Source organism: Crassostrea angulata, unplaced genomic scaffold (assembly GCF_025612915.1).
Source record: "Crassostrea angulata isolate pt1a10 unplaced genomic scaffold, ASM2561291v2 HiC_scaffold_164, whole genome shotgun sequence".
Classification (NCBI taxonomy): Eukaryota; Metazoa; Mollusca; class Bivalvia; order Ostreida; family Ostreidae; genus Magallana; species Magallana angulata.
The window spans coordinates 2173-146351 of NW_026441717.1; the positions used below are offsets into that span (position 1 = coordinate 2173).

At 33.9% G+C, this 144179-nt stretch overlaps 1 protein-coding gene across 1 annotated transcript; it reads right to left on the reverse strand.

Annotated features, from left to right (window-relative positions):
- Positions 1–17929: 17929 nt before the first annotated feature.
- Positions 17930–102139, reverse strand: LOC128169638 (uncharacterized). The gene is made up of 4 exons (XM_052835750.1): positions 102060–102139; positions 74587–74892; positions 59284–59402; positions 17930–18356 (listed from the first exon to the last, which is right to left on the reverse strand). Exons 1-4 carry the CDS (start codon positions 102115–102117, stop codon positions 17955–17957), a joined length of 885 nt encoding a protein of 294 aa, XP_052691710.1. The 5' UTR covers positions 102118–102139; the 3' UTR covers positions 17930–17954.
- Between the last annotated feature and the right edge of the window lie 42040 nt (positions 102140–144179).

A 144179-nucleotide genomic window follows, 5' to 3' on the forward strand; every position in this document is an offset into this window, starting at 1 on the left:
TAAACTTTTTGTAAGGATACACTGTTAACTTCCAATTCCCTGTATTTTCATTCTGCCCCCTCTTTCCCCCCACTCTATAAAGCGATCAACATTTTTAAGAGCATATAGGTACATTTTCTTCCTCAACCACTTACTAGTTATTGTATTTAAAAAAAACCCATTAAAGTAGTTATTATATTTTATTTAAAAAATTCCTATTGATGTGAAGAATAAAATTGTGCCTAAATGAGCTCAATTCCTCAATTTAAAAACATTCAAAAATTCAATTGGTCTTCCCTATTATAAATGACTGTTGTTTACCTGCAGGCGTAAACTCGTGCGACTTTTTAAACTTACTCACTTGATTATTGAATGAAACTTGAATGAAACATGTTGTCATGTAAAATGTCAAAGAGCTTATTATAACTAGAAAACTGACCAGTCAGGAAGGGCCCCGCTATGACAATTAATATAGAGAAGTGAAAAGAACTTTGAATTCCATCCTCTTTATATTAAATATGATGAAAAATAAATGCCCGGCAAAAGATGTAAGGAGCTGGAATATATAGGATCTCGTGATTTGTAGTTGGATGTGATTTTCATCCAACAATTAAAATTGTTTTTTTCTTGAGCCTTAGTGAGGGTATAAAACACACAAGTTGGATAAAAATCATATTATACTACAAATCATATGAGATTCTATTTATCTCATGTTTTATACACCACAATCAATGTTTACACTGTTTATAAAACTCCACATTATTTTACTTCATTATGCCTACACAAATCCCATTGTAAAGTCACAACTGTGGGATATCAAAAAAATATCCAATGAGTCATATCCACGAGATAAAATGGGTTAACATGGGATGAAATAAAATTTGTTAAAAAAACAAAGAATTGATACCAATGCAATGATACCTAGGCTTTGCCTCAACATCAAACAAACATCACTTGCAGACACATGTGTACGGTAATACATATAACAGATAAAGACAGACCTTAGATTTTCTGAAACAGGCAAGATAATTAATCTCAGGGGATTAATTATCCTGCTCTCATCCATTTACTGATTTTAATCAGGGCTTAGAGAAGGAACATTTTCAGGTACTATTCTTAAGTTTCTTTTAATATAAACATAGCAACCAAAAACAACAACAACATCAAAACATCCATTAAAAAAGAAAAAAAAAAAAAGAATAAAAAAACTAATATCTAATAATTTTTTTTTTTTTTAATTTATTGTAATTCATATATTTTTTTTATTTTACACAATATAAGTATTTGGACTAGAATGAAATATATTCTTTTCAAATACCATCCTTCAAACTGAGGGGTAAACATATTAGGGTGCAGCTCATGGAATGAGAGTTTAATTTGCTTCAAAACAAACATCAGTGTAGACAAAGGTGTTCATTAATCTCGATATGAAAGACAGAGATAAGCCTCTAAATTTTCTGCAGCAGGCAAGATAATTAATCCCAGGGGTGTTAAAATTAACAGCATTAAGGCAGAAAAAAATAAAATAAATAATTCAAAAATAAAATAGTGAAAAAGGATATCTTAATATAAATCTTGATTTTAGAATTCAATAAAATTATTATAAATCATTGTGTACGGTATTTTAACCAAAATAAAATATGAATATTATATTTTAAATCCATATTTCAAAGAATGTACACAATACTAAACATCACTGAAAATTGACCTTAACTTCAAAACAAAGTTCATTTGCAGACACAGGCAGTGCAGTAATTAATCTCAATGTGACAGATAAAGATAAAGCTTAGGATTTTCTTCCTGTGGAAGGTTAATTAATCCCAAAGGACAAATATTGCACAGCCTTCCATGTATACAATGGTAACATTCTCAGCAGTTATCTCCCTTTGTCCATTCATTCTCAGCAGTTATCTCTCTTTGCCAATTCATTCTTATGCATAGTTAGGAATCTACCCCACCACCCCAGCTCCAAACCAGAAGACATAGAGAACCAAACTTAGCATAAAAATATGTATTTCTGCCTACTGAACTACCATACCAAATTTGAACTTGATTGGGCAACCATAAAAAAAGTTATTAGAAAAAAACCCAGGAAATTTGTGGACGGAAGAGTGACAGACGGACAGACAGAAGGACGGACGGACAGAGTGATTACTATATGGCACCCGCAAATCCTTGCAGGGCCCTAATAATTAATGTTTTGACAGGCATATCCAGTGGAGTAGCCATCATGTATGCTAATATGCATCATTTTGGGAAAACAAGAGGCCCAGGGGCCACATCGCTCACCTGAGCAACAATTGCCTTAATTCTGATCAAATTAGCATTACAGTATCAAAATATCTTGACAACTGAGTACAGTAGATCTTGCTAAAAAAAATTGAAAATCTGCCAATTTTCATCCACCTCTTATTTTTAGTAAATACCAAGCCCCTTTTGTTGTTGTACCTGTAAGAAGATTTTTCTCTATTCCTATAACCCCCCCCCTCCCCATTTCGTGGCCCCACTATTCTCTAGGGAATCATGGTTTCATCAAACTTAAATCTACCTAATCTCATAACCTGTGCTTTCACACTAAGTACTGAGTTTTGGACCAAAAACTTTCCCAGAATATTTTTAAAGATTGTAAAACTTGATCCCCCAATTGTGGCCTCACCTTACCCCCGGGGACCATGATTTGAACAAACTTGAATCAACACTTCCTGAGGATGCTTCCATTTTAATTTGAGTTTTTCTGGCCTAATAGTTTTTTAGAAGAAAATTTTTAAAGATTTTCTCTATAAATTACTATGTTAAAATTGATCCCCCAATTGTGGCCCCACCCTACCCCCGGGGTCCATGATTTGAACAAACTTGAATCTACACTTCCTGAGGATGCTTCCATTTTAATTTGAGCTTTTCTGGCCTAATAGTATTTAAAAGAAATTTTTAAAAAGATTTTCTCTATATATTCCTATGTAAAACTTGATCCCCCAATTGTGGCCCCACCCTACCCCCGGGGACCATGATTTGAACAAACTTGAATCTACACTTCCTGAGGATGCTTCCATTTTAATTTGAGCTTTTCTGGCCAAATAGTTTTTGAGAAGAAGATTTTTTTAAAGATTTTCTCTATATATTCCTACATGTATGTAAAACTTGATCCCCCAATTGTGGCCCCACCCTACCCCCGGGGACCATGATTTGAACAAACTTGAATCTACACTACATGAGGATGCTCCCATTCTAATTTGAGCTTTTCTGGCCTAATAGTTTTTAAAAAGAAATTTTTTAAAAGATTTTCTCTATATATTCCTATGTAAAACTTGATCCCCCAATTGTGGCCCCACCCTACCCCCGGGCACCATGATTTGAACAAACTTGTATCTACACTACATGAGGATGCTTCCACTCAAATTTGAGCTTTTCTGGCCAAATAGTTTTTGAGAAGAAGATAATTTTAAAGATTTTCTCTATATATTCCTATGCAAAACTTGATCCCCCAATTGTGGCCTCACCCTTCCCCCGGGGACCATGATTTGAACAAACTTGAATCTTCACTACATGAGGATGCTTCCACTGAAATTTGAGCTTTTCTGGCCTAATAGTTTTTGAGAAGAAATTTTAAAAGATTTTCTCTATATATTCCTATGTAAAACTTGATCCCCAATTGTGGCCCCACCCTACCCCTGGGGACCATGATTTGAACAAACTTGAATCTACACTTCCTGAGGATGCTTCCATCTTAATTTGAGCTTTTCTGGCCTGATAGTTTTTGAGAAGAAGATTTTTAAAGATTTTCTCTATATATTCCTATGTAAAACTTGATCCCCCAATTGTGGCCCCACCCTTCCCCCGGGGACCATGATTTGAACAAACTTGAATCAACACTTCCTGAGGATGCTTCCATCTCAATTTGAGCTTTTCTGGCCTGATAGTTTTTGAGAAGAAGATTTTTAAAGATTTTCTCTATATATTCCTATGTAAAACTTGATCCCCCAATTGTGGCCCCACCCTACCCCCGGGGACCAGGATTTGAACAAACTTGAATCTACACTACATGAGGATGCTCCCATTTTAATTTGAATCTTTCTGGCCTGATAGTTTTTGAGAAGAAGATTTTAAAAGATTTTCTCTATATATTCCTATGTAAAACTTGATCCCCCAATTGTGGCCCCACCCTACCCCCGGGGACCATGATTTGAACAAACTTGAATCTACACTACCTGATGATGCCTCCACACAAGTTTAAGCTTTTCAGGCCTAATAGTTTTTGAGTAGAAGATTTTTGAAAAATACCAACAAATTTTCAATAATTCTCAATTATCTCCCTTTTAAAAAGGGCGTGGCCCTTCATTTGAACAAACTTGAATCCCCTTCACCTAGTGGTGCTTTGTGCCAAATTTGGTTGAAATCTGCCCAGTGGTTCTTGAGAAAAAGATGAAAATGTGAAAAGTTTACAACGACGACGACGACAACAGACAACGGACAAATTGTGATCAGAAAAGCTCACTTGAGCCTTTGTAAAACAATAGAATGAATTGTTTTTTAGTACTTTGTTAATACATCAGATTTTGCTTAATTTGTGCAGGTAAACAGTCAACTGTCTGATTTACCGAAGTCTCTGTTATGATTTGATATGTAAAAATGACAAAATACAGGCGATAGTTCCCAGGTTACAAAGCATAAATAATATGAAAATGAAATGAAAATAAAAACAAGCTAACATAACACCACCGTCAAATGAGAAAACTGTGCAATGCATTGAAATATTTAACCTCAATTTACAAAATCGGCACCAATGTTATTTGCATGTTTCAAAGATTCCCTTTGCATGCGAACTGTTGCACAACATTTGTCAGATGGAACTGTTTATCATACGTTCAAAATGGCTGCTTTAAACAACCTACTTTTACACCGTCCCATTTTAGGAGTATTGAATACCGAACCCAAAGTTATAATCTGATTGAAACATGCATTTCCTTTATTATAATTTTTTGTAATAACTCAGATTTGAAACAGAATGAGCCCATTATTTTTGCAGGTTATATTTTTCTTTCCATAAGGATATTTTATGCTTAATTACATTGAATTTGACTCAGTAGTTCTTAAAAGATTCTTAAAAGATTTCGCCGCTTTGAATAAAGATCGGTTTTTCATTTCTGCAATTTATATTCGCCATCCCATAAGAATACTTTGTGCCAAATTTGGTTGAAATTGGCGAAGCGGTTTTCGAGAAGTTCAAAATGTAAAAAGTTTACAGAAGGACAGACAGTAGGATGACGGACAAAATGTGATCAGAATAGCTCACTTGAACTTTCAGCTCAGGTGAGCTAAAAAGGTCAAAGAGTAAAGTTCCATTTCCCCTTAAACATCCATTGCCTCACCACCATGCACTGCATCAATCTACAATTTTTACTTCCCTGGACTTAGCGAATCTTACACCAGTTGGGGACCTTTGCAAAGAACCTTCACCTTTGAACTCACTGAAGAGGAAGCTTTAAAGTTCCAGTACAGCCAATACAGGTCCTGTATTTAACCATGCTTCATTGCAATTAGTTAATCCTTTTTGATTACTTATTTGCTGATAATTAAATGTATTCCTCATAGCAACCATATTTAAACCACAGTGGTGTGTTCTACTTAACAATGTGATCAGAGATTTTTACCTGCATGCTATTGGACAATAAAACAGCCTCCAGACATTGATGCTTACTGACCGATGTCAGCAGGAATAATTCAGAGATTATGATTATATATGCACACTTACATACTTTGTTCTCATTAATTTCATACCATTTTTTTCATATTTGGATCAGTGACTCAGATTTATCCCTTTTAAACAATTTTTTTTTACATAATACTCTGAATTAAGCATTAGAGGTGATGGAAGGGGAGGATATGGAAAAATAAATTGAATCTATACTCTATTTAGTATATCAGGATGATTTAAGTCATGATTTAAGTTATATAAAAGATACTTCCTACATATTCCTATGCTTATTTTAGGACCCCTAATCCTTGCCCCATTATTGGTTCAGAAAAGTTTTTTAAAATAGAATAAATATAAATCAATGTCAGGAAATTTGTATAATTTAAATACTGTTGTTTGTTAATTTTTCCCCATACATGTTTCTATTTTAACCCTGATGCTAAGTTTGATTGGCCAAGTGGTTCTAGAGAAGAAGTCAAAAATGAGAAAAGTTCATATACATGCAGACAAAAAGTATTCAGAAAAGCTCACTTGAACCTTTACAATAAATCAATTATATGCTTTTTTCTTATATAAAACAAATATCAAAATATAATCCATGTTTTAATACATATTAAAGCAAGTGAAGCAGAGTCCAGATAATAATCTAGGACTGTGAATAAAACAAAAAGTATGTCTTATGTGTATTACCAAGATCACATGGACATTTTTTGCCAAATCCAAATCAAAATATTGCTGTATTAATGCTTTTGTGTTACACAATCCTGTAAGAAATTTACAAAAACAACCAACCAAAACTTAAGGTAAAGAAAAAACCAGCATACTATACATGTACATGTATCAATGATATTTTCTCTTTCTGTGACAAAGATAACTCTAAATTATATACACACGTGTGCTTAATTTGAGGCTAATTCATTGTTTTGGAAGAACACAGTTTAGAGATTGTTTATTTTCTTGCCATTATTTTTTTGCCATTCAATTATTAACAAATTTATCTTTTTATATATATATATATATAATTGAAATTATGCTGAATACGTATGCACCTTAAAAGAAATACTTAATAGGCTTCATTTTACAAAAGAACAGCTATAAGCTTACTAACAAATAAATTTTTCATTGCCGTTAAAGCTTTTATATTAAAAGATCAACCATTCTAAAAAAGTTACAAACCTAGTTTATTAACATTACATTTATAATGACAAACATGTATAAAAAATCATTGATTATAATTATTTTTGAGAAACAGTGCAACTAAATTGTTCTTGCTGATGTTTGAAAACTTGATGTGTAAGAATAACAACCCTATGGATTTAAAACATGCAGTCGCAGTTCTCACCTAAATGTAAGTTTACATTTATCTAATACAGTGTAATGATAAAATAACTAGATTTATCTCATTTATACAAAATAGGAAATACTGTATAACAGATGAGTGGCTAAAATATTAAAACAACCATTCTGTACTTAAGATACAAAGAGACCCATTAACTCATGAAATACCTAACTCTGATTTCAAAACATTTGATAAAAAATAACTACAGCACACCGTGGGTTTCAAATGAATCACTTCATTGGTTTGTAATCTAATTGAAACAATTCCATTGTTTTGTTAATCATACATATACTGCACACAGTATTACTGGGTAGTTAAAAAATATTCAAACCACTGCAGGGCTAAAAAACTTTAACTACTAATCTATGATGCAGTTTACATGGCATCACACCTTTGAAGCTAATATCTTATTTGTACAATATAACAGACATCCAAAGTTTTACGAGTCTTTGATTTGTATAATCATTAATGCGTCCAACAGTAATTATTACATACCTTAGATACATGTTATACCTTTGAGTATTGGATTCTAATATAAATGGAATCTTGAACAACATTAAATAGCAGAATACATAAAATAAATATATATTGCAGCGAATTATTCAAGAGATTATAAGTATCAATATATCAAATCAAATTCTACTGGTATATATACTTTCATCATATTTGTATAGATTGTAATTGTGCTCAATGTTACAACTACTTTCAATGTTGCCTTTAAAAGCATGCAATTTTTATCATGTCTATTTATTAATATAGTCTATTTACAAACTGCAAACATTATTTTTCAAAGTTTCTTCTTTGCCTCATTACCCAATTTCTAATTTTAAAGGCACCAGAACCCTATGGTGGAATATATACATGTACCATAAATTTCACGTTTAAATTTTCTGTTTATTTATTACTGGTTACCATGCCATTTTGCTTGTGGCAATATTTTCATTAGGCTTAAAACTAACTTATAAGACGCAAGGTTGTTTAAACACATTGATGAAATATTTCATTGTTCATTTCAATAACTTTTCCTTTTAATTGAAACTAGTCTAGGGGAAGCATGAAATTGACATGAATAAAAATTTAAAAGGATGGTAAATACCAAATTTTTGTCTCAATGACACCAATATTATTTAAATCATTATTATGATATCATATCTCATTTTTGGCACTTCGATTTATGGAACCCCCCACCCCCCTTACAAAAAAAGAAGAAGAAAAGAATTCTCCACATAGTCCTTTTTCTTATTTCTCAGTACAGCAAATCCCAATTTTTCTCGTATGCTCTTCCTAAATAGAGCTTCTATTATCATCTTGTTTATCCTTTTTTCTTATTTCTCAGTACAGCAAATCCCAATTTTTCTCATATGCTCTTCCTTTAGAGCTTCCATTATCATCTTGTTTATCGTCAATAATATGTGAATCACACAATGCAACATATGGCCTTTGGTACATTTGTTGCCCTCTGTATGAATTATCTGCTGTGTAATATTGAAACATTCCCTCATCGTGCCCTGGATATGGTGGATATTGAGATTGATACAGCATCTTACTATTTGGTCTTGAGTGTGGTCGGAGGTAATTGTCATGCCTATTTCCATAGAACATCATGTTTCCCTCATTGTGTGAATTGTTGAAGACATGCTGATTTCCATAGTTATTCCAATAGTCAGTAGTCTGGGAGTAGTGTTGATATATTCTGTCCTTTGGAGCAAATTTTTTAAACTGTTCATTTTTTTTTTGATCTAGTGAAGCACTCCCTTGTTTTGTATTTCTCTTCTCTGAAAACTTATATTTCCTTGGTATGTAAGACTTCAAATCATCTTTCTTAGTCAAGCTGTTTTGCTTGTTTGCAAAATGGTTTTTCTTGTTTTTTGCAGGAGTTCCTTTAGTTTTTTGCATACACTGTCTCATTACTAGTACAATCGGTAAGATTAGCAGCCCAGCAGCTAATACACTGCTAATAACAATTGCTATAAGTATTTCCTGTGGTAATCCTCTTGATGAAGTAGTAATAGGGGGCAAAGGTGCTTCTGAAACTGTTGTTGGCATGTCTGAACTAAAGGTTGATAAAGGTTCTGAAACTGTTGTTGACATGTCTGAACTAAAGGTTGACAAAGGTTCTGAAACTGTTGTTGACATGTCTGAACTGAAAGTTGATGAAGGCTCTGAAACATTTGTTGACATGTCTGAACTGATGGCTGTTGTAGGAGTAGTTAAACCTATAATGTAGATAGTGATGCATGCATGTGCATGGTTTTGAAATAACTTCAAAGCTTTATTTATAGAAACACCTTACATCAAAATAATTCATGTTTATATTTTGGGGCTTCTCAATGATAATGATTCATCAAAGCTGAAGAGATTTTAAGTAATAAAGTAATTAGTTGCCTTAGCCATTGGTTTTTCTGATATAGGTAGTATAATTTACCTGAATTGGTTCTATAATCTATCTGAAATGAGGAACATTCCTCTGATGAAAAGCAAAGATTTTTGTGATTTGAGGAATCTCCTCAGATAAACTGTAGAGATTTTAGTTAAAGTAAAAAGAGCCGGAATAAGTTCTTTTTATGTACGCAGCGTGCAAAATTCACAACAAGAGGCCCATGGGCCACATCGCTCAGCTTTTCTGGCCAATTGTATTTGAGAAGAAGATTTTTAAAGATATCAACAATTGGCCCACAGGTTCTAGAGAAGAAGTAAAATATGTAAAAAGTATACAGATGGACGGACAGACAGATAAATGCCAGACAAAAAGTGATTAGAAAGCTTTGAAACTATGATTAACAACTCTTAACTTAATTGTTAACAAAAATAAATTATAGTTTACAGATTTGAATCAATATTTCTTGGCAAAATCTATTGTTAACGCTATTTGCAAATGATAAACTTAGATTAGCATTTGCAAACTACTGTAAACCAACTTTTATTCCAGTGAAATTTTTGCAAGGTTTGGGAGAGCCGCTTCATCATGAATATTTCTTATCGCAAACCAAACCTTGTCAATGTTTTAATAGCAACACTTGTGTTGATAAGACCCTGTTGCCGCGAATCAGTTAATCTCAGATACGTAATTTGCAAAATAATTTAAAAAATGATCAGTGCTTGTTTTTAATCTGTGCATAGAGCAAAAAATAATATCAGAAACCCTTGAGCACTGATGCAGTTTTCCATTTAAATTATCTGTTGATGCATCAGTACATTTTATAGAACAAGAGGCCAGTAGGCCTTAACGGTCACCTGAGTACCATAGCCCATACACAAACTTGTCGAGGGGTCTCATATATGCATTTAATTAAGTTTCATTCTGGAGTAAACAAATTATAATATTGTAATGATGACCACCTTGAACTGCTGAAATCTTTCAAAAAGGACTATGAAACCTATTATATTAGTAAAACTTATAAAGATCATTATGGAATGCATGACCTAATATTGAAAAGGTACGAGAAAATAGTTGAAAATAATTTTTTCCATATTTATTAACTTTCAAGATAGGTCTAATGTGTATATATTTTCATAGATAAACTAAAACAAGGTGGCTTTACTGTCCCACGATATCCTCAATTCACAGTTTGCTTAATTGCCCGATATTTATAAATACCACAGGGTTCAAACGATGTTCATTCAAAAGTATGAAAAATTTCCAAGATTTCTCAGTCGAAATGCCTGTATTTCTTAGGATTTTATTTTAATGCAAAAACCTGCTAGTATGATAAGACTGCGTATACCTTAAACTTTTATGATAAATAAGAATTGAAAAAATCATTAATTTTCGTCAAAGGAAATTCTCTTCTAATGAATATATAACTAATCAATTTTTGTACAGGACGACAGTAATTCAGTTCTGCTCCAAAAAAGGCTTCTTAACAGCCTTTTCCACGAAAATATGGCTAACAGAAACTTAAAAACCATGATATTTTTGTCATTTTAGTACAAAGGAACATTTTAGTAAAAAAAAAAATTCAACATGAAAAATGCAGCTCATATTGCTTTAATTAGGTTTTGATACAAAGCTAAAAAATGTGATGTCTACGGGGATTTTGTATTGCAGCTAGCCCGGATAATAACGTTGAAAAAATGTGCGATGTATTCCAAAAGTATTCTAAATGGAGAAAAGATGTATCCATTCCCCATTACAGTACCCGCAATGTTATTTTTTACAAGATAAACGATAGGAAAGGATTCATGCCAGATAGGATAGAATTAACGCGCGATAGAACAGTATACACGTACGAAAGGATAGGATTAACGCACGATAGAACAGTATACACGCACGATATGATAGGATTGATACACGATAGGAAAGGATAAACAATGTTCATGATAAACATATGATCGCTTTAAACGATATTTACGAACAAACTGATAATGGCAGAATTTGAGAGAGAACACGTACAAATAAAGATTTATGTGGAATTTCTTTTTAGTAACAATTGCTGAGTTGTTAATCATCGCTGCATCATTTATAGAATGTATAAAAATGACCAGTTAATTTTTTTTCAACTAAAATTATGAGCTTTAATGATCAATAAATTTTCTGTATTGTTAAAATTATTTTCATTACCGAACACCCTCGCCGATCGCCGCAAATATTTCAGCCCGAGATTAAATCACTCGGAAAATAGCGGGTTTAATTATATAAATCCAACTCTTGTATAAAGTAAATATAAAATCTATCATAAGTACATTTCTTTCTGTATAAGAAAATGATGCATTAAAAACGAATTATTACTGACAAGTAAAATAAATATTTATGCAGATACACATTCTGCGTACAATTTGTTAACATTATTTCATTATCACACACCCTAGCTGATTGTCGAGAACATTTCAGCCTGAAATCAAATATCACACGGAAAATAACGGGTTCAAAATACAACTCGGGTTTTAATTAAATATAAATTATATCATAAATAATTTTGTTTCTGTAAAATATTATGCAACAAAATTATATTGAATAAAAGTTAATGATTATGCAGGTATACACTCTGCGTACGATTTAATATATTCGATACACAGGTAAATATGTTAGCTTGTTCCTAAGAACTTCGTTTTTTATTTTCAATGTTAACAGATATGATTTACATATAATATTGGTTAATTATGATCTAAAAAATATAAAAATTAGTATCCTGACGGAATGTTGGATAGGATTTTACAATTCTTGTTCAATAAATATTCGTATACGGCGCACCGAACGAGTTGCAACTTAGTAATAAATTTACTTGCTTATGAAAAGGTACGAAATGATTAACACGATAGGATAAACGGGACAATTGTTGAAATTAAAGGATAAACCTGATAGGATTAACGCACGATAGGATAGGATTAACGCACGATAGAACAGTATACATGCGCGATAGGATAGAATTAATGCACGATAGAACAGTATACACGCACGATATGATAGGATTGATACACGATACGATAGGATAGGATTGTAAAAAATAACGTTGCGGGTACTGTATAAATCTCGATCCGTAAGGAATCTGTTTTCGTTCCTGTTAATTTTTCCGAGTGAAATATGATAATGTGTCAATGAAATTACTCCTTTAAACTATTTCAATTGCACGTCTTCTTTCACAGGTGTGTGTATTTTTATTAAAAATCGTCAAAATGTGCAGCATGAATATCTTTGGACAGAGTAGACTTGTTGCATAAGTCCCCTACTGGTTTTCATCGAAGAGGACTATAGCTTAATTTCCTCTGCATCTGTCAGTCTGTCTGTCTATCCATCCATCCATCTATCTGTCTGTCCATCCATCTGTCTGTCCCACTTCAGTTTTCCACACTTTTTTTCTTTATGTGTTTTGAGGAATAATATGAAAATTGCTGAACAGCTTCAAAATGTCAAACTACATTATCGGATTCGGTGTGTATTGAATAAACGTGGAAAGTATGTAGTCAGAAATAATATTATCGTGCATTACTTGGACCATTCCTTTAATTGTTTCTAACAAACAAATAAGTTCTGTAAAATAGTGTCAAGCTTTATGTTGTAAATTTAATCGACAGGGTTTTTTGTATTTTTACAATCGGGTTTGTTATCGGGTTGGTCTGCTGATTCAGGGTACAGAAGAAAGAAACGATATTCTGCATAACAGTGCATTGTTTTCACAATTTCTACAAACCGGTAGGGGACACGTATTGCTTATGCAAGACTCTCAGAATGCTTGTTAAAACAACCTCCCATTCCCCATCCCCAGGTAGACAGAAACTCTCCCTGTGGGCATTTAAACAAAAACATAAAAAGAGACCAGCTATATAACATTAAAGCTTGACAAGAGGCTCATGGGGCCACATCGCTCACCTGAGAAACAATGGGCGTTCAAAAGATATTGTGCCTTATGGCCCCTCGGTGGAATAACAAAAAAAAAAATATTGTAAAGTATTCAAATTTTACACTTATTTTTGCATTCACGTAATCTTTGACATTGTAACTTTATGGAATACTATTGTTACCCAGAATAAGAAAATCCTACGCAAGATATAAAACTAAACATTTGGTAGGGGTACACTGTTAACTTCCAATTCCCCATATTTTTGTTCTCTTTCTCTATTTTACAAAGGCACACCCATTATTTTCATCTTTATTAAAAAATGACAAATGGCTACAAACCAGGATAATTTCCTGCTGTAATATTTTATAAGGAATAGCGATAATTTCTTTATCCCCGCAACAGAATTGTGTCAGAACTATGGAAACTGTTTTAACGGTGTCATTTTTATTTACTCGTGTCTGAAAAACTATCAAAATTGATGTAGATTTCACATTATTCATTGTATAAAGAGGGAGCCCCAGAGAGTAGTTATATATACAGCATTTCATCCTTTAATTTTTTTTGTACAAGTATTCAACGTTTAGTGAGACATTTCTAATGATCAACCAAAATTTCAGTGTCAATCGTAGAATTATAAGCAAGATACAGAGCTCACAATTCTGCTAGGTTTGAGTCATATTTTGTTCACATGAGTTTACCGTATAACGGGTATTTTTTACGTGATGCCAAGTTTTATTTATTTTTACGAGTTTTATAAATCCGCAGAAGTAAAATAAAACACCGCAAGTAAATTTTCTACATCGTACGTATGAGAGAAATGTTCATGACCTTCAGCTTAGTCCCTGACGGCTGTACATGTAGGTATATTTGAGCGTTTTTTGGTCACATGGTGATAACGGTTCAGACCTTTCAATTGAGTCTTAAGTATTTTTTAAAACTACGTATAATGCCACGTTAGTAGCTAGATGTCTCTATTGGTTGAGGGAGAGTCTTTCTTTATTTCCCGGTAAATCTAACTGAGACGAGCACATGATGTACATCAATGATGATACCCAGATTAATAGGAATAAGTGTACTGTATATCACATATGAAATAAAGGTAAATGAATAAACACAATCATAATAATTAAGGGCTCGTTAACAGAAAAACGATTTTCTGATTTGTAATATGTGTGTTTACTTTAACAAATTCACAATGAAATTTTTACCCTTTTACCACAGATGATTTTAATTTTTACGGTCATGTCCACTTCGTAAAAAAATAAAGCGTAAAAATTCAAATCGCCCTATTTTAAGGCAAATTCGTAAAAATTCACAGCAGTAAAAATTACCCATTATACGGTAATACATTCAGCTTAAGATTTTTAAATTGGTATTTCCTATTCAGCATTTAAAATGAAATCAAAGGCCTGAAGGGCCACAATGGCGTCGAGTTAAAGTTAATTTGAAGAATAAAAATCTAAATAATTTTTTTTAAAAGTCAAAATAATCTCCACTATTACAAAAATGCATATATTTTTTATTTTCGTTATTTATGGCTCTCCTTCATTGATCAAATTTTATGCACACTTAGTTACTGTAGATTAAAAAAAATCCTGAAAACAAAGTATGATCATGATTTTGTAACTCTTTAATAGTAATGTGTGTACTTAACATGAGACCAACTTTTCTTGTTTGCTGGAGATTAATTTTATAAAAATTGAGTTGGGCGGTCAATTTAACAAAAATGAAATTTAATATAAATTTTACGCAGTCAACTAAAATAATAGAAATATTAAAATTAAGTGTGATTTTTTTTTATATTTTCAAAAATCAATCTGATTTGGTTATTGGCCATTCATTTAGAAATTGGTATCAATTATACTTACTTTTTAAAAACAAATATAAAGACAAATACATTAGTCAACTTTCAAAAATAAAAAAAAATTATGTTTTTATCCCATAACTAATTAAATTACAATTCATTACAAATTGACTCACCTAATTCTTAAAAAATTTTGAATGTTAATTAAAAATCTAAGTTTAGAAATATCTTAGGATTTAAATTGTTGTTAGATTTTTTTCTCTCTATTCATATAGAATTGAATATTTAAATTATGATTGTGTTTAATTCTATATATTGTAATTTGTATACTGCTGATAAACACACTGTCTCTTATTATCAATTTGATTTAAAATTCACATGGGTCCAAATGACACGGGCCGAAAACATCAGGGGTAGATAAAAGAAAGCACCCATTCACGTTGTTTACAAAGTGAAAGTAGTTCACTAGTTGGTTTAAAATAACTTTTGGTTGTAGATATACTTATCGCTCAATGTAGGAAGTTTTGTTTCTAAAAGATCAAACTTTTGTGCATTGTCAATATTCGATATGGATACAAAATAATCTGATTTGCAGGCTGGTATATTTCATAACCAAATTGAGTATGTAGGCCTAACTATCGCATGTGTCTCCGTGCAAGTGTATTCGTCCGCTGAACTGCTGAAACCCCAGACATGTTGTTTACAATAAAATATGAACATTTTCAAAGACATCAACCATTTCGTATCTGCCGACTCGTTTTGTTGACGTACAGTTTTGCTCGAAGTTGAAGTATGTCATCTGTTTTTCTTCAAACACGTAAGAAAACTTTGCACTCATTTGAGTTGTTTGGCTCCTTAAAAATTTGCAAACTTCCGGACGTACGATCCCTAGATGGCTTTCGAGCTTCGCTCGACGCCATAAAAAAAAGAATGTCCTCAGATCTGCGTACAAACATAGAATTGTGGGCAATTCTCTGTATCTAGCTTATAATTTGAAGTTTAACACACAAATATGGTTAGCAAATAGAAATTGTAAACAATTAAACATAAGAAACATGCATACATTGATTTTTTTCTCGTTTGAAGTGCATTTTAGCAACTTGGTTATACAACACAACTCCCCCTTGAGCCACAATAGCTCAAGAGCCTTAGGTGTCATAAAAATTAATCTAGGCAGACAGCTTTATAATAAATATGCAGTCAGTTTCTATTTTGTGTCAGTATACCTTAAGATTATTAAAAATCATATTCATTAACACTGCATGACCAATTTTGGCCATATCCTGCAGTAAGAACCCCTACTCTAAACACTATATGACTGTTTTAATCCCACCCTAAATGGTCATGCAATTAACAATTTTGATAAAGGGTTTCATTAAGTCTTTCTTAATATGCAGTCAGTTTTAGTAGAGGTAAAAGAAGATTTTTTAAACATCATATTATATCAATATGTATATGAAATTTACAATCTTGGGTGAGGGTTTAAAAATCTTTCTAAATATGCAGTCAATTTCAATTCGGTGCCAGTAAAATTGAGGGAAAAGATTTTTTAAACATTGTATATACAGGTAACTCTCGATGGCTCGAACTTTGATCGCTCCAAGTTCTTGATCGTTCGAAGTGAGTCACTGTGTATCTCCAAGCGCTATACCTAATTAACACCTACTTGGTCATTTAACTAGCTCCCGACATTAGACACGGGACCCGTGTCACAGGTTGTTTATTCAGGCAACACTTGTCCTGCAAGGTGATAACTGTTTGATGACTGACTATACCGATTCCTAATCTATAATAATCACAACCGTTTTACGATAATTTGGAGACGCAATGAAAATGAGATTTTATCTGAGATGAAACGATAATATTGAGCCATGGTCAAATTTTAGAATTATAAAACTGTTAAAAGTATGCTTATCAGCATCATTGTCATTGTATTATGATTATTGCTGAACAAGTTCTTACAGCTGGTGAAGGACCCGTACAGTGGGAACAATGGGTGATACTCAGTTATCACATTTACGACATGTCGATCGTCTCGCAGTCCAGTAATACAGAGCAATCTGGTCTTAATATAATGCATAAAATAAATAATTAATATGAATTTATTCAGTAGTTGTTTGTATTTAGTTTTAAAAACATCCAGTGCAGTATATTTTACTGGAAAGAAAACGTTGTTTAAGCACGTGCGTAAGGTTAGCACTAAATAAATGGCTTAATCATAACATCCGGTAAGACTAATTTTAAACCCGTCGGTCAACCCGGAAAATTCCGCACTCTTGAAAACTCGAACTCTTGAAACTTTGAAGGTTTTCCTCAGTCCAATGGACTTCGAGCTATCGAGAGTTACCTGTACATTTACACTATTATGACTGTTTTGGCCCCACATAATTTCTTAACACACAATATGACGGACAGACACCAATTGCAATAGGTCATCTGAGTGACTCAGGTGGCCTAATAAAGCTATAAATTTTACATTACAACATTTTAAAAAAAAATTGTGTATTGTAATTTTATAGTTCTCCTTATTAAGAAAATTAACAATCTTGATAACTAATATTTACATTTCCAAGTATGTTTCCTTATATGAACCTATAGAATAGCGAAAATGATAAATTCTGTATGAACTTTTTCATGACGTCATGATGATCTTAAGCTAGCTTATCGCTTGAATTATTGTAAACTTAAAAAATCTCAGTAATTTAACAGTTCTGGACAATTTCTCTTTTTCAAACGTAAATATAGTAATAAACAGCATATCCCAGTCAACTTTTTAAATTGCTGTTTATTTCTTAAATAGTTGAGGAATTATGACTTTCTAATTGATCCATGCATAAAAAAAAATTTCTTGACTAGTTTTGATCAACAGTTTCTTTTAAATTGAGTTAAAAGGAAAGAGTTATAGATAAACAAATTGATGGTATGACATATGACAAACATGTACCTAATATATACATATATATAACTGGTTTCATCCATAGGGGTGGGGTGAGATTGAAATAATAAATTTTTAAAAATCAAAGCAACAAGCATACCCTTTTCTGAATTAATTGTGAAGTTAGAGGGTTCTGTATCGCCTAGTTTAGTTCCATTCAATAGCACTGTAACTGCAATAAGTGCGTCTTCTTTCAGTTTATCAGTTGACACTTTAAATGTTCCATTCATGGATATTGCTCTGGCATCTGGATGTTCACAGTTTATTGATGATCCATTGTCAAATATGACATCATTCCTAGATTTCATAACAAAATCTGGAGAAGATTTCTGAAAGAAAGAAAAAACAGAAATGGGAATGAGATGTGATTTAATTGGAACTTTAAAAGTGGTAAGAGCTTAATGCTGAGTCAACCTGAAACACCTTTTAATAAGATTCCTAACCTAAAAGAGAAGCCAATGTTGCTCACTTTTCATGAAGCTTGATGGTTATCAAAGGAGTGTAGCGCACTTATAATGGAATATCGCATACAATATAGCGCATTTTAAAAAATGAATTTTTATTGAATTTTTTCAAATGTTTCCATTATTTTACAGTTCGCGCATACAAATCACAAAGAAACTTGGTAAAAAATGTTATAGTATAGTGTCAATAAAAATCTGATAAAATAATCAGTTTTTGTATTGACCATATGGGAATATTTGAAGTGGGCATTGGCAAATAACAAAAACAAACATTAAACCACCATAAACCAGAAAAAATAAATTTAATTTAATTTCAGCTGACATCAAACAATACTATAATGCAAAGATATGTTTGGTTTAAGATGGTCTTCATTTTAAAATTTAAGAATGAAATCAACAACCCTATTTTCGTGATTACTCTTTCATTGTATTACATGCAGAATTATAAATTAATATCTATTTTATCAGTGATTTCGTGGCGTAGTGGTTATAGGCATCAGTTTTTGGCCTTTTGCTTTTGTGGTCATGGGTTCGATTCCCGATGACTGCATAAATATTTTTGTCTTAATTATGATGGTTTTGTTGAAATGTTTTTTTATTTAAAAAAGAAACTGTATATCGCTTTAGTATCACAGATGTGATATTGTGTATAGAAAAATAAACAAAGACTTGTACAAACAATAGTACCGCACTCGATTCACTTTTGCATGGGTATTTAAAGAAAAAGGAAAGAAGACACCGAGAAAGAGTAAACAAGAAGCGTTTTTCCTACCCCAAGGCTTGAAATGAGACTAAAATGCACTGTATGCGGTAAGGGTGTTAAACTAGGCCATGGCAGAAAAATATCTGTGAAACAGTTGGAATTCTATCGTAACCATAACAAGAGGCCCATGGGCCACATCGCTAACCTGAGGAACAATAGGTATGATAAAATCAGCTTACCGTATATACTCGCTTATAAGTCGGTATTTTGGGAGTAGAAATTTGAATAAAAAGTAGGGGTCCGACTTATAGGCATGACATACAATCAGATAATTTTTCCACTGAGTAAAACTTCGTTTTTGGGTGCCATTTGGCTTCCAACTTTTGACTTGCGATCCCTTATACTTGACATGTTTATTTTTTAATTACTAAAAAGATAAACACTTTTAAATAAATACACTGAAAGTTTCAACTGTATTTCTTAAAATATGAACAAGGTTTATTTGATAGTATTTTTTATTTAAACAGGCAATTATTTACGCATGCGGTGATAATAGCTGTAGGTATAACTGTACTTAAAACAACACAAGCCAACACTGAGTTTAGGGGCTAATTACCAACCCTAATCAGTCAGTAGGGGATAAAATCACTGTCATTTTATTTCCAGTAGCATTTAAAATAGTTTTTGAGCTATAATCAAGTTGTAATGAGTGTTTATAAAATATAATGGCGTCCAAAATCGTAAGTTACAAACTTCAAGAAAGATAACTCTGTTTACAGAAAACTATTAAAAAAAACATGGCATCTAAAAGCGATCTAGTTGGATTACAGAACAGCAATTTCTGTTTAATACTTAAAAATTAAACAAAAGAATAATTGCTGGTCTGTTTAAATAAAAAAAATAAAGATGGTTTTATAATTATTCATAATTAATTACACCTGAGGTGATAATAGCTACATGTATATTGGTGGCTGTAGGTGGCATGTCACCTAAAACAACACATTAAGCTAACACACCACTTTTAAAAGGGGCTTTACCATCTTTATCAGTCAAAAGGGGATTAAATCACTATCATTTAATTTTCAATAGTATTTAAAATATTTTTAAAACTTTCACCAAGTTTTCATCAGTGAATCTGTAAAAAAAAATGGCATCCAAAATCGAAAGTTATTCATCCAGGATAGATGTCTTAACTGAACACAATACTTTTAAAATGCATTGCATCTAGAAATGATAAGGTCAAACACCAATATTTTTTTATCTAGAATATAGTCATGCTTGATAAAATGTGCTTATTTGATTGGCAATCTGTAGACTGATTATCCAGAATAAATTTAACCCGACTTATAAGAGGGTCAATGGCAAAATCTTGAAAATAAACTTGAAAAATGGCAACCGACTTATAGGCGAACAATACTTATAGGCGAGTATATACGGTAATGGAGTCATAATACAAACAATCTGGACAATGTACAATAGTACATGTAGATCCTGTATAAATAAAATCCACTTTTCCCCCTGGATATTCTTATGTTTATAATCATTAGTCCCTTTTCTAACAGGATGATTTTATAGTCATATCACATGTTGAGTATTGCAGTTCTCAAAAAGATCCTTAACAATTGTTTATATATGGGATATAAAGCTACATCAAACTCTGAACCTTCTTGTGAGGCCGAAGAATTGTCCTGGAGCCAAAGTCTTAACAATTATAAAGAATCATCTGGCTGATTAGTTTCAGAGAAGAAGATTTTTAAATATTTACTCTATATATTCATGTGTTTAACTTCGACCCCCCATTGTAGCCCCACCCTACCCCCCCCCCCCCCCCGGGGTCATGATTTTCACAACTTTGTATCTACACTACCTGAGGATGCTTCCACACAAGTTTCAGCTTTCCTGGCTGATTAGTTTCTGAGAAGAAGATTTTTAAAGATTTACTCTATATATTCCTATGTAAAACTTTGACCCCCCATTGTGGCCCCACCCTATCACCGGGGGTCATGAATTTCACAACTTTGAATCTACACTACCTGAGGAGGCTTCCACACAAGTTTCAGCTTTGCTGGCTGATTAGTTTCTAAGAGGAAGATTTTAAAAGATTTACTCTATATATTCCTATGTAAAACTTCGACCCGCTATTGTGGCCCCACCCTATCACCGGGGGTCATGAATTTCACAACTTTAAATCTACACTACCTGAGCATGCTACCACACAAGTTTCAGCTTTGCTGGCTGATTAGTTTCTGAGAAGAAGATTTTTAAAGATTTACTCTATATATTCCTATGTAAAACTTCGACCCCCCATTGTGGCCCCACCCTACCCCCGGGGGTCATGAATTTCACAACTTTGAATCTACACTACCTGAGGATGCTTCCACACAAGTTTCAGCTTTCCTGGCTGATTAGTTTCTTAGAAGAAGATTTTTAAAGATATACTCTATATATTCCTATGTAAAACTTAGACCCCCTATTGTGGCCCCACCCTTCCCTCAGGGGTCATGATTTTCACGACTTTGAATCTACACTACCTGAGGATTCTTCCACATAAGTTTCAGCTTTCCTGGCTGATTAGTTTCAGAGAAGAAGATTTTTAAATATTTACTCTATATATTCATGTGTTTAACTTCGACCCCCCATTGTGGCCCCACCCTACCCCCCCCCCCCCACCGGGGTCATGATTTTCACAAATTTGAATCTACACTACCTGAGGATGCTTCCACACAAGTGTTAGCTTTCCTGGCTGATTAGTTTCAGAGAAAAAGATTTTTAAATATTTACTATATATATTCATGTGTTTAACTTCGACCCCTCATTCTGGCCCCACCCTACCCCCCCCCCCCCCCCCCGGGGTCATGATTTTCACAACTTTGTATCTACACTACCTGAGGATGCTTCCACACAAGTTTCAGCTTTCCTGGCTGATTAGTTTCTGAGAAGAAGATTTTTAAAGATTTACTCTATATATTCCTATGTAAAACTTTGACCCCCCATTGCCAAAGTCTTAACAATTATAAAGAATCATCTGGCTGATTAGTTTCAGAGAAGAAGATTTTTAAATATTTACTCTATATATTCATGTGTTTAACTTCGACCCCTCATTCTGGCCCCATCCTATCCCGGGGGGGTCATGATTTTCACATCTTTTAATCTACACTACCAGAGGATGCTTTCACACAAGTGTCAGCTTTCCTGGCTGATTAGTTTCTGAGAAGAAGATTTTTAAAGATTAACTCTATATATTCCTATGTTAAACTTCAACCCCCCATTGTGGCCCCAACCTACCCCCGGGGGTCATGATTTTCACAACTTTGAATCTACACTACCTGAGAATGCTTCCACATAAGTTTCAGCTTTGCTGTCTGATTAGTTTCTGAGAAGAAGATTTTTAAAGATTTACTCTATATATTCCTATGTTAAACTTCAACCCCCATTGTGGTCCCACCCTACCCACTGGGTCATGATTTTCACAACTTTGAATCTACACTACCTGAGGATGCTTCCACACAAGTGTTAGCTTTCCTGGCTGATTAGTTTCAGAGAAGAAGATTTTTAAATATTTACTCTATATATTCATGTGTTTAACTTCGACCCCCCATTGTGGCCCCCCCACCACCCCCCCCCCCCCCCCCCCCCGGGTCATGATTTTCACAACTTTGAATCTACACTACCTGAGAATGCTTTCACACAAGTGTAAGCTTTCCTGGCTGATTAGTTTCTGAGAAGAAGATTTTAAAAGATTTACTCTATATATTCCTATGTTAAACTTCGACCCCCCATTGTGGCCCCAACCTACCCCCGGGGGTCATGATTTTCACAAATTTGAATCTACACTACCTGAGGATGCTTTCACATTAGCTTCAGCTTTCCTGGTCTTATGGTTCATGAGAAGAAGATTTTTGAAAATTTCTCGAAAATTTTCATAAATTCCTAATTATCTCCCTTTGCAAAAGGGCATGGTCCTTAATTTTCACAACTTTGAATCCCCTTAGGCTAAAGATGCTTTGTGCCAAGTTTGGTTAAAATGGCCCAGTGGTTCCTGAGAAGATGTTGAAAATGTGAAAAGTTTACAGACAGACAGACAGACAGACAGACGGACGGACAGACAGATGGACGACAGACAAAATGTGATCAGAATACCTCACTTGAGCTTTCAGCTCGGTGAGCTAAAAACATTTAAAAGGGAAACATCTTAAGCGAGATGCCATTATAGACAAATCTAAGCTTCGTAAAAACATGCTTCTATACAGACTAAACTACTCGAAAACCTTCGCAAGTCAGCCTCTATATCCACAGCCACGCGTCTCAGCTTTGACGACCTAGAGGACTACACAGACACTGACCTTCTTAACCTGACAGGACTGAAAAAGCACCAGTTTGAGGAGCTAGTTGAAATGGTTACAATCCTAAAGAAGTCAAAGTTAAGGTCGCCGAGACTTGCTACTGGAGTGCTGCTGGTGAAACTCAGAACAGGGCTCTCTCAGGGGTATACAATTATTATACAAGTATATACAAACAGAAGTGTTCTACATGCAAATAAACCAACTTTTTAGTGTAACACAGCTTTACTCCCACCCCCACTCAATACCTCATACACACAAACATACCCATCATTATTACATATCTACTTTAAAAATTACTGAAATGTAAATATATAATCATAATGTTTTCAACCAGTTCTCTGAGCATAAACCAAATATAAAACAAAATGGGTACCTTTGTCATTCAAATTGTAATAGCGACAAAAATAAAAAGTTGGTTTACATCGTCATTTTAATCTATTGTTCTATCATAAAACAAATTATGGTTATTTGTGCATTAGTAAAAATTAATGTAAATATTTGTGCATGAGAAGGTAAATAAATGTATTCTGTATGCATTGAATTTCTAATTTTTTTTATTAATAAGCATTTATAAATAAAAGTTTTGAAATGTTTAGGACAAACATTGATATCTTTTTTCCATTTTAGATTTATTAAGGTCTTCCGTTTCCAATGGAAGACCTTTCTATTATTGTGCGGGTTAAGATTATTTAGGGTCTTCGGTTTGCGTCGGAAGACCCTCTTGTTAGGGTCTTCCGTTTCCGACGGAAGACCCTCTTGTTATTCTATTGTTTCTTTTCCTTATTATTATTTTATTTTTTATTTTTTTTCTGGCTTTTTTCGAACGCTATTTCTCGTGAACTACATGACCGATTTGCATGAAATTTACAGGACACATTGAACATCAAATATACTTGATATTATAAAATTTATGGCTTATGACGTCACTTCCGGTTCGAGATTTTGAGGATTTAGTGAATTTTTAAGGACCATTTTGTCCACGTAACTTCTCAAAAACTACTTGCGATAGAAACGTGAAACTTTCAGGGATAGTAGATGAATGTCTGTAGATGATCCTATTTATTTGATATTTTGAAAAATGCGCAAGGTGGCGAAGCTCGCCCGAGCTTAAAAATAGGAACCAATTTTTTTCACTAAATTTTCGCACATTTTCGGCCCTAGCTTCTAATGTGTAAATATTTTGTTAAGACATGTAATGCAAAGGTTGTTCAGATTAACTAGGACTTGCGTTTGATTTCAAGAAAAAGGGGCTGGCCCCTCAAATAAGGGGCCAAAATGGCTCTTAAGTCTTTTTGCAATAACTCTTTACTGAAAAATAATTTGTTATCAATTATAGAACCAAAATTGTTCATTGTATATCTGTTTATTTATACAGTACCATGCCTAAGTCATATGTTACGTAATTAGGGGTTTCAAGGGGCCAGAAGTTCAAAACTTTGATCTTTATTATCTAGAAAAGGAGAAATATTTTGATAAGCATTATAGAACAAAAAATGCTTAGAATAATGTTCTTAACAATATGCTATCTTAATAGTTTTTGTTGGTGGCCCCAGTAAGGATTTTAAGGGTTGGCCCCTAAAACACAATTGTTCAGATATCTTTAGAACGGTCAACAATTTCTGAACACTTGTTTAGCAAAATGTGTTTATATTTACAAGACCTTTTATTTGATATCCATGAATAAGGGTTGGCCCCTCAAATAAGGGGCCAAGAGGGCTCTAAAGTCTTTTTATAATAGCTCTTTACTGAAAAATAATTTGTTATTAATTATAGAACCAAACATGTTCATTGTACATCTGTTTATCTATACGGTACCATACCTAAGACATATGATACGTTATTAGGGGTTTCAAGGGGCCAGATGTCTAAAAATTTGGTCATTAATATCTAGAAAAGGAGAAATATTTTGAAAAGCCTTGTAGAAGTAAAGTTGCTCAAAATAATGTTCTTAACGATATGGGATCTAAAAATATTTTTTGGTGGCCCTGGTAAGGAGTTTAAGGGTCGGCCCCTAAAACACAGTTGTTCGGATATCTCTAGAACAGTTAACAATTCGTTAGTACTCGTGTTACAAAATATGTTTATATTTACAAGATCTTACATTTGATATCAAGAAAAAGGGGCTAGCCCCTCAAATAAGGGGCCAAAAGGGCTACAAATTCTTTTCATAATAACTTATTTTTAAGCGATAATTAGTAATTCATCACAAGGCAGAAAATAAGAGCTTATTATTCATAATTCAAAACTGAAATCCGTTTTAAAATCGGACGATGCAATACAGAGATAAAAAGTTTTAAAAATTGATTTTTCCGAAAATTTTAATTCCACATTCTTGGTTAAGAAAATAGTTTTATGTTCAGAGTTAAATTAACTCGTACCTAAAATTAATCGATAATTGTTAAATCGTACTTTTACAGATTCGGATTTGTATTTGCTATGTCGTTCTTGAAATCGATAAGGTTTGTTAATTCGTACTTGGTATCATTCGGATTTTGTTAACTCGAGACAAGAATAATTCGATTTTTTTGGTCTTAGTTTCTTATGTTTGTTAGTTTAAGAACCCTGCTTCTTACAGGAACTTCTAGCTTTACTTCCGACATTACCGGAAGACCCACTCGTTGCTTTGCAACGAGCTTTGCTCTAGTTTTTCTGCTGTTTCTTTCTATTATTATTATTCTTAACATTCTTTTTCTGCCTTCTTTAAAGCTTTATTTCTCGAAAACAATTAGCATAATTTGCACCAAATTTTCAGGACTTATAGGACATCAAAGGGGATAAATGTTTTTAGTTACATTTTTTGTTGACGTCACTTCCGGTTTCAGATATTTACGATTTTGTAAATTTGTAGGGGTCATTTTGTCCACGCATCTCCTCCGAAACTAATCAAGATAGAAGCTTGAAATTTTCAGGGATTGTAGATGAATGTCTGTAGATGTACCCCCATGCTTCCAATTATGAAAATTGCTCAAGGCCTCAAAGCTTGCCTGAATCTGAAAATTAGCACCAAATTTTTCCACTAAATTTTTGCATGTTTTTTTGTAATACCTTTCGATGTGTACATATTTTGTTAAAACATGAAATGCAAAAGTTGTTTCTATTTGCACGGGCTTTCATTTGATATCAAGAAACATAGGTAATCACAGATTACAAAGCTCACCGAGACGAGACATCACCCTTATGAGACTTCACCTTTATGAGACCACCTTTATCATATTAAATGAAAATCATACTTTATGATCTTGGATATTCATGGATTCTGTTTTGACACAATATCGATTATCATCTGTTAAAATATTGTATGATAATCATATGTTCATATGTTAATCAATACAATAATATAAAATTAAATATTGCATACTATCATATTTACAACATATATCATATAATACAAAAAAATATCATAATAAACAATGATGAGATATGATATTGTAACGTATGATATGACATTGTATTGTGTTAATATACGTTATTGTATTTGATCACATAATACAATATCATAATATATAAAAAAATATAGTATTATATTACAATATCATATTACATAATACATCATGACATTGTAAAATAGATATTATATTGTATAATATAGTATGATATTGTATGATACTGTAACATTTTTGAAACATAATATGATATTGTATCATATGATACAATATAATTTGATACAAAATTGTATCATATCAAATGATACAATATTATGTGATAAAGTAAAATATATAATACAACATTATATAATACATATTGTATCATACGATACAATAATATATTTTACAATATCATATTGTATACAATACAATTTCATGAGATGTGATAATATATCATATTATAAACCAATGTCATATTATACAATATCGTATAATACAATATTAAATAATATTACAGTATCATATTATCAAATTTCATGTGATATAATTCTATATTAAAGAAACTAATATCATATAATACAATATAGTATGATACAATATTATAGAATATACAATATTGTATCATAGGATACAATATTATATTTTGCAATATCTTATGTGATAGTATCATGTGATAAAATAATAAAATTAATAATACAATATAATATTATACAATATTGTATCATAATATACAATACTATACATAACGATATCATGTTACAATATCATGACATAAAATGTAAAAAAAAATGATACAATATTATATCGTATCATATAACTTTTTATAATATTACATATGATGTTGTATTGTATCATATTAAACAATATTGTTTAATACCATACAATACTATATCATAGGAATCATGTTATATCATTTATTAACAAACACATCTATCTATCGAGCAGGTTTGAGCAAGGTAGGAGATTTCCTAGCATCCTTGATAATGGAGATCAGGCTCTGCATCTGAAGCAACCTCTGCGTTTCATTTATAATATAGTTAAATCAATTATGCAAGCTATCATCTATAAAACATGTGACCTGTTCCAAACAAGATATATGTGAGCCAATGCTCACTAGTGATACCCCCGCTCTGATGTGAATATGCAAAATAAGCAAAGTCGACATTTAACAGAAAGCTGGCATCCGATTGGTACAGATATATATCCCACAATATGGGATGCCTAAACAAATAGTGTGTTAGAATTTCAAGCATCTGCGATAAATAGCTGCTGAGAAATCTTTGAGGAAAATTTGTTTGAAAATTTTTGCCAAAAAAAAACAAAGTACTCATTTAACAGGAAGATGACGTCCGATTAGTACAAAAATATATCCCACGATATGGCATGCCTTAACAAACACTGTGTAAAAATTTCAAGCATCTCCGATAATTAGCTGCTGAGAAATCTTTGACGAAAATTTGTTTGAAAATTTTGGCAAAAAATAAACAAAGACATTATTTAACAGGAAGTTGACGTCCGATTGATACAAAAATATATCCCACACTATGGCATGCCAAAACAAATATTGTGTTAAAATTTCAAGCATCTGCGATAAATAGCTGCTGGGAAATCTTTGACGAAAATTTGTTTGAAAATTTTGGCTAAAAATAAACAAAGTCGTCATTTAACAGGAAGTTGACGTCCGATTGGTACAGAAATATATCCCACCATATGGCATGCCTATACAATTGAAAATTTTGGTTAAAAAATAAGCAAAGTCATCATTTAACAGGAAGTTGACGTCCGATTGATACAAAAATATATCCCACACTATTGCATGCCTATACAAATACTGTGTAAAAATTTCAAGCATCTGCGATAAAGAGTTGCTGAGAAATCTTTGACGGAAATTTGTTTGAAAATTTTTGCTAAAAATAAACAAAGTCGTCATTTAACAGGAAGTTGACGTCTGATTGGTACAGAAATATATCCCACCATATGGCATGCCTATACAAATACTGTGTAAAAATTTCAAGCATCTGCGATAAACAGTTGCTGAGAAATCTTTGACGAAAATTTGTTTGAAAATTTTGGTTAAAAAATAAGCAAAGTCGTCATTTAACAGGAAGTTGACGTACGATTGGTACAAAAATATATCCCACGATATGGCATGCCTTAACAAACACTGTGTTAAAATTTCAAGCATCTGCGATAAATAGTTGCTGAGATAAATGCGACAGAAATGTTTGTTACGGACGGACAGACAGACGGACAGACAGACAGACAGACGAACAGACGGACGGACAGACAGACAGACACACAAGGGTAAAACAGTATACCCCCTCTCCTTCGGAGCGGGGGTATAAAAAACTAAACCTCATCCAGCATCTGAAACCTATGGCTCAGATTCAGCATTCAAGCCTGTCAGGTGCATCAGTATACATAAGACGCATCTCCATGCAAGTTTGGTGAAGTTCAGACCAGTAAAAACTAAGATATCATCATCAGAGGGCACTAACAATTAAAACCTTAACCTGCTCCAGCATCCGCAACCTATGGCTCAGATTCAACATCCATGCCTGTCAGGTGCATCTGTATCATAAGACACACCATCCATGGAAGTCTGGTGTAGTTAGGATAAGTAATAACTAAGATATATTTTTTAGCATCCTTGATAATGGAGATCAAGCTTTGCATCTGAAGCTTCCTCTGTGATTCATTCATATTACAGTTTAATCAACTATGCAAGTTTGAAATAGTACTTTTAAACATGTGACCTGTTCCAAAAAACTTAACCATATCCAGCATCTGAAACCTATGGCTCAGACTCAGCATTCAAGCCCGTCAGGTGCATCAGTATCATAAGACGCACCATCCATGGAAGTCTGGTGTAGTTAGGACAAGTAATAACTAAGATATAATCATCAGAGGGCACCTGTTTCAAAAACTTTAACCAGCTCTAAAAACCTTAACCTCCTCCAGCATCCGAAACCTATGGCTCAAATTCAGCATTCAAGCCTGTATAGTGCATCAGTATCATAAGACACACCATCCATGGAAGTCTGGTGAAGTTAGGACAAGTAGTTACTAAGATATAATCATCAGAGGGCACCTGCAACAAAAACTTTAACCAGCTCTAAAAACCTTAACCTCCTTCAGCATCTGTAACCTATAGCTCAGATTCAGCATCCAAGCCTGCCTGGTGCATCAGTATCATAAGACACACCATCAATGCAAGTTTGGTGAAGTACGGACCAGCAGTAACTTAGATATTGCTATCAAAGGGCACCTGCAACAAAAACTTTAACCTGCTCCAAAAACCTTAATCTCCTCCAGCATCCGAAACCTATAGCTCAGATTCAGCACTCAAGCCTGTCTGGTGCATTAGTATCATAAGACACACCATCCATGCAAGTTTGGTGAAGTACGGACCAGCAGTAACTTAGATATTGCTATCAAAGGGCACCTGCAACAAAAACTTTAACCTGCTCCAAAAACCTTAATCTCCTCCAGCATCCGAAACCTATAGCTCAGATTCAGCACTCAAGCCTGTCTGGTGCATTAGTATCATAAGACACACCATCCATGCAAGTTTGGTGAAGTATGGACCTGCAGAAACTTAGATATTGCTATCAAAGGGCACCTGCAACAAAAACTTTAACCTGGTCCAACAACCTTAACCTCCTCCAGCATCTGAAATTTAGGACTCAGATTCAGCATCCAAGTCTTTCAAGTCCATAAGTAGGTCCAGATGCATCATCCATGCAAGTTTGGTGAAGATAGGACAAGTAATAGCTTAGATACAGGACCTGCAACAAAAACTTTAACCAGGTCCGGAAGCCGACGCCGACGCCGAGGGTATAGCATAAGCTCCCCCTGACTTCGTCTCGGTGAGCTTAAAAGGGACTGGCCCCTCAAATTAGGGACCAAAAGGGCTGTAATGTCTTATTACAATAATTCTTTACTGGATAATAATTTGTCATTAATTATAGAAGCAAAAATGTTCATTGTACAACTGTTTATCTATACAGTATCATACGTAAGTCATTTATTACGTAATTAGGGGTTTCAAGAGGCCATAATTCAAACCTTTGATCATTAATATCTGAAAAAGGAGAAATATTTTGAAAAGCAATGTAGAACAAAAGTTGATCAAAATAATATGATACCAAATATGTTGTTGTTAGTAGCCCCGGTAAGGGGTAAACAGGTCGGACCTTAAAAAACAGTTGTTTAGATAACTCGATAACGGTTTACAATTCGTGAACACTTGTAGAACAAAAAATGTTTATATTAGCGAAACCTTTTATTTGATATGAAAAAGAGGGGCTGACCCCTCAAATAAGGGGCCAGAAAGGCTATTAAGTCTTTTTATAATAACCCTATTTTGACCAATAATTTGATATTATTCATAAAACAGCAAAGAAGCTTTTATTAAGCTTAATATAAAACTGAAATCTGTTTTAAAATCGGACGATGCAATACAAAAATATTGGGATTTCTTTTTAGTTTTCCGGAAATTTTGATTCCACGTTCTTGGTTAAGAATATAGTGTTATATTCAAAGTTAAATTAACTCGTACCTAAAATAATTCGGAAATTGTTAATTCGTTCTTGAACACATTCGGGACTTTCATTATTAAGTTGTTCTAGAAATTGTAAAGGTTTTGTTAATTCGTGCTTGAAATCATTTAGATATAGTTAAGTCGTACTAATAATCATTCGATATTTTAAAAATATTTTTTAAATTTTCCCTTTTCATTGGTTTTAGAACTCTCCTTCTTACAGGAACTTCTAGCTTTACTCTCGACACTAACGGAAGACCAACTCGTTGCTTTGCAACGAGCTTTGCTCTAGTTATTTTATATTTTTCCTCTGACATTTTTCGAGAGCTATAACTCAAAAACTATTTAGTCGATTTTCACAAAATTTACAGGACTGATAGAAAATAAAACGTGCTTGCGAATATAAAATTTTGAGATGATGACGTCACTTCCGGTTTGAGATTTTGAAGATTTTGTGAATTTTTAAGGACCATTTTGTCCACGTAACTCCTCCGAAACTAAAGGGTATAGAAATGTAAAACTTTCAGGAATATGTAGATAGATGTCTGTAGATGATCCTCTGTATTTGATATTGTGGAAAATGCGCACGGCGCCGAAGCTCGCCTGAGGTCAAAAATTGGCACCAGAATTTTTGGCAAAATTTTAACACGTTTTGCAAAATATCTTTTAACCCGTAGATAATTTGTTAAAACATGTAATGCAAAAGTTGTTAAGATTTACACGAGCTTTTGTTTTGTTTTAATAAAAAAGGGCTGGTCCCTTTAATTAGGGGCCAGGAGGGCTTTAAAGTCTTTTAATTTTAACTCTTTACTGAGCAATAATTTGTCATCAATTATAGAATTAAAAATGTTCATTGTACAGCTGTTTATCTACACAGTACCTTATTTTAAACATTTGTTACGTAATTAGGGGTTTCAAGGGGCCAGAAGACCAAAATTTTGATCATTAATATCTTGAAAAGGAGAAATATTTTGAAAGGCAATGTTGAACAAAAGTTGCTTAAAATAATGTTCTTTAGAACATGGTACCTTAAAATTTATGTTTTGTGGCCCCAGTAAGGAGTTTAAGGGTCGGCCCCTAAAACACTGTTGTTCAGATATCTCCAAATCGGTCAACAATTTCTGAACATTTATTAAACAAAATATGTTTATATTTATAAGATCTTTTATTTAATATTAAGAAAAAGGGACTGGCCCCTCAAATTAGGGGCCAAGAGCGCTCTAAATTCTTTATATATTAACTCTTTACTGAAAAATAATTTGATATTAATTATAGAGGCAAAAGTGTTCATTGTACAGCTGTTCATCTATACTGGACCATACTAAAGTCATATGTTAAACAATTAGGGGTTTCCAGGGGCCAGAAGTCCAAAACTTTGATCAATATTATCTTGAAAAGGAGAAATATTTTGAAAAACATTGTATAACAAAAGTTGCTGAAAATAATGTTGTTAACAATGTGATACCTAAAATTTTTCGTTGGTGGCCCCAGTGAGGAGTTGAAGGGTCGGCCCCTAAAACACAGTTGTTCCGATATCTCTATAACGGTTAACAATTCGTGAACACTTGTTAAACAAAAAATGTTTATATTTGCGAGACCTTTAATTTGATATCAAGAAAAAGTGGCTGACCCCTCAAATTAGGGGCCAGGAGGGCTACAAAATCTTTTAATAGTTACCTTTTTTAGAGCGATAATTTGTTATTAATCATAAAAGCAAAAATAAAAGCTTATTAAGTTTAATGTAAAACTGAAATCCGTTTTAAAATCGGCGGATGCATTACAGAGATATAGGTGTTTAAAAATTGACTTTTCTAGAAATTTTGATTCCACATTCTTGGTAAAGAAAATAGTGTTATGTTCATAGTTTAATTAACTCGTACCTAAGATAATTCGATAATTGTTAGATCGTACTTAAACACATTCGGATTTGTATTTGCTAAGTCGTTCTTGAAATTGATAATGTTATTGCTAATTCGTTTCTAGAATCATTTTGATTTTGTGAACTCGTACCAAAAATAATTCGATTTTTTTTCTTTTTGTTTTATTTACTTATGTTTATTGGTTTAAGAACTCTGCTTCTTAGAGAAAGTTTTAGCTTTACTTTCGACATTATCGGAAGACCCACTCGTTACTTTGCAACGAGCTTTGCTCTAGTCTTATTTTTCTTTTCTTTTTTTTTTGTTTCCTAGACGCAAACTTTGAGGCTTCATATCTTGCTCATTTCTGAACGGTTTTTGCTCAAATTTTCAGGGCTAATGGACTTTACAAAATACTATCTTCATCAATTCATAAAAGTTAGAATTTCCTTTCCGTTAACGAGTTATTCCCCTTTTAAAAATTTTTAGGGCCTTTGGTTTCCAGACAAAGGCTCCGAGACTATGATAGCAGGGAATGGGAATCCAACGAATTTGGATAGCGGAGACATTGTAGTGGTGCACATCGGTTTTTGTTTTTAGATTACGTTTTTTATTTAGGAAAAGGTAGGGGGTCAAAAAACAGGATTCAAAAAAGTGCAAAAATTTAGACATATTTTCCTTTATATCTTTTTAACGAAAAATATTTTGTTAAGACATGTAAAAGTTGTGCAGAATATCAAGGGCTTTTATTTGACACCAATAAAAAAGGGCTGACCCCTTAAATTAAGGGCCAATAGCCCCTAAAAGTTTTTGCTTAATAACTCAAAAACGGTTAGGATTTTGATATGGCTGTCGCTGCAAAAGTTGTTTGTTGGAATCTCATAAAGGTCGTAACAATATTATTTTGTAAGCGATTTGTGTAGTATGAGTGTAAAAAGCCTTACATGTTGACATGTACCTGTTTTCATTTGACAAGTTAACGAAAGTCTTTGTGCGTACAACTGGCATAAAGTTGCCGCAGAGATATGCTGGTTTATGCAGGAGGCATTAATTTAAAGAATTTTTGTTGTTGTTGGAGTACATGCTTTTTTTAAGGAGTTTAAGTCATTGCTGTTAAGTTCTTATAGCGCACAATCATTAAAATCGGCAATTGGAAAACAAAACATTCTTTTTCTTTTCTATTTAACAACAAAATATGGAATTAAAAAACTCAATGCATTACATTTTATTTATTAACTCCATGCATTTAAAATCTACCTTGAATCAGAGCTGTGTGTGTGTGTACCATTACGTAAGCTCTCCCTCGCCCGCGGCCGAGAAAATCGGTCACAATTTGCTCGCGGCTGGACTACCTAGCGGTCAGCGGTCAGCGGTTATCTAATACACGAGAGCTGTGTCTTTCATATACATGTAAGAGTTTATTTAGCCGCAAACTCAAGAATTGGTTTCGTTTTGATTACACATATTTTTTATGGATTAAACGATTGGGTGTCAATTAAGAAATCGTTCAGTTAATTAATAAAAGCAATGTCATTCTCAATCTAAAACAATAATAGACATAGATCAATTGTGGGTTTTAAGCTTAAAATAAATAACTTCTATTTGATAGAGTAAGGTCATTATACTGCAATCTTTTCAAAGCTTCCTGCGGGTCTGTGTGTTGTACCTTTACGTAATCTATCGTTTGCCCACGGCCGAGGATCTCAGCCACGGCTGCACTACATAGCGGTTTTTTAATACACAAGATTCGCACACCGAGACGCACACTTTCATGCATATGAACGTGTTTAAGTTAATATAGCCGTAATATATACAAGAATTGTTTTAATTTTATGTTATAAAAGTTTGTCTATTTTGTATTTATTTAATTAAATTTGAGTGTAAATGAATATTAATGAACGATATTACTCCAAATCGGAAACATCGTCAGACATAAATTAATGGTTGGTTTGTTTATGTAAAATATTTTATAATCTGTGCTAATAATGTTTTAAATCAACAACACCCCCCCCCCCCCCCTAAATATTAAACATTTAAATGATGATCATCCATCGCACATGGCTGAGGAGATCCGGCGCGAGCGGACTAGTGATCTGCGGTCGGTTCGTGATCTTCTACATGTACCTTATCACGCGTTCATTTTTCATATTTTGCACGGACACAACTATATTTTATTATGTTTTCAACTATTATATTGGTTTAAGATGAAAAGATAAATTTATTTTACTTGTACAGTTGATTAAGCATTGATGTATACGATAGCGTACAAGGTAGTTTAAAAATCAAATCAAATTATAATCAAAGTTTCATGTTACATGTTTGCGGTAGGTGCTAGCACGATAAAAGAATGTCCTGAGTTGAGGCATTCAATGATTATTTAAAAGAATATTCACATGAGTTTTAAACAACTTTAGATTAAATTCTATCTATTAATCACTTCTGTAGTTTTTCTACATGTTCGTTTCATTGTGGAAGCGAACTCATTGCTGCCCCCCCCCCCTCCCCCTCCTGCCCCGCTGACAGGAGCTTGCGCTGAATTTTTTTTTTTGATTGGCGAAACGATATCAAGATCTGACGAAAATCATTTTTGGTGGATTCTTCTTATGTGTAACATTTTGTTTCACTTTCCCACCTGTTTGTTTATTCGGTCAGTCAGTGTTAATTCAATCGCCACGTGCGACCGAGAATCTTGTGTCGCTTCAGCGCACACAGCTAAGAACATATATAGCCCCGGGTCATCAATTGTTATGTAATTGAGTAACAGTTGGAATGGTGCTTTTACTACATAAAATAATAAATAAAAAAAATCATCCAGAAAAAATGTTACCGTATCTCAATAGTCAATACCAAAAAATAAAATCCGCATGATTACAAACTGAAATCGTTTTTTTCAGTATTCGGCGGGATTTGATTTTTCTACTAACATTAGTATTTTTATTGGTTTCAGAGAATACGATGTAAAAATACAAACAGTAAACAAATCTGATATTATTTACATTGATAATGTTGAAAAATATTTAAAATTTAAATAGTCACATTCGTTAGAAAACAATGTTATACAAACATCCGATAATTTTTTTTTCCTATGTTGTATCATTCGCGTAGATAAATATGTTCTGTACATATTCATGTACCTCAGAACAAATTCAAATGATTAAACAAAAAAGAAAGTTGTAATTACTATTTCGGATTTTTTTTCCAAAGTAATTTAACATTGTATTGAAAAGAACAAGATATAAAAATGATTTAAAATTTTGACTCAATCTTCGTATATATATTACCGGCGCTCCCTATATGTATAACGGCGTACAGTGTATAGATTATCATGATCAATTTGAATTCAGTACCATACGTAAAGATTCCCATAATAATTAATTGCATGACTGAACATTGTAGGCAAATCCCTGTGCGTTAATTACTTCTAAGACCTCTTGTTTTCCGTTAACAGTGGTTTAAATAATTAAAATAATTACTTGTAAAAATATCTATAATCGGGATTCCAAAGAACTTACTTCCCGCAATTCATACAAATGATCAGTATGTTTTCTTTCTATGTTAACATTTAATTTTGTTCAAATAATTAATAAATTTTCTATCATTTAAATTGTGTGCTTCAAATACTGATTCCGATTACCTTGAAGTCATTAATTTTTCCATTGGCTATTGACAAAAAAAAGAGACGCTTGACCATCCAATGAAAACAAATACACAGAGTTTGATTGACAGGTTCAGGTCTCACCCGATGTCCGAGGTTATGTGTGCCGCTTGTACAAAGCCGAATGGTCTCAGTAAGAGTTATCGATGTAAATAATTTAAAAAAAATACATGCTTATCAAAACATGCTCGTGTAAGTTAAAGTTGATTAAGGCTTGTTCCAACAGAAATCATGTTTTGCTAACTGTATTTAATATTTTTTATGTATAGTGAATTTTAACATTGTACCAGTACTGAAACATCGTATAAAAACGTTATATACATGTACTATGTAACTAGTCGTCTTTTAATACATACACCTTTCTTTTGTTTGTTAAAAATAAATTCAATTTTGTAAAAAGATAAGTATATCATTTCTTCTAGATTTTTTTTCAAGAAAATACCAACAAAAGAGTTTTGCCAATCACTAACAGTTTAAAGTACATGTACACGGGCGCCATTTTGAAACAAATTGTCAGAGAGTTCCGAATGAAATCTGATGAACGTTTCACATGGTTCTCGCACGCTTTGCTCGAAACGATTTACACGCTTTGTCCGAAACGCTAAACGGTTTACACAAAACGTTTCTCGCACGTATGTCGCACGCTTTTTTGGTGTAGTAGTACGTTTCAGGATCTGTAAATTTTTTCAGCACGCAACAATTCTAAATTGCACATTGTCTTAAAAAATTAAGAAATATTTAAATAAAGAAGTCATCTTAGAGAAAAGGTTACGTGTTTTGTAAACGGGTTCGGTTTAAAAAAAAAAACCCCACAATTCCTGACATGACACATGAGTACATACTGTTTATAACAATGCTTGCTACCCTCTGAAAATTTAACTCGCCATTAATTATCTCATTTTTTAAATATTGTTTGTTACGATTACATAAACTGTGTGTGACAAATAGTTTTCCTAAAAAATTTTCTTTTTCAAAACACGTTTTATTTGCAGACTTTCAATCACAACACGTTTTTATAACAAAAGCAGACCTGAAAGTTTAGTCATTATAATCGTTTGACACCATATCACATATATTTTCAACCCGCAGAAACAACGGAAGACCTACTCGTGGCTTTGCCACGAGCTCTGCTCTAGTTGGAACACTCTTTGGTAAGAAGCAAAGACAGATTTCCAGATATATCAAACAAGCTAGAGAGGCCCTTTGTTCGGATTTTGTCCCCGCGTATCAGGGCTTCCATCACATTTCTAGAAATACCATCATTGAAGAACATACAACATACTATGCAACTCAAATATTTAGCCACTTTTTGTCAGACTCTGTAATATCCATCATGGATGGAACGTACATATACATTAAAAAAAGTCACAATTACGCATTTCAACGTCAATGTTTCAGTATGTAGTTACAGCAACTGACGGTTACATCATTAGTATTGCAGGGCCCATTTTTTGCCAATGGTCGAAACAACGACGCCTCAATTCTGAAATATATGGTCAAATCAAATGAAGAGAACTTATTACAGTGGTTTAAAAAAGATGATATTCTTATTCTCGACAGAGATTTTTGTGACTCCATAGAGTTTTTAAACGATATCGGGTTTTGTACAAAATTCCCTGCATTTCTTGGCCCTAAAGAAAAACAATTCAGTGCAAAGGAGGGGAATGAATCAAGACTCGTAACAAAGATTAGATGGGCTGTTGAGTCGGTCAACGCTAGGTTGAAGACATGGAAGTTTTTGGACAAAGTTGTATGTAACAAAGATATTCCCAATCTTAAAAAATACATTAATATAGTGGCAGCAATCTGCAATTGTTTTCGTGCCTCATCCCAGCAATCCCGTGAAAACGATTGCGACATAGCCCGTAAGATGGTCGAACGCTCTAAAATGGGAAACCTAATTGTCCAACAGGAGGTCGAATCTCAGGGACATTTAAAGAAACATTTAAGTCATTGGCAGAGCATCGAATCCATTGAGTTCACATTCCCAAGGTTAGGTGACGACTACCATAGATCCATAACATTTGGGGTGTACCAACTGTCACAGGCACCGCATTATGCCGACCAACATTTAAGTGATGGTGATTTAGACATCAGAGTAAATAAAGCATCGGACGAATACATAAGGGGAAAAATTCAGTCTCAGCATACGTCTTCAAAGAAATATTTTCTGTGGATAAAGATAAACCATGATGACCCACACGACCCAATTGTTGGTTGGTATTGCGAGTGCAAAGCAGGTGCCCGCACAGTTGGGTGTTGCGCACATATAGCAACAATATTTGGTATTTGGGAAATGGAAAACACTCGCAATACCAACCAAAATTGGATATATTGACACCATCTGTTCAAGACGCAGCGGCAATTCCTGAAGTAGAGATTGATATCAAACTTCTCGACTAATTTAACTTACGTCTGTGATAGTAAATGAATAATTACCACTTTAAAATTGTTTGCATGTGTTGTTATTGCATTTATTAAAATGATTTGTATCAGATTATTATTTAAGAGTGGAAAATGCAGATTCATATGACCACACTTTGAATTTAATCGCAATATGTTAAATACCACTGTTTAACTAAGTATTACAAAAGCTTGACCTTAAAATTTCAACGCGTCAGATAAATTTATTTATAGAAGCAGGTACTTTCCATTTAAAATTAAGAAAGGGCGAAAAAATGGGAAAGTACGCTATACCTATTTCCTTAAGATTAGATCTACAGTACCAGCAACGTTAATTTTTACAATCCTATCTTATCGTTTTGTGTATCAATCCTATCGTCTCGTGCGTGTTTACTGTTCTATCGTGCGTTAATCCTTTCCCTTCGTGCATTAATCCTATCTTGTTAATCGTTTCGTGCCTTTTCATAAGCAAGTAAATTTATTTCAAAGTTGCAAGTCGTTCGGTGTGCCGTAAACGAAAATTTAACGATAAAAAATGGTAAAATCCTATCCAGCATTCTATCAAGACACTAATTTCTTAATTTTTTAGATCAAAATTAACCAATATTACATGTGAATCATACCTGTAGGCATTGAAAATGAAAGATTATTGCAAACTATCAAAGTTCTTATTAGGAACAAGGTAACATATTTACCTGTATATCAAATATATGAAATCGTACGCGGAGTGTATACCTGCGTAAACATTAACTTTTATGCAATTTAATTTGTTTTTTATTCATCATATTTTACAGAAACAAAAGTATTTATGATATAAATTATATTTAATGAAAACTAGAGTTGTATTTTAATTGAACCCGTTATTTACCGTGTGATATTTGATTTTGGGCTGAAATGTTCTTGGCAAATGGCTAGGGTGTGTGGTAATTAAAACAATGTCAACAAATCGTACGCGGAATGTGTATCTGCATAAATATTTATTTAACTTGTATGTAATATAATTCCTTTTTAATGCATCATTTTCTTATACCGAGAGAAATGTATTTATGATAGATTTTATATTTACTTTACACAAGCGTTAAATTCTTATAATTAAACCCACTTTTTTCCATGTGATTTAATCTCGAGCTTAAATATTCACGATGATCGGCTTGGGTGTTTGGTAATGAAAACAATGTTAGCAATACAGAAAATTTATTGATCATTTAAGGTCATAATTTTAGTTAAAAATATCAACTGGTCATTTTCATACATTCTATTAATGATCAGCGATGATTAACAACTCCGCAATTACATGTATTACTAAAAAGAAACTCAACGTAAATCTTTATTCGTATGTGTTCTTTCTCAAATTCTGTCATTATCAGTTTATTTGTGAAGATCGTTGAAAGCAATTATACATTTATCATGAACATCGTTTATCCTTTTCTATTGTGTATTAATCCTATCCTATCGTATCGTGCGTGTATACTGTTCTATTGTGCCTTAATCCTATTCTATCGTGCATGAATCCTATTCTATTGTTTATCTTGTAAAAAACAATGTTGTGGGTACTGTACCAGTCCTTAGAAGTTTTATTAGGATATATCTGACTACTACTATTTCAGACTAAACTAGAGCCAAGCTCGTTGCAAGCAACGAGGAGGTTTTCTGTTACTGTGAGCTTCAAGTCAAGAAAGGACTGCCAATCAGTCTTAATAAAACCACCCTCCTTCTCTTTATGTGGCAGTGTCTGACAGGTATTGATGGGAGGTAATCTTTACACGATCTTAATTTCTGACCAATCAGGGCTTTGGAAAATCAATTTTAACTTTTCAAAAGAGACAGAAAAATTAATTCATGCCTATCATTCATGTATCAATGTATCCTCCAAATTGCTGTGCATTGAAAAATTACACTTCTCATAAAACAGATAAAGGCATGTCTTAGATTATAGTTTGGGGTATATTTAGATTGTATGCAAATGTAGAGGTCATGAGAAAATGACCCATTTCAATACCTTTAACTCTTTACCCCTTAATGCCACCTTTTGACGCATAGGCCATATCCTTAACACTCTACCCTGGGCTACCCTTAGACTGTTTTCAGATGAACTGAAAACAGCTGGTGTGTGTTTTTGAATAGACTTATTACAGGTCTTAGCAAATCAAACACATAGAAAATTATATATCAATGGATTTGTAATAAATTAAAATTTTAATATTCATTGAAAAAAAAAAATTCAGTAACTAATAAAGCAATACAGGTGCTAACAGGTATATGAAAATAAAACTGAGTGTTCTACATTAAAGTTTTATTAAGAATAATTTCACAACAGATACTTGATAAACATATTTAAACATAGGTAATCACAGATTACAAAGCTCACCGAGACGAGACATCACCCTTATGAGACTTCACCTTTATGAGACCACCTTTATCATATTAAATGAAAATCATACTTTATGATCTTGGATATTCATGGATTCTGTTTTGACACAATATCGTATATCATCTGTTAAAAAATTGTATGCTAATCATATGTTCATATGTTAATCAATACAATAATATAAATTTAAATATTGCATCCTATCATATTTACAACATATATCATATAGTATGATATTGTATGATACTGTATCATTTTTGATACATAATATGATATCGTATCATATGATACACTGTACAATATTATTTGATACAACATTGTATCATATCAAATGATACAATATTATGGAATAAAGTAAAATATTATATAATACAATTTTATATTATACATATTGTATCATATGATACAATAATATATTTTACAATATCATACAATACAATTTCATGTGATGTGATAATATATCATATTGTAAACCAATATCGTATTAAACAATATCGTATGATACGATATTATATAATATAACAGTATCATATTATACAATTTCATGTGATATAATTCTATATTACAGAAATTAATATCATATTATACGAAATCGTATGATACAATAATATAGAATATACAATATAGTATCATAGGATTCAATATTATATTTTGCAATATCTGATGTCACAGTAATAGTATCATGTGATTAAATAATAAATTAATAATACAATATAATATTATACAATATTGTATCATAATATACAATACTATACATAACGATATCATGATACAATATCATAACATAAAATATCAAAAAAAATTATACAATATCATATCGTATCATATAACTTTTTATAATATTACATATGATATTATATTGTATCATATTAAACAATATTGTTTCATACCATACAATACTATATCATAGGAATCATGTTATATCATTTATCAACAAATACATCTATCTATCGAGCAGGTTTGAGTGAGGTAGGAGATTTCTTTAGCATCCTTGATAATGGAGATCAGGCTCTGCATCTGAAGCAACCTCTGCGTTTCATTTATAATATAGTTAAATCAACTATGCAAGCTATCATCTATAAAACATGTGACCTGTTCCAAAAAAACTAAACCTCATCCAGCATCCGAAACCTATGGCTCAGATTCAGCATTCAAGCCTGTCAGGTGCATCAGTATACATAAGACGCATCTCCATGCAAGTTTGGTGAAGTTCAGACCAGTAATAACTAAGATATCATCATAGAGGGCACTAGCAATTAAAACCTTAACCTGCTCCAGCATCCGCAACCTATGGCTCAGATTCAACATACATGCCTGTCAGGTGCATCTGTATCATAAGACACATCATCCATTCAAGTTTGGTGAAGTTAGGACCTGTAATAACTAAGATATATTTTTTAGCATCCTTGATAATGGAGATCAAGCTCTGCATCAGAAGCTTCCTCTGTGATTCATTCATACTACAGTTTAATCAACTATGCAAGTTTGAAAAAGTACTATCATCTATTAAACATGTGACCTGTTCCAAAAAACTTAACCATATCCAGCATCTGAAACCTATGGCTCAGACTCACCATTCAAACCTGTCAGGTGCATCAGTATCATAAGACGCACCATCCATGGAAGTCTGGTGAAGTTAGGACAAGTAATAACTAAGATATAATCATCAGAGGGCACCTGTTTCAAAAACTTTAACCAGCTCTAAAAACCTTAACCTCCTTCAGCATCCGAAACGTATGGCTCAGACTCAGCATTCAAGCCTGTCAGGTGCATCAGTATCATAAGACACACCATCCATTGAAGTCTGGTGAAGTACGGACCAGCAGTAACTAAGATATAATCATCAGAGGGCACCTGCAACAAAAACTTTAACCAGCTCTAAAAACCTTTACCTCCTCCAGCATCCGAAACCTACAGCTCAGATTCAGCACTCAAGCCTGTCTGGTGCATCAGTATCATAAGACACACCATCCATGCAAGTTTGGTGAAGTACGAACCTGCAGTAACTTAGTTATTGCTATCAAAGGGCACCTGCAACAAAAACTTTAACCAGCTCCAAAAACCTTAACCTCCTCCAGCATCCAAAACCTATAGCTCAGATTCAGCACTCAAGCTTGTCTGTTGCATCAGTATCATAAGACACACCATCCATGCAAGTTTGGTGAAGTACGGACCTGCAGTAACTTAGATATTGCTATCAAAGGGCACCTGCAACAAAAACTTTAACCTGGTCCAACAACCTTAACCTCCTCCAGCATCTGAAATTTAGGACTCAGATTCAGCATCCAAGTCTTCAAGTCCATAAGTAGGTCCAGATGCATCATCCATGCAAGTTTGGTGAAGATAGGACAAGTAATAGCTTAGATACAGGACCTGCAACAAAAACTTTAACCAGATCCGGACGCCGACGCCGAGGGTATAGCATAAGCTCCCCCTGACTTCGTCTCGGTGAGCTAAAAATGTATGTATTACAAATAATTATTTAATAAATTTTATAGAAAGATTCCATTATCATCATGAAATTCATTTTTTGATCGTAAATAATTAAATGTACCTGTGGCTGATTATTCAATTCATGTCTATCGTTTTCAGACTTATATTTTACGGTTTTTTTTTTCAATAAACATGATAAATGGTGTAAGAGGATTTGATAAATCTCGCATGTTAACAAAATAAGTGTGTCGACTTTTTGAAAAAATACAAATTTACCGGTATATTCGTGTATTTAGAGGTTGCAGGTAATGCACACCTTGTGTTCCGTTTTCTGTAACTACACAGATTTTTCCACAAAATTTTGCATGAATTTGACATCTGGCTTTCATCTTTCAATCTCGCTATTAATAAATCTAGAAAATTCTGCCTCTAAACTTGATTATAAACAAAAAGTATAAACATGTGCGATGTCCGCATCGTAGTCCGCCATCTTTGTTTATTGTAGTAATGCATCACGCCACCATACACAGGTAAATAACGTGATATCTTTATTTAGAATGAGTGAACAACCATCCGTATACATGGCCAGGTGTATACCAGTCAATGTTTATAATAAACAACAGGTGTTGAGGGGTCTAATTAAGAGCTGTATATAGGGTGCGTCAAAAGTCGTCATTAAGGATATGGCCAGGGTCGTCAAAACGCGTCATTAAGGGTTAAAGGATAGAAACCTCTAAGGGGAAAAGAGTTAAGACCCTGGTGAGTTTAAGGAGAGGGAGAAGGGTGGTTTTCATTAGACTGGATTGTCAATATGATAATGGTCAAAAAATTCGAAAACGAGGCTCACTTTCATTTTATTATTTTCACACCAGACAAATTCTCCGTTTAACTTACTTCGTGGTTATATAAATTTTTGATAACTAAAAAACACACATCTCATATGTATATGTATTCAATCATTCCATCAAGAAAGTCAAAACTAGAGGTACTGTGAGCAAGCTCACAATTGATACCCCCCGCTAAGAAAAAATTCATAACGCATGTATTTTTGCTATTATAGAAAATATTGGATGAATTTATTTCACTGCCCATTTTCTATAAATAAAAAATGCTCTATTTTTTTAAAACTGTTAATGCTAATTGGAGTAAACAAACCAATTTCTATCCTTTAATTCCATTTTATTAAAAGTTAACTGCAGTAAATGCATGAGGACATTTGCATCCTTCCGTTAACAACCATGACTCGAATCAAACGAAATCCACATGTCAAGCAGCCATTTAATATTTAAACATTTTGAATTATTGGTATACTGAGCCCGATTTTTTCCGAAATTTTTTTCCACACATTTTTTCCCCCCCAAAAATATTTCATCAGGGCAGGCCATTTTAAGAGAGACGGGGATGAGAATCTTAAAATAATTTTATGTGGCCCGAGACAAGCAAGCTTTGTGTCAAATTGTAGCTTCTAATATTTCCATTAATACATGACATGACACAGACAGAATTTAGCATTTTTAAAATATAGACCTTGAACTTCCTCAATTGACTTTTGGTCAAGGTCATGACACACCCTTTTGTCATAAGCAATCTTTGTGTGAAGTTAGAACATTCAATGACATTCAAAGACACACCATCCATGCAAGTTTGGTGAAGTTAGGACCAGAAGTAACTAAGATATTATCATCAGATGGCACTTGCTTCTAAAACTTGAACCAGCTCCAAAAACCTTAACCTTTTCCAGCATCCAAAACATATGGTTCATTTTCTGCATTCAATCCTGTCTGGTGCATCAGTATCAGTATGCAGCGACCATCCATGCAAGTTTGGTTAAGTTAGGACCAGTAATAACTAAGGTATATTCATCAGAGGGCACCCGCTCCAAAAACTTTAACCAGCTCTAAAAAACCTTAACCTCCTCCCGTATCCGAAACCTATGGCTCAGATTCAGGTTAAGTTAGGACCAGTAATAACTAAGATATATTTCATCAGAGGGCACCCGCTCCAAAAACTTTAACCAGCTCTAAAAAACCTTAACCTCCTCCAGTATCCGAAACCTATGGCTCAGATTCAGATTCAGCCTGTTTTGAGCATCAGTATCATAAGACACACCATTCATGCAAGTTTGGTGAAGTTAAGACCAGTAGTAACTTAGATATTGCTATCAAAGGGCACCTGCACAAAAAACTTTAACCTGCTCCAAAAACCTTAACCTCCTCCAGCATAGATACAGGACCTGCAACAAAAACTTTAACCAGGTCCGCACGCCGACACAATGCTGGGGGTATAAAAATGTTGTTCAATTAATCAATCAATTATCATCTACTATTATTGCAAATCAAATATATTTTCGTTACAAGAGGCCAATAGGCCTTTACGGTCACCTGAGTACAATAGCCCATACAAAAACTTGTTAAGGAGTCTCATATATGCATTTATCTAGAGTAGAATCAAAGTACTGAAAGTACTCAAGGGAGTTGAACTTGCATACATTTTATGGTGGCATATCTCTGCCCCTTGTGTGCAAGTTATTTTTCTATCAAATGTGTCGACATGCAAATAAATATGTTGACATGTAAGATAATTATGTCAACATGCAACAAAATTATGTTAACATGCAAGAAAATTGCAATCAGATAAGAATCATATAAAATCTCAAAAAATCTCGAATATCGCCCACCTGTGACATCCAAGATGCTACCTTTTTATGTCGACATGCAACTTATTTATGTTAACATGCAACTTATTTATGTTGACATGCAACTTATTTATGTCAACATGCAACTTAGTTATGTTTACATGCGAGATGAATTTGTTGACATGCAACTTAGTTATGTTTACATGCGAGATAAATATGTTAGTTATGTTTACATGCAAGATAAATATGTTGACATGCAACTTATAAGTTGTTGTCAACATAACTAAGTTGCATGTCGATGTAAATATGTTGCATGTCAACATATTTATCTTGCATGTTAATATAACTAAGTTGCATGTTGACATAAATAAGTTGCAAAAATAATTTGACAGATCATATGGATTTAAATAAACATGTGTAGCAAACTGACAAACGTGCTGGTACAACTCATCTCCAATTTTCAAAATGAAATCTATATCTCCTGTGAAGTCCAATCCAGAACTTCCTTTAAATTGAGATACTTATACAAAATACTGATGAGTGCATTTGAAACACACTGCCTTCCTGGCGACTCCATTCTGGAAATATATTAGAACCTTGGTGAAAATTACCAACCACACTTTTTTCAACATCACTGCTTTCACAAGCACCTTTTTGTTGTTTCTTCTCTTCATTAGAACAAGAAGGTGATATATATCTCTTTGGCATATTGGTTTCAATTTTAAAAACAAAATTACCTCATAATAAGTTGATACACTGAACATACACATATCAAAACGCCCTTCCCTTTTATTGATGTATGTCAGAAATATAACTGTTCTAGTCCCATGTCCTTGATTTGCATTAAATTCCTCTCTTTTGAAAGTTCATCTCCAGAATGTTCATCTCTTTGTTTGTTCCATTTACCATTGGATGGTCAACTCTACGATTTAATCTCAATAATCAATGTTAATTTTTTCATCTCCATGTTTTTCAACTCTTGATAAGTTCTTTATTTATTAAAATCAACATCACATTTTTTAGTTTAACCATGCACACATGCATTTGTTGTAAAGAGCAAAACTGAATAAGATTTCTAGTTTATAAGGGGCTTCAAATCAACTCTTTATTGATTTAAGGGAATAAAAACCTGCCAACTAAAAAAACTTTGCCTCTTACACCCTGCAGCACAATGATTTCACAGATCACTACCATGAATAGTCATAGCAAATGCTATTGCACAAATTAATAAATCCCACTAAAACATCAACATCATATCATTTACACACACCCTCAATCACTGTAAAAAGATATTTAATTACTTTTGAGATTCAGTGCACTAAAGACTTCAATTATTATAACTTTCAGATTCACAGACTAACAATTAAAACACACTAAATATGAAACACACAAATCACGACAAAAGTCTTTTTAGGTTCATTCTAAAATATTCAAATAATATATTCTTATATCATAGATATAAACATAATCAGAAGATTTTACATTGGCCTAACTTATTCTACCCAAACCACAAAACAAAAACCCATGAACAATAGCTATGAATATCGACTTGCACATATACAACTCTAATCTAACTGAATTGCTGACTTTCTGGCGAAAATACGAATTCCTGCAGTAAAATGTTATTTCAGCATTTACATTGACTTTGATATGATTTGACAAAAACCTGGGGTTTTTTTTTGTTTCTCCTATAAGTAGTTTTCTTCGATCTTCTTCAAATGTAAACAAAACTTGATGACGCTTAGCCTATCAGAGGTATGAATATTTCAGTGTACGAAAATTAAAACTATTGAATTTTTTACCACGAAAACTTGTGAGGTATTCATATACAAATTGTTCTAATATACTCAAGGTTACTATTAATTAAAGGTATAAAACAAACAATGAACTATTTTTCATTACACTCTGTACATTGCAAAGCTGTTTCGCACCACCGTGTCCGTCTCGTTGTTTACAAAGTGAAAGTAGTTCACTAGTTGGTTTAAAATAACTTTTAGTTGTAGATATACTTATCGCTCAATGTAGGAAGTTTTGTTTCTAAAAGATCAAACTTCAGTGCATTGTCAATATTCAATATGGATACAAAACTAGTGGGTATTGTTTTTTTAACAAAAAAACACATGTCTCCCCTTCTCCCCAAGGATTGTAATATGGGGCAAATTAAACAATTGAAAAAGAATGATGTCAGCTATATGTTACCCAGATCAAGACAAAATGTTATTATCTTTTTCTTAATTTGACCTTGAGTAAAACATGGTCAAGGTCATATATAAATCAATAGTACACCTAAGTGTATTATTATTGTTCTTTGTTTAAAGTTTGAAGTCCTTCTGTCAAAGTATATTCAGGAGTTGAACAATGAAGTTTTTTCTAATTTGACCTTGAAATAAAAATTTTAGTTCAAGGTCAAAAATTGTGGTAAGGTTAAACTAGGTTATATACCATCTATCCATGATACAAGTTAAAAGTCTGTATGTTAAAGGAGTCTTGTGTTATGGTCCGGACAAAATTTTATAAGAAAAGCTTGACCTTGAAGAACAAAATAGGTCAAGGTCAAAACATTTGGTAGCGTGCACTCCTTCTTAATACTATCTACCTATGTTCCAAGTTTGAAGTCTTAATGTCAAAGGGTATTAAAGTTATGATCCAGATAAAATTTTATTATTTTTTTCTATTAATTTGATCTGGAGTAAAACAAGGTCAAGGTCAAATATTATTCAATAGTTCACCTAAGTGTATTATTATTGTTCTTTGTTTAAAGTTTGAAGTCCTTCTTTCAAAGTATATTCAGAAGTTGAACAATGAAGTTTTTTCTAATATGACCTGGAAATAAAAATTCTAGGTCAATGTCAAAAATATTGGTAAGGTTAAACTAGGTTATATACCATCTATCTATGATACAAGTTAAAAGTCTGTATGTTAAAGGAGTCTTCTGTTATGGTCCAGACAATATTTTTATGAAAAGCTTGACCTTGAAAAAACAAAATAGGTCAAGGTCAAAACATTTGGTAGCGTGCACTCCTTCTTAATATTATCTATCTATGTTCCAAGTTTGAAGTCTTAATGTCAAAGGGTATTAAAGTTATGATCCAGATAAAATTTTATTATTTTTTCTATTAATTTAATCTGGAGTAAAACAAGGTCAAGGTCAAATATTATTCAATAGTTCACCTAAGTGTATTATTATTGTTCTTTGTTTAAAGTTTGAAGTCCTTCTTTCAAAGTATATTCAGAAGTTGAACAATGAAGTTATTTCTAATATGACCTGGAAATAAAAATTCTAGGTCAATGTCAAAAATATTGGTAAGGTTAAACTAGGTTATATACCATCTATCTATGATACAAGTTAAAAGTCTGTATGTTAAAGGAGTCTTGTGTTATGGTCCAGACAATATTTTTATGAAAAGCTTGACCTTGAAAAAAACAAAATAGGTCAAGGTCAAAACATTTGGTAGCGTGCACTCCTTCTTAATACTATCTACCTATGTTCCAAGTTTGAAGTCTTAATGTCAAAGGGTATTAAAGTTATAATCCAGATAAAATTTTATTATTTTTTTCTATTAATTTGATCTGGAGTAAAACAAGGTCAAGGTCAAATATTATTCAATAGTTCACCTAAGTGTATTATTATTGTTCTTTGTTTAAAGTTTGAAGTCCTTCTTTCAAAGTATATTCAGAAGTTGAACAATGAAGTTTTTTCTAATATGACCTGGAAATAAAAATTCTAGGTCAATGTCAAAAATATTGGTAAGGTTAAACTAGGTTATATACCATCTATCTATGATACAAGTTAAAAGTCTGTATGTTAAAGGAGTCTTGTGTTATGGTCCAGACAATATTTTTATGAAAAGCTTGACCTTGAAAAAACAAAATAGGTCAAGGTCAAAACTTTTGGTAGCGTGCACTCCTTCTTAATACTATCTACATATGTTCCAAGTTTGAAGTCTTAATGTCAAAGGGTATTAAAGTTATGACCCAGATAAAATTTTATTATTTTTTCTATTAATTTAATCTGGAGTAAAATAAGGTCAAGGTCAAATATTATTCAATAGTACACCTAAGTGTATTATTATTGTTCTTTGTTTAAAGTTTGAACTCCTTCTTTCAAAGTATATTCAGAAGTTGAACAATGAAGATTTTTCTAATTTGACCTCGAAATAAAATTTTTAGGTCAAGGTCAAAAATTTTGGTAAGGTTAAACTAGGTTATATACCATCTATCTATGATACAAGTTAAAAGTCTGTATGTTAAAGGAGTCTTCTGTTATGGTCCAGACAATATTTTTTATGAAAAGCTTGACCTCGAAAAACAAATAGAGTCAAGGTCAAACCTTTGGTGACGTGCACTCCTTCTCAATACAAACTACATATGTTCCAAGTTTAAAGTCTTAATGTGAAAGGGTATTAAAGTTATGACCCAGACAAAATTTTATTATTTTTTTCTTAATTTGACCTTGAGTAAAACAAGGTCAAGGTCATATATTATTCAATAGTACACCTAAGTGTATTATTATTGTTCTTTGTTAAAAGTTTGAACTCCTTCTTTCAAAGTATATTCAGAAGTTGAACAATGAAGTTTTTTCTAATATGACCTTAAAATAAAAATTTTAGGTCAAGGTCAAAAATTTTGGTAAGGTTAGATACCATCTATCCATGATACAAGTCTGTATGTTAAAGGAGTCTTGTGTTATGGTCCGGACAATATTTTATAAGAAAAGCTTGACCTTGAACAAAATAGGTCAAGGTCAAAACATTTGGTAGCGTGCACTCCTTCTCAATACCATCTACCTATGTTCCAAGTTTGAAGTCTTAATGTCAAAGGGTATTTAAGTTACGGCCTGGACAAATTTGGATGAAGAAGAATAAGAATAAGAAGAAAAAGAAAGTCGACAAAAACAATATGTCTCCCCTTTGAAAGGAGGCCTAAAGAAAATTCCAAAATACAGGCGATATTTCCCCTCAAGTTAAAAAGCATAAACAAAATTCAAAACAACGTAAAACCACGGTCATGAGTCAAAAATGTCAACGCATTGAAAGATTTAACCTCAATTCACTTCACGAAATCGGCACGATTTCGTCGGGTCACACCCGATTTTTCAACCCTTCACCCGATTATTTTTTATGACCCGGCGGGTCATGCTTTTCACCCGATTTTTGTCGAACAACCCGAAAATCTCCCGATTTCCGGATTTGGTTCGTAAATTACGTTGCGCGTTAGACTTCCAGTTATGAACCCACGCTGAGCTTGGATTTACGTAACGCGTAAACAATGCCGATGGCTATAACAGACACATTAAGTGTAATTATTATCGTGAGTTGTTTTGACTAAGCGAAGGTTTAAATCATTAAATGTGATGGCTTCCAATAAGAAAAGGTCTTCATCGGGGCCAGCGGAATCAAAACCAACAAAAAGAAAACGATATTTTTGTACCTATCAACATATCTGGGAAAATGAATTCCCATAGGTAAAACAAAGTAATCGAGTACAAAACGAAGCTTTTGCGTTCTATGTAACGCACATTTGAATATTGGATTTTGTGCCCAAAATGATCTGACTAAACATGCAAAAACGCTAAGTCGTCAGTCATATATAGAATGCTTTTAAATACACAAAAGTCTTCCAAGTCACTTACAACTTTCATGCCATCATTTACAGAGTTCAAAAGCAAGGTTAATGTAGCAGAAACTCTTTATGCATTTTTTTTTTAGCTGAACACAACCTACCATTTTCTGTGTCAGATCACTTTACAAAATTCAAAATCAGCAACTGTTACATGTAGTTAAAATGCTTCTTTGCACTAAAGTATTACACATAAGTTTTAACACATATTTCTATTGTATATACCTATGAAATGCATGATAAATAAGTCGTGAATGTCGTTACGCGCTATGACCAGATTTTTTACTTTCCAAATCTGGTCATGACCAGATTTTCACATGTTGGAGGTTGGCAAGTATGCAAATATGTTTATATCTTTGTCAGTTAGACCCGTTTGTCATGCATCAACATTCAAACATGGCTGTCTTACATAATGAACTTTCGTTTTCGATATGGAATACCGAACCCGAAGTTATAAACTGATTGACAGCGATTATCTCTTTATTTCTATTTCAGTAAATCACTCAAATTTGAAACAGAATTCGCCGATAACTTTTGCAATTTATATTTTCCTTCCCGTAAGGATTATTTTTGCAAAATTACGTTGAATTTGACTCAGTAGTTCTAGAGAAAAAGATTTTTTTAAATGCACCCCCCCCCCTTTTTTCTACAGTTTCGAGGTTTTGTACGCTTTAATAAAAAAAGATCGGTCTTTCATTTCTGCAATTTATGTTTAAAATGCCTTCCCATAAGGTTGCTTTGTTCCAAATTTGGTTTAAATTGACCAAGCGGTTTTAGAGAAGAAGTTAAAAATGTAAAAAAAAAAGTTTACAGACGGACGGACAGACGGACGACGGACAAAATATGATCAGAATAGCTCACTTGAGCTTTCAGCTCAGGTGAGCTATAAACTAAACCTCATCAAGCATCCAAAACCTTATGGCTCAGATTCAGCATTCAAGCCTGTCTGGTACATCAGTATCATAAGACGCGCCTTCCATGCAAGATTGGTGAAGTTAGGACCAACAGTAACTTCAAAATGGCTATAAAAGGGCACCTGCAACAAAAACCTTCACCTACTCCAAAAAACTTGACCTCCTCCAGCATCTGAATTTCTTGGCCCAGATTCAGCATCCAAGTCTTAAAAGTCCATAAGTAGGTCTAGATGCATCATCCATGCAAGTTTGAAGATACAGTAAAGGTCACAAGTATCCCGACACCCACCGTGTAAAAAACACGGTAGAAAACGGTGTACACGGTGTGACACCGTGTATGTGTTTTGGAAAACTGGCCCCTTTAATTAGGGACCAAGAGACTCGTAAAGTCTATAACGAATAACTTCAAAACGATAAATATTTTGTTATGCATTATAGAATCAAAGTTGTTGATCGCTACAATATATATTTTAAAAAGTCATCGTCAGACCCATTTTTGACATAATTAGGGATTTTTATTCATTATCTTAAAATTTGGGGGGGGGGGGGTCAATTTTGAAATTGTATCAATATTTCATGGTAACATTTAAAAAAAAATCGGACGGAAGACCTACTCGTTACTCGAAACGAGGTCATATCTAGTTAAGGTCTTCCGTTTCCAACGGAAGACCTTATTGTTTTCGTACTGTTTCTTATTATTATTTTTTTCCACCAATTTTGTGCACGCGATTTCTCAAAAACTATTCAGCCGATTTTGACCATTTTTTCACAGATGATTGCCAGAGGTCATAATTCTAGACGTTTTTTGAAATTTTGAAATCGTCACTTCCGGTACGGAGTTACGGCGGGTTTTCTATCTTTTTACGACCTATTTTGTGCAGAGCTGATCTCAGAAACTATTAAAGATATGAATACCAAATTTTCAGGATAGGTAGTCTATAGTTTGAAGTTGTGCACTATTATATTGTTTTACGCCAGTGACGCCATTTCATTGAGCTCGCCTATGCACAAAAATTGGGTACAAATTTTCATTCAAAATTGTCATACGTTTTGATCGGTATCTTTTTATCAGTTGACATTTTGTTAAATAATATATAACAAAAGTGGTAGATAATCAAAAGTTCTTTCCAATAAAATCAAGAAAAAGGGGCTGGCCCCTTTAATTAGGGACCAAGAGACTCGTAAAGTCTATTACGAATAACTTCAAAACGATAACTATTTTGTTATGCATTATAGAATCAAAGTTGTTGAACACTAAATTATCGGTTTGAAAAAACTCATCGTCAGGCCCATGTTTGACGTAATTAGGGATTTTTATCCAATATTTTAATAAATTTTTTTTTGGGGGGGGGGGGGTGTTAAATATGAAATTGTATCAATATTTCATGGTATCATTTAAAATAACAAAAACAAAATCGGACGGAAGACCTACTCGTTACTCGTAACGAGGTCGTATCTAGTTATTATTATTTTTTTCCACAAATTTTGTGCACGCGATTTCTCAAAAACTATTCGAGATATTTCGACCATTTTTTCATAGAAGATGAGAATCGATGTAAACTTCATATATTTTTGAGATTTTTCTTGTTGTCACTTCCAGTAGCGATTTATCGACGATTTTGTACATGTTTACGACCTATTTAGTGCAGAGCTGATCTCAGAAACTATGGAAGATATTACAATGAAATTTTCAGGATAGGTAATCTATAGTTTGAAGTTGTGCACTATTATGTTCTTTTACGCCAGTGGCACTATTTCTTGGAGCTCGCCTAGGCACGAAAATTGAGTACGAATTTTTATTCAAATTTTCATACGTTTTGGTCTGTATCTTTTTATCAGTTGATATTTTGTAAAGACATATATAACGTAAGTGGTAGATAATAATAAGTTCTTTCCAATGAAATCAAGAAAAAGGGGTTGGCCCCTTTTTTTAGGAGCCAAGATACTCTTTAACTATATAACGATCAAGATTTTGTTATACATTACTGAAGCAAAGTTGTTGATCGTAACAATATCTATCAGGTAAAATCATAATGCCAAACCTATTTAATATGTAATTAGGGATTTTTAGGGGCCAAAGTACTCAAACTTTGACGCAATATATCTAGAGAAGGATACATATTTTGTTTAGCATTGTAGAAGAGAAAATGTTTCCATTGATGATTCTAGGCAATTTAATTAATCAAAACACTATAATGTCTGTCCCCATAAAGGATCTAAAGGGCTGGCTCCTAAAATATTTAATCATTTGTATCTCAAAAATGATCAACAATTTTAGATGGGTGTAAGAATAAAAATGTTAGTATTCTTAAGACCTTTTCAAAGAAATCATGATAAAGGGGCTGGCCCATTCAATTAGGGGCCAAGCCACTCGTTAACTCTATAACGAATAACTTAAAAACGATAAAGATTTTGTAATTCATTATACATGTAAAAGCAAAGTTGTTGATCGTAACAATATCCATCAGGCAAAATCATTGCCAAGCACATTTATTACATAATAAGGGAATTTTAGGAGCCAAAGTACTTAAACTTTAATGCAAAATATCTAGAGAAGGAGACATATTTTGGTAGACATTTTATAAGGTAAAATGTCAGAATTGATGATTCTAATCGATTCCACGAATCAAAAGACCAATGTCTGTCCCCATTAAGGATCTAGAGGGCTGGCCCCTAAAATATTCAATCATTTGTATCTCAAAAATGAACAACAATTTTAGATACGTGTAAGAACAGAAAATGTTAGTATTTGTGAGACTTTTTGAATGAACTCAAGAAAAAGGGACTGGCTCCTTTAATTAGGAGCCAAGACACTCGTAAAGTTTTTTACATATACCTTAAAAACGATAAAGATTTTGTAATTCATTATAGAAACAAAGTTGTTGATCGTAACAATATCAGTTTGCGAAACTCATTGCCACACCCATTGATGACGTAATTAGGGATTTTAGAGGACTAAAATCTTAAATCTTTTATGTGCTGTATGTGAAAAAGCAAAACACTTTGTTAAGCTTTTTAAAGGATATTGGCAATGGTATACATTATTTGAAAGGGAGTGGTTGAGGGGGATTCTGAAATTCCATTGATATTTTAATTGTATCGATAAAAATTGAACAGAAAACCTACTCGTAACGAGATCGTATCTAGTTACATTTTATATTAAGTAATAGACCCAAAACCATGCGTTTGGGCACTTAATGTACCAGGTAAAGGCTTTTCAATTGATCAGTTTACCTCAGGTAAGTTCAGGGAAGGGGTAGAGCTTAATCAATAAAGGTGTAAACTGAGGCCTTGAGGAAAACATGCTCATTTGTGTATACATATCTATTTACTCAAAGTGTTGAAATGCTCTCGACTTTTTTTAATGATCAAGAAAATTCATATGTGTACAGGAAAAAACAATTTGTTGATTGTTAAAATGAATGTGTGATATGGGCAAAATATGTCTTTTGTCTATAAAAGTTTCTGACAGGATTTACTGAGTATTCATTGCAATGTTTAATGCAATATATGATCATCCTACACTTATCAGATAATAATGCAACATAAAAGCAATGTTAGTTTGTGTATAAATTCTCTGATCAGCTGCTTATGTGCACAATAATTCTACTGGCTTTGCATGTACCAGAGTTGTCTATACTTGTATCTCTTCTGGTTTTTTCAAAGAAATGTGAGACTTAAAAATTGTGGACAAAATGCCAAGATTTGATATAAGCGCGTTTGATGTGACACATAAACTAATTAGAATAAATCAATAATTCATAAATTTTAATTCTCTTCAAGAATAAAACATAGGTAATCACAGATTACAAAGTTCACCGAGACGAGGCATCACCTTTACCAATATCATATTATACAATATTTTATGATACAATATTATATAATATACAATATCGTATCATGTGATACAATATTATATATCGCAATATCATATGTTACAGTATCATGTGATTATATAATAAATAAATAATACAATATCATATTATACATATTTTGTATCGCGTCGGTTGACAATGGTTTTCTCGGGGTGTCAATTTCAACTGTTACCCTCCCAAACAGGCACTATTTATATAATACTATACAAAACAATATCATGATACAATATCATATCATAAAATATAAAAAAAATTGATACAATATTATATAATAATATAATAATTTACAATATAACATATGGTATTTTATTGTATTATATTTTACAATAGTGTATCATATTTTACAATACTTTATAATAGGAATCATATTATATCATTAAACAACAAACACATATATCTATCAAGCAGGTTTGAGTGAGGTAGGAGATTTTTTAGCATCCTTGGTAATGGAGATCAGGCTCTGCATCTGAAGCTTCCTCTGCGTTTCATTTATAATATAGTTAAATCAAATATGCAAGCTATCATCTAAAAAACATTCCAAAAAAACTAAACCTCATCCAGCATTTGAAACCTTTGGATCAGATTCAGCATTCAGGCCTGTCAGGTGCATCAGTATCATTAGACGCATCATCCATGCAAGTTTGGTGAAGTTAGAACGTATTAACTAATATATCATCATCAGAGGGCACATGTTTCAAAACTTTAACCAGCTATTAAAACCTTAACCTCCTCCAGCATCCAAAACCTGTGGCTCTATTTCAGCATCCATGCCAGGTGCATCAGTATCATAGAACACACCATCCATTCAAGTTTGGTGAAGTTTAAGGACCAGTATTAACTAAGATATATTTTTTAGCATCCTTGATAATGGAGATCAAGCTCTGCATCTGAAGCTACTTCTGAGATTCATTCATATTATAGTTTAATCAACTATGCAAGTATGAGTTTATTAAACATGTAACCTGTTCCAAAAAAGTTAAGCTTAATATCCAGCATCCAAAACCTATGGCTCAGATTCAGCATTCATGCCTGTCAGATGCATCAGTATCATGAGACGCACCATCCATGCAAGTTTGATGAAGTAAGAACCAGTAGTAACTAAGATATAATCATCAGAGGGTACCTGCTTCTAAAACTTTAAACAGCTCTAAAAACCTTTACCTCCTCCAGCATCCAATACCTATGGCTCACATTTAGTATTCAAGCCTGTCTTTAGCATTAGTAACATAAGACGCACCATCCATGCAAGTTTGGTGAAGTTAAGACCAGTAGTAGCTGAGATATAATAATCAGAGGGCACCTCTACAAAGACTTTAACCAGCTCTAAAAACCTTAACCTCCTCCAGCATACGAAACCTTTAGCTCATATTCAGCATTCAAGCCTGTCTGGTGCATCAGTATCATAAGACACACCATCCATGCAAGTTTGGTGAATTTTGGAGCAGCAGTTACTTAGATATTGCTATCAAAGGGCACCTGCAACAAAAACTTTAACCTGCTCCAAAAACCTTAACCTCCTCCAGCATTTAAAATTTAGGACCCAGATTCAACATCCAAGTCTTTCAAGTCCATAAGTAGGTCCAGATGCATCATCCATGCAAGTTTGGTGCAGATAAGACAGGTGATAACTTAGATACAAGACCTGCAACAAAATTTTTAACCAGGTCCCGACGCCGACGCCTATGCCGGGGGTATAGCATAAGCTCATCTTGACTTCGTCTCGGTGAGCTTAAACTTCATTTTTATCACCATTTGTTTCTTTTGATTATAGTGCTGAGAGACGTGACTTTTTATGGTTATATCAAAAGACTAATTTTAAAAGTTAATTGCACGGTTGTCACCAGACATGAAATACATGAGCAAACAAATTTTCTAACATCCATAAAGCAATATGAACTCCAATTTGCAACAGACTAAACATTGGCATATGATAATACTAAGTTTTATGGTATGTAGCATGCTTGGTAAACTTAAATTGGCAAAAGCTCTGTAACAGACAACAAATATTTTTGGGAAATATAAAAGAATTGATGAACGATTTTGTGTTTTGCTTAGTAATCTTACTTCCTCTATAACTTACTTTTACATAACTTATCTTTACTTCATCAGGATATGGATAAATACATCCTATCAGCACTCTTATTACTGATCCATCGACAGGGACTTCTTCTTCAGACTGAATAATTGGTTTTGTGTAGGCTGAAAATAAATATTCAAAATGCAGATTTATAATATGAAGATGTCTTAAAGAGACAGTACAGCTGAAAACACATGTGTGAATAACTTTAGATTTACCCATTGTTTCGTTAGGAAATATAAAGAAATAACGTCGATTGTAACAGTTGAAATAGATGAAAATCCCTTTCACGTACCTAATTAATGTAATTATGAGCTTCCGGATATTTAAGAGTCGTACAAACCGGATTAATCTTATATCGTTTATTTGTACCATGTGGATTTTGATTGACAGTAATTGACACGTGCTGAAAACTACAAGATATTCACCCGACTCCGATCATCGTGGTATACAAGGTAAAAAGGACTATCTAAACGGAACACATGATCACTTTGTCGATAATCTATTAATGGTTTTCCAATTTCGGTTCATTTTAAAATGAACAGACATAAATGAGTCATATAACCCCTCAAGGGGCCTCACTTACAAAAATAAATTTAGCTTGAAGTCAACTCTTAAGATAAGCACGCAAAATACATGCTTACAAAATAATAATTGTGGTTATTCTAAAAACTTTGAACAACTATTACCTGGGAGAAGGAGAAAAGACATATTTTATCAACAATCATGTACAAGAGAACCTTCGCGAGCCCTGCATGTGTTTTGTTTACAGTAAATACGCATGCGTAATAGTATAGAAGGTTGACCCTGTAACATGTTGCGATGTATTTATGTGATAGGTTATACGTAATTATTAATTCTAATGAAATAATTAGATTTATTTAATGGAGAACTTCGTAATTTTCTGAAAGTTTATACATTCATGAGTAGTACAAAAATATCGAACCCGATCAGGAAATTTTTTCAGGTCATTTTTTTTTTAAAGATGCGCCGCTCTGTCTCTTTAAGCCTCAGTCACAACTGGTTGTACATGCTTCAAAGGGTGGTATGTGGGCAGATTTTCATGAAAATCTTGTGAGACTGCAAGTGCATCTTGTGATTTTGGAAAGATGTACAACCATTTAACGCTCGGCTGACACTGTAAATCTCCGACAAGGATTTACGAAGACAGCTGAGGGTAGAGTTGAACGAGACTATATTGAACTCTGGCGTAGGAATACATACGACTACAAAAATATTTGAATTGCTCGTACCTTTTAAAATCTGACTATTTTCAAGGTATTTAGAAATTAGTTTCCTTGAAAAACAATGCTTTAGTATACATTACATCGAATTTATCAATGATTTTCAAGAACTAAGTCTTGTCAGTAGCAATGATTTGTGATGAGGTCCAAAAACTGTTTCACTTTCGATTCGTCTGAGTAACTGCATAGGAGAGTTGATTAAAATCAACTCCCAAAAATGGCGTTATTTGGGTCAAAATGGTGTTTCAAAATGGTCGAGAGACAATTCATAATTCTCTTTTTAGGCGTTTACAGGGAAAAAAAGTGTAAGTATTACATTAAACAAATATGCACATGAAAAATTAGATTGAAACACTTTAACGAAGAAAAATAACAGTTCCATATTTAATTGTCTTGTTCCTAAAGCTTTCTGGGGTTTTTTAATTATACATTATGTACCAATTTCTTGACCTGCAAGTTTGTGAAATACAATAAATGCTTACAAAGCAAAGTTTGAGAGAGGAAAAATATTTCTGCACTATAAAACTGATGTTTTTAGGCTTTAAAGACATCGATGTCATAAGCTTATATGATAACAGAGATACAATCACCCTAAATACCAATTGAAAGTAAAATTATTGCTGCAACAATGCGGCAATATTGCGGCAATATTGCAGCAACACATTTTTGTTACCAGAAACCAGATTTTGAGATTAGTGAAATGTTGCCGCTAGCTGCAACAACTTCTGGTAACATTGTGGCAATACTGCTGGAATGTTGCCGCTAGTGGCAATAACTTCTGGCAACATTCTGGCAATACTATTAGAGTTATTTCTGTAAAAAACTATATTAACATGCACCTAGAATATTGCCATTATAGCTGCAACAACTTCTGGTAATATTCTGGCTATACTCAGTATCATACTGCCAGAAATAATTTTCTGGTAACATCTACATGTATTTGATCATTTAAATCATGATCTAATTAATCTATACATAATATATAATTCTGGCAATACTGCTAGGCATCATATTTGATTTCTGCATTAATCATAACATGCAACATTCCAGCTCGAAATAATTCGAGTCAAATCTTCTCTGATCATGGAATGCAAACATGCATCAATTAAACCACATACTTAATTGAAAACAATTAATGCAAGTAATACAATAAAAAAATTATTTTATTTATTCTAACATTTAATTTAATAAACATTTTAATTTAAGGAGACTGGAGGGGTTTACCAAATTGTCAATTATTTAGATATGATTTAAATTATAAAACCTCAAAATTTGCCAGAAGTTTACCACAAACTTCTTTTTTCACTGATTGATAATACTTAATACTGAGCTTGCCAAAGCTTTACGAGAATTTAGACATAAAATCTTACACATTCAGCACAAGTCTAAAACTGTCAATTATAATTGTATTGCTTTTGTATATTTTAATTTTTTCCCCCAAAAAATAATAATAAGTCGAAAAAATTAAATCTATTAACTATTTTATGATTAAAGTCTTTTTCTACAAAAGTCTCAATTAAAAAATCCAATGATATTCCCTTCAATCGCATATAACTCTTATGCATGGTGACGATGTTTCACTATAAAAGACTGTTTGAATCAACACCCACCCACACTCATGTTTTACGTGAATACCGATTGTACCTGTCTGTTCTTTTGTAATAGTATATTCTTTTTTATTAAGTTCAAATATCAAATTACTTAGATTTAAGTATCTAAACTGCTCAATGCATGTTGAATAAAGAATTTTTGTATGTTGTTTGTTTCCACCTTTACTTTTGTTTCAATGTTAAGTTACGCGCGCGCTGATTGGTTGATCAAATCGCTAGCCGCCAATTTTCACATTCGATGCTACCATGTTGTCTGCCATCACTGGAGATGGTGAAACGAATGAAATATGGGACTTATCTGTAAACAAGGTTAAAAAATACACTGTCAATGGAGTGTTTATCTGTGAAAAAATCAACAGCTGAACTGAGGACGAATCTGAGTGAATGAATGGAGTGTCGACACCCCCTGTACCATCTGCATGAGCACGTTTTTGAAAAAGTATGTTTAGCAGTAAAAATCTATTCATTGAATGGCAGTTTAAACATGACACCCCCCCCCCCCCCCCCCTGATCCGCACATGAGACCAACCTAGAGACAATATCGAGTATCGGATCGAGGTATCGGATCAAGCAAACGCCCGTTATTTTTTTTAATGTTTACTTGTATGAAAATATTTCAAATTTAGAAAATTATAATTCGAAATGTATTTATAACCATTCATGTTCCTTCTCTGAGTTAGTAGAGCAATTTAATTGTAGCTTTAAAAATTAAGTTGTTTTTCTTAGAAACTGCTTAAAATATGATAACAGTTGCCAATGTGCTTATATGAAATCTTTTTAACTTCCCAATAGGTCTGCCCTTGGTTACACAGACCTGAAGAAAACCATGAATAAAGCTGTCACCTTACTGATTAAATGAATGGTGGAACTGGCAACCAAAAAAGAATGATGATGTAATTTGTTTAAGATTATGGAGAGGAACTTATACACAACAGTGCTGAATTCCAATGTGGATATTGTTGTGATATTCTGTTAGCTGTTTTTGTGATTGTTTATGTGTGAAATCAGAATGCCCACGAGACTGTAAAAAAAAGGACATTTGGAATGCCTAGGACGAATGCCTCGATCAATCATAATATAGCAAGTGGTCGTGCAGGACTTGTAAACTAATATGGTTTGAGCTTTGCTTACAGTGAACAGTGAACTTTTGTCCATATCCGTCCGTGCGCGTTGTGTCAATCAAACTGCAATACATGTTTATCTGCAGCAACAATTCGTCACTGATCGACTGAGTACTTTTAGTCAAGTTTCATCATGATTTGTTCATCATATTTGTGTTTATTGTATTTATAAAATATAAAATGTGTTAAATTAAAGATTATTAATTTCAACTGGTGTCCTTTAAAAGCATGTTGAAATTCCAGTTTCAGATCTCTAATATTATACATTTCATATTTTTAATTCAATACTTATTTTGTGCATATTATGTTTAATAAAATAATTTTTTTTACTTCTTTAATATTGTGTAATAACAAACTGTCTTTTTCATTTTTGAAAAGTCCAAGTTTAATGCAAAATGTTTGTCTTGTAACCTTTTTGCATATGTTAAAAAATGTTCAACAATTTAATTTGTCTTCTCCATTATAATTAAATGACTGTTGTTTACCTCGCGTAAACTCGTGACTTTTATAACTTTACTCACACTTGATTGATGAATACACTGGAATGAAAAATGTTGTCACGTGACATGTTAAAGAGCTATAAAAATCAATGTTACCGTACTGACAGGCACATCACTCTAATTTACTATGGCCCACCCGTTATTTTCATTTTTATTCAAAAATAACAAATGGCTACAAACCAGGATAATTTTCCGCTGTAATATTTTCTTAGGAATAGCGATAATTCTTTTATCCCCGCAACAGAAATGTGTCAGAACTAAGGAAACTGTTTTAACGATGTCGGTTTTATTTACTCACATTTCACATTATTCATTGTATAAAGAGGGGGCCCCAGAGAGTAGTTATATACAGCATATCATTCTTTAATTTTTTTGTGTATTTAACATATTCTAATTCATATAGAATTTCTAATGATCAACCAAAATTTCAGCGTCAATCGTAGAATTATAAGCAAGATGAGCTCAAAATTTTGCTAGGTTTGAGTCATATTTTGTTCACATGAGTTAATTACATTCAGCTTAAGATTTTTAACTTGGTATTTCCTATTCGGCATTAAAATTGAAACACGAATAGAATTCCTGGGTCCCCCGCCGGTCAAGCAGTATACTAGTATCGAGTCTATCGACCAAGGCTGATTTAGGAACTTTACCAAGGTATTAGTGGTATAAACATTTGGTATAAATTTAATGAAAATCCGTCAAAATTAGAGAGCGCTTACAAAAAAGTGTGACGGACGGACGCACGCACGGACCCACGCCCGGCATTTCTATGTCCCCGCTCCGTGTTGCGGCGGGGGACAAAAATTGAATGGCCTCAGATCTGTGTACAAATATAGAAATGTGAGCAAATCTCTGTAGCTTGCTTATAATTCGAAGCTTAACACTCAAATATGGTAAGTAAATAGAAATTGTAAACAATTACCGGTAAACACAAGAAACATGCACTATAACAAATAGAGAACACAATTTATTTTTCAAAATGAATCATATACATGTATATATCTACATATTTCCGTCAGCGATATTAAACTCTATTTAAACTGAATAAACTCGAGAAAATGCCGAGCATCTCAACAAAACATATTACATTATTCTACCTTTACGCAAAAGATGATACCGAATTACCGATAGCCTGAATGAATTGCATTTTAGTTCTATCTTAATACATCAGATGTTGCTTAATTTGCGCAGGTAAACAGTAAACTGTTTGATTTACCGAAGTCTCTGTTTGATTTGATACGTAAAAATAAGGAAATACAAGCGACAGTTCCCAGGTTAATGCAAAGCATAAATGAAAACGAAACGAAAATCACAACAAGCTAACACCACTGTCATATGTGAAAACTGTCAACGCACTGAAATATTTAGCCTCAATTTACTTCACAAAATCGGCACAAATGTATTTTGCATGTTTCAAAGATTCCCTTCGTACACGAACTGTTGCACAACAAACAAATTCATCATTGTCAGATCGACCCGTTTATCATATAGTGTCTGCTTTAAACAAAGAATCTCGTTTTAGAATTATGGAATACGAGTCTTGGTAAAATGGGTAAGCAAACCCAGGCCAGGGCAAAATAAAAGCCGGGGCAGATCAGCAATCGTCAATTCCAATTACGCATTATTTTGCAGCAATATGTACAGCGAATACAAAATATACTGGTCAGTAAATATCTTGAAATTTTAATGAGATTGGCAGATTAATAACTGTCAATCTTTTGTTTTGCCCTGGCCCGGTCATGCCTAAATATTTTACCAAGACTCATGGATGCTATAAATTGCTTGACACACACCTTTTCTTTCTTATTATTTTCGAAATAACTCAGATCTGAATTAGCCCATAATTTTTCCAATTTATATTTTCCTTCCCATAAGGATTATTCATGCTAAATTACGTTGAATTTGCCTCAGTAGTTCTTGAGAAGAAGATTTTTTAAAATGCACCCCCCCCCCTTTTTTTTTTTTTTTTTTTTTTTTTTACAGTTTTGAGGTTTTCTCCGCTTTCAATGAAAATTTTTCTTTCATTTCTGCAATTTATATTCATCTTTCCATAAGAATGCTTTGAGCCAAATTTGGTTGAATGTGGTTAAGTGGTTTTAGAGAAGAAGTTCAAAAAGTTTACAGACGGACAGACAGACGGACAAAATGTGATCAGAATAGCTCACTTGAGCTTTCAGCTCAGGTGAGCTAAAAACGTTACAGCAGCAACATTGCTGCAATGTATTGCCAGAATGTTGCTGCAATAATGCTAGAATGTGTTGCCAGAAGGTCAGTATTTTGGTAAGGGCATGTACTTAGAACAGTGTATGGCATGAAGAACTATTCTAGTATATGTCTGTCTCTTCCTTTAATTCCTTTCCAGCAAATAAATCTAACTAATATATCATCATATACACTGGAAAAGCTCGTGATTCAAAATGAGCCGAGATCAACATATCGTCCAGCTTTATATATAGTAATAAGTATATGCAATATGTTTTGGGCAACCCAATGAATTTTACTCTTTTTAACATCACCACGGACAATTTATATATTGTATAAGGAATCAAGCTGTCTATGTCTTCGTTAAAGATAAAAGAACATATTGCAAAATTGTTAATATGTGTTTGGCCAAATGTGCTGAGGAAAATATAGCAATGCGTGTCCATATTCAGAGGAAAAGTTGAGGTTTTATATGCTAGACCAATGCCAGTGTAAATATGCAACATATCCTCACAACTAAGTTTGCTGATGGATGTATGAACCTCTTTAAAGCCGATAAACATCCCTGTCGATGTTGTTGAAGGGAAAATGTTCCTCTTTTATAGAACTTCGAATTAGCACTTGGTTTATTTCATTCACTGATATGGTGTGATACGACTTCTTATTTCTACAGCATATTGAGAAAATCGAAAGTATAAGTGAACAGAAACAAGTATGAAAAGGGGAATTAACTGACCAGAAAATCAAAGGGTGCGAGAAGTTCTTCAGTTATATGGATAACCAAGACACATTGCCCACTGACATGGTTTAATTTGCTTTCTTCCTAAACTCAAAGCCCAGGAATATGTTCCAACTTAGGATTTGCCTTACGTTGTTCAGCTGATGAAACAAACACTCACCAAGGTAATGACAGGCATATATAAGCATGCCCATATTACCATGCCCAACCGAGATGGGATAAAAAAAATTAAGTGATGGTTGTTTGTTGCTGGAACTAATGACCTTAAGATCTTATACTTAAAGCTTTCTTAGATTTGATAGCTTGCAACTGCCCCACAGCTTACAGAACCTTTATGTGTATTGTAAACGTGCCTACTTCCCGGGTAAAGACATTTGCAAATTTCAAATCACAATCTTATCATTCAAAAAAAAGATTGTATAAATAACATAATTATATACTGTAGCTTAATTAGGGAAAACAGAATTTTTTTTTCCAAATAAAAAGCTGGAGGAGTTTTTTTCTATTAATACAAGTGTTCAAATTTGATTGTCAGTTACATCATAAGTATTGAAATTATGATATTCAAACATTTTCCCTATTTAAGAGGCCTTTAGTAGTCCATATAGAGATTAATGAAATTTGGCTACTAGTGTACACCAATTTGAATTGCCATTGACAAAATTAACATCATTTTCATGAATACCAACACATTTCATCAAACTTGGCACAACCTAATTATGATAAATATGTTTGCTAGACCAATTCGTGATTTTGTATTATTTAATTTTTTTTCCATTAAAGAGACTGAGAGAAGAAAAATGATGAAATCTGGCTGTCCACCATTTTTAACTATTTATCACAATCAACATGTTTTGTTGCACTCAGCACATCTTTGTTATGATAAAATGCTATGTTGAACCAATTTATAATTGTTTGTTACCTCAATTTTTAAGACTTAAGAGAATTATTGAATTTCCTGTCGACCATTTTGACCGCCATTTTGACCTAATTAGCGCCATTTTTGTCATAGCAAGCATATTTTTCAGACTATAAGCCTGCCTTAATTAATATGCAAAAATAACTTTGCTGGACTGAATCAATATTGTTTTTCATGAGTTTTCCCTAGTTTAATTTTTTTAGGAAAAAAATTATAAAATCTGGGTATCTGCCATTTTGAATCGCCATGTTGATCTAATTTACGCTTTTTGGGGAAGGCCAGCAAATTTTTTCAAACTTAGCACACTTTAGATATGATAAAATACTAATCTGGATCATTTCATTATTGTTTGTCAAAAATATAATGAAAAGACTCTGAGAAAAAATATAAAATTTGGTTGTCCGCCATTTTTAATCGCCATTTTGAGCTTCTTAATGCCATTTTCATGAAGGCCAGCATATTTTTTTGGAACCAGCACACTTTAATCATGTTAAAAAACCATACTTGACCAAATAATAATTATTTGCCGTTAAAAGTTTTTTTTCGACTTAATCAGACTAGACAATTAATATTTAGCTCTAAAAACCTTAACCTCCTCAAGCATCTGAAACCTATGGGTCAGATTCAGCATTCAAGCCTGTGTATCAGTATTATAAGAAGCACCATTCATGCAAACGTGAAGTAAGGACCAGTAATAACTCAGATATAGTGATCAGAGGGCACTTGCTCTAAACACTTTTAACAAGCTCTAAAAACCCTAACCTCCAGCATCCGAAACCTATGGGTTAGATTCAGCATTCAAGCCTGTCAGGGGCATCAGTATCATGAGACACACAATCCATGAAAGTTTGGTGCAGTAGTAACTTAGAAATGGCTATCAAAGGGCACCTGCAACAAAAACTTTAACCTGCTCCAAAAACCTTATCCTCGTCCAGCATCTGAAATTCATGGGCCAGATTCAGCATACAAGTCTTTAAAGTCCATAAGTAGGTCCAGATGCATCATCCATGCAAGTTTGGTATGATAGGACAAGAAGTAACTTAGATACAGGACCTGCAACAAAAACTTTAGCCACTTAAAGATGCTTCCACAAAAGTTTTCACCTTTTTGCCAAATGGTTCTTAAGAAGAAGATTTTAAAGAATTACTCTATATAATCATATGTAAAAAGTTGACCCCCCCCCCCCCCCATTGTGGCCTCACCCTACCACCAAGGGTCATGATTTTTCAAGACTTTGAATTTACACTACCTGAGGATGATTTCACACATGTTTCAGCTTTCCTGGCTGATTGCTTTCTGAGAAGAAGATTGTTAAAGATTTACTCTAAATATTCCTATGTTAAAAGTCAACCCCCCATTGTGGCCCCTCTTCTACCCACGAGGGTCATGATTTTCACAACTTTGAATCTACACTACCTGATGATGCTTTCATTCAAGTTTCAGCTTGCCTGGCAAAATGGTTTCTGAGAAGAAGATTTTTAAAAAAAAATTGTCAACCTACCTCCAAGGGTTATGATTTCCACAACTTTTTGAGAAAAGGATATTATAATCTACACTACCTGGGGATGCTTCCATATATGTTTCAGCTTTCCTGGCCAAATGGTTCTTTAGAAGATGATTTTTAAAGATTTCCCTTACCAAAATGAATTGTTTGCGGCAAATTTGCAGCAAACTTGCCGCAAATTTTCGGCAAACTGATTAGTTTACCAGAAAAGTTTAGAACTTGTTTGCCGATCTTTGCCAGTAGTAGCAAACCTCTGGTAAACCTCTTTTATTTTGCCAGAAGTTTACTAGACACCCAATTATGTTTGCAGCTTCTTCGCCAGAAGTGGTAAACTTTTGGCAAACTCTTCAAAATTTGCCAGAAGTTTACCACAAACATTTCTTCTTTTTTTCTCTGTTTTTCTTACTTCCTGAGCTTGCCAAAGCTTTACCAGAAATAAGACTTATACAATTTCATACACATTCAGCACAACTTTAAGACTGTCAATTATAATGAATTGCTTTTATAATTTTGTATATTTGTAAAGAGAAAATATAAATCTAATTAATATTTTCAGATTTAAGTTCTATTCTAAGATAGTCTCGATAAAAATGTTAATTATTACGAAAATAAGATCAACTTTAATCACATGATGCTTCATAATGACCCCCCCCCCCTCCCAAGACCCCACGTATTACGTGAACACCAACCTGTCTGTTCTTTTGTAATGATATATTCTTTTTTCCTACGTTCAAATATCAGTCAGCTTGGATTTGAGTATCTAAACCGCTTGATGTTGAATCATGATGTAGATTGAAGAATTTTCCGTAACGTTATATGCTGTTCAGTGTTTGTTTCTACTTTTACTTTTGTTTCAATGTTAAGCTACGCGCGCGCTGATTGGTCGATCAATAGCTATAGTCTGTCCCAAGATATTTATGCAGCACATTTGAACGATTTTTAATAAAAATACACTTACCTGTGAAAGAAGTGCAATTGAAATAATTAAAAGGGATATTTTCCAAGATAATTTCATTGACACATTATCATCTTTCACTCGGAAAAATTCACAGGAACGAAAACAGATTCCTTACGGAGATTTATAATGGGGAATGTTTACATCTTTTCTCCATTCGGAATACACTCGGAATACATCGCGCAATTTTTCAACGTTATCATCCGGGCTTGCTGCAATACAAAATCTCCGTAGACATCACATTTTTTAGCATTTTATTGAAACCTGATAAGCTAACAGGGGCGTTTTGACTGAGAAATCTTGGAAAATTTTCTTACTTATGAATGAACATCGTTTGAATCCTGAGGTATATATAAATATCAAGCAATTAAGCCAAATGTGAATCCAAAATATCTTGGGACATAGTATAGCCGCGAATTTTCACATTCGATGCTGCCATGTTGTCTGCCATCACCGAGATGATAAAATGAATGAAAATAAGGGAATAAGGCTGTGCACAAGGTAAAAGAAACATTGTCAATGGAGTGTTTACTTCTGGAAAATCCACGTCTAAACAGAGGACGAATATAAGTGAATGAATCGAGTCTCAACACCCAAGGCCACTGCATGCACCATCTGCATGATCATGAGCACGTTTTTGAAAAAGTAAGTGAAGTAATGAAAATATATTCGTTGAATGGCAGTTTAAACAGTTATTGGAATATAAAACGAAAGACTGTGATCTTTTACAATGAGTTTAACAGTATAAGGTCGTCCCTATGACAATGCGGGGTGTCGAATCAAGCAGAAACGCTCGTTATTGACATCGCTGTGATGCATGAACAAATAATTTAAATTTGAAATTTATTTTAATAAACAACGCCAAATTTAGGAAATTATCATTACATAGTGTATAAGTACATTTTTGTGATATTCAGCTATTTGTGTGATATTGTTTATGTGTGAAATTTAATCAGAGAGCGCATACAGGAGTCATAAAAAAGACACAGAGAATGCCTTGAAGAATCCGTGATTAATTGTAACATGACCAGGGACCGTGCAGGGCTTAATTGTGAACTCTATGGTTTGAACTTTGCTCATTGTGAACTTTTGTAAAAGTCCATCTGTGCATACATGTTGTGATCAAACTGCATTCAAGTTTATCGATCTGCAGCAACGAATCATCACCTATCGGTTGAGTACTATTTGTCAAATTTCATTATGGTTTGTTCATCATTTTTGTGTTTATTTTGAAATTTATAAAATGTGTAAAATTTAAAGTTATAATTACTTGTGTCCTTTATCTCTAATTTTGCTGCAACTGTTTAAGTTAAACATCTTTGTAAATCACCAGTAGAAGTTATTTGTTAATTGATTAGTAACTCATTATTAAATGATTATTAATTGTTTTTCTTATGTTGTAATATCTTAATGTTGCTATGTTTATCTGTAAGCTTGCGGCAAATTTGCCACAAACAGTTTGCCAGAAACTAATTTGCATACGAATTCTGAACTTGCTGCAAATTTGCCGCAAACAGTTTGCCAGAAGCTAATTTGCATACGAATTCTGAACTTGCCGCAACTTTGCTGCAAACAGTTTGCCAGAAGCTAATTTGCATTCGAATTTTGAACTTGCCGCAAATTTGCGGCAACTGTTTGTCGCAAATTTGCAGCAAACTCTCTGCAAATTTGCGGCAACTGTTTGCCAGAGGCCTTATATTTTGGTAAGGGTTACTCTATATAGTTTTAGGTAAAAATTTGACACCACATTGTGGCCCCGCCGAAACCCGGAGGGTCATGATTTTCACAACCTTGAATTTACACCAGGTAAGAATGCTTCAACAAAAGTTTTCACTTTCCTTGCCAAATGATTCTTGAGAAGAAGATTTTTTAAGATTTGACTCTATATAATCATATATGTAAAAAGTTGATACTCCATTGTGGCCTCACCCTACCTCTGAGTGTCATGATTTTCACAACTTTGAATCTACACTACCTGAGGATGCTTCCATAAAAGTTTCAGCTTTCCTGGCATAAAGGTTCGTGAGAAGAAGATTTTTGAAAATTTTTCGAAATATTTTTATTATTTCTTATTATCTCCCTTTGCAAAAGGGCGTGGTCCTTAATTTTTACAACTTTGAATTCCCTCAACCTAGAGTGCTTTGTGCCAAGTTTGGTTGAAATTGGCACAGTGGTTCTTGAGAAGATGTTGAAAATATGAAAAGTTTACAGACAGACAGATGGACGACAGACAAAATGTATAGCTTTCAGCTCAGGTGAGCTAAAAAGCTTACTGATTGATTTTTGTTGATTTTTTATATGTTGTGTAAGGTCAAGATCTAGTAAATGAAAGGTGCTTACAGGTTTATGAAATTTAAGACATATTTTTTTTTAATTAATGATGCTTCATAACAATATTTTTGTTTCATAGGGTGTACTGGGGCTTAAATTTTTGGCAAACACATTAAAAAATCATGTTTTAAACAACCATTTTCTATGAAATATGAAGAATAAAAGTACGGTAACAAATCTCTGAGTTTTGTCCATTTTTGACTACCGTATTTTTCGGGGCATATGTCGATGTGGGGCATAGGCCGAATTGCTAATTTTTAGACAAAATTCAAGAAAAATCCTTAGACTAGCCTAATTGGGGGATAAGCCGATTTTCAATCGATGATTACTATAGTGAAAGTATGACCGCTGATTAAGGGTCAGAATATCGATGTAGAAAGTCAAAAGAGTAATTAAAGTTTTTAAATTTGCTTAACATATACATTTCAAGCAATTTTTAAAAATTAATCTGTGTTTTGTGGCTGTTTGGTCTCTTCCGTATTCGTCGGTGTATCGTTGTGTATCGTAATTTTACATAGTGTAAATTTGATTGCAACACCAACCTCCGTGGTTCTGTCTGGTAGAACTTAGTATAATATTTTACCAAACCTTTTATGTTTTATTAATACCTTATTGCTAAATCTCATTTAATCAAGTTATACTTTGAAAGCTACTTGTAAATACGGGGTATGGCGTCCATTAGCTCAACACGTGGTTTCATATTCAAATAGAGTTATCCCCCGTAATCGCTATGAATGAGAAAACGAAATACCAAACATAAAATATTTAATTTGTGTTCTTTCCATTAATTAATTAAATAGTGATTTGTTGTTATGCAGAGAAGTTGTAATGTTAAAAACACAGTTAATGCAATGAAGTGTAACGGTGTACACTAGGCTACGTGCCCCCAGGCTGTGTTTTAGTCACGGGTTTCACACCTTTGTATATACACACGACACCAGAATACCGTTATTTCATCCAACAGAAAATTAATTGTAAAAACACATAGCATTTGATTTATTTTACACCCAAGACCAGTGATTCCTACGAACACAGACATGAAGAATTCACCAAAATTCCGTCATATTACATTCTACCCGGTTTCGTTTTCTTTTTTACTACGCAATAATAGTTTCCAGGGTTCATACACGAACGTGGGAAAAAAATTCTTTTGTTTGGGATTGTAAAGAAATACCTTGTACAGTACTGTACATTTTATTACTCACGATGTCATTACAAAAATTATCAACGGGACAACTATCGAACAATAGTTCAAACGGATGAAAAAAAACCAACCCTCATAATAAATTGCTACAACAGTACAACGGATAAAAACAGTGGATTTTATATTTTACTGTTAAATTTTTTTAACTTTGAGTCTAAAAATAGCCGATCCCAGGGGATAGGCCGGGGCTCGCTCATCGGAGGAAAAAAATACCGGCCTATGCCCTGAAAAATACGGTAATTAAGGAATGAATTCAATATTTATTTGGTTTATACGATAAAATGGTTTGGGGCAGTTTATGCTTTATAAACTGCGAAGCAGCATTTTATATCATATAAAACTAATAAATATTGAATTCATTGCTTATAATTTAATTTTATTTACTCTTCATTGCAGATAAAAACGGTCATTTGACCTTTAAAATGACGTAAACCTGTACAAAATTCAAACGTAACGTCAGGCGTATTGATACGTTTTTGACGTTAGTCTTACTATAACAAAGGCAACATTCTTTATATAATATAAAATAATTTTTCAGCCAATCAGAAAGCGCGTTATAACCAGAATTAAATTATTGAAATATATCTAGAGTGCCTAGAGTCTCTCCAAAAATGGCATTAAGCTCTTGACCTCCTCTTTAAAATGATGTCAAATTGAATATAGGTACCAGGATTACTTTTCCTGTGATTAAATTATGACCTCATAATGGTTCTAGCACCAAAAAGACAATCTGGAATCAATTACTAGATCTTGACCTTAAATATAATTCATAATTCAAATTTCACAAAAATTTCCTTTGTTGCAACTAGTTTGAGGTTAAACTTAATTTTGACTAGACTAGGTATTAGGAACTGAGTGACTCAAATGACAGATAACATTAAAGCCAGTGAATCTAGCTGAAAAATTTCAGGAATAGGTTGTTCATCTCAAAAGCAGTTAACTTGCAAGCTGCCTTAACAGAATAAATGATTACTTACAAAAGATTTTAACTTGAGCATATCCTACATCAGTTCCATCTGTGCAGCTCCAACTTCCCTCTGAAGAAGGTATATTAATATTTGATTGCAATATATCTATGGTAACTGTGGTATTTCCTCCAGCTGTGTTTACTACCAATGTATTTCCAGGTCCTGATACACAACCAACTGGGGGTGGTAAACATGATCCAGCTGTGTTTCCTGATGGATCCCCGATTATAATTGATGTCAAAGATCCTTGTACTGTGCATACAAGGGAAAAATCACTGGTTGTTACAAAGGTATTTTTTGTTGTCAAAGATAATCCTGAAATATAAAAAAAAAAAAAAAAATTTAAAACAATGGGCTGGTAATGATTAGGTGGAAACTATAAAGTCTTAAAACCACAAAGTCTTAATGCTCACCTGAGTACCATAGCCCATATAGACCTGTCAATAAACCTCATATATATACTAGCAGAAAAAAGAAACAGTGCATTATTTAATATATGAAAAAACATTTAAAAATTACAATGAACAAATTTTATTTTTTGTAATACTGTTAACACATGTTTTTCGTAACAACATCTCATAACACATTAATGTCAACGTTGAATAACGTCAATTTCAGCACACTCGAAAGTCACTGATATTTGAAATTGAATTTACAAAATCAATAACGCATGTGACCACCATTTGCGTTCACGCATGTTTGACAGCGACGCCTCATTGATGCCACTAAAGTGTTCAGAAATGCTTGAGGGATGTTGTTCCAGATGTTGGTTAAAGCCTGGCCTAAATCAGCCAATGCTCGATCGGTGATAAATCAGGGGAAACAGCTGGCCAAGGCAAGACATCAACATTCTGTTGAACAAACAAGTCCCTGACTACACGTGCAACGTGTGGCCTTGCGTTGTCTTGCTGCAGAGTGGTGTGATTTTGATGTCTCTGTATGAAGGGTATCACATGATGCTGAATAATTTCATCTCTATAGCGTACGTCGGTGGGATTTCCATTGACAATTTGTAGAAGGGTCCTTCCACGTGTTGATATTCCACCCAACACCATAACGCTACCTCCACCAAATTGTCGACGTTGCACAACACAAGCGTCCTGGTAACGCTCCCCAACGCAACGATACACCCTACAACGGCCGTTACTGCTATCCAAATAAAATCTGGATTCATCAGTGAACAGAATATTGGCCCAGTCCTGTATTCTGAATAGTAGATGTCGTGTGCACCATGCTAGTCTGGCGATACAATGACGTTGAAGCAGTACTCCAGGGCGCAACGCTGGACGTCTTGGTCTGATGTTTTGCTCGCGCAGACGATTATGCACAGTTCTTGGACTAATTGGTCGAAGTTCTTGAATGCAACGGGGAGTCAAACTTGCTGTGGTTGTCCTGTTGACTTGATGTCACACAAGGTCGCCTAGAGTGCGGTCGATCCTGGGTGTTGCCAGATTGTTGAAAACGTCTCCATAATGACTGGATGGTGTCCCAACAGCACGATTACGTTGGTTTTCGTTGAAGTATGGCATGACATAGGGGTAAATTTTGTTGAAACTAAAGTGATTTCCTTAACAAAAAAAGTTTAAACAGATCCTTTACAGTTCTTATTCCAAACAGTATTGGCCCGTAAAACTTGTGCGTACAAATTCTTCAATAAACAACAGGTGCTCACTAACCATGAAAAAGTCTGGAATCACCGACTAAATTGACCACAAACATTTAAAATCCTTTGGGAGGTAAATATAAATGTTTATACATTATTTGAAACAAATTTTTAAACAAAAGGCCCATGGGGTCACATGGCTCACCTGAGCAACAATGGCTTTATATGGGTGTTCAAAGGATATTGTCCCCCTCATCCAAGCACTCCCCCGGATGTGATGGATGAGGGGCATTCTTGGAAGACAGCCTGAGGCTGAGGAGTATCAAGTAGCATTATTTCCTGGCTATTATGATCGGGATCACCCTTCCAAAAAAGCTAAAAACCTACTTGGAAGTGACTTCACATACCGTATAAATAGTGCATCCAATGTGATAAACACTCATAATTTTAAAACCGAATTATTGTGAAATATGTATTTTTATTTAAGGTGGGATAAACACCTGTGCAGAAATTAATCCTACCTTACAAACACATCTCAGGAATTCCTAGGATATCCCAAGAATTCCATAGGATATCCTGACAATCTGCTTTTAGAAATTCCCGAGACTGAGAAATCCTGACATATCAACAGAGGACTTCCTGGGATCTCCCAGGCCTTTTTTCTTACATTATTCAAATCTAACTCTTGCCAGGACATTTGATCTAGAGCCAGGAGTTAAATATTTTAATGAAATTCCCATATCTTCGAACTTTTGAAACAATGTCAGGACTTCCAAAACTATGTTGTTCATAAAGATGGTTTATAATAATGATTTCTTTTCATGAATATATTCTTAAAATATAACTCATTAACAATTGATGAACATACATAAATACAGAGAATACCTGGCAATTATTTAGTTTAAGGTAATGATAATGCATCTGAAAATTTAAATAATTTCAAATACTTTAAATATAACCAGAACTGTCATTTATAGTTTGCATGTATATTTGAACAAAGTATTTATAGACATCTATAATATTCAAGCACCTATATATAAAAGGCATTCTTATTAAAAATATATATATAATAGAATTCAATTATTAATAAATTAATTGACTGGGAAAACTACTGCAATGTCTATTATTATACATATACTTTGCATAACCATCGTTTAAAATCGTGCATAAAATTTGATATAAAATCGGACCAAGCAGCTTTAATAGAGATGTCATTTTAATTATTTTTTTTTTTACTTCAGGCACAAAGACGATCAAGGATTAAGTCATACAGTCTGAGTCAAGAAGAAAAAAAAGTGAATAAGAAAATGGACAAGGACATATAAGAGAGACTGATTTTGAAGAAGGAATAAGAATTCAGCTGAAAAAGTAGTATTTTTCTGTATGGCCCCATCATTTCTATTGCAATTTATTCTGTATGAAATTATATGCATTATAATAAAAAAAAATATTCCAGAAAATCATATTTATTCATAATTGTTTTGCTTCTATCAAATATTTTAAATGTTGATGTCCAAGGATATCCTGGGAATTCCTGGGACATTTTAAGTCTCAGGAATCCTAGGAATTCCTGGGACATTTTAGGTCTCAGGACACCTGGGAATTCTTGGGAATTCCTAGGTTATAATTCCTGGGATTAATCGTGGAAAATAAGGCCCCGTTTTACTAGGACAGTCTTAGGAATTCCCAGGAATTCCTGTCCAAAAAACATCCCAGGATATCTGAGGTAAAATCCTGGGATATCCTAGGATTAAATCTTAGGAATTTCTTAGGATTTCCTAGGATATCTCAGGATAATTCTGCACGGGAAATTCGTCTTTGTCAGTTTGATCCGTTTGTCATGCGTCAATTAACATTCAAACACAATGAACTTTCGTTTTCGAAATGAAATACCGAACCCAAAGTTATAAACTGATTGACGGCGATTATCTCTCTATTTTTATTTTCGTAAATTACTCAAATTTGAAACAGAATTTGCCAATAATTTTTGCAATTTATATTTTCCTTCCCATAAGAATTATTTTTGCAAAATTACGTTGAATTTGACTCAGTAATTCTTCAAAAGAAGATTTTTTAAAATGCACCCCCCTTTTCCCACAGTTTCGAGATTTTTTCCACTTAGAAAAAAGATCGGTCTTTCATTTCTGCAATTTATATTTACCTTCCTATAAGGCTGCTTTGTGCCAAATTTGGTTTAAATTGGCGAAGCGGTTTTAGAGAAGAAGTTCAAAATGTAAAAAAGTTTACAGACGGACAGAGGGACAGACGGACGGACAGACGGACAACGAACAAAAGGTGAACAGGGATCATCAGGATTTCTTCAATCTCCATACAATAATGAGGATGCCCACTTTTATACTGACTTCATACATAGTCAGCTCATGTGTGTCTATTGTTCTCCATTTAAGGGGGATGTGCGGCCATCTTGTACATTTGAGGATAAGAATGTAAACATTTCTTCAACTGGCTTGTTTTTGCCCTAAACTGGCCAAAACTGTTGCCAAAAGATATAAAAGCAACATGTCATTTTGTTTGAAAAGTATGCATACAAGAACAGAACATGGCCTTTTTAATCACTCAGAACGGCTGTCGAACTACGCAGCTACAGACTTATTTTGAAGATTCAAAAAATTGGTGTCCTCTATACAACTATTTGTTTTTATATATGGCATTGCTATTCATGCTAGTCTAATTTTAGTACCATTCTGATAATGTCAGCTCCACCTCTCATGCATATTAATATCAATCTTATGTTTAATCAAAGGCAAATAAGCAAAAATTCTCTTTTTTTGAAAAATGTAATGAGAAAAACATAGAATGAGCTTATTGTATCACAGTCTAAAATCTTAATTCAGGTTGGAAATTAACAAAAGTGATATAAGATTAAAGAAATAAACGCATCTGAAGTGACCAAAAAGGGCCCAAAACCCGGCGCTAAGTGCATGCAGTCATCCTGTGGTGCAGTGGTGTTAAAGAAGAGGTCAAAAATGTGAAAAGTTTACAGACGGACCGACAGAGAGATGACAGACAACAGGTGATCAGAAAAGCTCACTTGAACCTTTGGTTCAGGTGAGCTAAAAAAAAAATCCCCTGCATGTTCATATCATTCAGACCCTCTTGGTTACAGGATTTTTTACAGTCATATCACATGTTGAGTGTTGAGAAGATCTTAAACAACTGTTTATACATGGATTATAAATCAAATGTTTAACCCCTTGTGAGGCCCACATGATTTCCAGGGGCCAGATCCTTAACAATTTTTAAGAATCAATATTATCTCAAAATGCTTTCATATTAGTAAAACCATACATACCTTAAAGTATTTTAAATAATACGCACTCGTGTATAATACGCACCCCCAAAGTTGACCAAAAATGGGGAAAAAACAGCAGGTCCTTTGTATAACACGCACCAAAAAAATGGCAAAATCAAAGGCCGCCATTTCCCAAAAACTATTGATGTTTCATAATAGTTTTATAATCCATTCGCAATTCTTTAATTTTGTGATTGGAACATAGCACAGACAATGAAAATCGACTGCCGCCGTTTTTCTTAATAACTATGGTTATTTAATGAAAATTTTATAATCCAAGCGCAATTACTAAAATTTGTGTCCAAGAAGGGTAGTGGACAATGCACTCGCTTTTCTCCGCTGTGACCAGAGTTTGATTCCGTGATCGACAGTGGTTGCATGTGATAGGGTATAGCGGTTGCCCACTTGGACACATGGGTTCTCTCCGGGTACTCGATATTAGAGTCATTTCTTACAATTTTACTTAAAAAGGATGGCATGATTTACCTGCGTGGTATCAAATATCATTTGACAATTTGTCAAGTTTCTTGTACAACAGCGGAGAAGTTGAAGATTATCATACGTAGAGAAGAACATCAAACCAGCTCTCTGCTTCGAAGTAATTATAATTGCAGATATAAACCAAAACAACATCAAAAGAAATGATTTAATTGATTACTAAAGTAATCATAGTCAAACTCTTTGATAGTTGTTAAAATAACATTGTGAAGAAAAGTATATGTCGTATATCGTCATTATCAAGTTGTACAAATGATCAATGTATTTTTAGCAGTGTCAGAATGTAAAGCACTAACGCTTAACTAGACACGAAGTAACCAAGTTTAATAAAATCAGAATACAGTAAAATTCGTTAAGTACGAACACGGATGAAGCGAATTCTCGGGAATAGCAAAGTTTTTTTGAGTCCCTGGTCAAATTCTTCACAGATCTTTGCAAAATTTTACGGTTTTAACGAATTCGGAAATAACGAATATAGCGAACTGATTTTGAGTCCCATAGTGGTTAATAATAACAAAATTTAACAAATTTATAACAAATTTCTTTACAGTTTAAAAGCTTGCACTACCATTTAGCATAATAGTTTGAATGAATTTATTTTTATATAAATTTTTCGACTAACAATCTGATTTTTAAAGGTTTCAAAGTAATGTAATTTTTATTTTAAGCCTCAATCAGCAAAAGTTATAGTCTGGTGAAAGAAAACATGTTTGTAGTGAATTCACTAAAGTTATTATTACGAATTCGTTATACGGATATAACGAATTACGGATATAGCGAAGTAAATCCATCGGTCCTTAGGACTTCGCGTTAACCAAGCTTTACTGTAATTGCTAATCTTCATGCATGCACTTGAAAACACCCTGTGAAGTCCGAAACAAGACAGGTGCATGCTTCTGACACCGGAAATTGTTGAACAAACATTGACCACGCACCGAGTGAGTCAACAGGTGGCTGCTTCCGTAATGGTGAATACCCTGCGATATTTAAACTTGATTGATGCAAGAAATATACTGTTGAGAGAGGATAAATATTTCAATAAATGGAAATAAAACTAAGAATTAAGTATTTCTGATGCAGTTAATTTAGTATACACTCATACAACTTGCATAACACGCTATATCGGCAGTCACTACTCCTGTAGTATCAACAATCATTGCTTGAAAAAAACACAGGTGCTTGAGGACAGGATCGACCCCCACCCACAAGTATATGGACCCCCGGGACTCTGTTTTGTTTTTTTCAGTTAGATTATCCTTTTATGGCATATTTCTAATCTAATTTATACATTCATTGCCTAAAATTACCTAAAACAAACTTTTTTTTTAAAAATCAGACCCTCTACATATATAACATGCGAGTATCCATTATTGCCGAGTACCCATTATTGCCAATTGTTATAAAAATACCAAGATTTCCGCTATCTATTCATTGTTTTTAGCTACAAGCCAAAATAAATAAACAATTGTAGAATTTTTAAGGTGCAATAAGAGTTGGGAATGAAGAAAATTAACTTCAAACATCTCGGAACTCACTTTAACAAAGGTAAACCTATGGACACATATCACATTTGTATCTGATTCCGCGCGATGACACATGCCACTGAATGTTTTACTTGTAATCCACTTTGATGACAGGACATTTTTTGTTTAGGTCCAAATTCGAAGAATATTTACCTCTGTGTTATGATATTTGACAAAAATAAGCAAGATACCATTTCTACTACACAATATTTAAGAAAGAAAACCGAGCGTCTCCTTGCTTGTAATACGCCTTTCTGTTTCCAACCTGAGGCGGATCAAAGATTTATCCACATGCACCTGCGGTATAAATCAGGTTCTCTACTCCCATATATATTTGTTAAAAACTAAATGCATGATTATAATGTCCATGAAGCCCTCAACCTAAATTGTGAAATTCATGACCCCTATGCAGGGGTTCAGGCTCTAGGGTGGGGCCAATATGGCCATATAGTATAAATGTATTAAATCTTTAAAAAATCTTCTTTACTCACATTTCGGCAAAAAAAATGAATACATGGTCATGATGTTCACTATCCCCTCTACCAAAATTGTGAAATTCATGGCCCCTGGGTCAGGGGTTCAGGACATGAGGGGGGGGGGGGGGGGGGGCAATATAGTGTTAATGCATATAATGTTTAAAATCTTCTTCTCTATTCTCACACATCTGTGTGAAAAACTCACTTCATAATTATGTTTACCAGGAAGTCCTCTACTAAAATTTTTAATTTCATGTCACCTGGAGTATTGGATTTGACTCTAGGGCAGGACCAAAAATGGATGTATAGGTGATTATACATATAAGGCTGTTCAAAATTAATTCTACGTTTAACGTAACCCGCGCGCTTAGGTTTCGGCGAAATTGTCAATTTGAAAAAACAAACAAATCCGGATTTGAAAAAGTCGTTCCGATTTGGGTTTTCATAAAGCGACTGAATTCTACATCCTGCATGAGAGAAAAACATGCTCAAAGATAGCATCAAGGTATTCAGTTTTCATAATTCGAAGAAAATGAGAGTCAACGCCACTATCAAAGTAAAAAAAACATTTAAGAACGAACAATATTGGATCAGACAAACACATGATCGAAGTTGGCAGTAAAAATCTTATTTCGAGATTGTTTAATGTCGTTTGTCAAGTCACAGAGCCTGAACCATGCTGAACCAACTTTCGCCCAAAAAAGCAAAAACGAGGTTTGTTGTATATATATTTATTGAAGTAATCCATCTACAATTGAAATGACTACCCATCTTATTTAACAAAAACTCAAAATGTGTACGGTAAAGTTATTTTTGCATTTTTTTAAGAAGGGAAATCAAAGCTTAAGCAATTTCTTACCACCACTGTACTGAAAAGATATAAAAAGACTTAAAAAATTATACTTTTCTCCATAGACTTCAAGATGTTATAAATGTGTTCCTCTTTAACTTTTGTTCAATTTCAAAGGTGAATGACCCTATAAAATCAAGATTTTAGTGTTTGAACTCACAGTATTTGGTTTTAAATATAATAATTATGGATGTAATACCTTAAAGTGAAGCTATGCATTAAGTCAGCATAATTTACTGATTAAGATAAGAGTTGCTGGCATGATAATGACTGCAAACACCTTTCATTTGAAATGTATCTACATTTTTAATAACATGTTAAGGAATAATAATTCATTCATTCATAATATATAATAGGAAGAAACTAACAGGAGGCCCCACTAAAGTGGAAGAACGGAAAGAAGTGGAATACACTTGTAGGGTGGCGGTTATATAAAGAACCCTGTCTTGAGTTCTTAGAAGTAGGTACAGTGACTCTTACAACACAACTCTGATATGTTAAATGTTAAAGGTGTCATTATTAAAATGTATGAAATAATGTCATTATTTTGATTGTAGATAATCTGTGAGTCACATGTGTTGCGCAACATTTTCCCTGAAAAGAGAAAGTTTTCCCTTAGCTAGCTATGTTTGTGTTGATGAAAATCCATTGGATGTACCACTTGATGTGCTTGCAAGAGACTCCACTTCTCGTCCAGTATACATGATTACATGGTGTACCCACAGAAAGGATATTAACATTAACATTACACAAATGTATTTGCTTAGAAAATGCAAAAATTAACATGGACTGAATCCTACCATATGTATTACCGTATTATCAGTAATTTTTACGTGCTGCTAATTTTGGCGAGTTTTATAAATCCGTAAAAATTAAACGCGTAAATTTTCACAGAAGTAAACAAGAGGCCCATGGGCCACATCGCTCACCTGAGGAACAATAGGTATGATAAAATCAGCTTAATGGAGTCATAATACAAACTATCTGGACAATGTACAATAATACATGTAGATCCTGTATAAATAAAATCCATTTTTCCCCCTGGATATTCTTATGTTTATAATCATTAGTCCCTTTTCTAACAGGCTCATTTTATAGTCATATCACATTATGAGTATTGCAGTTATCAAAAAGATCCTTAATAATTGTTTATATATGGGATATAAAGCTACATCAAACTCTGAACCTTCTTGTGAGGCCGAAGAATTGTCCTGGAGCCAAAGTCTTAACAATTATAAAGAATCATCTGGCTGATTAGTTTCTGAGAAGATTTTAAAAGATTTACTCTATATATTCCTATGTAAAACTTTAACCCCCCCCCCCCCCCAATGTGGCTCCACCCTACGCCCAGGGATCATGATTTTCACAACTTTGAGTCTACACTACCTGAGGATACTTCCACACAAGTTTTAGCTTCCCTGGCTGATTAGTTTCTGAGAAGAAGATTTTTAAAGATTTACTCTATATATTCCTACCCTACCCCCAAATTCATGATTTTCACAACTTAGAATCTACACTACCTCAGGATGCTTCCACACAAGTTTCAGCTTCCCTGGCTGATTAGTTTCTGAGAAGAAGATTTTTAAAGGTTTACTCTATATATTCCTATGAAAAACTTGGACCCCCATTGTGGCCCCACCCTACCCCCGGGGGTCATGATTTTCACAACTTGGAATCTAAACTACCTGAGGATGCTTCCACACAAGTTTCAGCTTTCCTGGCGGATTAGTTTCTGAGAAGAGGATTTTAAAAATTAACTCAATTGATATATTCTTATGTAAAACTTCGACCCCCATTTTGGCCCCACCCTACCCTCGGGGTCATGATTTTCACAACTTTGAATCTACATTACCTGAGGATGCTTTCACACAAGTTTCAGCTTTCCTGGCTGATTAGTTTTTGGGAAGAAGATTTAAAAAGATTTACTCTATATATTCCTTTGTAAAACTTCAACCCCCTATGGTGGTCCCATCCTACCCCCGGGGGTCATGATTTTCACAACTTGGAATCTACACTACCTGAGGATGCTTCCACACACTTTTCAGATTTAATGTCTGATTAGTTTCTGTGAAGAAGATTTTAAAAGATTTACTCTATATATTCCTATGTAAAATTTGGACCCCCATTGTGGCCCCACCCTACCCCCGGGGTCATGAATTTCTCAACTTGGAATCTACATTTCTTAAGGATGCTTCCACACAAGTGTCAGCTTTCCTGGCTGATTAGCTTCTGAGAAGAAGATTTTTAAAGATTTACTCTATATATTCCTATGTAAAACTTGGACCCCCATTGTGGCCCCACCCTACCCCTGGGGGTCATGATTTTCACAATTTGAAATCTACACTACCTAAGGATACTTCCACACAAGTTTCAGCTTTCCTTGCTGATTAGTTTCTGAGAAAAGATTTTTAAAGATTAACTCTATATATTCCTTTGTAAAACTTCAACCCCCTATGGTGGTCCCATCCTACCCCCGGGGGTCATGATTTTCACAACTTGGAATCTACACTACCTGAGGATGCTTCCACACACTTTTCAGATTTAATGGCTGATTAGTTTCTGTGAAGAAGATTTTAAAAGATTTACTCTATATATTCCTATGTAAAATTTGGACCCCCATTGTGGCCCCACCCTACCCCCGGGGTCATGAATTTCTCAACTTGGAATCTACACTTCTTGAGGATGCTTCCACACAAGTTTCAGCTTTCCTGGCTGATTAGCTTCTGAGAAGAAGATTTTTAAAGATTTACTCTATATATTCCTATGTAAAACTTGGACCCCCATTGTGGCCCCACCCTACCCCCGGGGGTCATGATTTTCACAACTTGAAATCTACACTACCTAAGGATACTTCCACACAAGTTTCAGCTTTCCTTGCTGATTAGTTTCTGAGAAAAGATTTTTAAAGATTAACTCTATATATTACTATGTAAAACTTCGAGCCCCTATTGTGGCCCCACCCTACCCCTAGGGGTCATGATTTTCACAACTTGGAATCTACACTACCTGAGGATGCTTCCACACAAGTTTCAGCTTTTCTGGCTGATTAGTTTCTGAGAAGAAGATTTTTAAATATTTACTCTATATATTCCTATGTAAAACGTCGACCCCCTATTGTAGCCCCACCCTACCCCTGGGGTTCATGATTTTCACAACTTTGAATCTACACTTCTTGAGGATGCTTCCACACAAGTTTCAGCTTTCCTGGCAGATTAGTTTCTGAGAAGAGGATTTTAAAAATTAACTCTATTGATATATTCTTATGTAAAACTTCGACCCCCATTTTGGCCCCACCCTACCCCCGGGGGTCATGATTTTCACAACTTTGAATCTACATTACCTGAGGATGCTTTCACACAAGTTTCAGCTTTCCTGGCTGATTAGTTTTTGGGAAGAAGATTTAAAAAGATTTACTCTATATATTCCTTTGTAAAACTTCAACCCCCTATGGTGGTCCCACCCTTCCCCCGGGGGTCATGATTTTCACAACTTGGAATCTACACTACCTGAGGATGCTTCCACACACTTTTCAGATTTAATGGCTGATTAGTTTCTGTGAAGAAGATTTTAAAAGATTTACTCTATATATTCCTATGTAAAATTTGGACCCCCCATTGTGGCCCCACCCTACCCCTGGGGTCATGAATTTCTCAACTTGGAATCTACACTTCTTGAGGATGCTTCCACACAAGTTTCAGCTTTCCTGGCTGATTAGCTTCTGAGAAGAAGATTTTTAAAGATTTACTCTATATATTCCTATGTAAAACTTGGACCCCCATTGTGGCCCCACCCTACCCCTGGGGGTCATGATTTTCACAACTTGAAATCTACACTACCTAAGGATACTTCCACACAAGTTTCAGCTTTCCTTGCTGATTAGTTTCTGAGAAAAGATTTTTAAAGATTAACTCTATATATTACTATGTAAAACTTCGAGCCCCTATTGTGGCCCACCCTACCCCTAGGGGTCATGATTTTCACAACTTGGAATCTACACTACCTGAGGATGCTTCCACACAAGTTTCAGCTTTTCTGGCTGATTAGTTTCTGAGAAGAAGATTTTAAAAGATTTACTCTATATATTCCTATGTAAAACGTCGACCCCCCATTGTAGCCCCACCCTACCCCTGGGGTTCATGATTTTCACAACTTTGAATCTACACTTCTTGAGGATGCTTCCACACAAGTTTCAGCTTTCCTGGCTGATTAGTTTCTGAGAAGATTTTTAAAGATTTACTCTATATATTCCTATGTAAAACTTGGACCCCCATTGTGGTCCCACCCTACCCCCGGGGGTCATGAATTTCACAACTTTGAATCTAAACTACCTGATGATGCTTCCACACAAGTTTCAGCTTTCCTGGCTTTATGGTTCTTGAGAAGAATAATTTTGAAAATTTCTCGAAATTTTTCATTAATTTCTAATTATCTCCCCTTGAAAACGGGTGTTGCCCTTAATTTTCACAACTGTGAATCCCCTTTGCCTAAGGATGATTTGTGCCAAGTTTGGTTGAAATTGGCCCAGTAGTTCTTGAGAAGATGTTGAAAATGTGAAAAAATTACAGACAGACGGACAGACAGATGGACGACAGACAAAATGTGATCAGAATAGCTCACTTAAGCTTTCAGCTCAGGTGAGCTAAAAAAAACACTGCACGTAAATTTTCTACATCCTACGTATGAGAGTAATGTCATGACCTTCAGCTCAGTCTTTGACGGCTGTACATGTAGGTATATTTGAGAGTTTTTGGTCACGTGGTGATAACAGTTCAGATCTTCCTATTCAGTCTTGAGTATTTTTTAAAACTACGTATAATGCCACGTTAGTAGCTAGATGTCTTTTTTGGTTGGGAGAGAAAGAAAAAGAGCGAGAAAAAAAAATTGAAATGGAGTTGTCTTTCTTTTTTTCCCGGTAAATCGCACTGAGACAAGCACATGGTGTACATCAATGATGATAACCAGATAAATAGGAGTAAGTAAAGTGTATATCACATATGAAATAAAGGTAAAATGTATAAACACAATCATAAATACTAGATGCTGTCATTAGACAGTAATACCTGCACCAAGTGTTTGCCCCTAAATAACACTGTTTTGTACCAGTTTAATTATCAAAGGCCGGAACGGCCACAAAGGCGTCGAGCTGACATTTTCTTTTATATAGATTTATAAAATGATACAGGATCAATAATTTTAATTTTTGTCCTAATAGCCGTATATCAAATAAATTGAAATAATTCATATAAGAATAAAAAAGTAAATGATTTGTTTTGTGTGCTTTAAAAACAAAAATCAGTATATTTCCTTATAAATTAGTTTGTGATGCGTTTATAATACAGAAACTCAACATGGTTACAAAAATCAAAGACATTTCAAAGTTTAAAATCAAAGGCCAGAACAGCCACATAGGCGTCAAACTGCCATTTAATTCTTTTATATAGAATGATATCAATAATTTGAATTTCTGTTAATTTAATATTTGTATATCAAATAATTTTAGACATAGAATAGAGAAGTATATGAGTTATGTTTTGTGCTGCTTTAAAAACAAAAATAAGTTTATTTTCTTATAAAATAGGTATTGGTGCTTTTACAATCCAATAACTCATTATGGTTACAAAATTCGAAGAAATTTCAAAGATCAAATAAATTATTTTCTTTAAACAATTTTCACAGGTTCATGATTTTAATACATTAACAGTATGTCCCCAATTAAAATAATAAAACATACTTTTATTTATTTCAATTCCCGTTTAAAACCAGATTCCCTATGGTACGGTTGTTTACAAACAAATCCACAACACGTGCTATCTAAAATGCTCGACCAGACCAACTAAATTATCGTGTTTATTTTTAGCAACAAAATCACTAGATACGTTTATCGCTTACATTTATTTTGAAGACCGTGCCCGATAACAAATAAAGGACTATGTGCGGTATGGTCAAATATCTGCCCCCGATTTCAACCAATTTTTAAATAGTATCGTATGAAAATGAAATCTTCACAAATCATTGTAAAGAGAATGTCTATAACTTTAATCTTGATTTTAGTCATCATTGCTCACTCGCTGTTTATCGATGACGTCACTTAAATGACCTAATTCCCGCAAATTTGCAAACAAATGAAAATATTCTCATTTTTGCTCTATATTTTGCATTGGGAAGTATAGAGCGCAGGTCTGCTCAAGTGCGATTTTAACATATGTTTTTTTTCAGATAGTTATACATATTATACTAAAAAATGGTACTTGAGCAAGCCTGCGCTCGATGTTTCCCAGTCAAAAAACCATCAGAAAACACCCATATTTTGCTACAAAACATCAATTTATCAAAATAATTCAATATTCATGACGTCATTTCTACATTATGACGTCACTGTGGTGATAACCTTTTACACCTTTATTTCCAATATGATTTTAACTATCTTTCACCTTATTTTAAAGCTCTTTCTAAAACTTTGATTGTGGGGGGCAAAAATTGCATAAAACCGCATTTCTATCGGGCACGCTCTCCAATTAAAATGTAAGCGATAAACTAAAATAATATTCAGTGAATTTTTACACCTGATTGTATTCATCCGCCATTTCTTGATTAAGCAAATTTATACTTATGCAATGAGTTTTCAATAACCAGGTAGGCAATGGTTTTTTTGTTCACAATTTAGTTTAATAAATGGAATAAAAATCGTGTAATACGTTTAATACTTTAAGGAACTTGTTTCTTATGCGCATTTAAAAGGCGGTGCAGTGCATGAATTTGGACGATTGCCAATCCAGACGATCGCTAGAAAATCATATTTTCTTTCTGCTTTAAACAGTCTTTGAACAATTTTCAAGGTTCATAATTTGAATACATTTACAGAGTGTCCCTAATTATAAAAATTAAACATACTTTTATTTATTTCAATTCCCGTTTGAAACAAGATTACCTATGGTTGTTTACAAACAAATCCAAAACATATGCTATTAAACATGTTAAAAATGCTCGACAAAACGGACTGCATTATCGTGTTTATTTATTACAACAAAATCACTAGATACGTTTATCACTTACATTCATTTTGGAGGCCGTGCCCGATAACAAATAATTTTACATATCAAATTTTATTTTTATCGGGCACGGTCTCCAATTAAAATATAAGCGATAAACTAAAATAATATTTAGTAAATGTTTACACCATATTGTATTCATCCGCCATTCTTGGTTAGGCAAATCTATACTTATGCACTGAGTTGTCAATAACCAGGGAGGCAAAGTTGGATTTTTTGTACACAATGTAGCTGAATAAATGGAATAAAAATCTTGTAATACGTTTAATACTTTAAGGAACTTATTTCTTGTGCGCATTTAAAAGGCGATGCAGAGCATGAATTTTTGGACGATTGCCAATCCAGACGATCGCTAGAAGGCTGCCGAGCATTAGCTCGACGCCTTAAAAAGTGAAGACCACATGCAAGCTCCGGTAATTACATTTAAAAATTATAATTTTCATAACTGAAGGATGAGATCCCTTCCCATATGATAATACACATGAGCAGCACTTTATGTGATATTTGGGGTTGAACTGTTTGCAGTGAATTTTCAGTTAATCAATAATCTTAACATTTCATGTCATAGAAAGTATAATGGTCTATATAATTATTACAAACAAAATTAAAAATTAAATTATGCCCCCTCCCCATGGCGGTTGCCGGTTTTAGATTTGCTTCTGTTTGCCTACATGTACATCATCGTGTGCACAGATTAAGAAACAAGAGGCCCATGGGCCACAACGCTCACCTGAGGAACAATAGGTATGATAAAATCAGCTTAATGGAGTCATAATACAAACTATCTGGACAATGTACAATAATACATGTAGATCCTGTATAAATAAAATCCATTTTCCCCTGGACATTCTTATGTTTATAATCATTAGTCCCTTTTCTAACAGGATGATTTTATAGTCATATCATATGTTGAGTATTGCAGTTCTCAAAAAGATCCTTAACAATAGTTTATATATGGGATATAAACGTACATCAAACTCTGAACCTTCTCGTGAGGCCTAAGAATTGTCCTGGGGCCAAAGTCTTAACAATTGTAAAGAATCATCTAGCTGATTAGTTTCTGAGAAGATTTTTAAAGATCTACCCTATATATTCCTTTGTTAAACTTTGACCTCCCCCCCCCCCCATTGTGGCCCCACCCTACCCCTGGGGATCATGATTTTCACAACCTTGAATCTACACTACCTGAGGATGCTTTCACACAAGTTTCAGCTTTCCTAGCTGATTAGTTTCTGAGAAGTAGATTTTTAATGGTTTACTATGTTTATTCCTATGTAAAACATCGACCTCCCATTGTGGCCCAAACCTACCCCCAGGGGTCATGATTTTCACAACCTTGAATCTACACTACCTGAGGATGCTTCGACACAAGTTTCAGCTTTCCTGGCTGAGAAAAGAAGATTTTTAAAGATTTACTTTATATAATCATATGTTAAACTTCGACCCCCCATTGTAGCCCCAACCTACCCCCAGGGGTTATTATTTTCACAACCTTGAATTTACACTACCTGAGGATGCATTCACACAAGTGTCAGCTTTCCTGGCTGAATAGTTTCTGAGAAAAAGATTTTTAAAGATTTACTCTATATATTCCTATGTAAAACTTCGATCCCCCATTGTGGCCCCACCCTACCCCCGGGGGTCATGACTTTCACAACTATGAATCTACACTACCTGAGGATGCTTTCACACAAGTTTCAGCTTTCCTGGCTGATTAGTTTCTGAGAAGAAGATTTTTAAAGATTTACTCTATATTCCTATGTAAAACTTCGACCCACCATTGTGGCCCCACTCTACCCCGGGGGTCATGATTCTCACAACTTTGAATCTACACTACCTGAGGATGCTTCCACACAAGTGTCAGCTTTCCTGGCCGATTAGTTTCTGAGAAGAAGATTTTTAAAGATTTACTTTATATATTCATATGTTAAACTTCGACCCCCCATTGTGGCCCTACCCCCGGGGGTCATGATTTTTTCAACTTTGAATTTACACTACCTGAGCATACTTCCACACAAGTGTCAGCTTTTTCTGACCGATTAGTTTCTGAGAAGAAGATTTTTAAAGATTTACTGTATATATTCCTATGTAAAACTTCGATCTCCCATTGTGGCCCCACCCTACCCCCGGGGGTCATGATTTTCACAACTATGAATGTACATTACCTGATGATGCTTTCACACAAGTTTCAGCTTTCATGTCTGATTAGTTTTTGAGAAGAAGATTTTTAAAGATTTACTCTATATATTTATTTGTTAAACTTCGACCCCCCCCCCCCCCCCCATTGTGGCCCCACCCTCAGGTGAGCTTTAAAAGTTAAGTTTACAATACAATAATTGTTAAAGTTGGTTTCTGGAAGAACAGACTTTGAAAATTTTCTTAATAAATATTGACAATTTCTTTACTTTTTTAATCTTTAGTTTTTAAGATCTGTGTACAAACATAGAATTGTGAGCAAATCTCTGTATCTTGCTTATAAATCGAAGCGTAACACTCAAATATGGTTAGTAAATAGAAATTGTAAACAATTATACACAAGAAACATGCACTATAACAAATAAAGAACACAATTTATTTTTTCGAAATGAATCATATATATATATATATACCTACATATTTCCGTCAGCGATATCAAACTCTATTTAAACTGAATAAACTCGAGAAAATGCCGAGCGACTCAACAAAACCTATTGCATTGTAATCTACCATTACGCAAAAGATAATGCCGAATTACCGATAGAATGAATTGTATTTCAGTACTTTTTTGATACATCAGATTTTGCTTAATTTGCGCAGGTAAACAGTTAACTGTTTGATTTACCGAAGTATCTGTTTGATTTGATACGTAAAAATCACGAAATACAGACGATAGTCTCCAAGTTACAAAGCATAAATAATGAAAACGAAACGAAAATCAGAACAAGCTAACACCAACGTCATGTGTGAAAACTGTCAATGCATTGAAATATTTAGCCTCAATTTACTTCACAAAATCGGCACCAATATATTTTGCATGTTTCAAAAAATTCCCTTCATACGCGAACTGTTGCATAACAAGCAAATTCATCATAGTCAGGTCGACCCTTTTTCGTATAATGTCATAGCTGCTTTAAACAAAGAGCCTCGTTTTAGAAGTATGGAATACGAGTCTTGGTAAAATGGGTATGCAAACCCGGGCCGTGGCAAAATAAAAGCCGGGGCAGATCGGCAATCATCAGTTCCAAATACGCATTATTTTGTGGCATATTTACAGCGAATACAAATATTACTGGTCCATCAAATATCCTGAAATTTTAATGAGATTGGCAGATTAATAACTGCCAATCTTTTGTTTTGCCCAGGCCAAGTCTTGCCTACCCATTTTACGGGATGCCGAACGCGAAGCTGAAACACGCCTTTCCTTTATTATTAATTTCATAATAACTCAGATTTGAAACAGAATTAGACCTTAATTTTTGCAATTTATATTTTCCTTCCCATAAGGATAATTTATGCTAAACTACGTTGAATTGAAATCAGTAGTTCTTGAGAAGAAGATTTTTAAAAATGCACCCCCCTTTTTCTACAGTTTCAAGGTTTTCTCCGCTTTGAATACAGATCGGACTTTTATTTCTGCAATTTATATTCGCCATCCCTTAAGGATGCTTTGTGCCAAATTTGGTTGAAATTGGATAAGCGGTTTTAGAGAAGAAGTTCAAAATGTAAAAAGATGGACGGACAGACAGACGGACAGACGGACGACGGACAAAATGTGATCAGAATAGCTCACTTGAGCTTTCAGCTCAGGTGAGCTAAAAAGGTGGGAGTGGGGGGTCCAGACCCCCCCCCCTCCCCATGAAAATTCATTTATATCAATAATAGTAAAATTACCAAAAATACACCTTGGACCCCAATGCTCTTACAGACATGTAAACGCTCTAACCCATTGCGCTTCAATGTTAGGTAACATTATTTGGGGGGTAAATATTTAATTAATATTTAATATACTTTATTGTTTATCTCAATAGGAAGTATACATCACAATATGCAGGTGTTCTGCACCATCTTAAAGCTGTTATTTACCTAATAAAATAGTGCAAGTGGATTTGAAGAATAGGTCATAAAAATATATGCATGTTACAAATAACTGATCTTTGAAGTTACGTACACAACACAGGTCTGCAGGTCTCATTAGTGGGTACTAGTTTTACCCAGCTCTTCAATTAGATGGGTTCACGTGTATACATACATGTATGTGTTTTCCATATGCAGAAAAGGATTAGTTAAGATCACCTAAAGGAATTCATTATTGTAGAGTATAAACATTTATAATTTGAATCATTTATTGCTATTAATTTTAACTTGTCAATGAATACTAGTTATGGATCCCAAGGTAGAGATATGACCTCTGATCATATCTCAATAGATCATCTGTCAATTATACGAGGTGTAATTGAATTTTTTTTAAGAATAACATTTTTTACCAGTTTATAAAAGTTTTTAGACACCCAAATTATATTTTGATTTTAATAGATCATTCGACAATTAAGGGGGGGGGGGAGGGGGGGGGGAACAGTTTATATTTGAGTTTGTTTGGGGGTGGGGGTTCCAAGTCATATATTTGACAATTTTTTAATGTAATTTAAATTAAGACTAAGCCATATACTACAGCCATGAACATGAATAGTATAGAACAAAACACAAACTAATACATGTACATGTATATATACATAGGAAGTATTACAAAACAGATGATTGATCTATATCTGGGTTCTTAAATTGAATCAAATATCATGTACATATTATATTATTGTTTCTTTGTTCAAGGCATTTCAGATGGTATGTAGGTCATGATCCCAAGTGCTCTTCCTGAAATTATCAAATATCATAAAAACCATTGAGATCCCCACCTTAATCCAAAGATATTATTCCTCCTTAGGTCATGCAGTCGCATCAGATCATTAAGACATGTAAGTCATGACCCTAAGGGGTCATCCTGACCCCCTTAGAATCAGAAATTGTCAATTATCTTTAAATTATTGATGTTTGATGATCCTATCTCTATTTAATCTGTATTATTAAGTCTCCCGAATGAAATTTGAAGACATATTGTTTTTGTACGGTTCTTAATACATGTATTATTATTCTTCGTTTTCTTCTTTTTTTTTCTTTCCCACTCTGAATTTGTTTCTCAGAGATGGCTGAACAGAATAGTACAAAACTCTAGGATATGATAGGCCTACATATCTTATTGTGCACCCTGGTTTGATTTTTCTCATTTTGGGTTCGACAACCACTTTTTGGGGGGGGGGGGGGGGGTCAAAGGGTGTGGGGTCTACAGACCCTGAAACGTACTACTACACCAAAAAAGCGTGCGACTTTCGTGCGACAAACGTTTCGTGTAAACCGTTTAGCGTTTCGTGTAAACCGTTTAGCGTTTCGTGTGAATCGTGAAGCGTTTCGTGTAAACCGTTTAGCGTTTCGGGCAAAGCGTGCAGCGTTTCGGGCATAGCGTGTAAATCGTTTCAGGCAAAGCGTGCGAGAACCGTGTGAAACGTTCATCAGATTTCATTCGGAACTCTCTGACAATTTAATTGTTTCAAAAAAGCGCTCATGTTAAACATTCTTTTAAACTTTTTGTGATTGGCAAAACTCCTTTGAGATATTCTCCTGAAAAAAAATCTATAAGAAATGATATACTTATCTTTTAACAAAATTGAATAATTTTTTACAAACAAAAGAAAAGTATGCGTATTGAAAGTAGACTAGTTACTGAGACTATTCGGCTGTGTACAACCAGTACACATAACCTCGGACATCGGGTAAGACCTGCACCTGGCTGAACCTGTCAATCAAACTCTGTGTATTTGTTTTCATTGGATGGTCACGCGTCTCTTTTTTTGTCAATAGCCAATAGAAATTTAATGACTTCAAGGTAGTCGGAATCAGTGTTTGATGATGCACACAATTTCAATGATAGATTATTTAACATTAATTTGAACAAAATTAAATGTAAACAAAGAAAGAAAATTTCCTGTTCATTTCTACGGAATGCGGGAAGTAAATTCTTCTGAATCCCGATTAAAAATATTTCTACAAGTTATTATTTAACTATTTAAACTCTGATAACGGAAAACAACAAGTAAATAACACACTGAAATTTTCCTAAAATGTACACATGCAATTAATTATTATGGGAATCTATATGCATGGTACATAATTCAAATAGATTATGATACATGTAGATATATTGTACGCTGTTATGCGGGGCGCTGGTTATGTATACGAATATTGAGACAAAAATCTAAATCATTTTTTATTTTTTGTTCTTTCCGAAATCCGAAATAGTAACTTTCTTTATTGTTTAATTCATTGCTTTTTTTTTCTGTGTTATTATGTACGGAACATTTATTTACGCGAATGATTCGACTTAAAAAAAATTAATCGGTTGTTTTATAGCATTTTTCTAACTTATGTGACTAATTTTATTTTACATAACTTTCAAAATTATCAATGTAAATAATTACAGGCTTATTTACAGTTAGTATTTTTACATCGTATTCTCTGAAACCAATAAAAATATTAATGTGAGAAGAAAAAACAAATCCCGCCGAATACTGAAAAACCGATTTCAGTTTGTAATCATACGGATTTTATTTTTGGTATTGAATATTGTGTAACGGTAACTTTTTTCTCTGGATTTTTTATTATTTACAGGACTAATAAGAATCATGAATATTTCTTTTGAGCAATAGATATATTCATAAAAGTAATATTTTTTGCTAATTCTGTGAATAAATAATGTTTTGCTTTAAATATAAGTACTAAATTAATTTGATTATTCAATTCAATACGTATGCACATATATGTTTCTAATATCAGTATTTCTATCATTTCTTGTTTTCTTAAAATTAATTCTTACTAACAGAGTCAGGGTAAAAATCCGAGAGGACCCGAATCGATCAGGATAAAAGCGTGTCCAAAGCGTGTGAAAAGCAAGCAAATCGTTTCGTGCGAGAATCGTTTCGTGCGAGAATCGTTTCGTGTAAACCGTTCAGCGTTTCGTGTAAATCGTTTAGCGTTTCGGGCAAAGCGTGCAGCGTTTCGTGTAAACCGTTCAGCGTTTCGTGTGAACCGTTTAGCGAGCGTGTAGCGAGCGTGCAGCGAGCGTGTGGTGTAGTAGTACGTTTCAGGGTCTGTAACATTGAACCTTGTAGGAAGAATCGTAGACTCTATTGTAAATGGTAACTTGAAAACGGACAAAGATAATAATATCGGGTTTTCATAATCATATATTGACTGTTACTGGCAATATATATATAGGGTTTATTTATTGGGGAGGGGGGGGGGTCAAAAGGGTGTGGGGTCTAACATTGACCTTGTAGAAAGAATCGTAGACTCTATTGTAAATGGTAACTTGAAAACGGACAAAGATAATAATATCGGGTTTTCATAATCATATATTGACTGTTACTGGCAATATACATAGGGTTTATTAGATCTGACTCCTGGGGTCATCCCTTTCCCCCAGGAATTTGAAATTACCATATATCTCAGAAACTGTTATAATCATGACCCCTAAACCATATATATTCATGTTTCTGATGTCAAGGGGTATTAAATGTTATGTAGGTCATGGGCCCTGTGGGTTGTCCTGACCAAGTCAAACAGCAAGTCCCTTAATATCTTCAAAACAGTTGAGATCCCCACCCTTAAACCATATATATTCTTGTTCCTTGTGTCAAGGGGCATCAAACGGTATGTAGGTCATGGGCCCCGTGGGTGGTCATGACCCCCCTCGAACAGGAAGTGCACGAATATCTCGAAAACGGTTGAGATCCCCACCCCTTAACCATATATATTCTTGATTCTTAAAGGGCATCAAAAGGTATGTAGGTAATGGGCCTCAGGGTTAAATTTAATTTTTCAAAACCGTAATGCACATCTATGGAACAGTTCCTATCATATCCCAAGAGATGATATGTCTATCCATTAAATCATAAAAGGAGTTCTAGGATCTATGTTTTTTTGAAGTGATAAACATCAATTTTCTGCTACTTTTTGACTCCCTGGATGAAATTTAAATTTTGAAAACCTTACTGCACATCTATAGAACAGTCCCTATCATATCCCAAGATATGATGTGTCTATCCATTAAATCATAAGACCCCCAGGACTAACAGAGAATTTTTGAAACCTTTTCACAAAACAACATGATACCCCAAATCAAACTCCAAGAGTTCAGTTTGCTGGTTTTTAAGATGTAAGAGCAGTTTGAGAAAGTAAAACGTGACAGACTGACGGACGGACGGATGGACGGAACAGGGTAACAACAATATACCCGAACTTTCTTTAGAAAGTGCGGGTATAATAAGGATTCATTAACAGAAAAAACGATTTTCTGATTTGTATGTGTGTTAACTGTAACAAAGTCATGGTGAAATTTTCCCCCCTTTTACCACAGATGAGATTTTAATTCATTTTTATGGTCATGTCCATTCGTAAAAAAAAATTATGCGTTAAAATTCAAATCACCCTATTTTATGACAAATTCGTAAAAAATCACAGCAGTAAGAATTACCTGTTATAAGGTATATGACAGTGTTGATGTATTGAAAACTGAATGGGTGGCTTTCAATAAATACACACTTGTTTGAAATTTTTGCTTGTTTTTTTTCCTCCCTCCCTCGTAGGTTTTTAATTTTCATGTGACGTTAAACGTAGAATTAATTTTAAACAGCCTAATGTTTAATCAAAGTACTGAAGTACTGAAAGCCGGGCTCTTTTGGTGTGTCTTTATGCATATTGTGTAGTAAAGACTGAAAATCTCTCTCTCTCTCTCTCTCTCTCTCTCATGCTTTTAATGTCGGCAATCAGAGAGCAACCAAATTTTGTAAGCGGCTATAAACAAAAACTATGTCTGTCTAGTAGAAGTTAAAAAGTTCACCAGTTGCTGCCTTGAATTTTGCAACAAGCATTATATATTCAATCCCCATTTCTTCATAGCGCAGCAAAGTAGTTCATGGAAATTCATGCGCATTGTATGTGTACAAAATGCATAGTAATGTTTTAAAAACACGTTATTAATAAGATAACTAAAAAAATAGACAATTCATTCGAAATTTAAAGAAAAAAGAAGCAAAATGCCAACACTTTTGACAAAACGTGGCTGTTTGTGAAACTTTTTGGTATAGCGGAAGATTTACCTTGACGCTGTTTGGTTTTTTGTTTACTTGTGCTATTTATAGTAACATTGGCGATTTGCCTGCCTATAGCCAGGACTCTGCTTTCAGCAGAGCCCGGCTAAAAATTATCTTCTTTACTCCCACACACCTCAAAGGAAAACTGAATTCATGATTTTGTAGACCAGATCTTTAAGTTTTTCACCAAAATTATAGGTTTCATAGTTCTTTTTGAAAGATTTTAGGCAGGGAGGTGGTCATCATTACATATTTATAATTTTCTACTACAGAATGAAACCTAATTAAATGCATATATGAGACTCCTCAACAAGTTTGTGTATGGGTTATATGCTACTCAGGTGACCGTTAAGGCCAACTGGCCTCTTGTTACTATATGGCAATATTGGCCCCACCCCAGAGCCTAAACCCTTGACCCAGGGGTCACGAATTTCACAATTTACACACAACTTACAGCTTATCTGGCAAAAGAGTTTCTGAGAAGACTTTTGAAAAATACCAACAAATTTTTAATGATTTTTAATTACATGTATCTCCCTTTAAAAGAAGGACTGACCCTTCATTTTAAGATATTTGAATTCCCTATACCTAAAAATGCTTTTTGCAAAGTTTGTTTGAAATCAGCTCAGTGGTTCTGTAGAATCAAAGTACTGAAGAACTGACGGGAGTTGATTTTATCGATGTTTATTAATTTTAAAATCAATGATATGTTATTTTGCATGACAAGTACATGTAGTTTCTAGTTTGAATTACGCACATGTTTATGATATGAATTTTTGGACTTTTTCGACAAGAATGTCGAGGAACTCCCATAAGAAGCATGTTAAATAAAATTAATTCAATCAAACTATGTATCAGTAATAGAAATATCTCTCGAAAATTGTGTGGATTCAAGCAATATTGAACTCTAGTCTCGTTGAACCAAACGCTTAGCTGACACTGTAGATCTCCGACAAGGATTTACGGAGACAGCCGAGCGTCGAGTTGAACGAGACTATATTGAACTCTGGCGTAGGAATACATATGACTACAAAAAAATATTTAAATTGTTCGTACCATTTAAAATCTGACTATTTTCAAGGTATTTATAAATAAGTTACCTTGAAAAACAATGCTTTAGCATTCACTACATCGAATTTATCAAGAACTTAAGTCCTGTCAGCAGCAATGATTTGTGCTGAGGTCCAAACACTGTTTTACTTTCGGTTTGTCTGAGTAACTGCATAGGAGAGTTGATTGAAATCAACTCCCAAAAAATCGAAAATGTAAAAAGTTTACAGACAGATGGATGAAAGGATAAGGGTCAAAAAGTGATCAGAAAAGCTCATTTGAGCTTTCAGCTCAGGTGACCTAAAAATGTTGGAGTCTTCCGCCAACTTTGAGATTGGGTTTTTGAGCCTTCCATGACTGGTTGAAGGCATCTGATATTTTTTCCATTTTAATGGGAATTTGATGGCTGAAAATTCGATTTTAATTTGTTATCCCAGCCTGACTTTTTGTAGGCATCAGGCTTCTTATTTTAAGTCTTCCTATATAAGCTGCCCAAAACCCTGTCCAAGTGTCTGAATTTTCTATCGAAGGGCTTACTGACTTCAGATTTATCAGAAAATGGCATTTCAAACCACTTGATTGTATGCCTATGCCTTGGATGTTTCTCTTTATCCTTCCCCTTTCATAATAGGGGCCAAATAAAAATACTGCCACATAAAAAATCTTCTAGATTCGGTAACACCTTAAGTTTGTAATATGGCACCAAAAGTAAGATTAGCATGTTCTAGGGGACGCTGTAGAGGTTTGGAGATTTAAAATTTGACAGTGCGGTGGTAAAAAATTCCAGAATGATTAGCTAACGTAAACTCTAACAGAAAAGTATGATTTGAAGGAGATCAGCTTGTTTGGTGTAGTACATAAACTAAGTACAAGTGAATTATTAATTCACATCATTCAATTATAAAGAATAGAAAATTTTACCTCTTTTGACATTAGTTCTTTTGATTATAGTGCTAATAGACATGGCGTTTTATTGTCAGGATATGCATCAAAAGACAAAAGTTAATTACATGGTTGTCTCGAGTGCCAGACATGGTATCAACAGGATGAGTAAACAAATGTCAATCAGTCGCCAACATTCAATCTGGGAACTAAATTCAGTTGATTGACAGGGGCACTTTTTTTAAGGTTTCCAATATCCTTATGGGAATAAAACAGTTAAAACAGATCACAACCATGCTTAAACCATTGAATGAACACCGTGTTATCTTTAGATCTTTGAAAATCCACAACATTCAATAATGGCGGTGATGTTGAAAAAAGCACATTATATTATATAAACATATAAACAAAAAGCATTCACATCTTCATATACTTTTTTACTGATTATAAATCATTAAAATGAGTTAATAATATATCTCAATCATCGGCCAACTCCTTTAATAAATTTACCACTTGTGCCCCTCCTCCCCCCCCCCCCCCCCCAAGATCTTAACCTAAATGTGTAAGCAAAATGTACCTAATAGATGCTTTATTCCTAAATGTAAAACCAAAGAATGACTAAATTTGTTGTCATTTTCAACTTAATTCACTCTTAAATAGTTACAAAATTGTATCAATTAGTTATTACATTTTTGTACCTTATATCAGGCACAAGAGAATTATAACTAAATAATGCAATTTTGGAACCAAATTAGGTTCCAAGTTGCATGACTCGCATGACTTTTTGTTACTATTTAGCCTTTGGAAGTTATAACATTTTTGTAATTTCTTCTGGTATTATGTACCTTTCATTTTCTTATATATGTAAATATGGTCTATTCTGCAATCTGTTTGTACCAGTAAACAAAAATATTGCACAAACTTTGTTTACATATTTTGGTTAACAACAATGTATAAACGCTTTGAATTTTTTAAGCTTGACTTGTGACTTTGCCCTTCTAAGGAACTCTGGTACAATATGTACAAAGTATTGATCGCATCAATTTTGACAACACAAACCTGATATCAAGGAAAAGATGCTGCTTCCTAGGCAAACCAATAACAGCGATTGATGCATTTTAAAGAGCTTTACTTCTTTCAAATCTGGAATGAGATACCAAAAAAAAAATTCAATTAATATACTGGTACTCAAAATAGATCCAAGTACTGTCAATCCCCATGCACATCCTGAACATTTACTTGTAGCTGTGTGTTATTATACTTTACAGATCAGCCTTAAGGTCGGTAGCAGGTTTAAAATTTTGCGCCCTCTGCGCAGGGTATTGCGCATTACTGTTGTAAAAAACAAATTTAAAGTAGAATGTTCAATGATACAGGTTATCATGTAATGTTTTTATTTCAGAAAAATTACTTATCAAAAAATTATTTTAAGTGAAATGAATCGTTAGAATAATGTCAGAAGTATTTTAATTTTTTCACCGCTTCTTCAAAATTGACGTTATTGTCGTCGGAGTCAACGTCTTAGGATGACGTCGGTTGAGACTCTGACGTAACAATTGACAAAAATTAACGTCATGCATTTTCTATTACAGCGTCAATAATTAACATCAAAACTATAATTTGCAAAATAAAAACATATACGCGACCCTTCTACGTTCTGTGTGAGTGGAAATGTATTTTTTCTTCTAATACAAATAAAATTAAATTTGATTTGTAAACATCCTTTTGTTTTATACAATTCTATAATGTAAAATGGCTGGCACTGCACGTTTATAGGATCAAACTATGAGGACGGATAGCCTAAAAACCATCTGGTCAATTTCGTTTTAATTTAACAAAAAGTTTACTTATAAGTTAACCTTCCATCACCGAAAATTTAAAGAAAATCGTATGTTTGTAATTTCTTAAATATGAAATTATAAATGAAAACCCTTATTTTCCTGTATAATCCTATATAAAATGTCAATGATGAATCGGACATACGATAAAAATTTGAGCGAGACAAACAGATAAACTAGATCCGGTCAATTTACTTTATATTTTGCACATAGTTTACTCATAAGTTGATATTTCACTGTAAAAAATTTAAAGGAAATCATATGTTTGAAACAATCTCCCCCAAGACTCCTTAAAAACCATCTCATGTCTTATTAGGTCTTTCCACCTTTCAGGTGAAAGACCTCTTGTTCTCTTTTGTACCACTGACAGATTTGTAGAAAACCTTACATATTGATTTGTGAACCATGAATAAATATGTACAATTGTATTGTGTTGACAACTCTTCAATTTTTATGAATAAATGTATGTATAAAATGATACGTTGCATCATAATTTTTTTCAAAACAGTTTTTTATCTGACACTTTTGTTTGGGATAAATGATGCACTAAACACCCTCTCCCCATTTTGAAATAAAAATCCTTATGCATGTACAGCTATATATGTACATGTAGTTGAGGGTTGACATTAAAAAGATAGTGCAAAAAATAAAAATATTTCAGTTGCATCAATAAACTGCACATTGAACAAACAGTAGAAAGCCGAGTTGTATTTTTCCCAGTCAGCTGCAATAAAAAGAATTTAGGCCACATACATGAACACTATAATCAATATCAATTTGGATTTTCATCATTGGCCACTCCACTTAATTGATCCAGCCAGTTACTGTTTGATTTCATTTTGAAACAAGAGGTCCAGTGGGCCACATCGCTCACCTGAGCAACACTGGCTTTTTATAATGATATTGTGCCTGGTGGCCCCTTGTTAAATTAACAAAACATAGGTAATCACAGATTACAAAGCTCACCGAGACGAGACATCACCCTTATGAGACATCATCTTAATGAGACCACCTTTATCATATTATATGAAAATCATACTTAATTATCTTGGATATTCATGGATTCTGTTTTGACACAATATCATATATCATCTGTTAAGAAATTGTATGATAATCATATGTTCATATGTCAATCAATACAATAATATAAAATTAAATATTGCATCCTATCATATTTACAATATATTTCATATAATGAAATAAAATACCGTAATAAACGATGAGATATGATATTGTACAAATGATATGACATTGCATTGTGTAATATGTTATTGTATTTGATCACATAATACAATATCTTTATATATAATACAGTGGTAACAACGTTATTGTTGACAAGCCAATCGTGTTAAATAGTTTGTGTAACGTGGGTGATCGTTCGTGTATCAGGAAAATTGGTTTGCGTTATTTATCGTGCGTGATCGTGCATTTTTTTTTTCGTTTTGTTACTTTTTTTACGGAATGCCAGGATTTATTCTTAAAACAACGACAAGTAGTTTTTTGTGAAACAATGTGAATTTTAAACTTTTTTTATAGAAGAACATTGACAGTTGTTAACATTCATTCTCTCTTTCGTCGTTAAATACATTTAGTAAGTATTTCCATAGCTCATTCAATCCTCCGTCGGTCGAATTAGTTTTGCATAATTTTATAATCAGCCTATATGTAGCATCTATGTGTCTTGACACATAATTTTAATCATATTAGCAATTTAAGAGCGATTCGTTGAATAAAAGCGGTCAAGCTTACACATACACCGTTTTAAACTAAACGATTATTCTCAACGTTTTTCTTTTAAATGAGAATACGATATGCATTCCTATCTGGTACATTGTATAAACATTTGTTGGAAATAAAATTTATTTAGATGCTTAAAAATTTAGAATATATAAAATAAATCAATTATATTCTGTAAATTATGAAAATATTGGATGTGTCGTTTGTCAACAATAATGTTGCTACAACTGTACAATATAGTATTATATAATAATATCATATTACATAATATATCATATCATTGAAACATATGATATTATATTGTATAATACAGTATGATATTGTATGATACTGTATCATTTTTGATACATAATAAGATATTGTATCATATGACACAATATAATTTGATACAACATTGTATCATATCAAATGATGAAATATTATGTGATAAATTAAAATAGTATATAATACAATATTTTATTATACATGTTGTATCATATGATACAATTATATATATAACAATATCATATAATACAATTTCATGTGATATGATAATATATCCTATTTATAAACTAATATTATATTATACAATATCGTATGAAATGAAATTATAAAATATTACAATATCATACAATACAATTTCATGTGATATAATTCTATATTACAGAAACCAATATCATATTGTACAATATCGTATGATACAATATAATACAATATTGTATCATAGGATACAATATTAAATTTTGCAATATCTTATGTAATAGCATCATTTAATAAAATAACAAATTAATAATACAATATAATATTTTACAATATTGTATCAAAATATACAATACTATACATAACAATATCATGATACAATATCATATAATAAAATATCAAAAAAATTGATACAATATCACATCATATCATATAACTTTTCATAATATAACATATGATATTATATTGTATCATAATATTAAAAGATATTGTTTCATATCATACAATACTATATCATAGGGATCATGTTATATCATTTATCAACAAACATATATCTATCGAGCACGTTTGAGTGAGGTAGGAGATTTCTTTAGCATCTTTTGATAATTGAGATCAGGCTCTGCATCTGAAGCAACCTCTGCGTTTCATTTACACTAAAGTTAAATCAACTATGCAAGCTACCATCTATGAAACACGTGACCTGTTCCAAAAAACTAAACCTCATCCAGCATCCGAAACCTGTGGCTCAGATTCAGCATTCAAGCCTGTCAGGTGCATCAGTATCATAAGACGCATCATCCATGCAAGTTTGGTGAAGTTCAGACCAGTAATAACAAAGATATCATCATCAGAGAGCACTAGCAATTAAAACCTTAACCTCCTCCAGCATCCGCAACCTACAGCTCAGATTCAGCATCCATGCCTGTCAGGTGCAACTGTATCATAAGACACACCATCCATTTAAGTTTGGTGAAGTTAGGACCTGTAATAACTAAGATATGTTTTTTAGCATCCTTGATAATGGAGATCAAGCTCTGCATCTGAAGCTACCTCTGCAATTCACTCATATTAAAGTTTAATCAACTATGCAAGTTTGAAATAGTACTAGTATCTATTAAACATGTGACCTGTTCCAAAAAACTTAACCTTATCCAGCATCCGAAACCTATGGTTCAGACTCAGCATTCAAGCCTGTCAGGTGCATCAGTATCATAAGATGCACCATCCATAAAAGTCTTGTGAAGATAGGACAAGTAATAACTAAAATATAATCATCAGAGGGCACCTGCTCAAAAAACTTAAACCAGCTCTAAAAACCTTAACCTCCTCGAGCATCCGAAACCTATGGTTCAGATTCAGCATTCAAGCTTGTCAGGTGCATCAGTATCATAAGACACACTATCAATGCAAGTTTGGTGAAGTTAGGACCAGTAGTAACTAAGATATAATCATCAGAGGGCAACTGCAACAAAAACTTTAACCAGCTCTAAAAACCTTAACCTCATCCAGCATCTGAAACCTATAGCTCAGATTCAGCACTCAAGCCTGTCTGGTGCATCAGTATCATAAGACGCACAATCCATACAAGTTTGGTAAAGTATGGACCAGCAGTAACTTAGATATTGCTATCAAAGGGCACCTGCAACAAAAACTTTAACCTGCCCCAACAACCTTAACCTCCTCCAGCATCTGAAATTTAGGACTGAGATTCAGCATCCAAGTCTTTCAAGTCCATAAGTAGGTCTAGATGCATCATCCATGCAAGTTTGGTGAAGATAGGACAAGTAATAGCTTAGATACATGACCTGCAACAAAAACTTTAACCAGGTCCGGACGCCGACGCCGAGGGTATAGCATAAGCTCCCCTTGACTTCGTCTCGGTTATCTAAAAATGAGTATCCGAATTTTCACTTATTATTGCATATACTTAATCTATGACATATTTACCTTTATGGAATACCATTTTTACCAAAAATAAGATGATATGCAATATAAATAACTAAATTTTCAGTTAGTGTTCACGGTTAACTTCCAGTTCCCTTTATATTAGCCCCCCCCCCCCCCCAATCACTTTATAAAATGATTAAAATACATGAGAGCATAAAGGTACTTTTTCCCCTCCACTAATTACTAGTTATTGTATTTTTTAAAATCCTAAATGTGAAAGAAGAAAAGTGTACCTCAATGCACCAGAATGAATGCGCTCAATTCCTTAAATTAAAAACATTGAAAAATTTAATTGGCCTTCTCCATTATAGACGATTGTCATTTACCAGGCATGAATTCATTTCGTCTGACGTTTCATATCCTTACTCACTTGATTGAAGAATAAACTTAATAGAAAAATGTTGTCACATATGTTAAAGAGCTATAATTCAAATCAATGTATTGGCAGGCATGTCGCTCTATTGTACCAAGGCCTATCCATTATTTTCATCTTTATCAAAAAAACAACAAATGTGTACAAACAAAGATGATTATACCCGCACTTTCTAAAGAAAGTTCGGGTATATTGTTGTTACTCTGTTCCGTCCGTCTGTCACGTTTTACTTTCTCAAACTGCTCTTACATCTTATAAACCAGCAAACTGAACTCTTGGAGTTTGATTTGGGGTATCATGTTGTTTTGTAAAAAGGTTTCAAAAATTCTCTGATAGTCCTGGGGGTCAAATAATTGGTAAAAAATGACGTTTTTTCACAAAAAACCTTCTTCCTCGAACTCCTCCTACATTTTCAACGGTAGACAAATCATCTTTTGGAATATATTTTAGGGTATCCTATAGATGCGCAATAAAGTTTCGGAATTTTCAATTTTGTCCTGGGGGTCATTTAATGGCTGAAAAATGACGTTTTTTTTTACAAAAAAACTGGTTTCAAAAACGTCATTTTTTTTGGCAGTAGCCAAACGATCTTCTAGAATATGATTGGGGGTGTCATATTGAGGTGTGATCAGGTTCCAGAATTTTTTTTTTTATTAAGGGGATCAGTGGGCAACAAAAAATGACGCTTTTTTGCAAAAAAAGTATGGTTCCCAGAACTCCTCTTACAACTTTTGGAGTAGCTACGTCATCTCTTAGGATATAATTGGGGCTGTCCTAAAGATGTGCAATAAGGTTTTAAAAATTTTAATTTCATCCAGGGAGTCAAATAGTAGCAGAAAATTGACTGACGTTTATCACTTAAAAAAAAAAACATAGATCCAAGAGCTCCTCTTATGATTTAATGGATAGACACATCATATCTTGGGATATGATAGGGACTGTTCTATAGATGTGCAGTAAGGTTTTAAAAATTTTAATTTCATCCAGGGAGTCAAATAGTAGCAGAAAAATTGACGTTTATCACTTAAAAAAAAACCATAGATCCAAGAGCTCCTCTTATGATTTAATGGATAGACACATCATATCTTGGGATATGATAGGGACTGTTCTATAGATGTGCAGTAAGGTTTTGAAAAATTGAATTTAACCCTGAGGCCCATTACCTACATACCTTTTGATGCCCTTTAAGGATCAAGAAAATATATGGTTAAGGGGTGGGGATCTTAACCGTTTTTGATATATTCGTGTACTTCCTGTTCGAGGGGGGTCATGACCACCCACGGGGCCTATGACCTACATACCGTTTGATGCATCTTGACACAAGGAACAAGAATATATATGGTTTAAGGGTGGGGATCTCAACTGTTTTGAAGATATTAAGGGACTTGCTGTTTGAGGGGGTCAGGACCACCAACAGGGCACATGACCTACATAACATTTGATGCTCCTTGACATCAGAAACATGAATATAGGGGTCATGATTATAACAGTTTCTGAGATATATGGTAATTTCAAATTCCTGGGGGGTGGGGATGACCCCAGGGGTCAGGTCTAATAAGCCTATATATTGCCAGTAACAGTCAATATATGATTATGAAAACCCTATATTATTATCTTCGTCCGTTTTCAAGTTACCATTTACAATAGAGTCTACGATTCTACCTACAAGGTTCAATGTTAGACCCCACACCCTTTGACCCCCCCCCCCCCCCCCCCCCCCCCGAAAAGTGGTTGTCTAACCCAAAATGAGAAAAATCAAACCAGGGTGCACAATAAGATATGTAGGCCTATCATATCCTAGAGTTTTGTACTATTCTGTTCAGCCATCTCTGAGAAACAAATTCAGAGTGGGAAAGAAAAAAAAAGAAGAAAATGAAGAATAATAATACATGTATTAAGAACCGTACAAAAACAATATGTCTTCAAATTTCATTCAGGAGACTTAATAATAAAGATTAAATAGAGATAGGATCATCAAACATCAATAATTTAAAGATAATTGACAATTTCTGATTCTAAGGGGGTCAGGATGACCCCTTAGGGTCATGACTTACATGCCTTAATGATCTGTTGCGACTGCATGACCTAAGGAGGAATAATATCTTTGGATTAAGGTGGGGATCTCAATGGTTTTTATGATATTTGATAATTTCAGGAAGAGCACTTGGGATCATGACCTACATACCATCTGAAATGCCTTGAACAAAGAAACAATAATATAATATGTACATGATGTATGATTCAATTTAAGAACCCAGATATAGATCAATCATCTGTTTTGTAATACTTCCTATGTATATATACATGTACATGTATTAGTTTGTGTTTTGTTCTATACTATTCATGTTCATGGCTGTAGTATATGGCTTAGTCTTAATTTAAATTACATTAAAAAATTGTCAAATATATGACTTGGAACCCCCACTCCCAAATAAACTCAAATATAAACAGTTCTCCCCCCCCCCCTCCCTTGTCGAATGATCTATTAAAATCAAAATATAATTTGGGTGTCTAAAAATTACATTACACCTTGCATAATAAAATTGACAAATGATCTATTGAGATATGATCAGAGGTCATATTTCTACCTTGGGATCAATAAGTAGTATTCATTGACAAGTTAAAATTAATAACAATAAATGATTCAAATTATAAATGTTTATACTCCACATTCATCCCCCCCCCCCATCTAACCTGGTTATATAGATTCAGTCTTCTTAATACATTCTTACATGTGTACAGATGAGTAGCAAATCAAATCATTTCTTGATTGCTTTTTCTCTCGTGATTCACAAAAAAGTGTTATTTAGGGGCAAACACATGGTGCGGGTATTACTGTCTAATGACAGCATCTAGTTTTTCGTTGCAATAATTTTTTAAGAACACCGATAATGCTTTTATCCTCATAATAATAACAATGTGTCAGGACTATGGAAACTGTTTTAAAGGCGTCGTTTTCATTTACTTGTGTTCGAAAAACTATCAAAAATGTGTGTAGATTTTATGCAATTCATCGTTGAAGAAGGGGCACCAGAAAGTAGTTACAGCATATCATCCTTTTAGCGAGACATTTCTATTGATCAACCAAAATCAACCCCCACCTCCCAGTTAACACCATTTTGACAGAGAAATAATGAAAAAAAAACAACAAATGGTAAGTTGATTTTATTCATATTTTTCTTACAATTTAACACCTGAAATCTGATGGTGAGTAGGCATCACAACATTTTCCTCAGTACTTTAGAATGTATAGATATTTAATATGAGACATATACATTTTACTGGTTAGAAATAGTCATTTTAGCATCTAAATTATCAATGCCTTGCAAAATTTTATTTAAATTACTGCTTTAAAGTCTTATTATGTCAGTTTTTCCCCCTCTTTTGTGGCCTAGAAATGTAACTACTAACAAATGTAGAATGTGTATGAGTTTGGTTGCTGGCATTGAACAGTGATCGCCCAAGATATATGAGGTCTGCTAGAAGCTTTACTATTTGTAATACTGTAGTATACTGTAGTAATATCTTTTTTGCCACTCTCATCATTAATTTGAGTCTTGGTCATCATTGTTCATGGTAACATACCAGACATTTTCACCTCTAAATGCACAATGCATGTAGAAACCCATGACTTTGAATGGTGAATCCTCGTTACAAAAGGTATGATCTCCTCAAGATTAATTACACCAGATAATGCTGAAAGAAGGTGATGGACTTGTAATTTCTAAAATAGTTTCTCGTTAATATTTGTAAAAACCCCCTACTTTGGATTTTAACGTGTAGAGTGATCTCCCTTTGTTTTAAGAGTACAGTTTTCATGAACCAAGGCTCCATATGAATTAGGGTACATTTAAGTAATTTATTCAGTGTATATGTAATGAATAGACAAATAGTGTTAGTTTTGTTTCAAAAGGCATTTTATGCCTTAATCCATATCAGCCCTGTGTACCTTGAGTTAATCTACTTTGGTCAGCAAGTGCCATTTCCAGGAAATGTGTGAAATGGTTCTACAGTACAGGCATCGCGGATCTCGTATTGGCCCGCGTTACTGTCACGGTATTTTTATCGTTCCCGCGATACACCATCGCGGTTTTTGATCGCGGTATGGATTGCGACCGTGATGACACCGCGACGGTGTGATTTACCGTTATTCCTGCTGCTGCTTGTTGTTGTTACTTTACCTGTACTGTACATTGGTCCATATTATTATAAGATTAATAGATTATATTTATGAAATAGAATTTCATAAAATCGGAAACTACATTCGAATTACAGCATAACATGACTTTTACGCTATTAAATTTTATGATGTGTAAATAAGAACACATATCATTGTATTTGACATGCTTATTTCAGTTTTTATTTCTATTAGTTGATAATCCTGTTTTTATAACAATCTTAAAATTAAGTATTAGATGAACTCCTATCAATGCAGAGCAATTTCATCCTCTCATTTTATAAGTTGACACGCATAGCGCCGTAAACTGTCAATACATGACTTGTGTATGTTTTAAATTGAGAAATGAACAAATGTCGGGAATCACAGGGCGAAAAACCATCTTTAAGCAAGTCCTTAAAGGTGGCTTAAAGGTGACTTAAAGGAGCTTAAAGGCTATACAACCTTTAAGCCGCCTTTAAGTCACCTTTAAGCAAGTGCTTATAGGTCCTTAATGTCCAAACTTCTTTAAGCTACCTTTAAGCCACCTTTAAGCCACCTTTAAGCATCTTTAAGTGGCATTTACGCTCTCTTTACGCTGCCTTTACACTGTCTTTAAGTGGCCTTTAAGTCAATATTGATCAAGCTGAACAATAAAAACATATATTAAATGCAAAAGCTCTTTTATAGAGATGGGAGGGGGTCATCCGAGTGATAGTATAATTTCCAAGGAAGGGGGGGGGGGGGGGGGGTGTTCCAGGCGGTTTTAATCGTCGCTCCATTAAACACAGATCGCTATCATCAGCACCGCTCTGATGGACACAGATTGCCGTTATAAAATTCTTTATAATTTTTTGGGGGGGTTTCAAAATTATTGTAGGTATGAGCGCAGTCTCTGTGTCTTAATATGTGCATAAAACTAATTAAAGTATGTTTGTTTCCTATTATAAATTAATCGGTGAAAAAAATCTCTCAATCTCTCTCTCTCTCTTTCTCTCTCTCTCTCTCTCTCTCTCTCTCTCTCTCAGTTCATCCGGTTATTAAACAAAACAAAGATAATGAACCAAAAATGCATGATTTAATTTGTTAATCGGTTTAAGGTTTGTATTTTTTTTTCAATTTTCATTATTTCTAACTCTAGATCTGCTAGATACATGTTAAAGATGAAAAGACTCTCAACTGCCTTTGTTATATCGGGCAGGATATTACTGTTTTGTTTGTCTAGACATAGTTTTGTTCGTTTGTGTATATCTAATTAGAGTCTATTGTTTGTCCAACTTAAGAAAACCCCTGGAACTAACACAGAATATACAAGATATACACAGCAGTTGTGTCGTGTGCCCAGGTGCATGTTTGTGTATATCTAATTAAAGTCTATTGTTTGTCCAACTTAAGAAAACCCCTGGAACTAACACAGAATATACAAGATATACACAACAGGTGTGTCGTGTGCCCAGGTGCACGTCTGGGTTTCTAAAGGCGTTGAATCTTAGTATGTACGAGTATACGATAAGTCTAGTGAATAAAAGTTAATTTACATTTGTAATTCATTTTCAAAGTATTATTTCCTAGCTCTGGGTTTCAAAGATGTTACGTCTACAAAGTAACGATACATGTATGTAAGAGTAAAATCTTGAGGCTTATTAATTAATGTACCGGTGATCATAAATAGGGGTTGATTATTTAAATATATGTATAAGGGTAAATATGTCAAATATACCCGGCCTGGCACATCATACAATTGTATGTACAAGTCATTAGCAATTGCCACATGCAGTAAATACGTCACCGGTAATTGGTAATTTTGTTTGTTATAGAATTGATAGTTTAAAAATCATGTACATGTACATACAATTACATGTAAATATTTAAACATATTGGAACGGCGCGGCGATCATGAAAACCGGGAAATTGCGGGAAATTGAACAAATACCCTAATAGTATCAATGCATTTAATAAAAGAAATGATTTCATTTTCTTTCTTACATTTTTATAGCTATAAATTAGATAAACGTATATTTACTCGGTTTAAATTTATTAACTAAGAAAGCCTACTATAGTGAACCTAACGGTTTCCATTTAGGTATAATATATTTTTGTTCACTGAAGACCAAGTTCCGTATTTCATTCTAAATACATGCATGCATGTAATTTATAAATTAGATATAATTGATTGTTACAAACTGAATGGTTTGTCAAAATCTTTTCAAGTAAACACATTCAATACAGTGATTCAATATCCACTGATATATAGGATATAAAAACGCTCATATATATGTAAGTTGCCGTGGCGCAGAGGTTGTGTGGTGATGCTATTAAACTAAGGGTCCCGGGTTCAATTCTCGCCGTGGCCGGTTTTTTGTTTGGTTTTTTTTTCATTTTTTCTTTCTAGAACAAAAACCGTTTTAATACCTTTTCTTTCATAAAGTTAATACATTTTGTTGGAAATTAAGCACAATATTGAATTAAATTTTTTTAATGGCTTAAAGGTGGCTTAAAGGTAGCTTAAAGGTGGCTTAAAGGTGGCTTAAAGAAGTTTGGACATTAAGGACCTATAAGTTGTCCTTAAAGGTGGCTTAAAGGTGGCTTAAAGATCGTCTTTAAGCTGCCTTTAAGCCATCTTTACGCTTTCTTTAAGCCACCTTTAAGCAATACTTATAGCTTAAAGGTAGCTTAAAGGTGGCTTAAAGATCGTCTTTAAGCTACCTTTAAACACCTTTAAGCTATCTTTAAGGAGGACTTAAAGATGGTCATTCATCCTGTGAATCAACTAACAAATCTATTTTTCCATTCAATAATAAAATTATCAATCATATATAAAGTTGGTGCTGCGTTAAAGCATATGGAATCATAACGTGTATCAGTATGCGTTTCCTGTATATACATAAAAAGTTTAAGTCACGATCATTGTCTGTGTATACATGTAGTGATTAACAAACTCAGGGTAGAAAACGACATGCCCTTGAGGGTTTTCAACCTATTCACGACAAAAGAAAAAGTCTATATCGCGTACTGCTTCGTCTAATCGCACAACACCTTACAGGAGGAGAGAGAGAGAGAGAGAGAGAGAGAGAGAGAGGTGTTTCGGTGTAATTTAACGTACACTTATGTGAAATATACTAATATCCAATACTAAATATTCAGAAAAATTAGTATTCATAAAAGAATACGGTACACTGTGATTGAATCCATCTAGCAATTTCAGATTTGAGTCCACGTGCTGCACCTGTCAATCAAATCAGTCCGCTAGCTCTACCACGTGTTTCCTCCATGATAAAGTTTCGTTCTATTAGTTTTATTTTTAATAAAGAAAATAAGAAATATGTTTAACAGTTAGGTTTTTTTACAATGTTTGTGATGCATGATATATTGTGTTTGGAAAGTTTAATTCGTTGTGTTTTTTCTCTATCTCTCGTTAAGTTTATAATGGAGGTTTTTTGCGGGAAGGAACATCTTCAACACGTTTAGTGGTTAAAGAACGCAGTAAAATGAATCAATTATTTGATATAACTATTAGTAAAATGGTTTGATATGCATGTAGAATTCTTATTGGTCAATCGTTACACAGATTATAATTATCTACCTGCCTCGTTCCTGTGTATTCTGTGCGTTCAAGCGTAGAGTGATTTCCTGCCAGTGTGACGGTTTCACACCTTTGTGTAAAACAATTGGGACTAAAGTCAAATAAAGTTAACTTCGACAGTCATAAAGCGGTGGGGGGGGGGGTAAGGTTACGATAACGGGAAACGGGTTAACATATTTGTAGTAGCTTTATATTCGATAAGATTACATGTACATGCACACATAAAATGATATCAATACATTTACTGAAATGTTTAAATGTTTTTTTATCGGCATGAAATATCAACTGCAAAACTTTCAAAACATGTTCTTAATTTCTTTGAAATGTGTAAGAACATAGAACGGTTTAACAACATTTCCTTCTCAAAAAAAATTATCTAGTTATTCTGTTAAGAGAGAGAGAGGGGGGGGGGGGGCTCGATCGCGAGCAAACGCTAACCTCCGTCACGGTGGGTAGCTGGTACACCATCACGACACCATGACATGGGATACCCACAATATCTTTCGATTACATAATTTTATGCAACTCTGGGAATCTCTAAGGCTCCTTACTCTCTATTTGTTATAATTCAGTTCAGAGAAATACACGTTAATTTGATTTTTTGCATTACAATGGGGAATATTCGAAGGTGGCAAAGAAGTTGATGAGAAAGGACAGGCTGGTAGACACTCGGTATCTTCCATCTCTCAAAACTTGGCCCTCATGTCCTGCTCACATCCAGCATGCAAGACCACAGCCCGGTCGACTTCCTCAGGCCGGCCCCACTGAACGTCATACTCATTTCCACACTGAATATTCAAGTCAGACTGAGTTTTTTTTTTTGCTTCGCACTTAAAGATTGTCGTCGCAAACGTAACGCACTAGAAAGTAGGAATCCTCGCGCAATGACAAACGACGAGCCATACATGTACCTAAAGTAACGCAACACAAATTCACTAAAACGTGAATTCACAAAAAATGTTCTTTACACGTAGAAGACCTTGTAAGAAATGAACGGAACGTGCTAAAAATACCGGGTTGGTAATTTTATAGGAAGCCCTAATTTTTCATCAATTACTCATCATTAGTTGACACGCCTGGACTTCACCAACAAACAAATGTAGGCGGACCAATTAATTGTTAAGAAAACACAATCACACTGCTTACATATTTATAATTTTATTGGCAATTAAAATCATTTCATGATAATTTTTAATTTAACGACCTTATTAAAATATGATAATGGATTCGAAAATATTTTATTTGCAATTGCTGCACAAGTATTAAATTAAATATTTTTATTATTTATTTAATAGCTATGAAATAAAAAAAAAATAGTAAAAAAGACTCCAAGTATTTCGATTAAAATCTCTGTCAAAATCTGCTTAAATATCGTCATTAAATATAAAGAAACATGAAATTTATTTGTTATTCCGGGAGATAACTCCCGCTTGTATACGATACTTTTCCATCGATAATTTTACCGTGGCGGGGACAGGTAGATGATGAGTTTACCGTGATGGGAACGCGGTATACCTGTCTCACCTGGCCGATCACCTCGATGTGTTTATACCGTGACGGGGCGCGGGAAACACGGGATCCGCGTTGCCTGTACTGTATGTGATTATCTGCTTAATGTAAACGGATTAGCCACTGTATATTTATCAAAATACCTGATTTCTATAGCAAACTTAATGCAGAATTTTTTAAATATTTTTTCAAGCTCATAGCATGTTATTAAATGTTTCATTTTTGGCATTTTCTGAAAAATTTAGCCATATTTGGGGTATTTTTTTTCAAAACTTTCCAAAAAATAGTTTCAGGTGTAAAAGAATTAAATCATCATTAGCATCATCATGTAGACATGTTAGGTTAATGAATGTAATAGATTAATGAAACTTTTGACAAGTAATTAATATTAAATGTCGCTCTTGTAGCTCTTGAAATTTGAATATTGTGTGTAACGTGCTAGATTTTGCATGTTATTTCAGCCTTCCTGGACCAGATTTCAAAGGCCTATAACTCTGATACAGATAACACAATTCCCGCCAAATTTCAGAGGGAGGTGTATTGTGTGTATAAGTGTCATCCTACCAAGTTTAATCAAAATCAAAGAAGAATTGTGTAATTATTAGGTCACATACCACTATTTTTACCCGTGCTCATTGACCACGCAGGTAGTTCCATTCTAAAAATGTATGTACTATTTCAAAAATTCCTAGGGGTACTAAATGGTCGAATTTGGTTCCTTTTATGGCATGGATGGAAAGAAGAAGGATAGAAAAAAATACAGGCAGGAAAAAATTTTCTTTACAGCCGCAATAGAAAGGGTGTATTCCCGTGCAGAAATTAATCCTACCTTACAAACACATCTCAGGAATTCCTAGGATATCCCAAGAATTCCTAGGATATCCTGACAATCTGCTTTTAGAAATTCCTGAGACTGAGAAATCCTGGTAAATCCTGACATATCAACAGAGGATTCCTGGGATCTCCCAGGCCTTTTTTCTTACATTATTCAAATCCAACTCTTGCCAGGACATTTGATCTAGAGCCAGGAGTTAAATATTTCAATGAAATTCCCATATCTTCAGACTTTTGAAACAATGTCAGGACTTCCAAAACTATGTTGTTCATAAAGATGGTTTATAATAATGATTTCTTTTCATGAATATATTCTTAAAATATAATTCATTAACAATTGATGAACATACATAAATACATAAATACAGGGAACACCTGGCAATTATTTAGTTCAAGGTAATGATAATGCATCTGAAAATTTAAATAATTTCATATACTTTAAATATAACTAGAACTGTCATTTATAGTTTGCATGTATATTTGAACAAAGTATTTATAGTATCTATAATATTCAAGCACCTATATAAAAAAGGCATTCTTATTAAAACTAGAGTTACTGTGAGCAAGCTCACAATTGATACCCCCCGCTAAGAAAAAAATCATAACGCATGTATTTTTGCTATTATAGAAAATATTGGATGAATCTATTTCACTGTCCATTTTCTATAAATAACAACTGCTTTATTTTTGAAAACTGTTAATTTTTAGCTTCTAATATTTCCATTAATACATTTAAGACATGAAACAGACAGAATTTAGCTTTTTTGAAACAATGACCTTGAACTTTCTCAATTGACCTTGGGCCAAGGTCATGACACACCCTTTTATCATAAGCAATCTTTGTGTGAAGAAAGAACCTCCAATGTTTCCCCATAAGAAAGATATGGACCGGGCACGAATTTTGCATTTTTTCTGCCAGTAACCTTGACCTTGCCCGAATGACCTTGGGTCAAGGTCATGACACACCCTTAGGTCATAAGCAATCTTTGTGTGAAGTAAGAACTTCCAATGTTTCCCCATAAGAAAGATATGGACCGGACACGAATTTTACACTTTTTCTGCCAGTGACCTTGACCTTGCCCGAATGACCTTGGGTCAAGGTCATGACACACCCTTTTATCATAAGCAATCTTTGTGTGAAGTAAGAACTTCCTATGTTTCTCCATAAGAAAGATATGGACCGGACACGAATTTTGCACTTTTTCTGCCAGTGACCTTGACCTTGCCCGAATGACCTTGGGTCAAGGTCATGACACACCCTTAGGTCATAAGCAATCTTTGTGTGAAGTAAGAACTTCCAATGTTTCTCCATAAGAAAGATATGGACCGGACACGATTGCACAGACAGACGGACAGACAGACAGACAGACAGACGGACAGACGGACGGACGGACAAGGTGATTCCTATATACCCCCCCAAACTTTGTTTGCGGGGGGTATAAATATATATATAATAGAATTCAATTATTAATAAAATATATAGTACCATATACATTGATTTCTTACTTGTTTAAAGTGCTTTTTAGCAATTTAGTAAATACTTGGTCAGTTGTTTTATATCATACAATGATTTCTTACTTGTTTGAAGTGCTTTTTAGCAATTTAGTAAATATTTGGTCAGTTGTGTATATCAGTAGTATATGTAAACAAAAGTGTGTGCAAGAAAGAATGAGCATTCAGTTGAAATTTGGACCTCGTCGGTCTTAGAACCTTTGATACATTGTTTATACGTAAATGGCAGCACTGTAGCACATATGTGATAACAATTAAAGCTGCTTGGTCCGATTTATTTGTTATAATAATTACAGTAGTGCTGAAACGAATGTTCGAATATTCGCGAATGAATAGTAAATTTCTAATATTCGAATGTATATTTAGCATTCGAATATTCGATCACATGTAATGATGTTAAACACCCATATCAAGCACTGTAAACTATGCAGCATCATGTTATTTCAGAACGAAAGTAAATATAAAGCCATCTATGACTGCCATGCTTGGTAGAGTCTATTACTTAACCCAGTAATAGACTCTTCCGCCATGCTTGTTTACCTTGAAAGTAAAAGCAGGGTTTAAATTGAACGGAGACAAACATTCTAGATTTTTCAATTCATGTCAGACGCTGAAGAAAAAAATTGCTTAACTGTTTGAATGAGTGTGAGTTACGGAGTTAATATCGAAAGGTACATCAAAAGTTTTTTTTTTTAAAGATACCTCGATATGATTAGTTTTTTTTTAAATAAACAGAACATTTCTGGAATTATGAGCGTTATCAGTTTTCTGTTTAATACTATATCAAACATGGCGGAAATATTTGGACCGACTTACGAAGTTGCGTATCGGTCTCATACAGGAGTCAGGACTGCAGTATATTATTAAAGAAGTAATAAATCTTTTGATTGTAGTTGATGGAAATTTTTAAAAAATCAGTATATTATTATGTGCTTAAAAATAAAATGCGCACCCAATTCAATGGATACTCATGCATTAAGTGTCAACTTCGAACTGACATGTTTAAGCACTCTACACATACACCCACTTCGTAATACAAACTATCATATATGCTTAATACATTGTCTATGACGTCTACGAATATTCGAATATGAATCGAATAGTACTCACGAATATTCGAATACTGATTTATGGTATTCGTTTCAGCACTAAATTACAGTATCAAAATTTTTTCCATACAAACCATTTATCTTAGAAAGTTATGGACTTTCTCCTATTTACACCAGCAGAATCAGTCTCCTTTCAAAGTTAGAAATATTCAAAGTAAGTAAAAATAATTTCTTTTTGGGCAAACGAAAAAACAAATCAAAATGCATCACGGGAATGTTTAGAAAAAGAAACCGTTTGGTTTCGTCCCCCGAATGATTGAGGTCATTCAACCAGCATGCTATGCATCGATTGTAAAGAAAGCAAACTTAAGAAATATTAGTGAACAAAACGTACATATGTTTATTTGTAATTTGTCTAATCATTTCGACCTTTATTCAAAGCGGGGACAAAGTCGTAATACAACCATACCCGTCTCCTCGTCAGGGGTGAAATTTAACATGAGGCGAAATAACGCTGTACCCTTTTTTGTCGTTTGTTTTGTTAGTAAATTTTGTACATATTTTTCTTCATTGAAATTTGGCTTAATTGACTGGGAAAACTACTGCAATGTCTATTATTATACATATACTTTGCATAACCATCGTTTAAAATCGTGCATAAAATTTGATATAAAATCGGACCAAGCAGCTTTAATCTCCAAGAATCTCAATCTGTTTTGTGAATATTCCCTTGATCACTGTCATTACTTTAGAAGCTATTGAAACTCAAGCAGTTACATGTACCGTACCCTCTGATTTTCTAAGAGTCTGCCATTGTTTATGAGGTGTTGAGTCAATTCGTCGCCGTTACAAAATGCATACCTAACTTCAATATGTAAAAACTTGATGTTTAGTAAAAATGAGAACATTAGTAACAATAATTTGTATAAAGTTATAGGAATAAAGTATGATATTATATTTATCTGATTTCCAATTATTTAATAAGTTCCAAAGCCTGAGGGTAAAAAAACACAGTGGGTGAAAACTAACAAACACGACTCGTGCATCAACTGCACAAACAACTCGTACATTCATTCAATTCTTGTGGCTAGACTCTGAATATATAATAATGCTATCTTTAGAATCTTAAATCAAGTTTAATTTAAATCAATTAATTTATTTCAGTATGATTAACTAATGCTTTATACAAAAAAAACATTCAACAGAAGAACAGTTTCAATTTATCAGAATATACCGTCAACGTGTTGTTTTTGATTCTACAACGTCACTTCCGCCCAAAGATTACGCACTTTTGAATGTAGCAGACGGACCTTTTTATACAATGTCATGTGCTATGAAAAAATCAGACGATGCAGCAGTTGTAATTCGGATTAATGACCAGAAAGGTAAAACATTCATGTTGAAATCACTTTTAGTGTAAATGAGGTAAAATGTAGGAACTTTTATGAAACAGATGAAGTTCAATTTTTGTCGTTAGACAAACATTTCAAAATGGCGGTTTTTAAATTTTAAAGAGTTTTATTTATATTACGGTAAAATTCTTGTATATTGCATAATGGTATATAATAGAGATGTCATTTTAATTATGTTTTTTTTTACTTCAGGCACAAAGACGAAGGATTAAGTCATACAGTCTGAGTCAAGAAGAAAATAAAGTGAATAAGAAAATGGACAAGGACATATAATTAAGAGAGACTGATTTTGAAGAAGGAATAAGAATTCAGCTGAAAAAGTAGTATTTTCTGTATGGCCCCATCATTTCTATTGCAATTTATTCTGTATGTAATTATATGCATTATAATAAAAAAAAATATTCCAGAAAATCATATTTATTCATAATTGTTCTGCTTCTATCAAATATTTTAAATGTTGATGTCCAAGGATATCCTGGGAATTCCTGGGACATTTTAAGTCTCAGGAATCCTAGGAATTCCTGGGACATTTTAGGTCTCAGGACACCTGGTAATTCCTAGGTTATAATTCCTGGGATTAATCATGGAAAATGAGGCCCCATATTACTAGGACAGTCTTAGGAATTCCCAGGAATTCCTGTCCTGTCCAAAAAATATCCCAGGATATCTGAGGTAAAATCCTGGGACATCCTTGGATTAAATCTTAGGAATTTCTCAGGATTTCCTAGGATATCTCAGGATAATTCTGCACAGGTTAAGAGTCCAATGTTTACACAAATTCCAAAGTGAAAGTGAATTTTTCATGGTAGGGGTTATTTTAGGGGCCATATCTCAGTCCCCTCTAAATTGATTTTCCTGTAGTTTGGATATGTTGTTGGACTAGTGTCATTCTATAGGTTTGCTGTATTTGAACTCATTTGAGCAGGTGGAATTTTTTATATGATTTATTTTTGTATAAAGGAATAAGAGGGAAAAATAATTGTGGTCTGTGTCCTATCATGCATAGGCCGCCATTCGAATGTTTTGAATTTTTTGTACATCAAGCCCGATTATTTTTCCTGAAATTTTTTTTCCACACATTTTTTTTTTTTTTTAAATAAAATGCATCAGGGTGGGCCATCTTCAGAGAGGTGGATGGGGATGAGAATCTAACAAATAATTTTGTGTGGCTTTATGAAAATAATTATATAACTTTCATGATTATTGTTATATATAGTTATCACATAATCTCTTTAATTATTTATTGTGTATGAGTGTGTTTTTCTTTTCTTTTTTCTAATGACGGAATGGTTATGCAACACTTGCACCATATTTCTGATCGCACTCATGTAAACTCTATTTAAGGATGTGTGCACTATTTGCTAGTGACGCAAGACTGGTGGCAGTATCCCCGAGTACCCAAACTCCGTCACCATAAGCAGAAAACATTCCGCGTTTCTCTGCAAATTATATTTTGCAGTTTTTATCATTTGCAATCACTAAATATAACCTGAAACGTTATAATTTATAAAATTATTAACAAAAATATTTTTATCATTATTCAAATAAGCCCTCTGAATACGACGTTTATCACACGTACTATCATAACTTATGAACCTAACTCCGTCACACACATGATCTAGGATACGCCAGGATATGAAGACACATTAACAATATAGTTTAAACTCAACTTGTATCAAGGCCAAGTTATAATAAGTAAAATCGGTGTATACAATTTAAATTGTATATCATTCATCAAAGTGAAATGATCGCCAGAATAAAAAAAAAATCACAATGACCTTTTCAGAATGTAAGGATGCCTTTTGATTTCTGTCCTTACATATTTCAAATATATCATATCAATAATGAATATATTGATGATTATATTATTCATTTATTACATTTTTAATAAATGTAGCATATTCTAAATACCGACATACCGTATATATCTGTAACCCTGTATAAGGCAAAAATTATGGCATGAGCAATTTGACGTTATCATCAAGTGTAGTGCATTTATGATATTGCTGACTGAAAAAATGTATTAATAACCTTAATAAAAAATAAATTACATGTGAAATGTTTCATCTTGACCTCTCTTAAAATGTCTGACCACGGTAAATAATCAAATAGGTATTTTAGTGCACCCGTGGAAAGGTAAATTCAAGTAATTTAAAAGTCAAATATCTTGGACATGGGGCAACCCATATCTATTCTTGTCTATCGTTCAATGTATCAAATGAAAAATTGTGTAGCACATTTGATGAAGTTTTCGATCAATTTCTTCTTTAATTGATACATTGATCAATAGAACAATTATTATATTCATTTCTCAAATCATTGTGGTTCATTGTGGTTTAAAGAAGGAAATATGTGGAAATGTTCATTTAAATAAAAATATAGAACACTCCTGGCAAAAGAGGTTTAGATTAAACAATAGTCACCCACACTATTTCCATTATTTCCCAAATTAGTTAAAAACAGTAGTATTTACCGGGACGGGAAATACCGGTATTTACCACCAGTAATTCCCAGCACTGGTATTTCCCGGCCAACCCTGGGCTTGCTGCAATACAAAATCCCCGTAAACATCACATTTTTTAGGGTGTTGCTAAAACGCGGAACGGAAAACGGAACGGAAAGCGGAATGGAACCGAAAACAGAAAATCTCATCTAATGTAGTTACTTGATAGATTTTTTAAGCAATGTACAGTAGGGGTCAAAAGTCTTGAGAAAAAAATGGCGTCGCTATAACATATCACAAAATCTTGCAAAATGAATTTTGTTTACACTGCAACGGTTTTAAACTTTGGAAATCCCCGTGAAGTATAAATAGCTTAGTATGTGTCACGTGCCTGTGACGTATTTTCTTTCGTCTGCTCGAAGTAATTTTGTCTTTCTATCGGTGTAAACAAAATGGAGGCGAGACGTCGAGAAATTTCACGACCCATGAAACATGTCATCGTAGAGCTTTATTCAAACAGAGAAAAAGTGTCAGACATTGCACGAAATGTCAGCAGATCTTTAGCTTCTGTTTACCGAGTTATTGGTAAATTTCAAAGAACCGGGTCGCTTGAAAACCTGCCGAGATCAGGCCGACCCCGTTCCATTCGCGATCGGGAATATCGGAGGCTACAGAGGATCGTTAACAGGGATCGCCTGGCTCCACTAGGAGATATAACACAGGGTTTGACACTAAGGCACGTCCGACCGACATTGTCTAGTAAACGATAGGTCCGGTCGGGTTATATGTCTGTGTACTAGCCTGACTGGTCGTGTGAAAAAAAAGTGTGCACATACTTTTTCTGTAATATTAATATCAATAGAAGTAAAAGCACTTTTTCCTAACAGGCTTCAATTCTACAAACCATAATTTAAGTACAACCAAAGGACAAACCTAGAGGATAAAGTGGGGGAAATGCACACTATTTGATCGGTAACTTGGCCGGAATTTCCTCCGGACGAAAAGTCCAAGTCGCCCTGTACACGGAGTTCATATAATCGTGTAAATTAACCCCAAGGGCAATGGAATGATAATTATTTAATTCTAAAGACGTCTTCACAAACTCGGATTATGCCTCTTGTGATTAATTAATCTAGTCTGTCTTATCTTTAGGGGTTATAAATACGGGTTATGCAACCACATGCTGTACAAAACGATGTTTATTACTTTAAGGCTAGTGTTGATATAACAGTGAGTTTTTTGGTAACTTGTAATTAGCTAATACGTGTAACACTGCCAATTTTATGCTTAAATAATCATAAATCCTTTGTTTACAGTTATAATATCTTTTTAAAAAATCTAATCTTTAACATAATGGTTGGGTTGGACTAATGCCACCAAAATACACTAAAAAACAGAGACTGATTTTATTTGTCATTTTAGTTAACACAATTACAAAACATTTGATCTATAAAATGTATGAATACATCAAATAATTTAAATCAAATAAACTTGATAAATTTTTTTTCAATTTTTAGAATTTGTTTTATTTTTTATCATAATGACTTGTTTTTAATCTAATTTAAATTATTAAAGTTTAAGTCTGTGTATATCATCAGTATTGTTATGCCATTTTCAAGTAATGAAAGTCTCCCCGATTTCTCAAACTTCTCCATGTTTCTCTGTTTAGGAGAAGTATAAGGGAAGTCTCCCTAAAGTTTTGTTGGTCCCTGGTCAACCATAAAATTGAATACTTGTATCATTATTAGTACAGTTTGAATAAAATAAAATCTTAGTTAGTGTTTGAATGATTCATTATTGGTAAAGATAAACCAATACAATGAAACAGAAATAGGTATTTAATATTTTATGTTTGTCATTACTTTTAGTTTATTTTTGTCAAAATTGGTCAGGGCTAGTAGAAAAGGAGTCAGGGCTAGTGAAAAATTGCTGAGGTAGCCCGACTGGTCTAGTAATTAAAAAACTTAATGTCAAACCCTGTAACAGCATGATTTAACGAAAATAGACCAACGCCCGTATCTAAAAAGACTATCAAACGGCGATTGAAAGAAATTGGATTTTATAGAGGTGTCTACAGGAAAAAAGTTGTGATCAAAACTGTCAACAGAAAGAAACGCCTTTCGTGGTGTAAAGAAAAGAGGTGGTGGACTGTAAGAAATCAGTGGTCAAAAGTGATATTTAGCGACGAATCTCAAATATGTGTTGGTGAAAATAATCGTGTCTATGTGTGGAAAAAAGCCGGAGAGGGTTGGAGACCTGACCTAGCAGCGCGACAAAATGGCCGTAAGTTCAGTATTATGGTCTGGGGCTGCCTGTGTTTTAACGGTGTTGGGACTTTGTGCCGAGTTGAAGGGAATATAAATTCAGAGAAGTACATTGATATCTTGGACACAAACCTTTGGCCTGTTATAGCTCACCATTTTCCAGATGGGAGTTACCTTTTCCAAGACGATAACGCCCCAGTACATCAGTCCCATTTGACTCAGGAATTCGTCGCCAGAAATCGAATTAAAAACATGAGCTGACCTGCACAGTTTCCGGACTTAAATATTATAGAAAATGTTTGGTTATATATTAAAAGAAAACTTCAATCACGTATACACATGATCAATTCACCGGACGAACTTTTTCAACAAACATTGCAAATTTGGCAGGATATCAATTTAAATTAGGCCTAAAAAAAAATAGGTTTGTTTCCGCTTTCCCGACCGACCCTAACTTAAACCCGCCGACCCAAAATTTTTTTTCGAGTTTTTTCGTAAATTTCCGTTTTTATCCGTTTTTTGTTAAAATTTCGTTTTTATCCGATTTAAAAATTTATTGTGTCCTCCAAATTTAAGTCGTAAAAACGCTTATAGAACTTATTGAGATGTCATCAGTGTTGTGTAGATGTTTGTTATTTACAAATGGCAGCACATGTGCCAGTTGAGCTCGAGAAATGTTCCCACCAGCCGGGGAAAAAGTTCATCACATCATTTAAATAATGACAACAAATACTTGTTTTTTTTTTTATCTTACCCAGTTTAATTGATAAATGGTTTAATATGCTCAATTGAACAGATGGAGAGGGAAAAAAAAAAGATTTAAAAAAAAAAAAAGCCGACCGACCGACCCTAATTTTTTTCAGCCTGAAAGCGGAAACAAACCTATTTTTTTTTTAGGCCTTATGTTAGAAATCTTTATGAATCCCTTCCCCGAAGAATCCAACAGATCATCCGTTTGAAGGGACACTTAACTAAATACTGAGGTGAGTTGTTCTATTCATAGTAGGCAAATCAGCTGTCAAAGCGGTTTTTTAATTTGTACGAGTTGTCCCTCTTGCGTTGGGGGAAACGTGACGCCATTTTTTCTCTCAAGACTTTTGTCTCCCTACTGTACTTTATGTAATTTTAAACAAAAATTGAACGATTATCAATATGTGATAATTTATTCAAAAATAATTATTTCCTCAAAATAAACAGTACATGCATTGAACATATTTCCCGTTTTATCTATTTCAATTGCATCTTTTACAGGTATGTGTAATTTTTTAAATCGTCCAAATGTGCTGCATAAATATTTTGGGGTCGACAGACTATAGTCCCAATTTATAATGGGAACATCAAACCAGGCAACGTCTAGAGCTCTCTATTCGGATCATATGTATATGATCGAACAATAGCCAAGTAATGCAAACGTAAACAAAATTGCATTATTTACTAAAAATACTAGTTTCACTAAGTACTGGGTATTTTAATACAGTAGAAGATGAAGACAACAAATGCCGATATTAGAGAAAAAAATAAAACATAACATGAAATCAACAACGCTATTCGTCCAATAAAATGAAGCTATTTCTTTTGGTAAAATAATATTTACAATAGTGGGACATATTTGCAAATAGATGATGCAGCAAAACTTAGTAATGATGATCATGAATGTCGTCAGTCGTATGTTTTTTTTTTATCTCAATGATACTGTATCGTCTATATGATTTAAGATCATATAGAACAAGTAAATTTAATGATGAGGTACGCAAGTATATACATCACATTGGACATATAAAAATTTTCATAAAACACATGAAACGCTTTCACTAACTGCGTTACTCTGTTATGCCAGCAATGACATATATAAGAAATATAAGTAAAAAGTTATAGCTAATTTACTCTTTTTAATATTTCACAATTTGTGTACATTTGCTTTTTCCGTTATGTACTCAACTAAAGCCAATTGAAGGCAATGCTATATTTGATAGACATTCATAAGAATATCAATAAGACAGCCACATGTTAATAATCATTCATTAGATATGAATAAATGATACAAATTAAAGTAAATTGTTTCGGGACAGTCTATACCCTTTTAAAGCGATAAACGTGATATGATATTTTCTGTTTTCCGTTCCGTTCCGTTTTCCGTTCCGCGTTTTAGAAACACCCCATTTTTTAGCATTGTGATGAAACCTGATAATCTGGGAAATTTTTCATACTTTTGAATGAACATTGTTTGAACCCTGAGGTATTTATAAATATCAAGGAATTAAGCAAAATGTGAATCAGGATATCTTGGGACAGAGTATAGCCCCCCTTTCAATTTGCTTCCGACGCCACTGCTAGATATAGACATATCTGTAACATCCATCCCTCTCTCATTACAAACAACATCATGACTACATCTGGTAAATAAGTTAAAAGTAATACTATCACTAGTAGTAGACAAGGGTACAAATTTGTCATTCTCGACATCTTCAGACACGCAGGCTGTTAGTGATAACGTTAAACCAGTAGTGTACAGTACGTGTAGGCCTGCTATTAAGCTCACAAACGCTTGCTACAAAATATGCTTATAATAAATAAAATGAAAAATACAGAAATTACGAAATTAGCTCACCTTTAGGTTAATTTTCGTCATCCGAAAAAAAATCAAAGAGTTGGGAAACCCGGACCGGGCTAAGTGAAAATGGTAACGGGACGTTTCGCTCCTATTGACGATTCGCACCGAGATCATTCGCTCTCGCGGTAAGACGTTTCGCACCGATTCAAATCTATATTTAATATTTATAATGATATATTGCGCTGTTTTAAGATAAATATTTATATACAAGGTTAATATTAACTTTATTGTCTTAATTGTCTTTATTAAAACAATATTCTAAAAAATTACCATGCCTATTGTTGCAAACTGACTGATAACTTTAAAATATTATATGTATAAAATATTAACACACGTGCAATATAATATTGTTTATTCATAAATCATAATTGAATGTTTGATAGATCGACATAACAGTTTTGATTGCAATATATTTGGATAACTTAATTATGAGTATCTCAAGAAGTCAATAGCGCGTTTTTTTGTTTTTTGGTTTTTTTTATTTGATAAATTATACGTCGTGAATAGATTGTTTATTCATTGCTAAAATCTCCCTAGAATTGACCAAACTTTGAAAGTCTCAAAGGTCTAATAACATTGAAATTAATAAAATTTTAAGCAGAATACTAAAGTCTTATAACAATATAACAAATATGGTAAATTTATCAACTATTTAAAAATTATTTATGAAAATAAAGTTGAAAATTTTGAACTCAAATCATGTCCAATTCCTTTCAATATTCAATCGATACAAATTTTAAAAAAATTACGGGATCTATATTATGTTAAAGAAAATATTTGTAAAATTTATATATTCCTCCATATTTATGCAATAAAATATGCATTAAAGTAATGGGACATGTTCAAATGCTTTACATATTCATCCGATACATATAAAAGAATTACTATTCTTTAATTCATATAAATCTATAAAATTCATATATTCCTCTATATTTATGCAGTAAAATAGTATTTAAAACTATTTAAGATTATGTTTATGATTTTTATAGGGTTCGTTTTGTCCAAGAGAAAACATACCTGGGTACGTTCTCTCTTGGAGAAAACGTACCCTATATGGAGGGTAATCGTGTTCACAAATCCAGACATGTTAACTTGTAAATCCGAATATGTAATCGTGTTGGTGTGTGAGTCTGAGTATAAATATGTGTAATTCTGATCGTGTATCCTATAAAACTGAGGGATAAACACTTTAGAGTTGAGCCCGCAAGACTTCGATCTAATTTTTCCTACAGATGCCAATTGCAGCTGTAAAATGCTGTTTGTTGTTTACATGTAACCTGCCACTATAATACAAACTTTCCATCTGTAGTCTCTGCATTTGTATTTCCGTTTTCTGAAATATCACGGCTGACATGTTGTAAATCAACAAATGTAAAGTCTACAAGTTTGTCGAATTTTGATATGACCATATATGGAAACAGTGAATTCACCGATAGAAAAAGGCTAGCTGCAGGTAAAGGCATGCGTAATCGCCGGAATAGGGACGGGATTAAAAAATATTTATTAGGTAGGTCTATAATCATATTATCTCTGGAAAACAACTTTTCTTAAAAAGTATTATTTTTTGGAAAGTTATCGATAAGAAATCAAAGAATTAAAAGACATTGGTTTTGAGATTTTGATTAATATGAGACATGAGAAACGACACCCCCTTTAAAAATAAATAAATAAAAATTCCAAAGATAAGGTTAACTGTCGTGAAATTAAATTATATAAATTATTTTTAAAAATGTTTCATTTTGCAGTGTCGGCAATGTGTAGGGAAAAAAGCCTATCAAGCTTGTGAAAATTGGCATTTTTTTTAAAATTTCAAGCAATTATTACAGGGTATGAGCATGACGTCCTGAATGTCGGTTCAATACAGACTCACTTTGTGAAATTGGTTGATAAAAAAATTCCGGAGAGCTATTATAATACAGCTTTACAGCCACCTGTGAACATGTACTGTTTACCATAAAGCAACTACCTAATTTTGTAAAATTATCGTCTAAACAGTATATATATATTAAAATAGTTTATGATTTAAACTCTACCAGTTCATATACGATCAAATTCATCTGACCCCCCCCCCCCCCCGTTACTTACTTTCAGGAATCTTTTTTATAACAGTTCTTTACTCTGTCCGGAGTTTTTGCTTCCACCACTTTTGTTGATTTTAAATAAAAATACACATAACTGTGAAAGAAGTACAGTTAAAATCGATGAAATGGAAAATATCCAAGATATCTTAATTGACAAATTATCCCTTTTCATTCATAAAATTTTACAGGAACGAAAACAAATTTCTTACGGATATTTATAATGGAAAATATTTACATCTTTTCTCCATTCGGAAAGTATTCGGGACACCCCGCGCAATTTTCCAACGTTATCATCCGGGCTTATTAATGGCTGGTGCAATGCAAAATCCACGTAGACTTTCTATTTTGGGATGTGTATTGAAACCTGAAGCGGTAGAGGGGGCGTTGCAAAACAGATACTGGTTATCTGGACATTTTTCATATTAGTGGATGAACGAAGTTTGAGTTCAAAGGTATTTATGATTACCGAAATATCAAGCGAAAAGTAATGGAAACAAAAACTAGGGACAGAGTATAGATTGTTTTATTATTTATCTTTCAGTTGCACAACAAAATCATTTTGATATTTTAAAATAGTATAAATACATGTATAGTTACATACATTTTTCCGCAAAAAATTACCAAATCCTTGCAGATCGTTTATTCTAACTAATTCAGAAAAATAACAAAAATAACAAGAGAAAAGCTGACAATGTGACAGCAAACCGGGTCTTCTTTTGTGTGAACAGTATTCATAATCCATTTGTCAATCCTGAATTGATAAATACTACATATCCAAAGAAATGGGGTACTCCATATGCAATGTGTTTGCCAAAAACTGACTAAGTTCATCAGCTGATATTTTTTTTATTATTATTTAGAAATAAAAATCAAAGCAATTTGCATACCTCGGATACATTTATAATTGATATGCAAAAGAACAATTTCCTATCTCGAAAACTGTACGAGGAGTTATCGGTACAATACGGGTAACTTTTTTGGGTACGTTTTAACCTGGGTACGGTTTGTCTTGGGTACGTTTTCACCCGATATCCTAAAAATGGCCACGACCACCAAGCCCTGTTGCAGGTGTCACTACAGTATTTTTTACTATATACTCTTACCAAAATTGCGCAACTTTAGATACAGATTAAAAGTTCAAAACGACCTTCTGGGGAAAATCCTCTTAACATCTTTTTAAACAACACTTCATTTACAATTTTCTAGCAAAATACACACGTGCATCCAGCAAGGCGTGAGACTTTGCTTACCTCGAAGTTATTCCAAAACTGGGATAGTTAGACCAAAAGAAAATCAGCTCCTGCCGCCCCAAATTCAAAGGGGAATTCGGGAATTATTTTGCCTCAGCCATGTTTTGACGAGAAGCTTCAGTGAAATACTGTAAAGGGTCATAAGCCCCGACTTAGCGCTGCGCTGGTGTAAATACGGGACTATTTCGAATATTTGCGTTTCATTAAAGAGTGCATCTTTACGTCCGACTGAAGTTAAGCAAAAAGTTTACGTCCATTCATAGGTAGGCGTAAGATCGGACGTAAACATAAGTAAGCATATATATAATGAAACGACGATTGTATTTTATCACGAATGCGATCTAAATTACATATTTTGTCACATTAATGATCTGATACTGAGAAAGAACGATTAATTTATCCTTTTATTTCTAGAATTTGATATAGCCACGGGAGTTTCACCCGAATAAATTTGCACGAGAGAGAGAGAAGAGAGAGAGAGAGAAAGAGAGAGAGAATCTATACTACTATATTAAAATGATAGACTCGAATGTTTGGGCTTTAATACCGAGAAATCGGAGAAGTACTGTCTTTTGTTATATATGTATTTTTTTTAAAATTATTGGTACTTGAAGATTACCAATTTGTTTTTATCTTTACTCAATCAAGCTTCGCTAATTAATAATTAACGAAAATTCCTTTTTAAAATCCGGAAAACACCTGGATTTTTTGGGTTTTACAATCTTGCGCATGCGCATTACATTCATGTTAAATCACGAGAGGCTCTTTAGTTCATGTTTTCACAATATCACATTTGCATGAATTAACTCAGAAACGATAATAAAAACACGTGTAAATTTTCATTGGAAATTTGATATATATTCTGTTCATCAAAGAAAATACGGGAGTTAACTCTATGCATTTGATATGAAAAATCCCGAGAGTTCCGAATGTCAACATGGTATGAAAAAAGTTGCTGAAAAAGTTTTGATTTCTTCATTAATATGGATTCAATTTTTAGATGAAAGTTTTTTTACATCTCAAAATGGTTTGTTATAAATAATTTGACTGACTGTTATTTTTATTGCAGCTTCATTAATTTTCTCCAAAATCGTTTAATTCAGAGAGATTCTGCAAATTTTTGCTACATTACAGGTATACGGAGGCATTTTAACTGTGGAGAAGGCCTGTCCCGAGACACAGATTATTCTAACTAAGCAAAGTGTACTGAAATTATTAATAGCATTATTGTAAGCTTAAAGCTTGGTTATGTAAATGTCAACAATACGGTGTGTCAATGTATCTTTTTCGTAAATTTCCGATATTGTATTGTTTACAAGATTTTGTATGATTGTGTATTTTGCTAGAGTTTAATTATTATCTGAAAACATTTAGAGTTATCTTCCATTATCATTTTGATGTGTATTTTCTGCAGATATCTTTCCTTTTTGAACCTAGAGTTATCCTTTCATTATATAATTTAGAGTTACTTTTCCTAATTGTTGACTTCCTGTTTTGTTGTTTGTGTGACCCACACACGGACACTCAGTCCATCCAACATGTTTTTTGTATTCGTATGCTGCCACACACTGTAAGTAGTTTTCTGTCGATTTATATAACATAGGCGGCTTATCGTTTATATGTTTACTGGTTTGTTTTTTTATATAAATGCAGTTTATAAGTAAATCTCTCATTTCACTCTAAAAAGTATGGAACGCCATTATTGTCATTGTCAATCTTAGTAAATAAATGTACGTTTGTTACAATTTTCTATGGAAACCCATTTGTGATAAAATTCATTGTTTTTTGGACCTTATCTTCAATACTGTTATTTATATTTCTATTCTTTCATTACAAACTATTATTATATGCATTTTGTCTTTACATGTACATTGTTTTTGAGAACGTATGAGTAATTTATACTTTGTTTTTGTCTCAGTTTTTTACCGCATACACAATAAACTCGAAGCACTGGATTGTTGTGTTCTGCAAAGGCAGAATAGTAAAAAAAAGTGTTCAGCTACAGACAACATGGATAGGCGGATACGTACACTAACGCCAAAAAGCCAAGAGATGTTCCAGTCCAATTTGGATTACTACATGAGTAACCTCAAGAAAGATTGGAAGGAATTTGAAAGAATCCTGACAGAATTTGACGATTCCATCATGGATATCAAATATCTACGGAGAGTTGAAAGTTATCTGGAGATGGTGAAATTTGAATATAGAGATATTTACGAGTCCCTCATTTCCTTTCTAACCCGCACCTACACAGAAGAAAGTGATTTAGAACTAGACAATCAAATGATTAGGCACCAAAAATGTTTAAGCATTATGAACAATTTCGACCGTCAGATTCAGGACTTGTTAATTGATGCTGCCGAAATACTATCCGAAAAGTATGAAACGAGATCTGAAGCATCTATATCGAACAGCATTGGTAAATTATATCGATCCTTGAGAAAACTTGAAAATCCTAAAACGGAAAAAGTAAAGCATGAGTATGCTGAAAAAGAAAGAGAAATTCACAAGCAGAAAGCCTTATTAGAAGCCAAAATGGAGCTCTTAGAAAACCAGAAGAAGATTGATACGTTAGAAGCAGAAATAGAAGAGCTTGATATTCATAGTTCTCGTCTGTCATTGCCGAAACAACATCCTCCTGGTAGTTATGATTCATTGGGACAAATAAAATGTGAATACACAGAAAACTATGAACGTGAACATTCCACGATCCGAGGAGCAATGAGTGATTATGTTTCATTTGACCAACTGGACAAGATGAGTGATCGAGACGAAGAGCAGAGCAACAAACCTGACAATCATTTACCACCTCAGAGCACCAGAAAGTTAAGAGAACCAGTAGCCGCAAGTGACCATGTGGTAGAGAACTTAACACGATTTCTCCTGAAAAAAGACCTTCTAATGTCACGGTTCAGCTCATTCAACGACAAACCAGACTCTTACCAAACCTGGAAAGCTAGTTTCACAAGCATTGTGAAAGAATTAAACATTTTCGCATTTGAAGAAATGGATCTGCTCATTAAATGGCTTGGACCAGAATCAAAAAGGTTCGCAAGTAGCATAAGGGGATCTAACATCAATGACCCTGTTAAAGGACTGTATCGTATTTGGGAACGTTTGGAGGATCGCTATGGCAGACCAGAAATGATAGAATCGGCGTTGAAAGACAAGCTCAACAGATTTCCTAAAATATCAATAAAAGGTCCTAAAATGCTTTACGATCTGCTTGACAGAGATAGAATCAGCAAAGGAGAATGAAAAATACGCAATACTGCTGTCATACTATGACTCATTATTATGCCTTCTGTCAGTTTGTCACTATATTTTCAATACTCATCTATTTTCGCATTGTATCAAAGGATTTATATAGCGTAAGCATACTATGCCGAAATAGAGCACGTCAAATGTTTTCAACGAAAATCTTTCAAGCGCCGACAGCGGGATTCGAACTCACGACGCTAAAATCATTCATCCAGCGTGAAGCCCAACGCGTTACCGCTCCGCTAAAGCAGCAGTTATCAAAATGTGCGGTATTTATATTTATATAACGTAGATATATACGACTGACATCAAGCAATTAAAATAATTGATTTTTCCAAATACACTTCATTATTGACGGTAATTTTAAAGTTAAAGTTTCTTTTAGACTTTTGAACAAATTGATTGAATATTTTTCAAAGAAATTCTACATGAGAAACACAAAACGCTTTTTTAAATGACGCTTGATAAAGAATGTACAAGGAAAAAATTCAATGAGATTTCGTCTGCTAAACATTTCGAGTTTTCTCGGTAAGGCCAAACGTCTCTCATTTCTTGAAAAGAACATAAACCTCTGTTGACTTTTTATTGTACAACAACTTGTTGATTAGATAAACAATCAAATCAATTGATTAATTTGAAGAAAAAAACCAACAACAAACGCTTGCTTTTCCGGTGAATATTTTAAGGGACTTGTCAACCCTCGAACGTCACAGCTACTTATAGCAAAGCACGTCAGTATATTCAACAGTCGGCATAATAAAAACAATAGTGTTGTGTTGTGCATGTACTATGCCTAAATAGTAGTCAGGGTTTGATACATAGTGCACGAGCCGGAGGCGAGCCGGAGGCGAGTTCACTATGTATCAAACCCTGACTACTATTTAGGCATAGTACATGCACAACACAACACTATTATATAATCATCCGGTGTCAATCCTATCATCAGCAAGCTGCCTCAAGGTCTACAAGAAAAGTGGGTGTCTCAAGCGTCCAAGTACAAGAGATACTATTGTGTTCCATTTCCACCGGTCAGCTTCCTTGTAAAATTCATTCGAGAACTCAGCATTGTGAAAAATGATCCAGCTTTCCAAACTGATGGATCTCTGACATTAACAACAGAGAAAAGAACGAATGAACAAAAACGAACTTTTCCTGTTCACAGTAGAAAAACCGAACTAGCAACGGACGATACAACTCAACAAGAACGGCAACCAAGATGTCCAATTCATAAAGCAAACCATTCGCTGAACCACTGTAGATCCTTCAGAGCTAAACCCTTACAAGAGAGGAAAGATCTCCTACGAGAAATGGATTTCTGTTATGGATGCTGTGAATCCAAACATTTGTCGAGAAATTGTACTGCAACCATCAAATGTGAACTTTGTGGAAGCTCTCGTCACGCTACAGCGTTGCATATTGAACAAAGAAATTCTGAGCCTAAAGCAGCTGGCAGATGATGGGATAAAGAACACTTTCAGGGAAACAATAACCCCAGATTTGCTGACGGCGGGGAGAAAACTGGGAGGAAAACTGAAGTTTCCAACAAGTGCACTGAACTTTGTGGAACTACCTTCAGTGGTCGATCATGCGCAAAGGTCCTTCCTGTTCGTGTATATCCGTCGTTCAACAGCAAGCAAGCTATTAAGGTGTATGCAGTCATCGATGAACAGAGCAATCGCACACTCGCAAGATCCCAATTATTTGACTTCTTTAATATTCAGAGTGAATCTGAATCCTACACACTGTTTTCGTGTAGCGGACAATCAACTTGTAGCGGAAGAAGAGTATGGACTAGTAGTAGAAGCTCTTGATGGAAGTTGTCACTTCAACCTACCAACAGTCATTGAATGTGATGAAATTCCTGATAACAGAGGTGAGATACCAACCCCAGAAGTAGCAGATAAATATTCCCATCTACGAGACATAGCCGATCACCTGATGCCACTAGATTCAGAAATCAACATTCTTCTCTTGATTGGACGTGATCTTGGTGATGCACATCACATACTTGAGCAACGCATTGGACCTCCTAATACTCCATACGCCCAGAAACTTCAACTCGGATGGGTTATTGTAGGCGAAGTTTGTTTTTGAAGGACTCACAGACCAGATGTCGTTGTGGCAAACAAAGTGGCAGTTATGTCTGATGGAAGACCTACCTTATCTGCCCCTTGTCCAAACAATATTACTGTCAAGGAGACCGTACTTAAAGAAATACAGTGTGATGCGATCTTTAAACATCCACAAGGAAACGAACCAATTGGACAGAACATTTTCCAGACATTTCCTGACGATGACAAGCCAGGACTCTCTGTAGAAGATAAAGAATTCCTAGCCATTATGGATAATGAGTTTTGTCGTGACAATAGTGGACAGAGGGTTGCACCATTACCGTTCCGAGAGCCTAGATGCAAATTTCCGGATAATAGACAACAAGCACTGAGAAGAGCCATTATCTTAGACGCTAACCTTAGAAAGAACCCAGTCAAGTGCGGACACGCAGTGACCTTCATGAAACGCATTCTGGATGCAGAACACGCAGAACTAGCACCACCATTAAAGAAAGATGAAGAGTTCTGGTTCCTACCAATCTTCAGTGTATACCATCCAAAGAAACCTGATCAAGTCAGAATGGTGTTTGATTCATCAGCTCAGTGTAATGGGGTGTCATTAAACAACGTGCTTTTATCTGGCCCTGACCTGACAAACAGTCTACTTGGTGTTCTGATGCGATTTAGACTTGATAACATCTGAATTATGGCCGACATTCAGCAAATGTTTCACTGCTTTAAAGTGCGAGAAGATCATAGAAACTACTTACGTTTCTTCTGGTACTTGGATAACGATCCTCAGAAAAAATTGGTAGAATACAGGATGTACGTCCATGTCTTCGGCAAAAGTCCATCACCTGCAGTCGCTACGTATATGGGCTAGGGGGGACTGCAGAGAATGCTGAATCAACCTATGGAAGTGATGTCCGAAGTTTTGTAGAACGCAACTTTTACGTTGATGATGGGTTGATTTCTTTGCCATCCACACAAGAGATCGTTAGCCTGATGAAGAGAACTCAACAAGCCTTGTTGCAAGAAGGAGGACTTAGACTTCACAAGTTTGTATCCAACAGCAGTGATGTCATGAAATACTTTCCCACTGATGACCTAGCAAAGGACTTGATGTTTCTCGATCTATCGAAGGATATTCTTCCCATACAGCGCAGTTTAGGAATAAGCTGGAATCTACGATCTGATGCATTTACATTCAGACTCTCCTTAGACAAGAAACCGTATACACGCTGTGGAGTCCTCTCTTGTCTAAATAGCGTCTATGACCCCTTAGGATTTGTTGCACCAGTTCTCATCAGAGGCAAGTTACTGCTTAGAAAATTTACTGAAGAGTCTACAGACTGGGATCAACATTTACCTGAACAATACCAAGAAGAATGGGAGCAGTGGAAACAACAACAATGGTATCTAGAAAACCTGGAAATTCCTCGTACTTACCTTTCCGTACCCACCGAGAAGCTCCATAAGAAACACGTCCATGTGTTTACTGATGCGTCCGAGGAAGCCATTGCTGCAGTTGCCATTTTAATAGCAGAGGATCAAGATGGTAACTTTCATCAAGGATTCATAGTAGGGAAAGGAAAAGTCGCACCTAAGAAGGCAGTTACCATCCCTCGTTTGGAGTTATGTGCCGCAGTGCTTGGTGTTGAAATCTCAAATCATTCACGATCAGTTGGATATTGACCCTAAAGACATACATTACCATACAGATAGTAAGTAGTCCTTGGTTACATCTACAACAGAACCAAACGTTTCTATACTTACGTCAGCGACAGAGTACAGCAGATTCACAAAGTCTCCTCACCAGAGCAATGGAGCTATGTTCCTTCAGAACACAATCCTGCAGATCAAGCAACTAGACCAATCGCAGTTGAAAATATGAAAAACAGCCCATGGTTTTGTGGTCCGAAACGATGGTTCCTTGAAAGTAAAGACCAAGGCAAAACAGATACATCTGATAATGACGAACAGATGCCACAAGAGTATGACCTCGTAGACTGAGAGAATGACAGAGAGATTCGACCTATGCTAATTGTTAAAACATTGCACATTAAAGAACCTTCCATTGGAACTGAAAGGTTTACCAAATACTCAACCTGGAGTAGTCTAGTTTCAGGCATTGCACGCTTGAATCATGTTGCCAGATGTTGGAGTGGAACAAAACCATGCAGAGGATGGCATTTCTGTAACAAAGCGAAAGATGTTGACCTATATCTTGAAACAGAAAAACACATCATTCGAGCGGTCCAGAGTGAAGCTTTTCGAGAAGAGATCAGAAGTATCAGAGAAACCCGAGCTCTCAATAAGAAGAGTTCACTTGTAAAGCTGAATCCAGTTTTAGACCATGATGGTATTTTGTGTGTAGGAGGCCGATTGATGAAATCAGACTTCGAAGTCACCGAGAAAAATCCGGTCATTATTCCTGGCAAACAACACATAGCTACAATGTTGGTGCGCCATTACCATCAGCTTTCCAAACATCAAGGACGCCACTTCACAGAAGGCTGAATTAGATCTGCTGGATATTGGATAACAGGAACCAAGCGTATCGTAACCTCGGTGATATACAGCTGTGGGACTTGCAGAAAGATGAGAAGAAAACCAGAACATCAATTCATGGCTGACTTACCTGAAGATCGATTAACACCAGGACCTCCGTTCTCAAGTGTATGAGTGGATACCTTCGGACCTTGGGAAGTTCTTGCACGTCGAACTAGAGGAGGACTGGCTCATGCAAAACGCTGGGCTGTAATTTTTTCATGTCTCTCATCGCGAGCTGTTCACATTGAAGTCATCGAAGAGATGAGTTCCCCATCCTTCATTAATGCACTTAGGAGATTTGTCGCTATACGTGGAAGCGTTAAAGAGTTTAGATCAGATCGTGGCACAGATTTCGTTGGCTCAACAGAAAGTCTTGGAATTGACGCTATAAACGTAGAAGATGGACCTGTCAACAAGTTTCTTCTTGACAACAGAACAGTATGGATATTCAATTCACCACACTCATCCCACATGGGTGGCGCATGGGAGAGGATGATAGGCCTTACAAGACGGATACTAAATTCATTGTTAATTACTGGTACAGCAAAGAAGTTGACACACGAGACCCTCGTTACGTTCTTAGCTAGTGCCATTATTAACTCAAGACCACTGGTGCCAGTTCCAACCGATCCAGAGTACCCATTTATTCTCACTCCATATACCCTTCTGACCCAGAAAACAGACAAAGGAGATGAACCGCCTGGACCATTTGACGAGAAAGATGCATTCAAAGCGCAATGGAAAAGAGTTCAACTACTCGCAGCCCTTATCTGGAAACGATGGCGTAAGGAATATTTATTCACCCTTCAAAGTCGACAAAAGTGGACACAGCACCAAAGAAACCTATCCGTCGGCGATGTCGTTTTATTGAAGGACAGTTCAGCCCATCGCTGTGACTGGAAGATGGCAGTAGTGGATCAAGTGTTCCCAAGCGTATCGGACAAGAGATTCCGTAAAGTACAACTTCGTGTGAACAAGAATGGCGTTAACAAATTCTACACGCGCCCGGTTACAGAGACTGTGCTCTTGATGGCGATTTAAATATTTGTAACAGTGCTTCATGTTATTCAGAAATGTTTGGTATTTCGTTTGTTTGGAATATTTTGGTTATTTTGTAAATATGTTGGATAGTGATATCTAAAGATATCAGACGGGGAGTGTATTGTTTACAAGATTTTGTATGATTGTGTATTTTGCTAAAGTTTAATTATTGTCTAAAACCATTTAGAGTTATCTTCCATTATCATTTTGATATGTATTTTCTGCAGATATCTTTCCTTTTTGAACCTAGAGTTATCCTTTCATTATATAATTTAGAGTTACTTTTCCTAATTGTTGACTTCCTGTTTTGTTGTTTGTGTGACCCACACAAGGACACTCAGTCCATCCAACATGTTTTTTGTATTCGTATGCTGCCACACACTGTAAGTAGTTTTCTGTCGATTTATATAACATAGGCGGCTTATCGTTTATATGTTTACTGTTTTGTTTTTTATATAAATGCAGTTTATAAGTAAATCTCTCATTTCACTCTAAAAAGTATGGAACGCCATTATTGTCATTGTCAATCTTAGTAAACGTACGTTTGTTACAATTTTCTATGGAAACCCATTTGTGATAAAATTCATTGTTTTTTTGGACCTTATCTTCAATATTTCTATTCTTTCATTACAAACTATTATTATATGCATTTTGTCTTTACATGTACATTGTTTTTGAGAACGTATGAGTAATTCATACTTTGTTTTTATTTCAGTTTTTTACCGCACTTGATTGTTGTGTTGGTTCACTATCTGTAGGCAAAGGCAGAATAGATATCATATGCAATGTCAACCCGTGCACGCACCGGTCAAAGTCTAGCAATTTCTATAAAAGACAAGGCGTCTTTTTTTTTTATCTTTCACAAAGCATGTTACATAAAATCAAAGGCCTTCATAATTTAGATTTATATGTTTTGTATTTTATATACTTACACTGTACATTATATTTTTTCTTAACCATTTTTTTCTTTCCATAACATTTACCATGAACAAGTTAACATCGCATTTAGTAATAACTTTACCTTTTAAAAATCTTTCATTCAAATAGCAAATATTTTTTTTTTGTAATTTATATATGAACAGTATATTTTATAATCTTCGATGTATGTACCTGTAGATGCATTTATATTGAATGCGAATAATAATGAAAATCGAAGCCGATAAAACCTACTGATACTAATGCACAATCATAAACTTAATTTGTGATTCGCTTTTTAAAGTTAAGATATGTTATTGATACAGAGTTTTTAACTACAAGAATGATGACACATTATAGTATAGAACAGTCTGCAATTCAAACTGATTTGATTAATACAGATTATAATTTCTAAATAAACTGGATACAGAAAGTGTAACTTATTATAGTACATGTATTATAATACATTATATTGCGCTAAAATACAAAACATCGCGAAATGATTGAAAACAAAAATGCATTAATTTTGTTTTAAAACCCCTAAAATTTCTTTTCAATTGAATTACGCAATAACAAAGAGCGAAAAAGGTCAGAAAATTGGATGCAAACATCAGTAATTTCAAAATTTTCAATATGATAAAAGTAATAAAATAACACATATTTTTTGGACTACCTAATTACATAAAATGATATATTGATAATTCTATTGAGCACATTACACAAGTCATGTATTTCAACCAAAATAATACCGATTAAGCCCGCTTTAAATTAAACATTATACATGTACATTGTATTATACGGATAATTCATTTAAGATTTCCATTTGTTTTTGACAACAAATAATACTCCTTGCGCTGGTATTCCAGAAAATCCTACTCACTTTACCATTTTTTTGGTTTCCGTTTAATGTTTTATCTATATATATATATATATATATATATATATATATATATATATATATATATATATATATATATATATATAAAGCACATAGAAATTCACTTTTGTTGGAGCTCCACCTTCCTCCCGACCGAGGCTTGAACTCACGACCTCTTGAACCCATTCAAAAAGCAAGATTTTTGTCTTGCCTAGATGCCCGAGTGGGGAGCGCGGTGGCCGCTCACTGCTAGGAGAATGGGTTCCAGAGGTCGTGAGTTCAAGCCTCGGTCGGGCGGAAGGTGGAGCTCCAACAAAAGTGAATTTCTCTGTGCTTTATATATATCTATATCATTCACTATGTGCAGGTATATGTCAATTTGAGAGTTATTGCAATGTTTGTGCTTATTATATATGAATTATATAGAATATCACACTGTTGTTTAGATCTCGGCCCTGGTATCAGCCCGAGTGGTTGGTATCGGCCCAAGCCCGAAGTGCTGTAAAGAGGTTTGGGACGCTAGAGAGGTTCAGATCCCTTCAACTGAATCTCTCACCAAGCTCCTAGAGCATGTTCTAAAATTCAACAATTTTATGTTCAATGGAGAACACTACCTTCAAGTCAGTGGCACTGCTATGGGCACCAAAATGGCACCATCTTATGCCAATATTTTCATGGGTAATCTAGAGCGCAACCTACTAACACAGTCACCTTTCAAACCTCTTAGTTGGTTGCACTTCATAGACGACATCGAAATGAAGTGGGTTGACAGCAGAAACAACCTCGATGATTTTATTACCTTTGTCAATTCTTTCCATCATTCTATCAAATTTACGACTGAAATTTCCTCATTCAACAATACGTTTCTTGACACTACTTCAACTTTAGTCGATGGTAAACTTGATTTCAATCTTCATACTAAACCTACAGATTCCCACCTCTATTTAATGACGTCTAGCTGCCACCCACCTCATACATTTAGAAGCATACCAAAAGGCCTAGCCACCAGAGTCAGACGTATTTGTTCAACTCAAGAACTATACTCTGAGCAAAGTCAACTCCTAAAATCCCACTTATGTGCCAGGGGCTACAGCTCGCACTCTGTACAAAATGCAATTGATGATTTAGCTAAAGAGGATCGTTTATCCCTTTTGAAATACAAACCCAAAAACGAAGACAACAAAGTCCCATTTGTCACTACTTACCACCCTGTCCTTAGGGGTCTAAATGCAGTTCTAAAGAAGAACCTGCCGATCCTTTACAGCAATGATAAAATGGTTGAGGTTTTCAAAACACCCCCCCCCCCCGATGGCAGCTTTCAAGCGCCCTAGAAACCTTAAGGACATGGTGGTAAGAACCAAACTAAAGAACCCTCTACCTAATGGTGGCTTTAAAACTTGTTCTGACACCAGATGTCTGTTGT

What these genes read in the sequence shown, in the direction of transcription:
- LOC128169638 (XM_052835750.1), bottom strand. Translation starts at nt 102,117, where the DNA reads ATGCATCAATCGCTGTTATTGGTTTGCCTAGGAAGCAGCATCTTTTCC. An exon ending in TGCTCAAGTTAAAATCTTTT is followed by an intron (nt 59,403 to 74,586) that starts GTAAGTAATCAT and finishes ATTTATTTTCAG; the next exon opens with CCTACACAAAACCAATTATT. An exon ending in TAAAGATAAGTTATGTAAAA is followed by an intron (nt 18,357 to 59,283) that starts GTAAGTTATAGA and finishes TCTTTCTTTCAG; the next exon opens with AAATCTTCTCCAGATTTTGT.